This window comes from Plectropomus leopardus, chromosome 10 (assembly GCF_008729295.1).
Source record: "Plectropomus leopardus isolate mb chromosome 10, YSFRI_Pleo_2.0, whole genome shotgun sequence".
Classification (NCBI taxonomy): Eukaryota; Metazoa; Chordata; class Actinopteri; order Perciformes; family Serranidae; genus Plectropomus; species Plectropomus leopardus.
Genome location: NC_056472.1, coordinates 20,367,143 through 20,486,267, shown reverse-complemented (window position 1 = coordinate 20,486,267; position 119,125 = coordinate 20,367,143). Strand labels below are relative to the sequence as shown.

The following is a 119,125-nucleotide window of genomic DNA, read 5'->3' as shown; positions in this document are numbered from 1 at the left end:
AATAACTTTTTTTAGGTATTCAGTCCCTAATTTATTGACTATTAAAACATTATTATGTATAATTGAAGAGTGTCAGAAAACATTATTGGGTAAATTTATTAAGCTTTTATCAAATGTTACTGTGTATGTAGGTTGCAATTTTATGTTTTTTGTTTTGTTTTATTTTTCTATGGGTTTGACCCCCTTTTGTTTAGCTACATTTGAATTGGAGATTGTGCCTTGAATAATATGTTAAAACATCCATAATGATGAATGATGCTGCTAAGCCATGTTTATATTGATGGTGTGTGATGAGGGCATTGGTGTGGTGCTTGCCTGGGGTCGACTGTTATTGATCGGGGTCAGTCCTCTGGACTCTGGAACTCAGTGGGTCAACCAGACAAAGGGAGGCCATTGATTACACCTACAACGCAATGCATAGTGCACAGCCCTCATGCAGTACACTAGTGTGTATGATTCTGTAAGCAGAGAACCATATTGTGGTTCCAAAACAAAGAATATTCTTGAATTAGCAACCTTTTATTTTAATGCTTCTGAGAAGCTCAGTTGTTGCAGAACATCTGACCAAATGTGATATAATTGGAGCAACTAATAACAGTATTTTAGTAGGTTGCACCTTTTGCTCATGGCAGCTTATCACATTTCTATTAAGCCCTTAGGCATAATCCGAATAATATTTATACATAGACTGTGACTACAAATCAGAGGCATTGTAGTGGAGGGTGATTAGAAAATAAAAGTGGGACTGATAAGTCAGGGCCCTTGTTGGAGGGGGGCCCTTGAAAATCCTGAAATGAAAAGTTTGGTTTTGTTTGCTTTTTTTTTCTTCTATGTATTTGGTGCCTTAACTAACTTATAATTGGTGAAATAAATCAGTTGGAAAACAAAAATTTGCATAAAAAGTACTCTCTGAGGCCCCTCACCTCTTAAAAGTGCAAAATGGTTTAGTCCACCCATGGACTAGGATTTGTCTCTAAACACCACTAGAGCTAGATGAATGACTGCTTTTGCTGCTTGATCACCAACGTACACTGTCGTGTCAGTCCGTGAGACAGAGACATCACGTTTCCAGAAACAGACAAGAAAGAGAAAAGGGGAAAGAAAGCAAACTATGCGAATAAAGATTCGAAAGGTGTGTCCCTTTTCCACTGCATAAAAAACCCACCAACACCTGTTAACATCTGACTTTTTTATTTAGTGGGAAAGGTTAACACTTGGCTTGAACACCTTGTTCAAAAGACTCTGCAGTAGCTGCCTGTATTGATCAGCTCCAGCTCCAATTTGCAGTGACTGGAACACAGCACCCAGGTGAATTTGCCAATTTTAGCCCCCCATAGCAGCAAGATGCAATGATGCACCTACACAAAATGCTGTCTGTCTCCCCTCAAAGAGTGCTCAAACATCATTCCAAATTAATCTGCATCAAGTTTGAAAGACAGCTAAGATATAAAAAAATAAGTAACCACTGTGACATTTTCACTGGCCTCCAAGCTGACCTCTGCTGTTCACTAACCTGGTTTCAAGCCTGTCTGTGACATGTATCGTGACATACCAATGAAACAATAACACACACACACAGAAAAGTGTACTTGTCTGCTGCAGAGCCATGCACACAGCTCTGGTCTACTGGCAATGGGAAAAGAGTCTATAGCCTATTTTTAGCATGTTTTGCGCTGTTTAAAAAGCCTGTAGGCTTGCATTAACTTTGGTGGAAAAGCAGTAAAAAAGGGACGAAAGAGCGAAAGGGCCCCAGCCACAAACACAATTAATAAAGCTTCTTTAATATACCACTATACTAATTTATATCATGTTGGCATTAAAAATGCAAGAACAACACAAAGTCCATTTTTCAAACACATCCTACGGATTCTCTCAACAAATATGCTCACTTGTCAGCTGTTCTAGTTGCACTGAGGTTGTGGTTTTTTCAATGCTGCTACATTTTTAAACGGCCTCTGGAGACAATCGGTACTTCATGATTATAGGCAAGGCTACCTTGAGCTATACGAAAGAGGTGGAGATCAATAATTCCAACCTCCAGATGATTTCACCAACCAGCAATATTTCTATCCCTGAAGCTCCATGTTAAACACTACTTTTGGTACAGCATACCAGTTCAGATCCCATACATACATGTGCTTTCCCTCACACACACACACCAAGTGCCTGTTATGTTGTTCTAAGTGTCCATAATCCTCAAAATAAACCCTAAAGAAATTAGTTGCTGGTTTTAATTTTACTTTAATAAAGTAGAAATGAATGTTTAATTTAGTGTAGGGTTCATGTTCAGACATGAGAGACACACTTTGGGCCAAATCATGCTCCAGTGTTCTCAACTCCATTCATTTCCCGCTTTTTCTCTCACACTGGCCTTCTCAATTGCTGTGCTGTTGCTATGGCAACCCTCATTTCTCGCCTCTCTCAGACCTCACAAAGCAGCCTCCCTAAACCTTAATGAAAGACGGAAAGTTGTTTTCCCCTCTTAAAACACAATTATAAGCTGCAAATTATTTTCCTTTCATAAGCCGTCATACTGAACTTGATTGCATAAAGGCCTTTGCATCCTTGCATATTCGAACAGCAGTGATAATGGACGGTGATGTAAGGCTGTGTTGTGGAGAGGGATGGTACTTCCATGCTGGGATTAGTATTATTGATTAGTTCATAATCCCTGTGTGTGTGCATTAAAAATGTGGATAGATGATTCGTGCAGCTTTCCCAGTAAACCTACCACAGGCCGCGTATTATTCATCTTTAAGAATAATATAAGATTGATGGATCCTGCTGTTTTTCACATTATGACAGTGTGATAATCTAATTACAGGAAGTCACAAGCTGATGTGGCTTCTGTCCCTTTAAGGGTGATATATTTGGGTTATTCGTGGCATTTGTCTGAGCTCAGATGCAGAAACAACAGGTGGAAGCAGGACTGCGGCTTAATAGGTAGAGTGGGTTGTCGTTTAAAGGGACAGCTCACCCCAAAAATCAAAAATACATATTTTTCCTCTTAACTGTAGCTATTAATCAGTCTAGATTGCTCTGGTGTGAGATGCAGAGTGTTGGAGATATCGGCAGTAGAGATGTCTGCCTTCTCTCAAATATAATGGAACTAGATGGCATTAGCTTGTGGTGCTAAAAGCATCAACAAATGCATCTAATCAAGATAATCTGCAGATCTTGTGAGCACAAAAGAAAGAGACTGTCTACTGCTAGCTCACCTAGCATCACTGAGCTAGCTAATTTGACGACCAAGCCGAGGAGGATGACATTAATGTTTGCATCTCTCTCTGTCACCAGCACATATCTCTCATCTATGAGTAGTTGCATGCAGTCATGGCCAGATTATGAGACGTAGGCCCCTGCGTGCAGATAATCAAAAGGCCCCACCACTTTCCCTAGACAGGAGCAAGAAACACAGACTTGCGTCCTGTGTCTCTTTAAAGTGATTTTATGTCTCTTTGGTGTAATTTTGGTACTTTTGTGTCTCTTTGTGCATGTTTTGTGTCATATTCACAGATGGAAAACCCAAGAGCATGACTCAGAAGGCAGATGAACAAAGCACAGAGTCTTTACTGAGCAAAAAAGTTCAAGGATACAAAATGATCCAGGCAATCAACAAATTAACAAGGGGCTGAGGCAGACACCAAAATGCAGGCAGGGTAAAAAAATCTAGATCAAAAACACAAGACAGACAAGAAATGCTGGAAAGCTAAAGCATGAGGCACAAAGACAATCTGGCAGAGAGCTAGTGAAAGTGGACCAGTATATATACTGGGGAGCTAATGGAGTAATGAGGAGCAGGTGAGTGACGATCAGCAGGTGGAATGAATCCACTGATGTGGGCAGGCAGTCAGTGTGGCAGGATCTGAAACAAGTGAATACATGAATGATAAATGAACAAAGTGTAATTCAAATGGTTTGCCATTTTTTTTTTTAGTTTTTTTTGTATCTATTTACAGTTTATTTGCATCTTTTTGTGGTCATTTGAGTGTCTTCCTGGTTGATATGTACTAATTTGTGTGACATTTTGCAGGTGAAAGCCAGGGGGGCCCTTACATTTGGGGCCCCTGGGACTGTGACCCATAGGCCCGTTCAGTGATCCATTGAAGGGTGTAGTTCCCTTAAAAGAAAATAGCTTCTTCATTAAAATGCTCACAAGGAGATCTGTGGATTATATTGAGTAACCAAGTCACTATTCCTGAAAGAAACTTTGCTGTTGAGTTTTTATATTTAAATATGTATGTTTTTGGCACCTTAAGCACCACAAGCTGAGTGCCGTCTAGTTCCATTATATTGGAGAGGAGGTAGACATCAGACATATATCAAAACAATATATACTGAAAAATACTGAAAAGTATCACTACAGGAAAGAGAAAAAACATGTATTTTTGATTTTGGAGTGAACTGTTCCTATTGATCACGACATTGGCAGTTTGATTCCCGGCTCCACATGTCAAAGTATCCTTGAGCAAGAAACCAAACTTAAATTATTTCCTGATGCACCCTGATTGCAGCTCTGCCACAATAGGTGAATGGGTGAATGAGAGGGAGAGGCAAATTGTTCGTTGTACCGTATGATAGAGAGGCACTATTTAAGCCTTTTATACCTATGCATATTGGCTTGATTTCTCTTTAAAATATGTGGGAAGAGGGCAATGCGCAACTTGATGAGAAATGACCCAAAATATAATAAGAAATAAGTAAACAAGAAAATAAAGTTACAAGAAAATTAAGAAAAAATTAAGCCAAAAAAGAAAATTATTTCAAGAAAGTGTAAATTTAAAATAATGCTAATTACTGTTATTTTCCTCTTATAATTTTAAATACATAATTAAGAGAATTATAAATATAATTTTTGGACATGTTTCCTCCTGTTTTTTTCTGTGTTTTTTTAAATTCCCAATCCCAGCTCATTTTCAGAGCCTTTTCTTGCAATCTTCTTCCTATTTTTTTTTCAGTGTTTTTGTAAGACATCAAACCAGTTTTCTCAGGTTTTAGAGGTTTAAATGCTAGTGAAAAGCATCTCAATGTAGCAAAAGAAAATGGATGATCCAGATGTTAAAGGATTAAATGCAGTATATTTTAAAAAGCACCTTTATTGACCAAATATCTAGTAAAATATCTTTCTTGTCTGTGATAAACATGCCAATATTTTCCATTCAACTGGTAGCTCAGCCCCAGCTGATGGAATCTCAACACTACAGTGTGAAGTCCATTATCATGCATTAATGGGAGCCCGCTGTCAGATCATATCTGTGTTACCCCAGGCCACCCAGCGATCCATGGCGTGTGTCATCACCCTGACTTATGCGCTCGGTGAGGAGACCGTGTATGTCGTTTTCTTTGATCTGATCTGCAACCCAGGCGCGAAAAGAATTCTCGTGTGTTTGTGCCTTTATTTATCAGTTTTTTTTTCCGGAAAGGCATCCGTCTATTCATTTCTTTCATGTGAAGAAAGCAGCATGGGGTGTAAGTGCATCGACAAAGGCACAATGCACTTTATACATGACAGGAGAAGTGGAAATAAAGTAAATATGGTGCAGTCAATTTTATTGATGTACAGACCAGTAAATAACTTTTTTTTCAGGAATAGCATTCAAGAAAGGGGTTCTTCACTACAGTATATCAGGAGTGCAAGGACCAGTAGCTGCTCTGTACCATGGATGTTCTGCAGATCTGTCCTTCACTGTTGTATCCATCAAACATAATGTCACCATTCAGCAACAAACACGCCAAGTGGAGGGAAACAGGCCACAGCGGAGGTTGAAGTATACAGAAAGCTTTTTTTTAACAAACAGAACCTTTTTCCTCCATTACAATAAATATTTCATCAGACTAAATCTACAAAAACATAGTCTCAAACTCTAAAACCATACCTAAGATACCTGGAGTATTTACCTGGAATATAAATGAATTCATGTGGATATGGGCATATGACAAACATTGAATAATGAAGTGCGTGTTCACAGTTTGAAGGCTTACCTATACACTTGGCCGTTATACTTTTATGAACGTAGCTTGTGAAATATATGATAGTTTATTTAATAAATTACTTTAGAATGAAAGGAAAAAAAATGCGACTTTTATAACATCAGAATAAACTTTCAAACACTGACTTGAAGTGACATCAGTTGTCCATGAATGTGATTTATAATACACTCAGAGAGAAAGGAAACAACAACCTTTGGATGTCTGGCCACAGGTAGAAAAGATCAAACACTGCATTCGGCTCTGACAGACCACTGACAGAGAGGAGATGCTTGAAAAAATAGAGAAGCACGTCATCTCACCAAATCTTTGATATCTAAGGCCTCGGGTATTTCATAAAAACTTGGTATCCAATTCCAGATCTGCTTTGTTGGCGCCCATGCCTGAAATGTGGGCTGCTGCCTAATGTCTGAAGGATGTGCTTTCTGCCTGTATGTTTTAGAAGTTTGCTGCTTTATTTTGTAGAAACAGAGAGGAAGTGCCATGACAATATTACGATATAAAACAGTCTTAAGCATCCTTAAGAAATACCCTTTTTGCAATCACAAAAGTCTTTGAGGGTCTGACTACCTTACAGTTACAAATCCATGGAATGTTTCTTTGTTTCCTTGTACAGATGCCAAGGCAGGATTGACTCAAAGACAAAAATTTGGTCCATCTTTTCCAGCATGTTACTAAGCCTTGAGTTAAAATCATTTTCCAGATTTTTTCAGGAAATATGCAGCAGTACAACAACAAAAAGCATCTCAAGAGAGCTGTTCACATTATCAGAACATGAGCATTACTGTATGATGCATGAACATTATACATTATTATCCCTGAAAGATCGCCACTGTCATCACCACCACGGTACCGATGCACAGTCATCTCACTGTGCTTCCCAAGCATTTCTCAATCTGAGAAATGAAAAAAAAAATGTTTGTCAAGGGTCTTTACTTTTGGTGGATGTCCTCATGCCTGATGATCTTGTAGGTGACCCAGTAAAAGACGTTGAAGATGAGGAATGCCAGAGGAAAGGCGGCCCTGGAGATAGTGTCTATTCTCTTGGCTCTGTCCACAAACTTCTTCCTCATGGTGTCTATGTCTTTGGGGACAGATGGTTGAGGGTTCGGAGCTGGAGCAGCGTTCTTAACAGCTGTGCCGTCCTTGGTTTGTAGACACTGACTCATATTGTAGCCAGCAAAGTTAAAGCGGCCTTCACGCATTTCATCATCCTGAAACAACACAAGCAGGGGTGGATAGGTTTTTACCTCTTAATGACCGCTGGTCAGTGTTGCTGTTAGCAATGTGAACTTACATCCACATTAGTCATGAGATAACACATTCAAATTAAATAAAGATAACCTGATACACTGTAATGATAAACCACTTAGAGAGACTGCCTCGGGGATGAAGATAATGTTTCATCGGTCATCCTGATTTTCCATGTAGTCATTTTTCTGTTATTTAGCACAAACTCATATCTGAAACAAGAGTTGTGTTATGCTGTATAGATTGCACAGTTCTTTCAGTCCTATTTGTCATTTGGGATTTGGGGCTCTAGCCTATATATAAAAATAACTTGACTTGATAATTTCTCCTATGGTATACATTAATGTTTGCACTAAATTTCACGACAATAGAAATAGGCGTATGGTTTGTTTCAACAATAGGATGGATACATATATGTAAAGAGACCTGGATACAGTGTTAAAGTGAGGCCCCTGTTTATTATTATAAAAGTTGCTCAGTGTCACATGAAGCCAAAAAAAGCTCTTTTTCCACGGTATGAAATGAAGCGGATCTTCATTATTGGGCCCAAAGAGAAAGCGCACTGGAGACTTACAGCAGCGTTGAATGTTAACATATCATGGTAGTGAAAAGAGTCATTTAGCAAGAAAAAAAAAATCCCCAAAAAATTGTATCCAGTTATTTACAGACATCTCTTTTACAGTGTAAGTCTATTAGAATGAGTCTTTCTTGGCCTAATTGCATCACAAGATGAGCCCTGACAATGTAATACCACTTTTGGCCTCCATGTAAAATTGCTGCACTGTTCCTGGGGGCTTGGGTAGCCACATAAGAAACAAGGCTTTGAGGGTCCTCCGCCATAAAAGTTTGAGCATCAAACACTTGATTTCCTGCACTCAGATTAATTTAAATGCGTCTCTTTGTGCATTTTCATTTTTGTCAGTGTCTTTAATTTTTTCATGACAGAAGTCCTCTGCTACTAAATATCAATGGAAAAACACAACAAAGTCAGGCTCATGGTGGCCAGGGAATCATCGAGTTAGATGATAGACCATCTAGTACCAAATTTGGTTTCAATTGATGAGGGAGAGGTCGATATATTTCACTGAGCATGTGAAAGCCTCGACCTGTTGGTCAAGGGAAAAAGCCAGAGCATCACCAGACTCATTAGGATTCATCCTCTGGGTACCATTAATGCCAACATAAACTGAATCGAAATTTATCAAATATTTTCAAAATATCTCAGTCTGAAGCAAAGCAGTGCCAACCATTGGACATTGGCATCCCAAGAGAAAAAAGTTCAATAACCAAACAGTAACCTTGTAAAGACTTTGCAAGCTTACCTTCTGATTCCTCCTTTGTCTTCGCCTCAGGCGAAGGAACTCTTTCTGTTGCCTGGAGACAAAATTAACCCCAGCATATTCTAGCAATGCAGCAAATACAAAGAGCAGACACACAGCCATCCAGATATCAATGGCTTTCACATAAGAGACCTGCAAGAAAAAACAGATTCCCCTGTTAGATCCTTTGAAGGTGACAGCATCAGATAACAGTTCAAATGCAGTATTTATTGATGCTTTGACCTAAAATATAACTTATATGTTTTCATTTTGAGTTGTAGATATGTTCAGTCTACCTGGTGATCTGCAGTTGCCTTTTCTCTCTCTGTTTTCCTCTCTTTATCTCGCTCATTAGGTCAGCTAACTGGGACTTCTAAATGACTGTAATTATAGGTAATGTTTGCTAACAAGTGTATCAGAGCTGCCAGTGATGTCAGTGATTGCATGGCCATAAACAGTTGGAAATAATTGCTGCCTTCATTAGCAAAAAGGAATCGTAGCATTAGTTTGTACCTTTAGCACTTTTTTGATCTGTTTCTTTTAAAAAAATGAGGATGAAGTTGAAAGCCTTTACTGTTCATCACTGTGACCATCTAACTCCATGACAGCTGATTAGCATGTGGGGAAAACAACTCAGCTATATGAGGGATGTTAAGGCATATTAAGTTATTGTTTTCTTGAATCGGGGCTCTCAAAGGCTTCTCTTTAAATATTTATCAGTATGCGTGTCTTTTATGTGAGGATCTCTGACGTGGCTGACGCCTTCAGTGAATTTGTGCACACTGATGCGTGGAGGGTGATTGATCATCAAGATCCAACTCTCAGTGCCTGTAGTACCTTTCACAATATGTGCATGGCAATACACCCTGATTGAAAGTAAACTACCGCTGTCGGCAATGCACACACGCTTTAGATGGCAACATCTTCACTGCTGTAACAAAAATGTTGAATGCGGTGAATCGCAGCGAGCGGGTTAAAAGAGCTGCCCAGTTATGGTTTAATCATCTCTGAAATAAGGTGTTTCTGATCCACTGCAGCTTCACAGTGGCTTTCACAAGATGAAAGAGACACCACTGTGTCACAAGTACTTCAGACAGTCAGCAGCAGTGAATTATACTCTATTCATTTCATTCATCGCTGGTTCTAGCATTGTCATCTTATTTCGATAGTTAATTTGTCTTCATAATTTCCTGCATAATGAATCTCAGCTGCAAAATATTGCTGCCATGTTACAGTCAGAAACAACAGACTGGTTGTATGTAGAACAAATAGCGCAATCTAATTGTTTACCCTTGAATTTAATATAGAGGAAGGTCTTTAGGTCCCTGCAGATATCCCACACCTTGTATTTAAACATGATGTATAGTGTCATGTTTTTTATAGTGGTTTAAGGAAATTATTCAGATGCTTCATTCATTTGAAGACATGATCATTTGAAATGTACATGTCTTAAAATGCACATATGTGTGTATGCAACTCAATAGCCAGAAAAAATGTTGTTTGTGTGTTTGTACAAACCACAGAAACTGTTATGTATACATTCAGAATGTGGGCCAAAATGCAGAATGGCAGGCAGGTTGATGAATTTGAATAAAAATGAGCTTTTGATGTTAATTAAAATAAATCTCCCAAAAAAAATCAGGTAACAAAACTCAAAGTGCAAAAGAAATACGAATTAAAATTAAACTGAAACCAACAAGGAAAACATGAGGAACACAGGGAAGAACTCAGGGGTGTCTTAACATGGTGAAGAACACACAGAAAAAAAATCTGTGAGGAACCAAATGATGACTAAAGACAAACTAACAAAGGACAAGGGGACAGACATTGGTATATATAGACAGGGAGGTAATTAGACCAACGAGACACAGGTGAAGCAGGCGGGGCCACAGGTTAAAGGACAGAAACACAGGGAATGGTTGACAAAAGGGTGTGGCAGGGAACACTGTGGTGGAGAAAACAAGACTAATGCATGACAGGTGTGCAGGGAAGACTCAGTGATCAGGGACAAATGAGACAGTCAAAAGACAGGTGTGACAGAAAACAGGTGGAAACAGACAGAGGCAGGAAGAACTAATGGGCACAGGTGAGTGGAGTGTGGGAGTAGTGAGGGACAGGTGAAACGAATCACTAAAAACACTAAGGTGGGAAAACACACAAAGACAGGAAGTAAAACCTGATGCGACACATGAGGAGTGATTCTTCAAATGAAAACAGAAAACAGAACATGTGCAACATGAAACAGGGAAAACATAACACAAAACCCCCAAACCAGTCCACAAGATAACACAGAACCAAGGATCATGACACAAACTTTACATTTCAATGATGCTGTGGTTAATGAGTGGATAGGTTGAGGCACAAAAACACTTGATAATGGTCAGGAAAAGATCATGTTTTGGCTTAAATAACCCAGTTTTGCTGGCCCTATCCCCACTGTACTAATTCTCTTGGCACTATCCAAGCCAGAAATGCAGCAGTGATGCCCTGGCAAAAAAAACCCCCAAACAAACAAAAAAGGATTTTCGTGGCAATAATGACTCACTAAAACATAAGCTGCCTGTTTTTTAAAACAACCTAAAGATTTAACCCTTCAAAACATGAGCAAATTGGCTTGATTTCTTTTGACAACATGGTAAGAAGGCAATAAGCAACAAAACAACAACAAAATTAGCAAAAAACTAGTTAAAAGTACAAGAAAATTACCTGAAAATCATCATAGGTTAAAAAAAAGAAAGAAAAGAAAACAAAATCAAAAAGCTCTTTAAGATTATAAATATAGTTTTCCCCAGATTTTCTCTTTTTATCCCTAGGCATTTTCCCCTAGCTTTTAAGAAATAATAAGTATACAATTAATAATAAGTATACATTTTTTTTTGCAATGTGGAACATTGCTTACCAAGTTGCTCATTGCCTTTGCCCCCATTTTTTTTTAAATAAATCACACCAATTTTTGATACATTTTTAACGAAGCTGCCTGTATCTCAGCAGAACTTCATACATCATGTTTTTTCAAACAACTGATACTTGCAACTGTTTGACCTAAACCTGCAACAACATAACCTCATGATTTCAAGAAGCCATGTATAGATGAGAAGTTAAACTTGATTTAAACATTTACAAATAGACATTATTCATATTCTTTTGCTTGTTCTTAATTCCTTAAATGTGTGTATTTCCTATTAATTGCTTACCAATGCATAAAAGCATTGGTTCATAATCCATCACTTTGTGATATGTTTCACCATAACAGGGTTTTTATGTGATTTTACATGATTGAGACCTAGAAATTTCATCTTAGCACAATGTGTTATACCCACAAACTTAAAACACATGCTGCAGAGACAACTAAAGAGGTTCACCTTTGGAAGAGAAGCTCTGGAGCCGGAGCTTTGGGTGGTCATGGTAAGCACAGTGGTGATGCCCAGCGCCACTCTGGCAGGCGCAGCATCCATATTGATCCAAAAAGACACCCATGAGAGGATGACGATGAGGAGGGAAGGAATGTACATCTGGATCAGGTAGTATCCCATCTGTCGCTCCAGATGAAAGTTCACTTCAATACAGGTGAATTTACCTGAAACACAAATGCAATTCAGTGCAACCAAAGCAAAAGCAGTGTTAGCTGAACATGCGGTTGTGTGCGTCCTCTGACCAGTGTTGTAGTGTTTTGTACAGTAGCCAAGCTCCTTCTCTTCCCTCATGATGAATTGAGGCAGTGTAAGCCCTTCTGACACCTGCACCGCTCCGTTCTCCAGCCACTCGAAGATCAAGTCGTTCATAGTGTAACCAACTACAGACAGAAAAAAAATAGATCAATCAGAGTTTTGATATGCAAGTGTAGAAGTGCAGCGACAAAAACAGAAGACAGTGCTTACAACTCTCCAGCTGCATCGTACAAGTTTGGACATCCATCGGAAAGTTCTTCAGATCCATCGGGCAAGACAGGATGAGAGTCAACCTGTGATGCAAGACAAAGCCACACACTAAGATGCAGTGGACACCAATGAATATTTTTGATTTTGTAATAAATATATTTATTAAACCGTGAACTTGTGGTTCAAAAATAATTTGCTTGCCACAGTCTGTACTTTTCTTTGGTAATCTCTGTATTGTTTCTCCTGTGTGATAGCCTCTGACATATCATGTAGGATTCCCTTCAGCAGGTTCCTATCACACTTTCATTACTGCGACGTATTGTCTCTGCGATGCATTGTGGTCCGCACTCTGCCCACTCTGTCTTTTCTCTCATGAATGGTGAGAGTGGCTAACCACCTTTCATCTCTCCCGTTGACCCACTCCGCCTCCACACCTGAGCCTCTCTAATGGACTCAAAATTGATCTGCTTCGTATCGCATCGTTGCAGAGAAAATTGAATGCTGCGTGTGATTGAAGTTGTATTGAAATGAAATGAAACACATTTTCATATCTTGTCCTCAAATTTGGGGCTGATAGGGCCTTTAAAATGCCATCCATCCCACCTGCATGTTTCTGAGTCTTTCGCAATGCTTTTATGTACAAAAATTCAGCATGCGGAGAGGCCAACATGAAAGATTCCTGTTCTTATCTTCACTTTGGATTCTCAACAATGCCCCTGAGATAAGCTTGCCCTCTTGCAATCAGTGTTCTTTTATTAAAAATCTACATCGCGTATGTGGATGTACAGTACTGCAGTGAATTATGCCATTTCAAAGGAGTGATCATAATGAGATAAAATCCATTTAAAACTGTATCCTTTGGATTGACAGTCTTTGATGTTTGAGAGAAAATGTAAGAAAAGCAATAAGTGAACATGTCCTGGGGTGATCTATGCATCACAGCATTTGGTTCTCTGCAGAATCATTTTTCACTCAGCACAGGTTTCTACCTCAGTAAAAGACCAACACAACCAGACAGTGTAAACTAAGGGCTGCAAATAACAATCATTTTCATTATCAACTAATCTACCAATATTTTCTCTATTAATTACTTGGCCAGTATGCCGCAAGCAGTGAAAAATTCCAAGAGCACATCGTAATGTTTTATAAATGATCTAGTTTTGTCTGCATAAATCACAAAGACTATCAGTTCACTATTATAAAAGACAAAAGGTTCCATAAGCAGGATTTAGGGGCATCTATTGGCAGCAATTATATATAATTGTCATATTTTTTTTTTTAATTACCTTAAAATGAGGTAATGATGGTAATGGTAATGCCAAAAAAAGGTTTCTATCTTCTGCGTTAACTTCTGCGGTGTGCGGCTCACTGGGTATATGCAGTAGTGTTTCTCCCGCCAGCCCCACCTTGAGTTCCCGTTCAGCTCATATTGTGATGATGTCATGGATTTTTAAATGGCTTTTTTCGACTCAAGCAACGTTTCACAAATCAAAAACCTCAATAAATCAAAAATTTACAATAGAAAGATGCCTAATACACCTTGTTTGGAGACTGAGCTGTCCTGTGATCAGTTATACAGATGTCTCTTTCATAAAGGTGATCTTAGGGGAAAATGCTTTTTTAGGGCGGGGGATCTTTTTTTTCCCCTGCAACACTACAAGTGGCCACTGGGAACAATTTGAAGCAAGGCTGAGGTGCTTTCCTAGGAGCCTGCATCATAGAGCAGCTGAGGGGCTAACTTCTGATGGTCGTGTCAGCTACTTCTTGTTTAGCCTTTTACTAACTTGAATGGAAGTAAAAACAGTGTAATAGTGTGACTCTTCTAAACTTAAGAAATGTCATTGGACCAAATGGATAAAATCTCAATAGTGAAACAAGTCATTTCGCAAGGGGTCTCTTTCCTAATTTGAGTCTATGGGCAAACGTACAGAGCGGGTCCTAACTCGAGGAATCCACCATGTTGTTCAACTGTGGCACGAAACAGACAAATCATCAGACAAACACTGGCTCTAGATAGGACCATTTGCCTTTTTGCTTTCCCTTTTTTTGCCACAACTATTAATCTCCTTCATGCTTGGCACATGAGATAAGTTATAGTTCTGCAAACTCACAGCAACAAAATCCTAAACACTGGCCCCTAAACTGATAAACCAATGATAAAATTGGCTGCAGATTCATTTTCTGTCAACTAACCAGCTCTACCGTAAACCTCCATCTTTAGCACTTATTTAATCTGTTGTTGTTGATAACAGCGTGTCCAACACTTCACCTGATGCTGTAGAGGACGGTCCCATCCTTGAAGATCCGCAGCAGCTTGTTGTCTGTGGTTACATCATGAAAGTTGGCCCCTTTCTCGTTGGCAAAGAAGAGGTCAGGCTTCCATATGGAATCCAACATGGACGGGTCCAGGTCGAGGGAGGAATCTGGGTATTTACTATACGCTAGCCGAGGGTCATTCCACTTCTGCCGCAGGAAGATGTTCACTCTGTAATCCTGCAGAGATGACAAGCAGCTTTGCATATTTTGTAGTCCAGTGATTGGGGGTTATGAGAAAGCAGTCATCTGTATCGGGATTTAATATTAGATATCCGCCTTTTGATGAGGGAAATAGGAAGATTGCACTGGTATACTTACGTATTCGTGATTATTTTGATACACAAAAATGCATCTATCAATGATAAATCGCCAACTAGCAGGTGTATTTTATTGACTGGTAGAATCTAACTAAGTACATTTTCTTAAGTACAATTCTGACGTATCTATACTTCACTCAAGTATTTCCATTTTATTCCACTTAGGGGATATATTATACTTGTTACTCCACTATATTTATCTGACAGCTGTAGTACAATTTACATACAAAATGTGGGCACATATATTAATGTATCTGACTTTTAATAAATATTAATATTATAATTTTAATATTGTTTATTTTGTAGATTATCAACACATCAGTATATGAAGCAATTAAAATTAGGTCACTTTCATCAACTGCTCTTTGCACATTAAATCAGATTAACTAACAATAACATGATATATACTTTTAAGGTCTGGAAGCGGGCGTTCTTCATTATGAGTGCTTTCACTTTTCATAATTCAAGTACATTAAGTTGCTAATACTTCTTTGGCTTTAATTAAAGAGTTTGAATCCTTCTTTTACCACTTTTATCACATTCACTCTGTCACAAATGTTACAAAAACATTTTCAGTACTGTAATATGAATAACAACACGACAAATAATAGAATGGATGGTGAACAAAACATGAATTTCAATGCACATTTGGCAAAATCTACATCATCCCATAACACTATCATAAAAGTGCCCAACTCGTTCTTATACCAACTTAATCCATCGCTTTATAAGTGGACCTAGATGTCAAAATATGATGCACTAGGTACCCTAGTGCATCACTTATGGATGTTCAAGGATGGTGCATCACTTTGCACTCGTTACATTTTCTCACTTGTTTTGTTTTTTGCCATTTTGTACAGTTTCTGCTCATTACATGCACACAGTCTTTTTTCAAAATAAAGTGGGCAAAAAAAGTCCTTAAATGGATAAAAAAAAAAAAAAAACATCGTGGCTTGGCTTAAAATAAGTATAGTTGTTACTAACTTTATGTAATGTCATATGTCACTGCCACAGCACTCTACACATACCAGCACAGTACATTGTTATTAACAGTGGGCGCCTGGGAAAGGTCCAGCGTTTCTTTGACCCATCCAACACCCCTCCTGCCTGACTTATATGTACTTCCTCAGTCTTTATACTACAGTAGTTGGTGGCAGCCATTGTGTTTCATACTGCCTCAAAGGGTGCCTAGATGAGTTTGATTGTTGCCCGTTGCGTCAACAACTGCCACCATCTGGTGTGTATCATTGCCCCGCAAAAGGTGTCTCTGCTTGTCGGTATCTGACACCAAGATCACTGACAAAGCGGTGGACTGAGAATGGGCTGAAGTGCCAATATAATCCTAAATTTCGTACATATGACCATCTTGATGATGATCTGTTGTTGCAAGCTGCAAAAAATTGACCTTATAATAACGTTTCTTATTAATCATAATAATGCAAGAGCCATTACAGAAGCTAATGGTGGATTTATAAAATGAAAACTGACAGTGCAGTTAGTGGTGAACTGAGTGCCACAAAGCTCAGTTGCTCAGAGTAATTGATATGTCATGATGATGAGAGGCCCTTATGTTGTTTGACATTTCATCAGAATATTGGCGGTTCCAAATATTTTGCATGCATGTCTAAAACTGTGTAATTTCCTGGCAATCTCATGAGCTACAGCTCCTGCACAAATTAACATCCCTCATTCACAATCTAAGTAGTTATTATCACTCATTATGAATCCTTTGATCGCAATGCCGCCTCGCAGGTTTTATATTTTTACCCCCTAGGCAGCTGGATGCCTTCATATATTGTAGATCAGCTTGTTTGAAAGCCCCTCTCCCCAATTATTGGCTGCACTTTAAGTGACTTGCTGGATGAGAATTCTTGCATTAATTATTAAACATTGACTAACATGTGTATAATGTGCATTATAGGAGAAGAAAATAATACCTATTTAGATAATCAGAGAACACATTTCTCATCTGATGTCTGTGTGGCTCATGGATCCGCCAATAGACTCTTTGATGGCATAAACAAAGTCACTTTGTGACACAGCAATGATAAATGTTAAAACAGGAAAAAAAACAAATAGGATGATTCAATCTTAAGTCCTGAGCAGGGGTCAGGGTACAACGCTCAACTCACCATTGTAGTTTCTGCTATAGAACCAAAGCTGTTGATAAATATGTTGCAGGTAACATTAACTGGTGGACCTGCAGGTTGAGGGATAGATAACACATTGTGCAGAAAATCAGCCAAAATGCCAGAGGAACTCACCATGGTTGTCTCTGTGACAGAGCCGAAACTGTTGATAAAAATATTGCATGTAACGTTTACGGGGGGACCTGTGAAATGGAATGACAATGACATGACAGGAAAGAGCCTTAAACCATATCATCAAGGACGACTGGGTTTGGAGCAGTGAAGATGTTTCATCAGGAAATTTGGGTCTGTTGGTTTGCAAGCTGCTGTTTCACTGTGTATGTCAACATGCATTAATACCACCAAGCGCTGGCGTTCTTTTTTTTATTTTTATTTTAAAGGAGCTCCAGGAGTGGATGGTGACATGCTGCATGCTTTGTTAAACCAGACTCAAAAGATCACATATGGACCTATGCAGATTGTTGTAATCTTTATAATTGTGTAGTGATCTCTTGTGTGTTATTAACAAATTCAGTAGAGGATGCATGCACACACAGACACATGCATGCATACATGCAAACAGTTGAGCTGCAAAGATTAGCCAATCAGTTGATCAGCAGAAAATGAATGGGCAAATATTTTGATCATCGAATAATCTTTCTTTTCTTTTGCCGAGTGCCAAGGAAATCGCTGGTTCCCAGTTCTTTACGTATCTTTTCAGTATTGTTCAACCTTAATCCTATTTTCCCATGTTTTTGTGTCATACTGACTGATGGGAACAACGGTTTTGTAACTGGTCTAGTATTGAGAGAGAACAAAAAAACAGATTGTGATATAATGTCAATGGGCAATTGCACATTGTCAATTTTCGAGTAAAAGTAAAAGTTTGTATATTTGCCACTGACAGACTCAGATTGCATTAAAAAAAAAATCTCAATCGCCTCACCAGACCCAATTTAAATAAACAGTAATTTTATCATCATAAAACACCTCTTATTCAAAATAGACAGAAACAAAACAAAAACAAAAAAATCATATAAATGTCTTGGTTCATCTTTCCACTGTTCCAACAATCACCAGCTCTGGTTTGATTTAAATAAACTCATAATTCACAGATTTTACATGTTAATACACAGGCTCCATGCACACTGAAATAATGATTATTTAAATGGAGTCTGTGGTGGGTTTGGCCATAATAATTTTGGAGCTGTTCCTGGTTAAGCATAAAGCATTTTGCTTTTTATCAAAAAGGTCTCTCTCTGTTGTCAGACACTTAAAATAACAATCTGAGCCTGTCAGTGGTAAAAACAAGCACTTTTAATGAATGTGAACTGACGTGCATATGATCCAAATGTTTGAATGCAGCCTGTTCTGCAATTGCCAGCTGCAGCAGTCTCTCTCAATACTGGAAAATGATCAAAAATCATTGCTTTCACTTAGACAAAAAAACGTGAAAAAAATAGGCTCCAGGTTGAAATATACCTAAGGTTCCCTTGAAATGCAAATATTTTCTTAATCTTCCATGATATTACACAAAATATCATTGGGTTTTGGACTTTTGGTCAGAAAAAACAAGCATTTTTTTCACTTTAGATTAGACATAAAGAGATTCAAGATGAATCAATGAATCAAGAAAGCAGTTTACAGGTTATTAAATAATTAATATACTCATCAGCTGCAGCTCTACAGTAGTTTGCTACAGTATCAGATCAGAGCATTTTCTGTCCAACACTAAATAAAAAAGTACCCAGCATGCTCTAATGAGTATAGTGTCCTTTTTGTGGCCTCCTGAAATCTCTTCGCAACGCTTGGCATGTTATGCCATTTCAAGTCACAGCCAATCTTTTTTTTCTTCCTTATCTGATAAGTGAAGTTGTAAGCCCTTCATAGTGCCCTTCCCCTGTGCGTTCCTCATCAATATTGCATGGCACTTGGTATTAATATTTGCTTCAGTTTGTCGTCAGGTAGCTGCATTTAACAGCAGAAGCAGAAAAATAAAGCAGTACCTCCTCACAACAAACTCAGCAAGGGAATCTAGGTCAGCCTTCAGAAATACAGTTCAACACTCTCTTCAAAGTATGACTAGCAGGTTCGCAACCGAAATCATCTGTTTACATCGCAGTGGGCTCCTGCAAAAAGTGTTTGTTTTCTAGCTAGAAGAGATTGTGCATGAGACAGCTTTATCTGCCCTAAAATACAGAGAGAATACAAATATAACCAACATCATTAAAATCGTGCTCCGTGCCTTTTTAATCCACGTGTGTTCATCCTCTCTTTATGAGAGAGAAACAGTTGCTTTCTTTACCTCCTGAAAATGCCAGCCGGTGTTAAACAGGCTGTCCCCCTCCCATCTTAAGTCCATTTCAGCAATCTTGTCAACATTTTCCCTTTTCGCCCAGATGGAGAGGAAAGATCTGGGCCATGTGTTTCTGAATCCTGCTGATCAGTCTCCGTCTTGGCTGCTTCAACAACTGGAACCCCCCTCCCCTTCCTCCAACAAATCCCAGCCCACCTGACCCAGCCTGGAGTGGGCCTGAGCCCCAGCGGGCCGGCCTCCTCTCACTCAGCTCCGTTCCAGTGACAGATGCTCTGTCTGTCCCCAGCATCATAGCATCAACAACAGGGGAAGTCAGTAGCCTGCAGCCTTGCCACGGGGTTACCATCCATCATTTGGCCTGTCACGGTGGCATCCCTGTGTGCAACTGTGGCTGTGATATTTTTGTTTTTTTGTTTCCAAATTATTACTTAACACTTTGAAACCAGAATCTACATCATTTTTCTTGTGCCATGTTAAGATGCATCACAAGTATTTAAACCTTGAAACCTTTGAACCCTTGGGGGCAAATTGGTTTAAATTTATTTTTGTTTTTTGTTTATTTTTTTTCAAAAACATGCGAAAAAGGCAATAAGTAACTTGAAAGTAAAGTCACACAAATTTCATGAAATTAGTAGATTTAGAGGAAAAGTTAATTTTAAAAAGCTAGGGAAAATTTTCCAGAGCACTATACTTCTAAGTATCATAATTATGAATTTAAAGTTATTTTACAAAATTATTATAATTATATTATAATAATATATATAATATTATAATTATATTTTTTCAGGTCATTTCCCTATTTTGTTTTGGTTTTGTTTTCTTTGTTTGGTTTGGGGTCGTTTTTGTTTGTTGTTGTTGTTGCTGCAAATTATCAGGGGCAGGTAATTTTCTTGTATTTTGTTTTTACTAATTTCTTACTTTTTTTGCATCACTTTATCTTAGTCATTGCCTTCTTCCCATGTTTTTGAAGGAAATCAAGTCAATTTGCACAGGTTTCAAAGGGTTAATGGAGATATGAATTCTATCTGAAATGATTCTGGCAAATGAAAACAAGCAATGAGGGGTTAGCTGATGATTTAAATGCAAACCAGGATAACAATGTTATTGTCAACTGAAATGATTGATTGTTCTTATCCAAGGACATCAGATAACTGGATCTCCAGATAAGTAATAATGTAAGTCTGCTGTGTTTAACCCTTTGAAATCTGGATCAATATCCATTTTCTTGTGCCACCTTGTGCTGCTTTCACAACTATTTAAGCCTTTGAATCTTGAGCAAATTAATTTGCTTTATTTGAAAACAGGAGAAAAGGCAATGAGCAACTGAAGTGATTTTGCAAGAAGTGTTTTTGCATATTGCAAGAAATTTGTAATATTAATGTAGTATTATTTTAGGCACATTTTTCCATAGGACATTTTACTGTTTGTTTGTTTTTGTTGTTTGTTTTTACTTTTTTTAACTTCATTTTTATTTATTTGTTTGTTGTTGATTGTTTTGTTTTGTTATTCTTAGGTATATTTCTTATAATTTTTACTTTTTTTTGCGAATTTTTGGGTCATTTCTTGGTAAGCTGCTCCTTGCCTTTTCCATGTTTTTGTAAGCCAATCTGCTCAGGTTTCAATGGGTTAAGGGGGTGGATACTGTATTCTGCATGCAAAAACACTCCATCACTAATTGAACAAAAAAAAATGTGGTGTTACTTTGGTTTTTGGGGGTATAAAGGTGAGTCTGGGTGTGAAGAAAGGTGTGCTAAGATTAAAAAAACAATGGTGAACAAACCTTTAAAATTGGGTCTGATTCGTGCATCATAGCCAGACGTGCGACCCATGAGTGAGTCCAGAAAGTCTGATGGAGACATGCTGGAGGATGATCTGGAATCGTGCTCCTTGGCATCCACAGCTCTGGAAACACACACACACACACACACACACACACACACACACACACACGGAAAGAGAGAGTGAGAAAAATCACTTTAACAGTCTGAAGTCGCGGCTGAAAACCAGGAGTTAAACCTTATCTGTCGCCCAGCAGCTGCCTGGGAGTGATGGGCAAGCACAGGCAAACTAGAAAATGCGTTTAGGAGCACACACGTATCAAACCAATCTGGTGTGATTTCGACGTCGTTGGCATCTCCTTTTCACGAGACAGAGCTTGTCACATCATGTAAGATTGCTGCACAGATATCTCAGTAGCCTGTGCTGTGATTTCATATAACATCGTAGAAATGTCATGGTGCCATAAAAGAAAAAATGATAATAGCATTACGTGCGTAAATGTCATTGGAAAGTCATTGTACTACAGGCAAAATGTGTATTTAAGACCAAATGGTTCTCACAAAAACAGTTCACTCAGATGACAATACAGAGTAACTTCAGTCTAATCATCGCATCACTAGCAAGCAATTACCAACTTAGTCTGTGCAGAAAGAAGTCACAGCACATTTCATTTTGTTTCTTAAATTGCGCCTATAATTCACTGAATTATCTTAATTTCCAAACTTTAAAAGGGATAAATAATTATTTGTTCAATCTATAAAATCATACAAATGAAATGACCAACCTGAAGTTGTTTGTCTCCATGAAATATGTAAATAAAGCTGCCAAAATCTTAATAAAAGAACGATTCATTCCTGGTGGTTTTCCCATGTGCTCACTTTTTTATTTCTTCCATATGTTTACATTGGTCAAACACATAATCCAAATCGGGGCACCGCTGTCTTCCTGACCAATAAGTCGTGGGCGTTTGGGTGTTCTTGTGTCACACAAAAATATAGTAGACATTCCTCAACGCAGCTACAGATCATAGTTTAGTTTCATGAAACTCCCAAAAACAGATTTCTCGGAGCGGAGGTGTGAAGAAACATCAGTCCTGTGGCCAGACGCCGAGAGGGTGAAACTCCCAAAAAAAAAAAAAAAAAAACAAAGCAAAAAAAAAAAAAAAAAAAAAAACAACGCAAGAAGCTTTCGGCGTTGGCTCGGATCGGCAAGATCTCGCTCTGTGAAGAAGACAACCCCGCCGGCTCGTGTTGTTACTCATGAAGTGAAATGTTTGGCAGGTGGAGGACGGTGCTCTGTTGAGGAATAGAAGTGGAACGCCTTTTCTCGTTTCAGCACTTGGACAGCTCCCGGCTCCTTTACGCGCAAGCGCAAGGCTTAAAAGTGGTGGACGTGAGTTGGTTTTCAATAAGTCTAAATAAACGAGGGAGATAATCAGCAGAAACACATGCAAACATTGTCTTCGTTGTCGGTTACATAACGAAAGGTGTTAGTTTTAAATGTTAGAGCTAGGGTTTGACGGGAGCGCGCGCAGCTGCGCACCAGGATCAACTGGCTGTTTCATGTTTCCCAGCGGTGTAATTAAGTACAAGACTTCAAATGTGTAACATGGGGAATCTTACGTAAACATGGATCCTCTCGTGAAAATATGACCGGAAATTTACACTTGTAATAAAGCACAACCAGAATTATCCACTCATGACAATTAGAAAACAGCTACTAAACGTGTTATTGACTCGGACATCATCCTTGGATGTATTTTTACGCAATGTGCCTTTTTTGTTGTCCCCAGCCTTGTCTGTTTTAGAGCAACCTACATCCTCACACAAATATGAAAAGTGTAAACAAAGGACGCACAAGCGAGAAGCCGCTGGGAGAGTATTTGGTACCCCGGTTGCCCTGGAAACAGATTTCCGTGGCACATCATTGGAAATGCTGAAAGGTTGGCCTCCCAGAGCGAGACGGAAGAGCGCTGACTGACAGAGACACAGACGGAGACGGCAGGAAACATACTATCGGCTGGCTGAAGCCCAAGGGTGGAGGAGCCGAGGTTTAAGAGGCCACCACACAGATTTAGTAATTATTATTCAATATATATGTATATAAGCTCTCGGTACTGATGCAGAGGCTGCACGGGAAACCTGGCAGTGTGAGGATGTGAGTGGGCTGTGAAGCTTCGTGGACCACAGGCATGAATGACTCATTTCGCATGAACACAGAGGCATGTGCTGTGGAAGAAGCAGCTAAACTTAGCGAAAAAAATGGTATTTCATTCACATTGAGCATCATATTGTGAGGTGACTCTCGGCATCACATGGCTCAATGCTGTGACAAGCTGGGGGCCATCTTACACTTGGTTACTGACCAGTTTCCAGATCATGTTGGCCTGTTTCAACCCAAGGAAGAGCCATCGTGTTCTCCTCCTCTTTAATGATGAAGTTAAAAGTGTCACGGTTGGGGATGTATGGCTTGGTTTCGGGGCTTAATGTCATCGGAGGTCTTGCGCACAGCATGTTTGACCCCATAAAAACTGAATGTGATGTATGAATTATTTACCAACAAGCACATGTACTGTATTTCCACGTAAGAAAAAGAAACTAACAAGTGTAATGATGAGCAGCGGAGCCAGATGTTGTAAGCATCCAGGGCTCAGCCCAAACCTGAGGGGGGCAACCCAAGGAAGAGCCATCGTGGCAGTGGCATCATTAGGTTGCCTCGAAGGCAACCTAATGGCCCCCGATCTAAATAAATAGGCTATATATATACTTCAAAAATAATAATTGGACTGCTTATTACAAAAAACGCCCTGAATCTAATAATCTGTCATGTTATTCATACTTGTACTTGAATAAATGTACTCAGTTACATTCCACCACTTATACTTCCAATACTTATACTGTAGTCTGTAGTCAACACATTTTCAATATGACATGTATTCTGTACCTAATTACTAACAACTAATATTTTTCTCGTCACAATTCATGATTAATTGAAAAATTGTATGAAAAAAACGCATTTAGAGGGTAAATAAGGCGCCAGAGTGCATTACAAAAGCATCAAAATAGAACTTCTTCATAGAAAAAAAATATGATGAAAGGATCCCCAAGAAGATTTATTGTTATTTATTATCCTATATCCTATTTTGTAACTGATTGTTCTTCAACTGTCTTTATAAATCTAAGACCATAACACATCAAATGATGAGGATGACTAATCTTCATTTCTGCCACCTACACTGAGGCCAAAAAATGATATTACTAAATTTAAGTAACATAACATAGGTATGGTTGTAATTGGGCATAAACAGTATTACTAATTGCCAGACCTATTTTTGTTATACTATGCTGGAGTAGATTTTACAGAGTGAATGTTTAGCTAATGAGTCTGTTACATATCAATCCATGGTAGGATGAGCTGCACCTCAAAAAAAACCCCCAAAAATCTGTTCCATGTTTCTTGCCTTTTCTTGTGCAGAAGTCAGAAAAATGTCACGTTGCTGCAAAGAAAGATTTGCACAAAGAACAAATAAAGATTTGGACTGAAGTCTGGATTTCAGATCTCCTTATTATACATGTTTTCAGGGCTGCACAGACAGTGAAAAATTGTTTGAGACTATAGTTGTAATGCTTTCTATTGGACTTGTAACGATGTGGCCTGTTGGTATTCTGTGTGCTTAATCAAGATGCTGATGACTGAGCAGGTGCACCTGTAAGAGTGATGGTGAACCAGCATGCATGTCTCCTTTTGCACTGAGGAAAGTCCTACATGGACTGAAATGTTTGCACATTTGAATCCATGCTATTATAATCTGGGTTGTCCTAACTGCAAATCAAGGATCCCAAACAATGCACAGTAATTGTGGCCTTCAACACTCTGAATTTAATTATAGGCCAACAGAGGAACATTTACTCACTTATATTAGATTTCTTTATGGAATAGCACAGATTCGGGGGTTTTGAGAAAATATTCAAGGCTGGAGCCTCAAAGACCCCCCCCCCCCATCCCTCCTCTCTACCCCTGAGCAGCACATCAATGACTCCCATGTCATTGTGCCTGATCCAAGGCAGAAATAACATCTACAACACCAAATATTATGTGAAGTCGCTTTAATGAATACATTTCCTACTGGTTAAGGGCCAAAAATTTCTCTCTTTGCACTCAAGTCATTTATTTCCCATAGCTGAGACAGCAGCAGTCGGCTTGTCTGAGTAATGACAACCAACCAGAGCTTCAATTGGCCATTAGTTTCCATAAGGAAGGACTTTGGGGCCAGGTGGGTCGCATAATTAAAGGAGAACAAGTCAAATCTGCGTGTCATTAAGGGGAGAGAGAGATGTTGGGTGCCTCTCTCTGAAAGGAGGGGATAAAACAGAACTATTCCTCAGACTAGCTGTCTGTCTCATTTATTTCCTCGCAGCCATTAAAATTACAGGCTCAAGACGGGCAAAGGAGCTATTTTAAAGCTGCCCACACACATCGAAGATTGGTCGCTGCCGCCTGTTATTCTGTGGGGAATTAAGGGTTTAACATCATCTGGTTTATTGTCTTGTCTAAAGGGATTTGCAGCACAATTTATAGCTTTAAAATTAAATCTTCTGTAACCTTTCTGTTAAAATATGGCAACCCAAAATATCAGTTTAGCCTAAGATTTCCATTTATGCACTTTAAGATAAATAAGGTTGAAGCAGTAACCAGCTCTGTAGGCTGTTAATCATTGATCCCCCTCAATATCTCAAGAGTTGTGGACTGGCTGGAAAGCTCACCTGGAAACAACAAGCAGGCTTTACCACCCCAGCGCTCATGAGCACTGGACTGGAGACAATTGAGAGCTGCAGAGTATCTATTGCTCCATCGATTCCTTGTATCTTTATCCCACCTTAATGACTTTTTTGCTCTATAATTCAACTCATGGAGCTGATCCGAGGCCTAGCAGGGATACATAGAAGTAACTTGGTGGTGGGAGCTGTTTTGATGAGATGATGCAACACGCCAGAGGAAGAATGCAAAAGGATTTAATGAGTGGATTCTTGAGGAGAAGGAAGGATTTGGCGAATCCTCTAGTGCCACAACACCCAACGCAATCCCAACATAATCTCTGTCGTAGCAAAATAAAGCTATTCCGAGGCACATGAGAGAATGGCGAACATGTTTAGAGAAAACACACATCCTGGTTACAACATGGAGAAATGCCCCTCAAGGTAGAATATAGGAGCTATAGAGTGACCCACGGGTGAATGAACAGTCTAAATGCCCCATAAGGATGCTGCTCCTCTGGTCATGCTATCCCTCAGGCCAAGTAAAGAGAGCAGCGCTGGTCTCCACTAAGACTCATCTGTCAATCACAGCTTCCCTTCATCAGTGGGAGCAACCTGACAGCCACAGAGCCTTTCTCCATCACTGAGCACTGAAAACCCTGCTGATCCCCAGTCTAGACCCCCCCGTACACACCCTACAGTCTCTGTCTCTGCACATCCAAACAGCTGAATAAAACCACACATCACTTTAACAGGATGTATACATCATATAGAACACTTAAGACCACCATGAATCTGTCAAGGGATAGTTTGGATTTTTTGAAGTGGGGTACTTATCCAAAATGTATTACACACAGCAGATGTCTGTCAGCGTGCACCCAGTTTGGAGAAGCAGGCTGGAGTCCGACACGGATACCAAGCACTGTACTGCTGTGGATGGGGGTCTGTGCACCATCTCTAAATTCTGACGTTTTTGCGTCACTGAACGCAGTGCAGGCAAAACTCATCATAGGGTATTGTTATCCCACAGTAGCAGTTTGAGTTGTGGGGTGAATAATTGATTCGGTTAGAGCTGATCTTATCAATGAATGAGAGGAGAAGCAGAGTGCAGAGTGAGTGAATGCAAACTTTTAGACCCAGCACTATGAGCTCTTTAGTTTCACTTTCACTGCACCTGGTGTTCTACTGCTCCGTTTTTGACTGGAGAACGCTTGGCACTCCTAGTGTGTGGTGCAATAAATATGGGCATGGTATACATATTTCAGTAGCTGTATTAAATCTATTTGTGGCGGTAAATATTTTAATTGTGGCGGCCTGACAGAAATAAATGAAACATGGGAAACCTTGGATCAAGGCTGAGGTAGACCAGCAGCTCCTGTTTTCAGCAATGTTAAATCAGTTTTTCTCAGTGCAGTCTGGCTAAGAAATTACTTTCTGACAGAGAGGTAAAGCATTGAAAATACTGTCAATATAGTGTACAATTAAACTGATATTGATTTTTTTTTTTTTTTTTAGATGGGACTCAAGGTAGCTAATATACACTAAACTACACAGCTGTGGATTGCTCAGCTTCTGTGTCCGACTTCAGCCTGCTTTTCCAAATTTGGGATATGCCAACACTATCTACTGTATGTAAAGCATTGACTACTGATAAGTACCCCATACAACCCCACTTCAAAGAACTTGAACTATCCTTTTAAGCAATTTTTCCTCAAGCAACAGGATATCCATTATGTTTACACTCTGATCTGCATGTTACTGTGTCTTCCCCGAATTCCAGTTTGTGTGTAGTCACCCAAACCCTAAACAGCACACACAACACACACTCTTCCTTGGCCAATGTCTCCTCCATGTTGACACTGGCTCACAATTTATCTATTTCTAGCTCGCAGGCTTGTCTCGCTGAGCGTTGTTGCTGGAGTTGTGCAGCTGTCAAAGTGACGCAAGAATAGATTGAAGATTGTATGCAATTTCAATTGCTGAACTAACTGGTTTACATCAGTTTTTTCCTCCTTTCAGTAGAGCTTAGATGTACGTAATGAGAGCAGTTACCCATGAGGGGGACACTGGCAGAGCGACGCTTGTTCCTTGGCTTTTTTAGATATTTATGAGGAAACTAATCTCTTATAAGCAGAGTCTTGTGTTGAATATTAATGTGCTGGTATTCCACCCTAATGTGACATTTTTTAAACTGTGGCTGGAAAATTCCTGTAGCAGGGAACACTGTTACACGTGGCTGGCTACAACATCTCACCAGGTCTGTCAGGAGTACCACGGGGCATTATAATTGTTGTCATATAGAGAAGTATGTGCAAGGTTTAAGGTTCACTGTTAGAAGAGAAGGCATGCTTGCACAAACATGGCTTCATAAAAATGATTAGCATGCAGCCTGTCAAATGGAAGAATACATTAGAGATGACTGACTGTCAAACTCAAGGTGAGCTGAGTTCTATAGAAGTGAGCAGCATACAGTACAAAGGAGGGCTGCCTGTGTTGCTTTCTGTCCCAGCAGTGCATTTAAACATAAATACCACCTACAGGTAAAGTGTTACATTTTTTTATCTTGTGAGCTGAGCTGCTGTGTGTTCTCCTGAAGTAAAGAAGTGAAGATCGCTGGCAGCCCACAGACACACTGCTCTCTATTATCAAGCATCAGTGTCTTCTTGAATGGACACTCGCTGTGTCTCTTCTCCTTCTCATCATGTTTGTCTTGCTTTAAACTGTCAGAAAATATTGGAGGTTTAATACAGTCACGACTGTGTCACAACTGTATTTACTCTGAACATTTCTTTTAAAACTGAAATAGTTTTTCATCATGAATCTGAGTTGCTTCCAGTATGTCCACATTGTTTTTCTTCACTTAACCATTAAATACATTTCAAACTTTACCTCAAAACAGTGGCGCACCCATAAATTCTTTGTGGGGGTGGCCACATGGGGCCTTCATAATAATCTTGGGGTGGTACATCAAAACCAAACAAAAGCTTTAATTTGAAATACATTGATGTAAGAAGCAAAACATTTACAGAGAACAAGCCTTCTCAAGTTTGAAAGCACACAACACAGAGGGTTCTGATCATTTTTGATTATTTTCAGTCGTGTCAGGGTGGCTTTTAATAGTTCAGCTATAGCATTTTTCATGACTCATTTTCAGTGTTACTCACAGGAACAGGAATTATAATGTGAGCAGCTAGGGTTTTTGGCAAATGCATCAGAGGCTGAACGGCTTTCTTGAATGTTAAGTTAAAAATTACAGAGAAAACAAGATGCACAAAGTACCACAATAAAATTATTGAGGAGATTTTGTTATTTCTAGGAAATCATGCAATCAAATCAGATTTGTGCAGAGGGCTCTTTTGTTTTGACCTAAATACCTTCTTCTAGTGTACCACTGACATATAAGAAAGAATGGACATGAGCACACATATTTATGTTGAGTGTGTTGCATCATTTGCACTTAAGTATTTCTTCATCTCCTCTTTTCTTATTGTGTACTTCATGAAACAATGTGAGGTGCAGAGTACAGCAAATAACCAGTGCTAAGACTGCTTAAAGTTTATATGGCCTAATAAAATGCGAAGATATCAAAGGGTGATAAAGAGCTGGACCACAGTGCAGACATGGCAACAAGTTATCTAAATATAATAAGAACTGACTTACGCTCTGGGGGGGGGGGGGGGGGGGGGGGTTGGGGGGGGTCTGGGGGCGGGGGGGGGGGGTCCGAAGTCTTCAGAGCAGTTTTTCTGTGGTGCAGGGTTTCCTTGTGAGGCAACAGAGTTTAAGGACTGTAGGAATGGGGCTGAGAGTCAAGTAAGTGGTTCGAGGGTTTCTGTTTTTTTTTTTTTTTTGCAAGTTTCCAGGAAGACGGAGGATCACAGAGCCAGGGACAAGAGGAGCTGGATGGAGCTGAGGGCAAACAGGTAAAGTTGGAGGTGAGCTGGTAACAGGAGAACAAACGGAGAGCCTGACAGCGTACCATTGGTGGGTAACGGGGGGAAAAACACTAGGATGTTAAAAAAATAAATGAATAAATGCCAGATCTATCAATTTTGAAATATAATGCTATGCTATAATTATTGAAAACAGATGTGCAGAATTTTAGTCAATTCATTACCAATTAATGATGCTATTAGTTACAAATTATAGACTATTTATAAAGGGTAACATTAAAAGCACTATGTGATGAACATAAAAAGCTCAAAACAGTTTAAAAAAACTCAGATTATGTCATGTTGCTAAAATGTTACTAGAAACCAGTTTTGAATAGTCAAGAGAGGGTATGTTCTGATGCACTAATTTCACCATATTGTCACATATTTCAAAATAAAATCGTGTAGACCTCATTTTTGAATAACATTTCTTTGGTGGACAAGATTTGCAGCATCCAGAGAAGATAACTGACAGCTCCCGGGTCTTATACATGGATTCTGAACAGCGCTGCATTCATTAAGTCAAAGGTCGAATTGAATTCACTCTCTCTGACCAGTAAGTGGTCTGAAGCCTTAAATAATTTGATAAGAACCATCCCAGCCTTTTCTTTCATTTACAACCATGGAGGCATTTTCATCAAATGACCGGAGACAATTCTCTTTCATTTACAATTCTACAATTTCATTTAGCAGACGCTTTTATCCAAAGCGACGTACAACACAAGCAAGAATTTAGACTTAAGGTAAAAACCCTTAGTAAGTGCAAAAAGTGCTTCAGGTGTGATTGGTCACAGGTATTGCCGTCTAGTGGCAGAAGAAGTGCCGCACACAGCCCCACCCTTTTTTGTTTTTGGAAACCAAAGTAATAACCAGTAGCGATCTCAGCATCTGAGATTCAGCAATCTCAGTATCACTACTTACGATGACAATCAACATACAACATCACACAACTTTGTCAGTGCTAGATAATCATTAAGTGCTGGGTTTTGGACCATCTGACTTACTCTACCCCAAAGGGAAAAGAGGAGAAGAGTCAGGTTAAGTGCTTAAGGTTAAGGTGTTCTCAGAACAATTGAGCTTTCAATTGTCTCTTAAACTTTTACAAGCAGGTTTGGTGACAAATATACATGTTTTTCAGTCAATTTTATAAAAAAAGAAAAATAAATGTGGATCAGAGATTTACATATTCTGCAGATGAAGGTACAGGCTACACTAACGTGCCTCATTATTAAATGGCATGCAAAAAGAAACAAGGGACATCAAGATCAAGCGTATCAGATGTTTAAAAGTTCAATCCAAAGGAAGTTCCTTCACACTGATCACACTGAAATGATTAAAGCAAGACATGAGAGCTTTTCTGAAACTTTTCCCCGGTGATAGAAGAAATCCTACTTTAAACTTGATGAATGCAAAGTTATTTCCTCCCAGCTGATTGCCATGGGAACAGCGCGGTAACTGACTCCTCCATCTAAGACAGCTGATAATTGTCTTCTTCAAAAGACAGCATTCGCAGTGTGAGAAAAACCTATTATGATAATATGATACAGAGAATTAGATACAATACAACAGATTATGACTACATCATCGTGGATTCAAGTGATTTGTTTATGCATGTTTTCTTTCATCTTTTGAAAAAGCAAATTAGTTTGAAATTTCCATGCATGTCCTTCACTTTCAAATGAAAGCACTGATGGAAAATAATCAGGACATTGAAGTGAGGAGGGCGCTGTCGCAGCTGTGGACACAGACACATAATCAGACTCACTAAAAGATCTACTGGCGGCATAAAAGGAATTATCTCGAGGTGTTCAGGTTTGGGTAATGTGCCAACAAAAAGCCATTTTATGAGAAGAAGAAAGAGGAATAATGACATTAGTTAGCCTTTTTAATACCACAATTTGGACTTCACACTGAGTGTAGATTGCCACAAGGTCAACTTCTAATTTGCCTCTATCTTAATTGTGCTCAACATATTCAGCACCTCTCCAGAGCAGACAGCAAGACTTATGAAGAGCGATTTGAGTCGGGGGGGGGGGGGGGGGGCAAGGAAGCGGAGGAAAAGATTTTTAATTTTTCCCAAAAGGCTGAGAATGATCAGTTTTAGACAGAATTTGTTTTAACAGTGTATAAAGTGGTTTATATACATACATTAAAAATGCTCTTGCTGCAATGTCAATCATTGTCATTGTCCATCACATCTTTGCACTGCTTTCACTCGTCTGGCACCGTTATCACTTTGGAACCATTTTTAGAACACTGTGGGGCAGTAAACACAGTTTCCATGGAAACATCACCGAGACACACATTGATAAGCGGATTGGAGCAGCTGTATTTCTCTGATGACGAATGAAACCTCAAAAGCTGAGAGGGTTTCAGCTGGCGAACACAATTAAACGCTGCCAATATATTCGGGATAGAGGGATCCACATAGGCAGAGGAATCTGTTTGATTTCTCATTATGAGGCAGATAACAAACGACTCTTATCTGGCTCTGCCTGACAGACACACAGCCAGCCAGCGGGTCTGCTCGTGTGTCTGAGTACGGTCGCAAATGGGCAACAATTTCCAATTAGATTTTTACTTTACAAATGGATATATTGATCTGGTGCAGCTGTTCTCATCAAGCTAGAGAGAAACAATCAGGCAAAGTTTAATTTAGCATCAGTCAATACATCAGTCTTAAGCAGGTGAAGAGGAGGAAGAAGACATAGAAAGGCCATTATATTGTTGTTGTTCTTTCAATAATTAAAAAAAAAATGACATCATGATTGATTTTAAAACAAGCACTGAATTGAACTGAATTGATTTTGTAGCTACACACATGGCTGGAAATGTCCCAAACCTTTGTTAAAATATCTGCTTTTGTTGCTACAAACAGTGCTACAAATATCCAGAGCTCTTGTTAAAATCTATCTGCCTTTTCACTATAAACAGACAGAAAAATGTCCCTAACTCTTTTTAAAATATATCAACTCAACACAAACACAGTTGAAAATGCCCCAAACTCTCATTAAAGAAATACCATCTTTTGTCAGTATAAACAAGGCTTGAAATGTCACTATCTGTCCTTAAAAAATAACCGCTTTTGTTGCTGCAAACAGGACTGGAAATGTTACTGACTCTTGTTGAAAAACATCCACTTTGTCACTATAAACACAGTTGAAAATGTTCCAAACTCTTGTTAAAAAATAACCACTTTTGTTGCTACTACAAACATGGATGGAAACGTCATGAATTCTATTTTTGAAATGCCCACATTTGTTGGTCACAAACAGGGGTCTGCTGCTGTTTGGCAGCCCTCTCGCCTTGGCATCGCACCATCATCCATGCCCTCCTCCTGATGACAAACTCAGCACATATACATGTGATCTAAACTACGTCATACATATGAAACACACCAATGTAACAACAGTGCCAACATCTTATTCTGGGGCTGCTGACCTTCACTGTGCGTGGACCATTTTTACTTTTGTGTGGTAAAACCATATCAGGCACAAATTTATTGTAGCAAGTCGCACATGTGGATCGTTAATGTTACACACTGAGAATATCTTATACCAGGAGCCTATATTTACAGTGTCCCAAGTCTACCAGGGTTATGGGCAGAGACTCAGCTGTTGGGAGGACACACAGAACTTGATCACAGTGCAACCAATGGTGTCGTGAGAGACGCTTTGCCTGTGAGCAGCACATCTCCCCTCTGCGCCTTTCGTGGTCCTAAAAGGGCTGCACAGAAAGTACGAGAGCACTGACCTAAAAAACAGACTTTCCCCACAAAGCCCAGAGAATGTACAGCTTCATCAACAGCATGCAGATCGGTGGAGTGTAAAGGCATACCGGTGAACCACATAGTGAGCTAGAAAATGCATTTCCTGCGCAACATGCGTGTGGATGCTTAAAGCTGAAATCAAACCATGGCTGAAAATGCAGAAATATATAACAAATTGCCAGAAATATCTGGAAAAACTGGCAGAAATGAAAGCTGAACTGCTTTAAACTGAGTGTCAATGGAAAAAGTTGCTGTTAACTGAAAATGTTAAAAATAATAAATGTTTAATATGAGGCATTACATGTAGAAAGAAAATGAGAGGCATAAATGTCTGGAGTAGGTCATCCTGATAGGGACAAATGTCTATCAGAATGGTCTACCACCTACATGATGAAAAAAGTCATACAATAGTATGTTGCAAAACACTATATTATAACACATGGAAAAAATGGTTGAAAAAGTTATCATTCTAGATGTCAATGAAACTAAGAGGTCAGGGTCAGGCTCGGGGATGAGGTTAGGGTTAGGAATTCATTGTTCTAAATGTCAAAAAAGTCATAGTATAGCATTTTGAAAAAAATATTTGTATAGTATAATATTAGTGTAGAATTTCAAAAGAAGAGTCCAAAAAGTCACCATTTAAAAATGTTGAAAAAAGTCATTATATAGTATGTGGCAAAATGCCATAGTATAGCATGTGGAAAAAAATGGTCGAGAAATTAACCATTCCAAATGTAAAAAAAAAAAAAAAAAAAAAAAAAGTATAGCTTTTTGAAGAACATTATAGTATAGAATGTGATAAAAATGATCAAAAAAATCATCATCCCAGATGTTGATAAAACATATGGTATAGCATTTTGAAAAAGTTTACACTGTAGAATTTCAAGAGAACGGTCCAAAAGTCAACATTTGAAGGTAGCTTAGGGTCATTCTGTCAGGTTTAAACATCTGTCAGAATCACCTATCACCTGAGTAAATAGAGTTAAATGCAGGGTAGGTCATTCTGAAAGGTACAAATGTCTATCAGAATGTATGAAAAGAGTTAAAAAAAAAAGTATGCCACAAAACACCATACTTTAGCATGTGGAAAAAAATGGGTTAGGGATAGGAATTAGCCAAAGTCTATTTGTAATATATGTTGTTTTGGGGACAGTCATATTTGTATTATTATTGTATTATTTTTGGAAGTCAGTGGAAATCAACCTATTTTTTTATTTAGATATGAGAGAATCTTAGTTATGTAACTTAAAATAGTGACATCAATTCAGTCCTGACATCATTTTTGCCTCTTTTTAAGTGGCAGAAGTTAAAAGAAGTCATCCTTAACATGTTTTGCATTATGCTTTCAGAATGATGAACAGTTTGACACGAAATTCTTTTTCCCCTTCGTTATTATGTTTTTTCCTAATGATGTACAGATTTGGGGGCATTTTATTATCTCAGATGGCTTTAAAAGGTGCATGCAGCTGCTGTAAATGGAAAGAAAAATCACCACAGGACACCCGAGGTTTGAGCTGATCTCCAAACATCTGGCTCCGCCCCTGCACCTCAGAAGTTTACATTTCTCATTTTGTTGCCGGGCTGAGTGTGGATGAATGTGTGTGAGGCTCAGTGATGAACTCGTTCCCTGCTGGCAGTCTGATGAGTCTATTTCTAATGAAACAGGGCCTCCAGAGAAAATAATGATACTCTGCTGGCCTCAGTCAGCCCAGCCATGTCCCTCTCTCTTTGTACAGCAGATGCAATGAGTACAAAATAAACCAATATTTAATGATACCTAAAAAGCCATTTTATGCCGCAAAAAGAAAGTGGGGGAGCATGAGAAGTAAAATGATATAATTGGCTCTTTTTGAAATCCCTTATCCTAAATTGCCATTTCTAAAGCAAAGAAATTTGGGTCAAAATGGTCCAATGACACTAAAATCAGTGTAGCATTCAAAAGCTTCAGTGTGCCATTGGCAAAATAATTGAAAATTATAATGAATGTCTGCTATTACCAGGTCAGCAAAAGACATTATGTTCACAATAAGGAAACCCATCTTCCCTTGATACAGAGCAGGATCACTAATATCACCATGAACAACATATTCTAGCAATATTGCATAGTATGTAGATCATGTTAAAGCACATGCTCACAAATTGATTTCATGTAGTCACAAAGGAAGACGTGCTTTCTAATGTTTGTCACGCTGATATAAATGTGGCAAACCATACCATTTGCCTCTTTTCTCAATTCAAGCAAAGAACTGTACCAACATCAGGGACAGCATGTAGATAAAATCCATTTTGCAAATTAGTAATCACTCGAAACAATGAGAGCAGTTCACTGTCTTCAGTGTATTAATGAGCGACTCAGAGCACTAATGGCTTCTCTGAGAAATCATGTCCTGTTTGTTGAGGTAAGTACAAAACCACATTGAGACATCACACTGGAGGTCACCAAACCTGCAAATGAATAAAATATGAGAAGATGCATTTATCTCTAATTAGTATTGATATTCTGTTTGAGAAAGAGACTGCAGGGAAATTATGTTCAAGTCTGGTGAAGAGTAATCAGCCCTGCAAATGGATGCTATGATGCATTGCTTCAATATAAAACTTGAGTGATGCCACTGTTCAATTTGACATAATTGCCTTTTGGGAATAGTAATAGTTGCACGGACAAGAAATGTTTACAGAGCAACTATTATCCACAGATCCATACAATATTATTGATTTGGTGACAATATGTATCCCTATACAGTAAAAACACATTGTGTCATTCTTTTTAATGATGAAAAAGGTACATTCTCATAGTTTTACTTTAAGGGGTGAATCAGGAATCCGCTGATTATAGAAGATGTAAAATTAATCACACCTAAGGGAACAAATTTAAAAATTCAAATCAGTTCAGCAGCAGATGGGCTTCCATCAAATGCAGCAGTTAACGCTCTATTTCAGGCATCCAAATCCTGTCAGAACGATCACTTCCTTCATCACATTTTTGGCTATAATTGATGCTAATTTTGTCATACTTTGACAGGATTCAATTTGCTTTTATTCTTAATTTAGCTTACTGTTATGAACATGTCTGTATAAAACATTTTTTTCTATACTGTGACGTTCTTAAATTAACATGCTTTTTTGAAAGGTTGCAGAGCCACATGTTGATGCAATAAGGCACAGAGGTGCTTAGAGCTAAAAGCTAACATCAGCATGCTAACATGCTCACAGTGACAATGCTAACATGCTGATTTTAAGCAGGTATACAGTTTTTCAAGTCCAGCTTAGTTTGTGTCTTAGCAGGCTAATATTTTCTAAAATATTTTCAACAATTTCCAATATTGATTTTGGATATTTTGCCTTTTTTTTCCCCAGATAATCTACTTATGCTTTTGGGGTGTATTTTACTTCTTTTGTTGGATATTTTGCAAATTTTTTAGTGAATAATTTACTAATATTTTAGTACTCATAATGCCAGTAACATATACAAAATATTATAAAGTATTAGTAAAATTTTGAAAATATATTTATCTATCAGAATGGACTACTACCAGTATAAATAGGGTTAAGTCATTTTGACAGATAAATGTAGGGTTTAAGTCATTCTGTCTGGTACAAATAAAGCCTCAAAAAAAGGATTTTTAAAAGTCTTTTCAAAATGAATATCATGCAAATTTTTGACTCTTGAACAATGTTATTTATTAGTTGGAATGAAGATTGTACCTGGTCGCACCACCTTAAAATTATCTGTTGCACCACCTGACAATGATAGGAAATATGCTAAATAACTGCATTTTTATTTCAAATACAAAAAAAAAAGTTTTTTATTCAACAGTCTCTATTGAAGTAAAAGTTGTAAACTGAACAAAATGAGGATGCAACACAAGACCACATTTGGTTTAGCAATTCGAAGAGGCTACAGTGCAATTACAGTAGAAGAGAAAAGAGATAAGATATACAAGGTAAAATCAATTACTAAATCATTTTTAAAAAGAAAGAAATAAAAATCACTATCAGAAAAAGCAAAAGTGCAGACAAGAGGTGCAAAGTTAAATATATTCCAGAAAATAAAAATATATATATATGTCAGTAAATTATCCAAAATCAGTAAGTTAGTAAATATAGTGTAAATATCTGTAAATTTAAGATAAATGCAGCCAGCTTTTCACAATCAAGTGAGTGACTTTCTGTGCCTTGGATTTATATCTTTTAAAAATGAAAATCTTGAGAGTTAAAAAAGGATAGAGATGTAAAGCACACACACACACACACACACACACACACACACACACACACACACACACACACACACACACACAAGACCTCATGCTTTCACTCTAGACTCAGGAGAGTCAACAGGCGAGCAGCTGCTTGGAGGTGATACCATTCAAATAGCATAAGTCGCCTGTCAACCAACGAGTTGATAATTTCCCTCAGGTAAACTCAGGCACACTACTTTCTTAATCTGCCAAGTAACATAACAGGAGTCCTTTTGGGTTGACATTTGTGATAGGAAGAAAAATCAAATTAATGCCATTTGTTAATTAAACATTACCCACTAATCTGCTGACAAATGGACAGAATAGGCCGTATGTGCCATCAGCATATGCAGCTGTACTTCTGTCAAGGCCGACTAATGAATGAGACCGTTCTTTGAATATTTTAGATTGAACACAGATGACTGTATGGGGAAAAACACCTGCCAACAAAGCATTTCATTCAACCTTTGCTATTCTTGCTTCTTAGCTCCTATTACCATTTTTCCCCTCTGGTGTACAACATAGTGAGGAGAAAAAAAATTAATTCTGTGTCACTGAGTGATAATAAATGTCACAACACTTTCCAAATAATAAAGTGGCCTTGACATGCAAAGCACAGCATCAGTTGGTCAAAGCACATAATCAACAGAGAACACGGCCACATTTAGTGAGATAGAGTACTTTTCAATCTCAGTAGGAAATTTCAGTGTTACAGCTGCAACATGGAAACACAAATGAAGGTTAATAAGGTAATACAGTAATCTTGAACTATTATATATATATATATATATATATATATATATATATATATACACACACACATACATATATATACATATATATATATATAAATATATAATATAAGATCATTTTCAATAATATGCACTGTAAGATGGTTAATGCAAGAAACTGTACCGTGTATCCACTGTTATTATTTGTTATTCAAAAAAAAAAAAAAACTTGTCATATTTTCTGAAACTGTCAGTATATCAACAAATAAAACCATGAGACAGATGATCTGTGAAAAAAAACCCACTTCCTTTCTGTCCTCATTGTGCTTCAATCACGTCAGTCACTCATGAACTGCAGTCAGACTGCTAAACTAGGCAGGACGAATCAAATGTCGTATTTCCCACTTTAAATGTATTCAGAAACATATTTTAGTGCATTTTTAGCATTAAAATGAGAAAGTTTGTGACCTGGGCACCATGTTTGATACAGTTAAAGGCAATACCAAGCACTGTCCACTGACAGGACCTACTTTCTCATCTTACATCTAAACAGTACGCTAAAATATGTTTCTGAAAAAATTTGGGATGAGAAATATGCAACACAATATTTAGAGTGAGAAACATGAAATACAGTAACAGATTCTTGTTTCATATTTGAGCAGCACAGCTTGGTTGGAGCAAAGGTCATGAGCAGTGATCAACATGACTGACAGCTGTGTTAGAGACTCCTCGGCTCTGATTGCCCGATTTCATTCACCTGTGGTAAGACTATTGAAAGCCCCACCAAGCAAGTGGATGTGTTTTTTCCCTCACAAATTATCTGTCTCATTTAGTGCTGTATTAACAAAAAGACAGTTTCAGAAAATATGGAACAAAGGCACAGTTTTAAGGTACTTGCTATTGTACTATTTACTTTTGAAGGATCAAGTTATTGAAGTATGGAAGCTTTATTTTACATTTGTTGTGGTGTCACTTTGTTGTGATGTGATTGGCAGGCCTATTTATCTTTTAAACTCAGCTATAAACAGGAATGAAAGACACCGCAATGTTAGTAATTAAAGTAGGGATGGGTAGTGGAGACAAAAATGGTAAATTAAAGCTATGCCGCCACCTGTGCTCGCAGCAGCACACGTACTTCATGCCTACTTCATTTATATAATTATATATTATTATCACTTAAAATTTGTCAGAGGGCCAGGATTGGCACCCCAGCCGGACTACAGTGAATTCTGCACTGAGTCTGCACTTGAGTAACAGTAAATCTTATGCAAACCATGCTTTTCTTGGTGGAAAAAAATGTTCGAATGAAAATTTAACCAAATGCATTTAAAGTTTTTAGTATTATTTCCCTTTTTAAAACCCAATTGGCAAAGGTGCATCTGAACAATTAAGAATATGTGTTTTGTTCAGTATTCTTGTACTTTGCACCTGAAGGCCACCACAAATAATCCACTAGATGGCAGTATGGTATAGACTAATGCTGAAATGTTGTTTCCATTAGTTCAGTAAATGAAACAATAAATTCATAGGGTTATTTTCCAACAAAAATATACCATTTATCAGAGAAATAGTTTCAGCATTAAAAATATGGCCTTGAACACAACTTTGCTCAGCTAGAATGACTTATTTACTGTGAGGTTTTCTCTGCCCATGGTCACTGCTGCCACATGATGGGAGTGGTGGAGGAATAGTTTACATCAGTATTTGGGCACTGTTTACTTGAGACAGTATCCAGTCAGAATTAACAAACTCAGATCCAGTGTCCATATTTCTGATGGTCGGATATTCCGTGAATGAACAGGAATGTTTCATCTCTGGACACATATTTCACAGCTGATGGTTTTGTCGTGATGCATCCTGGAGAGAAACAGAGTCGCTGTGACCCAATTATCTCTGGAGGCAGAGTCACGAGGGTTTGCATAGCTGCTCTTGTTATTTTTCCATTCCCAGAGTTAAGTCTGTCTGTTGAAACCTCCAAAAATCTGGCCACTCCCATCTCGTAACACCACCAGAAAACCAAGGGCAGCAGATGCAGCAGAATCTGCAGTGCTGTTATACTGCAGCTGGACTCTTTTTCTCACCCATTTCACACTTTGAGCATGTCTGTCCACAGGGATCGAAGCTTTTTTCTTCGTTTTTTTTTTTAAGGCTTGAGGAGATAACTCGCCTGGATGTAACTTCCTGCCCAGCCCCCAGCTGTGCGTGGAGCTGTTTTGTGACTGCCCTCTGCCTGGGGCCTTGGGGGCGATAAATTACATGAGCTCAGCACTGCTTACATGTTCATCACTCCCCTCGACCTGCTGGAGTCGGTCAACACCACTTCACCACTGTCTGTTTTGACTCATAAGCACTGATGATGCTTTGTGTTTGCAGAACCTCCACTAAGGGCAAAACCTTTCCAAAACATGACATTTATTTTTTTAAACTCCATGAAGCACTTAGAGGCCTATTTTAAGATTAAATTAAAGTTAACATCATCAGAAATCCCCTGTCAGGTTGGGGATTAATACAGAAAAACATTGGATGAAAACATTCAAGACCGGGCATATGTTTTCAACTTGTAAGCAGATTTCAGTTTAATGGGCAAGTCAAAAAGATGAAATTCTTTTGATAGCCTTTTGTGGGTAGCGGTAAACAATATATTTCCTCCTCCCCAAGATCGCAATGAAACATTATTTTCCACTTCTTTTCTCAAATACTAAACCAGATGTTAGTTCTACACTAAACCTCATATGTTTCTTCGATATAAATCGGTGGTGTCCTGAGAAACTTTTCACAGAGGTGGCCAGATGGGGCCACTGAAAGTCTCAGCGTGGCTCAACAAAACTGTGACGCCCCAGTCTTGGGCAGTGGTTTAATATTACAAAGTAACAATATTTTATTACAGAACTTAAGTACTTTTTGTGAGTAGCTGTACTTAAAGTATTTTTATTTCTGTCAACCTTTATTTCTTCTAAACTACATTTCCTAAGCAAAATATAAACTTTTATTCTACTACATTTTCCCTGTGCATTTTAGTTACTTACTACAAAATAAAGAAAGAACTGAGGAAGGGACGGATACATTAAGGATTGGGAGGTCAAGAAATAATGGATTTTGTTCTTTAAACCCTTTAAGCTGCAACAAAAGGCTTCATTTTCTTCAAGTGTTATGTACGCTCCACATTTATGGAGATGCATGTTACAAAGAAATAAACTTCACAATTCTCAAAATTCTAACTGCTTGCTTTTTTATTATCAGCATTTACTTGTGCTTTTTCTTTATATACTTTATTATATTCAGCATAATGAAATTATTTTTGATACCTAAGTACAGTAAATATTATATATTTTAAAGATTTTACTCAAGTTATATTCTAATAGGTGACACTTTTTGGTAAGAAATCTGTGCTTTCACGCAGGTATTTCTTTCAGGTGCTTTATCCACCGCTGCTCTCTGGTAGACAATGAAAATCCCAGACAGAGTAGCAGCAAGACCAGCAGTCCCAACACCAGCAGTCTATCCCCTCTGCTGCTAGAACAGGAGCAGAGGCTCCTTCTTAGGCCGGGTGCACCTCGTCAAGCAATGCACCCCGTTAGGTGACGCAGCACATCTGGGCAGAGCTGCAGAGAGAAAAGGGACAAGTTATATGACAGTTAAGGAATCACATACTGATATACCTTGGTCTCTTATTTTACAGTTAATGTTACTGATAATCTGATGTGCACAGACTAACACTGGTACAGTTAACATTTTGAGCTCCACAACATTGGGGGGGTGCTGGGGACTTGACCACATTTTAGCTGGAAGGGGTTTGCACAAACCTCACCGAGCCTGTTCAGTAAATGTGTGCTGTGACTGGATTTTTGCTGATGCATTTCTTAACATCTGTTTACCCCAAGAGAGCTATCTGGAAAAACTGAAGTAATCAATTCAATTATCTTATGCAATCATTCAATACTGGACTCTGTATTTCCCAGAAAAAGGGATATTTTGTAATGCATGCATGTTATTTTTGAAACAGTTTTTGTTGTTTCATCACTAATATGAGCAGAAAGTCTTCAAGTTCTGTTACACAGCAGTTGACACATTAAGGAGCGCTTTGTAGGCCAGAATTGTCCAACCAAGTCATGCAACATCCAACCTGATGCCAACTTCAGTCTAAACTGCCTCTCATTTTGAGCCCATTCACAGTGTCTACCATTTTCTCTGTGGTTTGTAACCATGGTGGCTGTTGTGTTTGGAGCAGTGCTTCAACAGCTTTTCTTTATTTGCAATTAGACGCTGCAAGATTACCTCAATTTGCCTCCACTGCCTGCCATCATCCCTGTTTCACTGCGCTTATTCTTAATTAGAAACATAATGTAGATTACAGCAGACAAAATTGCTTCAAGATATGCTCGTGGTCTTTACTGTAACTCTTTATAATCCCTTTGTGGTAAGAAAAACACTCTAGGGGGACAGTGTTCTTGTATTGCCCATGTTTGATATTTCAGATACTAGTTTGCACAAAGCAGACACTCCATAAATTAGTGGGCTGACAGCTCCTAAAGATTTGTCCAAGGTCTGATTCAGTGCTGAACCTGCCAAATGCTTATTTTTATTTCCAGTTTATTAATTCCATGCTTTAATTACTAGTAGAAGGCTTGCATTTATAGCTTTTACACATGAGAAAAAAAAATAACTGCTCACCTATATGAACAGACTCTGTTGTTTACAAAATAATGAACATCCCGAGCAACACTGAAGGCTTTCTGCAGGATTCATCATCCGCTAGTGAATTAAAATGTCATGCCTGTTCCTACTGCTCTATAAGTGACACGACCATATGTGCTGTGTAATGTCAGATAAAAAGGCTTTGTCTGATGTGTTTTGTTTTGCCGTGGTCCACCCTAATAACAGTTGCATGCCTGCTGTCTGCCAGCTGCCGTGCCTGCTGTAACAGCCAGCGCAGTGCTGGAATGTTCCCATGCAGGTCGCCTATTCACACACACTGATGTGCACCTCATAGTCGCAGACTGTGTAGATGCAGATTTATAAAAAAGTCTCATACTAACTCAGCCAAAATGTATTCTGTATGGTAGAGATACTTACTGTTTTATTTTCAACATGTGTATTGTCCCACCCCCAATAATAAAACACGAAAGCCGCAGATGACTGAAAGACATTTCCACCACAAATTGATGCAGAAAAGGCACAAATTGGTGAATTAAAATTCCCTAGAATGCTTAAAAGTAAGTGTTTGATGCTTAAAATATTGTAGCGAAGGATGCTCAAGCCCCCCATTTCATGTGTGTCCCTACCCCAAATGTTGAACCACAACCTATGTTCTTGTTTATGTCACATGAGGAAAATAATTTTATGAAATATTTGATACTTGCTGTAGTAGCATGACAGAATTAACTTTTAAAAAATGTAAAGTTATATTAAATACAAGTGATAAAATATATATTTTGTTATGGTTGATTACTTACAGCTTGGACAGTATATGTACAGGAATTGCAGATCTGTATTGCTGGGCCTCTACACAAGTAGATGTACAGATTGAAAAAGCAAAAATGTAATGCAACACAGAAAATAAACAAAAATGAATAAATAAATGTGCACAGTGGATTAACACCAAAAACATATTTTGGGAAAAAAGAATGTTTGTAACGTTGAAGTTGACCAGTTAAATATTTGCCTTTCAGAGGCTTTTGTGTTTGCCCTGTTGGGCAGATGCCCTGTTTGGCCATGAAACAACCCATTGAGAGTTGCCACTTGGCCACCAGTGAAAAGACTGGATTGGATTAGGGGGTGCTCAGAACTCCTTGGATACCGGATACCAGCGCACTGGATTGATGGTGATTGGCATTGTTTGTGTAAAGGCCTCATCTTTGTGAAAGACTTCAATGTATCCCAGCCCACAGACCCAATGTCAGACATGAGAGATATCTTTAACATCAGATACCTGATGCACTCATGCATATGTGGGTGTGCATGCAAGGGCAAAAGAGGGTATACTTTTGTTTTTTCACTAACATTGTAAATCACTTTAAAGTGTTAATGCATGCACGTACAAGATTAGATTATGATGAGTGTACTCATTCATGATTGCTTGCATGTATATTTAAATGGACATTGGGATGGGTAGGGGAGGAGTTGGAATGGGATGTTTAGGAGATGGGGAAGGAGAAATGATCTGCATGTTTATTGATAGTATTATTAAAGTCAGATTTTTTTTTAACCTTTTTTGGCTCATATGAGGATTGTAACTTAATTCTAGCCCCAGTTTGTGCTTCTTATCTAGACTACATTCAGCTTACAACAAAATAACAGAAGGTTGTTTCACACTTATCACTGATCTGAGGGTATTTGCAGAATTCATAGATATTCTTTTAATTATCCATTTAAAAAAATGTTTTCACTGCTGCACAATAGAAAAGAAGAGTCTTTGAAAAATACCCTCAGATCAGCAGTAGGCCCAAGCGCTGTTCAACAACCTCTGTCATTTATTTTTCTGATAAACAAAAGCTTAGCTGTGTGACTTGCGACACAAACCAGTGTTAGAATTATTCCTAACTCTGCAGTTTATACGGTGGTCTGGTCTCTGACCTGCGATAACACTTCGTCTGTCTGTTGTCACACAGCTGAGCTGATACCAGTTTAACCCTCAATATTGACTTGCTGTGTGTTTGTGGCAGAGGTGGGACCAAGTCATGGTTTTGCAAGTCACAAGTTGGTCTGAAGTCTTTGCACTTAAGTCTCAACTCAAGACAGACAAGTCATGAGTCAAGCCACAAGTCAAGTCCCATGCCCTGAACTTTGAGTTTAATTCCTAGACAGGTCATAATGCGCTCTTCACCTGCCAATATTTAATTTACAAAAATGATTAATGCATTTTAACATTTACATTTGTTAAATCCAGTTTGTGCAAAAGTTCCTTAGCTGCTAAGCTATTGTTAGCCTAGCATTAGTTGGATAACTATGTTAATGTCAATCAGCCTCAACTCACTTTGTGAAACTTCAAATGTCAAAAAAAAGTTGGAAATTGTAGCTTCTTTGTATGCACATTTTGCATACCAGAACTCATAATTTTTGTATGTTAACAAAATTACCTTTGATAGGCCATCATTTTTCCCCAACTAGTGCTTAGTAACTTCAGAAGAGTTCTTTACAGTTAGCAAAAAAAAAAGAAAGAAGAAAAGTTCATTATAGATCTCTGGCACATTTTGAAATAACATGCTTTTCAATCTTTGAGCTTAGATGAAGATAGATATTATTTTCAAGTTAAAAGCCTCAAGTTGAGTCTAAAGCATACTGATGGACATGACAGTTCCACTGAAGTGTAACTTTTCAGTCTTGATCGCCCCCTGGTGTCTGTCTGCAATATAGGTCATAAAGCCCACCCCTCCATGTTCGTGAATAGGACATACGCCAAACTAAAAACTCAAAGTACAGACCAAATACATTTTTCCCAAAGATGGTTTCTGCCACTAAATGTAGTTCTCATCACCATGATGTTTGTTGAAGTATTTGTTTTTATAATGAGTTCAATTTTAATGGCTTATTAAATTATACAAACATTTCTGCTATGATTGACAGCTGCGTGTGCCAATCCATGCCCTCGCATTCAATGGAGCTGCTTGTGATTGGTTGGACGGGTGTTTTGGTGGGTATTCCCCCACCTCCGATATGGCTACTGGTCAGACTCCGGCTCCAAATGACATCACCAGCGCAAGATGGCAGTGGCTGTATCCTGGATATTTTATCTTCACTTAAACATAGTGTTGATAAGTGAGGGTGTGTCGTCTATCTTTGTATAAAGTCTGTGGTCTAAAGTCATCAGATTTGTGACTTGAGTCTGACCAAGTCCAAGTCATCTCTCTGGTGTTGAATGGAGGACTTTGTGCACAGGACTGCAGGAATGCCTCAAGATAAAAGTCCCTCATGATGACTTGAGTGAGCAGTGAAACTTCCTGATGAGGGTTGAGGAGGTGACAGGGTGGGTGGGGGCCGTCCTCCGATCAGTAATCCCCCTCTGACGTCACAGGGCTGTCTCCAAAGGGACGCAGCATTGAGTGTTTGAGCAGCCGAGGCGGTCAGTGTGTGCGCATCCCAGGACGCAACATCAGTGTAGCTGGGGCTCAACTTTCAGCTGATCGCTTCACTTCGGACGCTTTGGGAAACTTACGACAATGGGTAAGATTCAACCACCATGCTTCGCTATAGACTACAGCTAAAAGGCGGATTTAAAAGTCGCACTATTTCCGCGGTGACAGCATGCTTTATACTTTGTTATTGTCGCTCAAACTTTCGGGGCGCGCCGATTGTTTTTGCATAAACTGTTGCTGCAGAAGTGGGCTGTTTACCTGACCCGGTTCCATGAGAATCGGCATTAAGCAGCCTGCTGAAGCAACTTGAGGAAAGCGATTAGAGAGATTAAGTCTGTCGGGATTCCTGCAGTCAACTCTGTGCGGAGGTGTTAAATCCAGATCAACTTGCTGCTTCCACTATTCCTTCTTTCAGCCTCAGTGCTGAAACACTGATCAAAACTGGTCTTTGTTTATCATTATTGGCCATCTAATCATGTTGCAATGTTTGATCATGATTAGTGTTTGCCAATTCAAGCTGCACAGTCTGTTTTGCTGGTAAATGATGACTAAAAGTTAATGGAAAACACACTAACAAGTAACACATTGTATTAGTCAGATGCTCCATAGTTGACATGCTTTGTGTTATGCCAGAGTTTGTAATCTGAAGGGTTGAGCTGTCCCAAGTGTTGGCCATCTGTGCCTTAACCTGAGGGGGGATGCATGGGAGGAATGAGGCGCTCAGGTCATGGTTGTTTAGAAACTTCTTGCTGACTTTAAGACTTTGAAACAGTGATAAACTGCAGACCAGATGGGATAGTTGACATGTAAAACACTCCCAATTGTTCTCAGAGAAGATACTTTACAGTAAAATATGACTGAGAATGGATCCAGTCATTGTAATCTGGAGCTTTTTTTTGTTCATTTATTGGCTTGGTTTGTCTGCCGGGGCGCAGCTGAGGCCAGGGAAGAACTCTGTGTGCGAATGTGTATCAATGCTCATTAATTCGCCTCTGAAGCTCTGCACAGAGGCGTCTTTGTGCTTCTAATTTGGAGCTGCTCCTTTGTGCGACTTCAGTGGCTCTTAATGTAGAGAGAGGAGTTCACAGAATTGCAAGTTTCAGACCCTGTGAACTAATTCCCCACAGACCCTCTTTCACTGTCTCACAGAGGATATTGCTCTGTATGGCAGTCGACCTTTGTGCATTGTCCACTCAAAGATTCTCCATGGCACTTTCAGGAGAAGTAGTATGGCCTCTTGTTGTGGGCATGGGGAGATTAATTTGGAGACTAGTTGCTTTAAAGGTTGCCTTTTGCTGTGTCAGAAAAACTGATATCTTACTGCTATGATATCATGTGAAATCGCTCCAAAAACAGAACTGTGTGCATGAAACATTGAGCCCAAAATAAACAGGATCTCTTGAAGCTGATTGTGTTCAAAGCTGTGAAGTTAAGATGTCATTCAGAGGTTATATAACTCATGTCTGATTTGGTTTTGCAGTGACCTTCACCTCACACAGGGGCCACATGTTTTGTTTTGTTTTTCAGAGAGATTCTCCTCTGTCCTCGTGGTGAACGATTTAACAGTGTGTTGGCCTGTGTGAAGGATGTGGGAGGATAACTTGGCTTCAGTCTGCTGAGCTCGATTCAGAAGGAGACAGCGAGTCATTTTTCCACAAATATCTTGTTAGTTTCTTGGTGTTTGTACTGTGACGATTGCTCACCCAACAGTGTTTGGTTGCCAGGAGTTACTCGAACACACTGGAGAAAATTGTGGTTACAGTTTTGCGTAGATATGTTATCACTGAGTCAAGCATCTCAAGAGAAAGCCTGAAGATAAAAATGTCTTGCATGTGATGATCATACTTAGCTAGAAAAGCATAACATGGCCTTGTGTTGAAAGCTTAATAGTTTTGTCTTTGCTGTAGAGTGTAGCCCTTGAGCAATAGAGAAGAAATCTGTCAAACATAAGCTACGTTTATATATTTAATTTTTCTCTCTGGAAAACAGAGGCTCTCCTCAGTGCAGAAGATTATCATTTACAGATACAATTTGATTACGTGCTTAACATTTAAATCTGTCTTATGACAGGAGATTCAGCTAATCAAATACAGCAAATTATGGACACGACTATGAACACTGTTTCTTTTCTTCTTGGAGCCAGATCCTGATCGCTTAAAAAGCAAAAAAAGGGGAAAAAAAGGAAGGAAAGATTGTTTTTCCTTATGGAAACTCATGAACTTTCTAGTCAAAGTGTTTTGTATGCAGCGTGGTGGTCTTGTGGAAAAGGTCATCAAAATTGGATGCAAACCAGATCCAACTGTTACATCATTGTTTTTGAGTATTTCAAGAAAAAAAGGGTAAATCACAGCTGACAGATTTGAATGTGTCTTTAATTAGCTATCTTGCTGCAGTTCACCAGCTCAACTGTCACTGACATATGGTTTGCTGGTGTATAAGTGGGGGCCTACAGGCTGATTTATAGTTGTGCAGAACACTGTAGCCTATGCAAGTGGCCTACAATGTTGTGAACAATACTTGTGCAGTGGTGTGTCTGTGTCACCCAGCAAATTACCTATTGCTATGCCCTGCCCTCAAAGGGCAAGAGCCAATCACATTTCGTGCAGCCACACAACGCACTCGGACATCCTACTCACAGACCTCCATAGAAAGGCATCAGAAATTTTGATTTTCCTGCAGTTTTATTTAAATTTATGCACTTACTCACTTACTGTACTGAAAAAAATGGTCAAACGATGTGCATGTAGTAAATCCAACACTGATCCGAGGTATTCTGAGGGGCAGAGAAATAATCGATAGAGCGTAGTATCATGATCTGTTGTGTGGCAGTAGTGTGTCAATACACAAACGCCAAGTATCATTTTTTTATTTATATAATTTATTAGTATTGCAATAGAAATTAAACTTTTGGAAGCCCATTAGAGTAATACAATCAATTGCTTTTTCAGCCCACTAAATGCATTTTGCTGCAATAAAAAACAAGGTGAAAACATTTATCTTTAAAACTTAATCTTGTTAGATTAAAAAAACAAATGCTAATGTTTTTTTTTCCTTTGAGGACAAAATTTATTATTGCAAAAAGGTAATTAAATGCAATATATCTCAATATATGTTATTGTGATAATATCCTATCGTGGGATATTTGGTGATTCCCATCCCTTACACTAACTAGGGATGAGAGAGTACACCACTATCATATCTGTAAATGTTCAAACAAATAAATTATCTGTAAACGTATCTGAAATCGGTATGGGCAGAGTTTGAGCTGAAAGTGGGTGTGGCATAAAGTGGAAATGGGTGGGACTGAACTAGGAGCCTTTATTTTAATCCTGATATTGATATAGTTTGATCAGAAGTTGTTATATTATTATTTTTCAGAGAAGAATTTACAAAACTATCTCAGGTTTGAGCTGTAAATCATTTTTGATCACAAGAGATTAAACGCAGCTACCCAGTTGAAGACTTTTCTTTATCAGGAATACAGATATTGACACATTTTACTCAGATAGTACTCATAAAAAGTACATTACTATCTGCACAAGATACTCTTTTCAGTACTCAGTTGGACCCTAATGATAATGTTATTAATGTGACGTTTCCCGTTGCTTAAATTAGCTTAGCGGCAAGCAGACTGTCCTCAACTCATGAGTCACACACAGGACTTAAGAGGCTATTTTGGTTTTATTGTCTTCATAATTTGTTGTTTCTTATTTGTGAAATAAAATTAAAGGTTCATTTCCATTGTGGGAAATGGTTTACAGTGTATTAAAATAAACAGGAAGTCTGTTTCGCTGAGACGTGTACTTAAATTTCTTGGAAGGTGCACATCAGGCCAGTGTCGGCGTCAATAAATGCTATGTCAAATGTTAGAAGTTTCTTAAACTTATTCTCATTGATTCTGCTGTTCACAGGAGTTGGACAAAGTCCTTTATAATGACTTTTACACATGTGTCTGTGAAGTGTCAGTGAAGTGTCTCCGCGGTGTCGGTTGCCTTGCCCTCTTTAACATGTATTGCTCCTCCATCTGAACTCGGTGCCTGGAAAGTGTCAGATTATTTTGCTCGCACATCAGCAGTGATCACTGTCACAGGCACATGTGCTGCTGTGACCCCGTATCCTGAGTCTAAAGGGGAGGAAAGAATTGTGACTGCTAATGCAATGCCAGTGAGGTGTTTTTTGCACTTTTGGAATCAGCAACTTGTCAACCGATGGCAGAGCAATAACAGAAAGTCCGATAATTTCCCCTGCTTTTAGTTGACTCATGGCGATACGGTCCTCAGAGGCATATTGCGGGTCATGCACATGCTCCTGTTTCTCAGAGATGGAGACAAAAACATCACAGGGCTTCAAGAATGAGTCACTGCAGAGATGGTCAGAGGGTGCTGAGAGCCAAATTGAACTTTGCTGTTTTGTGTTTGTTTGTGTGAAACAAAGCCTTATCTTGTTAACTCCAAAAAGATGCCCTCTGTGAATTTCAATCCAAAAAAAGGATGCGCTAACCTTTTTTTATGACTGATCCCCGCATTTCTGTGTCACCATCAATAATTCCTAAATTGCTTTTCGTCTTCAAGTTGCCGTCATTAATTACACTCCCCCGTAATGAGGTAGTCGCTGTCATAGTTACATGATTTCTGGGCTTCTTTCCATTTGGCAAAGAATATGACCGAGCATCTTTGGTAATTATACAGCAGATGAGGCCCATACTTTTTGCAACACTGCAGCTCCAAAAAATGAGCCCCCTTTAGTTCAATCAAGATTTCATTCATCTCCTGCTCCACTTTATTTCCTCTGAAATCTCTCTCTCTCTGTGTCTCTGGGCCTCCTCTCCTCTCACATCTTCACTGCTTCTGCCTTTTTATATGTATTTTTTTGTTTTTCCTCAGCCCTGCAGGTCTGCCAGAGCAGTCATGTTAATTTGTTGAGCTTAATAACTCCTCCGACAACAAAGAGAGCCATTGAGTATTGTGACATGAAATGATAGGAATAGAAGTTCCTGAGTGGGGATGCTTGTTGAAGCATGTGCCTTGGCTGTCACTTTTACTAAAAGCCTATTCACAGTTGAACAGAAGGGATGCAAGTGGGTGCGTGGGTGACTCTGTGTGTATGTGTGTATGCGCGTGTGCAAGTTCGTCCTTGTTAGAGACATGTCACAGTCAAACTGCCACATGGTTGAAACAGAATGGCATTTTAATATCTGAAAATAGTCCCTATATGCAAACGACCACAGGCTTTCAGATACACACAGGCAGCTGAACCCTGGCGTTGTCTAAAATATGCCAAAGATACAATCTGGCCTTTATCTTATCTGTAAGACTTCAGAAAAACACCCACGATTTTCAAGGTTAAAGTGCCAAATACATGCATAATAAGGCCTAATTAGGTTTTTTTTTTACTTCAGTTTTACAATATGTTGGTATCCGTTCATGTGCATAGGGTGCAGAGGTGATATTTGCCAGTGGCGCTGCAATCTATCAGTGTTTTGTTCACAGTCAGATGATTGTTCCAGAAGGCTTGTGGGGAAATAATAGGTTGGGAAAAGCAAAGAGCCGCTGCAGCTGATGAACATTCACCCACTCATTCAACAGGCATTCAGCCCCACTGCAGGGTTTTCTGCTATCTACAGTGAACCACAGTATCACCACATTTGCTACAGCCCCCCAAAAACACTGAACATGCCTTGATTTGCTCTCTTCATATCACATGACTAGGGGTCATTGATTAAATAGTCAATAATGGTTTCAGAGATTGACCTATTTTCTCTTGCCTCTCTTTGGTAAGCAAGTAAATAGATCATAATGCAGTCTGTGTTAAGAATGACTGAACAGTGTGATTGCTGCACACAAATGATGCCTGTGGCAGAGAAGGCTATGCTACTGTGATGGCCAGGATCTGGGCCAACAGATTAGAACTAAAGGGGGGGACTTTAACCAGGGTTAAAGGCTGAAGCCAGTTGCTGAAGTTGCCCTCTAAAGCTAGATTTAGAAAAGATATCTTTATTGTCCACTCACGTGGAAATTTGTCTTTGGCTTCCTGACCACTTAAAAACTTCAGACATTCATGCACTTAAAAAATGTCCTCTGCCATGGGTTAGAATATACGAAAAAACTAATTACATAAATAAGCATGCCAAATTGTTGGGATGAAAGTACTAACAATTAATACATATTTCATATATTTCAAAATTAAGTTGTTTGATAGATATTAGTGGTTTTCTCATTATGACTATTTGAGATACGTATACGTCATAGTCATGCTCGCCGTACTGTCCCTTGCAGGTCTGCAAGCTAAAAAATGATGTCATCACGTCTTTCATGTATAGCATTAAGGCTCTAAAAGTTATTATGGTGCTTTGTTGTGTACCTCTGAATTTTTGGAACTTGGCACTGGCTGTCAAGCAGGTTAAGAAGTCACAGCGTCATATTGCGTCATATCATTGGGGTACAACCATGGATGTATTCAACACATGCGCAGTTAAATCTGGTCTGCAGTTGCTGAAAGGCCCAATAGGTGGTGTACTTTCATAGAACAAGAAGATGATTGATTCATTTTACTTACACGCCAGAAGTCGATTGGAATATTTTTGTTTGAAAAATAAAGATATGGGTGAGAATTACAATTCTGCATTGCTTTCTATAAGCAAATATTTTATTGTATATCATTCGTCATCCATTTGAGTGCACTCAAAAACCACCTGAGCAAACACCATCCCTTTGTATCTATCTTCTCCACTTTGTATCCCCCTGCCGTTTTGGAGCACATTGCGATGAACAGTGTGTTGACTATTAAAACCTCTGTGCATGCTCATAGCGTGCTGTTTTCAGAGGTCCATGCCACAGCATCTCGCGCTAGTGTAAACAGAGGTTAAAGTTAAACCTGTCTTGAGCCTTCACTCACTGATCTCTTCCTCAAGCTTGGATTGTATTTCATGTCTCACTGGTACCTGAAGTAACCGTGTAACGTGTCCCCATGAGTGCTGTTCATTGCTTGTCAGATGGTCAAACAGTGTCTGAAAGCCAGCCTTTCCAAAAACTGTTGGATGCAGTTTATTGGTTGATATCTGAAAGCGAAAATTCAACCGGCTGCTCACTTCACGCAACAAGTGGGCGTGTGTGTGTGTGTGTGCATGATCAGCGTTTTAACTGATCTTTCTAGTTCTCTTTATTGTTCGTTTCTCAGTTCATACAACTTCTTCTGTCATGTACAAACTAGTGTTATACAATGAATACCTTTTAAGGAAAGTCTTTCTGAAAGTGAGCCCCTGATATCCCACTTGAGTCATAATTACTAGCGATTGGAATTGGTAACAGTGCACATCTGAAACTTGAAAAATGCTTCTCTAACTGTAATTATTCCTCCCGTTCATACTGGCCATTAAAAGATCAATTCCTGATGTGCTTTCAGTGTAAGTGATGGAGGACTAAATGCAAAGTCAACAGGTGTCTCAGCTTATTGTGGTCAGTTCGCCAAGTGGTGCATGCTGCAGTTTCATGGTGGCTTCTTCTCTCTTCAAATTTAAAATCGTTGGCTTGATTAACCCAAATGAAGACTTCAGAAACCCGTTATATTCGTCAGCGATGCTATGTTGATATTTGTCTACACGTCATCAGAGTCGAGGGTAAATGAATGTATTCAGTCTTCATATTTTGGGAGAATGTGCATAAAGTGCAAGTATTGTTTCAAAGTTTCCAAAACGTCTATGTAGGTAATTATTTCAGAGCTTGACGTGAGCACAGTTCAGATGTGAAAGCAGTAAGATGAAATGGGGGTAAATAAGAGGACCTCCAGCTAATTTCCCTGTAAGATCATCTGTGAAGAGTGAGAGCAGAATGCATTAGTCTGCTTTTCAACTGTGGGAGCTTGTAGGATTGAGCTGTTGGCTGTGTGCCCACTGAGTGTATTCAACCCGCCACAGATAGGTCTTTGTCCTCTGCGCTTTTACGCAGCTGCTAAACAACCGTAAGACAAAAGCATCTGGGGTACCCCAGCACACCAATGAGAAATGTCCACCATATGAAGAGCCGTGCCAGACAGCCTGAGACCATTTGGATGCAGCTAAATGCTACGCTTGGGATGAATTAAGCAGGAATTTAAATGAATACCCATGTAACCCCTATGACTTTTTCCTTGCCTCTTTATTCTGGATTATGTGTAAAATCCTCAAGATGTTCAAAGACACTTTCGTGATAACACTATAAAAACAAACCTTGTGAGGGCTTATTTCTTCACAGCTTGTTGTGTTGCTTATCTAAGATGTTGCAGGAAAAGCACATGACATCTCTTTGCTCATGTTGTTGTAATGTGGTGCTGCATGTGACACAGAGAAACTAGAGTTAAAGGCCACAGGACACACTCTCTCTTTCTCTCTCTCTCTCTGTCTCTCTTTCTCTGCCTCTCTTCTGCCAGGAATCATTTTCCTGCCCAAGAAAAAGGTTTCCAAGTGAGAGTTTTCATTGTCTGCTTATTATCCTCCAGAGAAAAGCTTGATAGGCAGGAGGAGGCACTTCTGCCAAGCAGATGAAAATCTGCAATAGCTGAGCTTTTATAAAGCGACAGCTGCAGGAAACCCAATAGCTGAGGGAGAGTGTTTGGAGGAGCTGTTTGCTTCAGAGGCAGACTGTTGAGGAGTTTGAGAAGATGGATTTCAGTTTGACTAAAATGTTGAACGCTGGATTTGCAGAAGAAAATATTCAATTAGAGTCAATCAGTAATGTGTGATGTTTTTACCATTTGCACACTTTGGTCTTTTTAAAGTTTTTTTGTCACTTAGTGTACTATATGTTAGTTTGAGAGGAAAGGGGGGACATACTGGCTATCAGCAGCTTTAGGGGAGAGGAAATCCCAGATGTTTCTGTCTGAAAAACAGCTTGACCCCCTCAACCACACACACACACACACACACACACACACACCGGAGGAGAGATCAGTTAGCAGTATGAATGTTACAGCTACACTACTGAGAGGTCTCATAAGTCATCTTAGCTTCTGACCTCCACTTGATGGGAAAACAATACTGTAACAATAGTGTCCACAGCTGAAAATGGAAATGTAATGTGGTGATGAAACAGAGCAGAGTTCTGCAGCTCATGATCCTGTGTGTGTTGTTGTTGTTGTTGTTGTTGTTGTAGTTGTTGTGTATGTGTATCTGTGAAAGTTTGCAGATGTGTGCATAGTCTGCCATATATTTGCATGTCATCCCATGACATAACCCAAGATGTACATAACCCTCCCGCAGGAGTTGCTTTGGATGGCCTTGTGCTTGTTGTGGTTGGACAGGTTTAGTGTATACATTATTCTAGACAGTAATAGAACATAATTTTCTGGATTTTTTTGTTCGTTTGTTTTTAAAGGAGCTGTATGCAACATACAGAGCATATCTATGATTCAAAGTCTGGGTCAGGATTGCCTTCACATGGCTCTCAACATGGAGGTGGCTGAGTTGGTGGCTAACCGCTAACGGTGCTCACAGTGTGAAAAGTGCCCAGTGTCCACCTCAGAATTAGAGCCTATGTGTGGTTGTAGCTAATGAAGGAGGATTTTGTGGGTCCATGAAGACAGCACAAGTGGAACTCCCCATGAGCTCTTTTTTTCCTCAGCAGCAGTTTGTGACTCATGGGTGAATAATTGATATGTCAATCTGTTTACAGCTAATTAGATCACATCAATGTATGAGAGGAGCAGCTGCTGTGAGTGAATGCAAACTTTTAGACCCAGCAGACTGAATGGTTAAGTTTCATTTTCAGTTGCTCTGTCTCAGCAGTGTGGTGCTATAAATATCTAAACATATATATTCCAATAGCACTCCTAATGAACAGTCCAGCTCCAAAAATATAAAATCTATTTGTGGCAGCAGTCGTTTTAAATGTGGCAGCCCGCCACAAATAAATTAATGTGTGGGAAAACCTGGTGCCAAAAACAGCAACAGCGCTGACAAAGCTAACATTAACATGTGGGGCGGACTGGAGGATGGGCGCTTGGGTTCCGCAACGACGTTGGTTAAGAAGGCATAATCAGTTCCAGTGGGATACATACACAGGGACTCACATGCATGCATGGTCTGCATGGCTAGCACAACAAAGTACAGAGAAGTTTGAATAACAACACAAGGGAAAGCATTACTTCATTTCCCTACTTTGGACACTACTACTTCACTGTATCTTTACATAGCAAATAGGGGTTTGCTGCTATATTAATGCTCTGGTTGTCATATACAGCACCTTTGAAGTGAAAAACAAACAATTGTGTGAGTTTTGTGTGCAGTATGCATCATGTATTTTCATCTATTAAGACATAATTTAATACAAATTTGAATAATGGAGTGTGTACAGAATGCATTTGTAAGAGTGCAAGACGCTGATAATGATGAAGTGATCATGGGGCCATGAATGGATTCTACTTTGCACAGTTAAAATGCCCAGCGTGATGGACAAAAGGTCATTACAGTCTGTGTTGTTGGAAAACTGCCTATCAGTGCTTAAAGCAATAAAGTAATGGATTGACCCACTCCCAGAGAGGTCAGCCAGGGGAGAGTATATGCCAAGCCCTGGAGAGATTAGCTTCCATCTTCCTCTTGTGATGAGCTCTATTTGCCACTTATTGTTAAGCACTTAGTCTAAACCGCCTCTATCATGCATCTGAGGGCAAACACACCTCTGCAGGGATGGAGGTATCAGGTTCAGGTTACAGCCGACTCCCTGTGCCTCCAGGATCCAGCTGCAGGACACAGAGCGTTGAGACATGAGAGGCAAGCCTTGTGGAACTATGGAATTAGAGTGATCTCTGTGCGCTCTGTTGTCTCAGTGCTGACGATGAATCCTGACTCGATGGGGTCTGACTGGCTGGTCTGTCTAACCAACTGGAGCTACAAGGAGGAGATCTCAACTCCTTCTAATGGGGGTTGGGAGAGCAGCGAGGAGGGTTTGAGAAGGGTAAAGTCTCGGGTCAGGGGTGAGAGGTTGGCAGCATGAGGCGGAGGACAATAGAAACGACGGGAGCGACGCAGAGAATGAAATCCCAGCAGCTGGGATAAACACAGAGGAGGTGGGGGGCCGTTCATGGGAAGCAACCCCAAGATTAGCTGCAGAGTCTCGTCTGATGTGCCCATGTCTCCGTGCTTCATTATGTCTCTATTGTGTGTGTGTGCGTGTGTGTGTGTGTGTGTTCACATGCTTCTGCCCTGTGCAACAAGTAGGAAAATGAAAGACTGTCTCCAGCACTGTTATTTGCCATCCCAGCAACTGGAGTGTGAGAACATTTGAGTTGTCTTCATGAGTGTGAGAATGACATAACACATCTAACACTAGGGCTTGTCAAAATGATTTCCTAGATGGAGATTTTATAAAATGTCCGATAATTCCTCTGTACAATTAAACCCCCGATAGGCCTGTAGAGGGGATGCTAGTGCACCTGAAACGCCAGTTACCACCCACCATTAACCAGTAGAAGTAGACGGAGAGACCAGGGGACCGTCTGACCGCCCCCCTTTCGCCAGCCACTAATGCGTAAAGTAACATTTTAATGTTACAACAACATTAAATGTGCATAAAGTTATTTTTTGTATGTTTGCTTTGACCATGGATAACATCAACCTGTGATTTAATTTGCTAAATTACGTTAGATAGTGCTCACCAGAATCAACATTTCTTCATCAATCTATTATTCTATGTTTGTCATGTTATGACAATAAAAAACAGTTTAAACTACAGTTAACAATATGATTTCTTCAACCTTCACTAAGGAACAGAAATCAGCCTTTAAACTTTAAAGGCTGATTAATGATTTAATGAGTAATGATTTGACTTTTTTGGGTAGATATCAGTATCGACCAATATGAAAATTTTAACACAGTTTCTAGGCCTCCTTACTTATAAAATATCCATATAGATTCAGCGCCAAATTTAATGTGCTTGTGTGTTCTTTGTGTTGAGCTAAATATAACAATGCTTACAGTGATAGATTTTGTATTTAAAGGATTAACAACACTAAGGGAAGCCCCTGTGGGATTTATTTGTACTCTCTCAGTGCAGTTTAATGGACCGTTATTCATTTCAAATGGCTTCGGGAGGTGCTCAGTGTCAAAATGACTGCAGGGTGGTCGCAGTTTGCTGTTAATGTGTGCACACAAAGACGGACAGTAGAAAGATTAAATGAGATTAGAAGGACATGCACCTCAGGGGGGCATGATTACATGTGCATGAAGGAGCTCTTAAGCGGCTTTAATCAATATTTTTATATTAACAATGGATCGCATGAGTGCTTGAATGTGGAAGGTGTCGCTCATAGTGACAAACCAACAGAAAATGATCACTACTTTATCGCATTTTTCAGTGTATGACTTTGGCATGCTGCCTGTCCAGCACCAAATGACAAACAAAAAGTTTGTTGAGACCAAATTAAGACAATTTCTGTAAGTTTTTGGGGTAACTTTTTTGAGACAAATAAAGCTTTGTGAAAGAATACACATTTCCGTAACTGTAACCCTAAGCTGCGTTTTGACAAGATGATATAGTCCAACAGACTGTAATAACCTTTTGAATTTTCTGGAGATGGCAGCATGCATGTACAATAGTATAGATTCACCAAGAAACTGTCACCATATTTTGCAAAAAGTATCAAAACTGAAAAAGTTTGACACATTTTCATGAGCTTGAAGGAATAAATAAAAAAAGATGTAGTCAGCCCATCATCTGGATGGTATCCGGATGTTTTTATTACCCCCCACTTCTTGGCAAAGTGTTATCACAATAGAGATTGAAAAGACACAAGGTTATTATGGAGCATTATTCTAACTGGATAATGGAGAGGTGTTTGCTTGCAGTACCTCTTGGCTGGTTCACTGGCTCCATAATGTAAGCGTGGCGGACCACAAAGACGGCAAAGCCTCTTCCAGACCAGAAGGATCATTAAAATATTTAGTGTATGCTGAAAGAAAAACAAACAGACCGTTATTTTCTCTATAATGGCAGAAGTTCATGGTCTGCATGGGAGGTGGTGGGCTACAACTACTATAAACGCCTCCTCTCTCTCTTTCACTCTTTTCCAGGTTTATGTTTCTGTTTCCTGGCATTGATTTGCTACTTTGACTCCAGACTGAAATTATGAAATTCTCAGTCTTTAGGTTTTGACATTGCGTTGGTTTTCTGTCCAGCCAAGCCATAGTGGCAGTTTCCAAGGTACTGTAAGAAGGATAATACGAAGCATCTGCGTCTCTTACTCTCCCTGCTGCACACTTAGGCCAAAACCACAGTGGCTGCAGAGGTGCCAGAGAGTCAGGGTTGTGAAGTCATTTTTAGAAGAAAAACATGGCTGCCAGGCATCCCTGAATGAGTGTTGCTCCATTTCCAGACCTAACACGATATAGTATCACAAACATGCAATTAAAGAAGTGCTGAGTCATACTTTGGGCATTGTTTGGTCAAACACTTGTAATTACAATGGAAAGAAAAATCTGATCTGGAAATTGTTCAGTGGAAGAAACGCCAAGACATAAAGTATGTCTCTATTAGAAATGGTTGAAACTGAATAGCAGAGCTAGGTGTCTGCTGCTGTGCTGCACTAAGTTAGGTTTTCTTCATGTTAAATTCTTCAGCATGAATTTTTCATTGTGAAGAACTAGTTAGTATGTTCACCAGGCATTGGGGGAGTATACTTTATACAACTTTTCCACATATAAAGTCTTTTGTGGCTTCAGAGGAAGCTGTCTGAAGTCTCAAAAATAGCCTTGAGTGATGTGGATTGAGTCAGCGTTGGTTGGTGCTAAAGATTACGAGTTTGAAAATTAATTAAAATGTCAGTGTGGAGTTAGAAAGAAGTGAGCATACCAGACGTCTGTCGCTCGCTCAGCGTCTCTGCTTTAAGATAGTGGCTCCAGGCTAGATTAGTGGCCAATAACTTAACACATTCAAATCTCTGACTGAACTGTTGGCGGTGCATTGTTTGAAGGCATCAGTATTTGACAAGGAAGAACTCGCAAGAATTTTTGTGCGTTTTGTCTTAAAGAGAACCTATTATGCTTTTCCTCATTTTTTTTTTCATATAATATTACCATGTCAAACTATACGTGGCAGAAGTCTCTTATAATTAGTGAAACATAAACACAAAGTAATCCCTGTATGCATAAAACTCAGGCTTCAGACTGCTCTGAATGCTCTGTTTCCAGTGTTTTTTTTTCTCCTTGAAACAAGCTGATGTCAGCTCATAACGGATTTATCTGTTGCAAATGTTGCTGATTTCTCTTGATTTTGGATCATACCACTGGAACATGTCCTGTTGTCAAGACTTTGGTCTAGAAGTCATTTTTATGGTAGAAAGCACTGCTAATATACTCCGTTACAGTCATTCCCCCAACTGCAATGATGGGGAAGAGACACCGAGAAGTTGAAGGCCCGGAAATGCTGACCAATCAGAGAGTAAACATAGGCGTTCAGCATAGACAATATGAGGCAAATTAAGTGTTTTTTGAACATTAATGCATGTACATGTAAAAACCCAAACTACATATATGAACTGGAAAAGGTCCAGTGTGTTGGGTTTAGGATCGTCTATTGGCAGAAATGGTATATAATAATCATAACTATGCTTTCATGAGATTAAAATCACCTTGAAATAAGAATCAGTGTGTTTTTGTTACCTTAGAATTACCCATTGAAACACTGACCCAAGATAAAGCCATTCATCTATTTGCGTTGCCCACCAGAGTTTTCCTAATGCCTGGTACATGATAGAAGTTTCAGTTCTGCCACCTCACCATGAGATGACATTAAATCCTACACACCGGACCTTTAAACCTTTCAATGAAAGACGAACCTAATTTAAGTTCAAGTATAAAGGTTAAAAGGCCTTTATTTATAATACCATAAGTAACTGAGATACCTTTTAACCTTCACTCTAGGAATTTCCTCTTTCTTTCTTTCCTTTTTCCTGCTCACAATGATACTGAAGAAAATTGTATTTTTCTTAGTTTATAGCTTTTTGACAAAGCCAAAAGGAAGCACGAGGCTCATTATAAGTCAGCCCACTGTGGTTTTCCTTCTCACAGTCAACATATTTTGCTATAATGGATGAGGACAGTTAGCAGATTCATTTTTTCCATTGCAGAGAGATTTCTTTTCTTAGGAAATAGGAATACAACTCAGTGGCTCGTGTAGGTTGAAGGCTTACATGGAAGTATTAGCTGTTTTTATAGGCTGACATTGAGGCATGCATTTTAATGTACAGCAGATCATATATGCTGAACTGTTCAGCTAAAGTACAGAGTTTCTAATGGCTTTGTTAGACTTGCAGAGGAAAATGGGTCAGCACAAGTGAATGGATCTGTATAATGGGTTTGTAGTGCGCCGCTTTTTGTGAACCAATCAATGACTTGGATTCAGCATGCCAAACATGAAGGCAGACATACAGAGCAGCAGACTGACCTATGAGGATGGCTTGCATTTAAATCCAGGACAGTAATGCCATCACGGTGCACAGGAATGCTATTCAACAAATCACCAAAACAGTGTTTACAAGAGTCTCTGTCTCCAGCGTCGTAATGTACCACTAATCACTGTCATGGACAAGAAAGGGAATGTTGGAGCTTTTTCCATGAGAGCAGCAAAATATTCAGGGGTATTTTGACAACCAGTTTGCTTCCTTGTTTTGGCTTCCTTCTGCGTTTCCACAGACTTTGGCTTTTCACAATCAGTCATACCTCATATGGTTTGAAATGTCCTCCTCTGCCCTGGTGTGGCGAGCCTGCTTTCTCAGGCTGTTGTCAGTGTTCGTAAGTGGTATTTGGGCCGTGGCACAGACCTGCATCCCTGAGAACTCCTTCCTCGTTGTGAGCCAAGCAGGGTGCAGGTCTTCACGGGTGACTGAACACTGAGGAGCATTCAGGGCCCCCAGTCTCACAGCGTGAAAGGTTGACCCACAATGAAGCCTCCTCCATTTGTATGAGCTTCATCATCATTCAAATTGTGTCCTCAAGTAGGGGAGTGGCGCTGTCTCGACACTGAAGCTGAGCATGCGGCTCTCAGGCTTCTCCTACGTTCACACGAAAATTCCCACAGCCACTCAGCCCGTCACAGTACTTTTGGTAAAGCTCCAATCAGTCTGTTGCTCTTTATGAGTCTAACAATAGCTCTCTTGCTCCATTCATTTGGTGCCACTTTACCAGATTTTATAATTAAATGAATTTGTCAATAAATCACACGACTAAATCTGAAAGGGGCTCAAAAAGCATAGGTGTAAGGATGAAGTAGCAGAGGACTTTTACTTTGATGAGGTTAAAGACATTTCCACTATAAATCAGTGCAGAAAAGGTACACATATTAGCTGTTTTTGGCAAAACAAAACATGCAATAAGTTACAAAAAGAGGACATTTTCCTCAGAAGTTGATGGAGTCCGAAACAGACCTCAAAGCAGAGACAATATTTAATCCATCAGGTGGCCATCAGCATTGTTAAACATTGCTACTTGGTTGAATTTAGGTTGTCGGGTCACAATGTCAGGACAGCGACTAATAGCAACTTCACTTTGACAGAAAGCACTGGCAACAGATGACGTTGATGTTTCTTAGGTTGTGTTGTTAAGTAGTCAGTGGTGGGTATTACCAGAGGTAGCACAATATGATATTATTGCAATTATAACATGTTGCGATGTGCTGAGTATTGCAATAACATATATTGCAATATACTGCGATTTATTTCCTTTTTTCAGCTGCAAATGAGGTCTCCAAAGGAAAACTTTGTCAACATCTGTATCTATCTAATAACCAGACTGAATACTTATCTTACTTTAACCAGTATATTGAGGCAGAATGTATCTAACTATGAATCTATCTATCTCATGTCTAATATCGTTATACAATTAAAATATAGCCAACGTGCTTGACATCCCAACCAAAATTTAATGTCCGTCCTACATAAGAGTCCGATGTTTCTCTGATGTCGTATTGATGTCTCGTGCCAGCTTGGCAGGAACACAACTTTGAATGAATTTGTATGCTTGATTTGGGTTTGCTCTATAAACATATTTTTGATAAAATACACCAAATGTACAGTTCCTCTTTGATTAAAAAAACAAGCCACTTTGTTGTTCTACAAAATCATTGTCTATGACATCACAAGTTTGAGACTAACTTCTCTGGTTTCTGGCTTTGAGAGTTTGTGATCACAAATATTTATTGAACCCCCCTAGGCCATGGAAAAAGCATATTATGATTCTTAATTTATGTGGCGTTCTCATTTAATCTCTAAGCCAAAAAGCATAATTTTAATTGCAGGGTACATTTGCCATTATTTCCAATTAAAACCAAATGTTTATTTTACTTGAATCGAATGCATTGAAGTTGGTCTGAAAACACAATATGCCCACATCTTATCACATGTTTTGAATTTCCTTTTGCATTTGTGCAATAAACTCAGATATTTTGTTCTTTTTAAAAGTCTGCAGATGGATCGCTGGCTGGTATTGATTCAGCTGTACTCAGTTACTTGGATCTGTGTCTTTGTTGTTATGTGACACATTTAGTCTTGTGTATAAACTAGTTTTTTTTAAGTTTCACTTGAGCCTCTCTGGAAATTGATTGGGAAATCACAAAATCAGCTACCTCAAAATCAGCTGTAAAGAGTTCAAACCCTCATCACGTCTACATATGCTCTGGAGTCATCCCTTTCCCCACTTCACAGGGATGTCGGTTCTCCCGGCGTTTTACACAGCTGACGGTGAAAAAGCAAGAAGATTAGTGCTGCATTTGTTGTTGTGGGATCCCCGCTAAGTTCACTTCCCTGACCCCTGAGGCTGCCCTCCCCTGCTGGTCCCCCTCCTCTCTGAGGTCTGGTATCCGTGAGAAGACCCCACTCCAGTTCTGCTCCAGCGGGGCTCTCTCCCCCCACCGCTGAAAGGCCTTTCTCTCATTAGCATGCCCCTGGGGCTCCTCGGCCTGCTGTTGCCAAACAAACACAGCAAAGATCTTCTTCCCTGTCTCCCTCTCTGTCTGTTTCTCCACACTCATCTCACTTACTTTTTTAACAAGTTGTTTCTCACTGTATCGTGTCTCCCTAACTTTATTAGCTTAAATTCTTAATGTTTCCGTCTTGTTTTATCATCTGGATCTCCCATTTTCACGTGCTGTTTCCTCTGTTGTTTGCATCGGCCCAGAGGACGCTCTGTGTCTTTGCGTAGGAAATGTAGATTTGCCTTTCTTTCCTGTGTCCTTTTTTATTCGAGTTTCAAGCCACCAGATGGAGGGAAGACAGCGGTCAGAGGTTGCTAATGTATGCTGCAGGAGCAGAGGGCATATGGTGCCAATCAGAAGATGAAGGGCTAACCTCCCACACACACACACACACACACACACACACACACACACACACCCCCTTTCTTGAACCATGGTCGGAAGCGAAATAAACAGTGGTTATTGTGTGTATATATGTTTTCTGCCCCAGTCTTTAGAGCACAGAGCAGGTTTTTAGACACTTAATTGAATAAAGTAGGGGCCCATACTCACCCATCTGCACCCACGTAACAACCCTGTTCTTATTTGATTGCTTTTCATGCTTGTACAACAGCGTAGAGGGTTTGTGCGTTATTGGTAGCTTAATTAGACTGAAACTGAACTGCAAAACAGCCAGAACAAATAGAGCAGATGCACATTTTGCCTGTGAATCTGGATCTTAAGTAATATATGGCTAGAGCACAGCAAAGACTCCTTAGACAAGACCACTACATCCTAGAAAAGGTGTGATGTACAGTGGAGCAGTGCCTTGGTTAGGAAAAACGGACAAGAGCGAACGTGGAGGGGAGAGCAAGAGAGAGAGAGCAGAAACGTGCAGGAAGGAAGGAGAGTGAGCGAAAGAAGGAGCAGGAGAGTACAGGGGAGAAAGGAAGAGAGAATTTTGCTGAAAGGAAGCATTTTTGTTGGATGGGAGAAAAACAACCATGGAAACTCCGTCAGAAGAAAACCAAGACCAGAGGCTGGACAAAAGAGGTACCAATGAGCGCTCACAAAGAGCCAGTTCAGTTCTTTTCACTGCTCTGTTTACTGGGGCTTTTACCTACTCCAGCCTGCTTGGTTTCACTCTGCACAATAGTTGGGTAGATTTTGCTCAGCGGGGACTTAAAATGTTTAAATGTAGCGCAGCATCCTCGTTTCAGCATTTGATTGCACATCACTGTCGTCTCTGTCATGCTTCTAGTGTGTTTTTTTTCTCTGCAGTGTTTTGCTTGTGCTTGTATTGTGATCTAATTAGTTGAAGTATGTTTGCAGCAGACCTTGCTCCTGCAGCAGGAGAGACGCTGTATGTTGTTGCTGGTCATCATCACGCTAGTGTCACTTTTGAGGACAATGAGTCTGTTGCAGAATCAACAGCAGATCAATCAAATCTGCTGGGAGCGTTTGAGTTGTTCTTTCAGGGGGGGAACTGATGATTAATGAGGTGGATGAGGCGCTGGCAAGGACAAAGATAAATGAAGCAGACATTACCATTCTCACAAATAGACAGCCGTGAGGAGTGTGTACACTGAAGAGAGAGAGAAAGTCATTAACTTGCTTGCCCCCTTCTTGTAGGAATTGGCAGAAACCATTGATTTTTCCATCGTTTTTTGTTTAGAACATCTACTGCAGGTAAAATATTAATTGCATATTCAGACAAACACAGTTCTTAAGAAGTCTAACTTTTAAATGTCTCTTTTCTTTTAGTGATGTTTTATCATCTTTCAGTATGTATTACCGGAGAGATTTATTCCAATTTTTTTATCTAATGGCACCTTTACATGTGGTCAAAGCATTAACGATGGATCAGTTCCATTAGGTGTGTCAGTATGCTATTCCAGTGAACCAGCATACACAATATCAGCACCTTGCCTACATGGAACGCAGCTATCATTGATGTTATTTAATACAGATGTGCTTTTCCCACAATGACATGTCAAAATGTCTGCAGTGAAAAGGTTCTATTGAAAACATAATTGCATTCAATCTTATAACTGCGTTCAATCTGATCACAATGCGTTACTGACTACTTACGGTGATGGTTTGGCTGATCGGATCAAAATCTGTCCCCAATGTATTTTGAGCGCATTTACACCTGTACTATCTGGTTGAGCATGATCTGGCTGCAATCTGAATGCATTTTAATGCAAGGTGTAAAGGAGGCCTAAGTCTAATTTCCCGACAAACTAAGCATTTTTTCTCAGTTTACTGGACCTTATATTTTTTACCTCTTTTAATGGACATAAATCATAAGTATGAGACCTAAAATAGTTCCACTGTTCTGTGTCTGCTAACTTTACAAGATTGTGTTAATTTCCAGTAGCCTAGCTGTCCCATCTACAGCTCTGTATACACTCAGCCAGCCAGGGGTCACTCACTTTTTGTATTTTTTGGATATCTTATGAGGACAGTGGAGGAAATCAGGAAACCGGGGACATTGCAATCACATGGTGGGGATGTTTCTTTTTAAAACAATCTGTTCCTTGTGTGAGAAAGCTTAAGCTCGGTGGGTAACCTGTGGGCCTGTAAAAACCCATTGAGACACTGTGTGTGACACTGATCCATAAAATGAGTTGCCCTGACTTGACTCTCCTATCATTTATTTGCACATCATACAGCTCGTGTTCACAAATTTACTCCCCAGCTGAACCCGCACACGCTATTTATGAGCCATTACGGCCATTGTTGCTTTTTATTGTCATTGAGTACATCCACACATCTCCCTCTGCTCCTTTCACACACAACCATGGATGAGCGGCAGTCAACAGCTATTAGCTGACAGAGTATAACTTTCCCTTGTTGGATAAGTAAACAGACCACTTTTGACGAATTGGCAGGCTCATATCTTTCCCATGTCCCTCGAGAATGGCCATTATAGCCATTATGGTATTTTTAAGTCTCCTCTCAAAGTGAAGCGTGTGGAAAATGAGACTGTTTCTCATAAATGGTGTTCTGGCAGCTCGCCCCAATGAAGCAACAAACAACAATACCTAACATTAGCTGTAAACGGACACATCTGTTAGCAATGAGGCTCGATGCTCGATTAAATCTGGATGGCTTTTTTGACTGAGCTGGAAGCCAATTTGTTGTTCAGGGCCAAGATGGAAGAGTTGCAATGTCTTCATCACAAATTGTGTGTGTCTGAGTGTGTTTATTTGTGTGAGTGGGATTTGTTTGCATACAGTGTGATGTATGCACTTTTACTATATAGTTATGATTATGTGGTGCTTTGTGTGAGTCGTTGTGGGTGTGTCTTTGTTTGTGTGTGGCATGGAGAGCAAATTAAATGATGTTTTTCAAAACGTCTGCTGCTCACTTGACCACATCCAGTTGCTATTTCTCTTTTTAATCAGAGGTGAATTAGGCATTTTCCCAGCAAGGGTCCCAGCTGTTGAAAGATTTCAGCTGTGTGGTGTTGGCAGGCCGTGTGATGTCTGTTGCTGAAGGATGGAGGGAGGCAATGAAGCAGAGCCAGCTGCAGGGGTTGGTGTGATGAGTCTGGGCTCAAGCAAACTGTAGAGATGCATGAATGGATTCACCTGTATGGAGACACCTTTTTGTTAATGGGGCCCCTGTTGCCCCTTATACCCATCAAGTACAGTGAAAACAGCACACTATAGGTGGCAGCTTCTTTATATTGTGCAGAAAAAAACAACCAAATACTGGTGTAAGTAGTCTTCATATTTTTTTGTTAATGGTAAATCAGTTAATTATTATTTGGGGGATTTATTGATTTCTTGTTTGCAGTTCATGAAATGAGCTGTGCAAACTGCTGAGACTGTGAAAGTGTTGTTATTATGACTTTGCTGATGGCAGGTTGAGACAGACCCAAGTCATCAGTGCTGCAGCGTTACATTTTTTCAGTTGCCAAATATTTTAGTATTGTGGGAGATGTGAGCGCATCTCTAATGAGATAGACCACAAACATACCTCCGTGATCAAATCTGCATTTTTATTTTCCCACTGTCATCCAGTGCTCGAGAATATTTCTCCTACCTCTTTGTCTTTCTGCCGTTTTCTCCTCCATTTTCTACACAGTTTTTCACCTTAGGAGCTCTCTTAAGGGCTAAGATGCCCTGTGAATCACTTTAATCTTTTCCAGGATTTAGTCTTACCTATAAAGGTAAATTCTTTAAAAAAAAAAAAAAAAAAAAAGACATAATTTTAAGAGCTTTCTTATGATTTGGTCAGAAGAAACTCTTTTACTACTAAGCTTTGGGAATACAGCCCCAGATATTCTACACATTTACGAGGCTGGAGACAGTTTTTTCCATTTTTGATTGAAAAATTGTTGTTGATTAATCCGTTTCCAAATTGTTTAATTTTCCATCAACTAAGCAATTAATTAATCAACAAATCAATACAGCTCTGAATCCTGGAATACCACCTGGTCAAAAAAAAAAAAACTAAACAGTTACACAAAACTGCTCACAACAAGGTCTGTGAATTATCTTGAATAACCAGGTCATGATTTCTGTAAAGACACATTGCTGCTGATTTTTTCAAACTGATGTTTTGGCACTTTGAGCACCACAAGTAGAGTGCCATCTTGTTCTGTTATATTGGAGAGAATGCAGATATCTCCAACACTTAGCAACTCACACCAAAACTATCTAGATTTATAAACAGCACTACAGGTAAGAAAGAAAATTATATATATATATTTTTATTTTGGGGTAAACTGCAGGGACCTCTGCAGCACATTCTTCTTCCTCTCTCCCCACATTTTTTTTGTCTTTCTCTGCTGTTGGCTTTAAAACAAAGGTATAAATGCTAAAAATAAAAAAATAGCTGACACACAGTAATCCCAGGGGTCTTGTGGTCCTTGGAAATCTTGGGCCCTGGCGTAGTTGCTCATTTTGCCCACCTTGTAATCCTGCATTATGGTTATTAACTCACAGCTAAGATGGAACCCTTGTTGTCTTGGTCCCTCTGCTTCGCTGTGTCTGTTTGTCTGTCCGCGGGTCGGTCTTAATGAGCCATCTCATTCACACATTGGATGATTTGAGCTGCTTTGACAAACAGGATCCTCCTGGAGTGTGAAGTGGCTGCTGCGGCCCATTGTGGCTGAGCTCTGCGCAGCGCTGGAGGGGCACACAGGATGGAGCTCAGCGGTTGGGCTTGTCCTGGGCCTCAAGCCTGTGGGGCCGGAAGAGCGGGGCCGTGGTTCACTGCCATTCTGAATGGCCCCTGAGAGTCCAGTGTGATGGACAGTGTAGCGCTGCACACACTGGCTCTTTGTATAAGAGCTTCTTGGACGCTCTCTCTCTGTCTGTATTTTTCCCTCTCACACAATGTCATACATGCACACACACACTTTTTCTCACACAAATGTCTTTATTCCCCTCGCTCCTCGTGGTCCCGATGTGGCAAATGTAGCCTCTGCTGTGAGGCCTTGTCATTGTCATTACAAACAGTTGCTAACTTGTCTGTGCTTCTCTCTCTCTCACACTCTAATTTTCACTCTCTCCTCCTCTCATTCATGTACTGTAGCGATGAGGTGGAGAGTCTTGAAGTGGTTGGAGGTCTCACCAGGAGTATTAGTCAGGGACCAGGAGCATGTGAAAGTCATCAGAGGGAAAAGGGCCAACGTGATTTTCATTTATGTGTGCTTCACTCCGAAACAAACCAGCAGGATCCATTTAGTACAAGCTTGTTGTTGAGAGAGTCACCAGCTCCTACTGTTATCCCCCGTGGAGGAGGGTGATTTGAGCTAAAGTCTTTCCCGCAATATCCTGTTTGCCATGTAATCCTGCAAAGTACACTAAGAAAAAACAGTCTATACTTTGCCGTGTGGTAGGTTTACTGATTTATTGACTGCCTATCTTCAAGTTTTCATAGGCACATTACAACATCCTCTATAAAAATTTGTGGTACTCATCAATCTATCTAATTACAGAATCCACCATCCTCTTTTATCTAGACTTTGTAATTTGAATGGATGCAACATAAACAAATATATTTAACTTGAAAAAAGCACTGATACAAGATGCTTGACTTTGAGATAAATGTCGCCTTTTTTTTTTTTTTTTTTTACAGTAAATTAAAACATTTTTTATTTTGGGAAGTATCCTTATTTGCTGTCTTGCTAAAGTTAGATGAGATGATTGGTACAACTGTATCTTGTATCTGCACGGTGTGGCTGGAGTGGTTTAGTACTGCTGGAGTGCACCAGAATGACGCTCCGCCACAAGTTTTTTGGTAGCTTTTTAGCTTCACAGTGATTACGGGTAATTGCAGCCTCTTACATCCATGGTATCGCCTAATGCTACTTATGTTTGGCTGACTGCAACTCTCAACATGATGAAACTATTAATACAGTCAATTTAATTCAACTTTTTATTCGTCACATGAAATCATATGAATACAATTTCAGTGAAATGTAATCTGTCAGTTCCTTCAATTTGTGCATTTAAAACACTATAATAATAATAATAGATATGGCTTTTGTCTGCCAATGATAAAGCAGATGAGGGCAAAGGCTAATATTTTGGGCTGATCCAGTATAGCATGTACATGCAGATAAATGATTTAAAATAAAACTTAGCCTATACAAAGCTTTATCATTGACAGACAATAGCCAGTGGGTTCTGAGATTGTGTTTCGACCGATATGTTCAGCCTCTTCACACGGACTGGTAAACTGTCATTCAAACATGATCGGTCAATACTACACGGACTACAAAAGGACTTCAAAAGGAAACCAGAACACCTATACATCTTGTCCCATGGGCTACAGATTCTGCATACAATCTGTTTATCGAGATAAGGTGTCACAAAACTGATTCAGAAACAACTGGCCTTTTATAAAATGGGCAGATTTAATCATAAGTGTGCACGTCATATCCTGCAGAACTTGTGATTACTTTAAAATCCCACTTCAACTTTGAATGAGACAGAGTTCATTCTGGTGCAGACTGCAGTCCCCATGGTGGTGCTTAAAAGTGGCATTGGGCTTTGATGTCATCTCTGTCTCCCCTGATGTCTAATACCAAGACTAAAGCTTTCACAGAGGCCCTTTGTGAACAGAGTGGTATTCCTGAGGCTGCTAATAGTTGAACCTCGTCAGTGGGTCTGTCCTCATGCCAGTGTTTTTTCAGTCGGCCAGAACAGGGTTATACTAACCTGCCAACATGTCCAGTCCAGCTGTGAAAATACCACCTTGGATTTATTGTGTTATTAAGTATAACAACCACTAAGTGACACGAGGTTTATCCACTGAGAGAGAGATGTCTAACCAATATTCTCAGTCTGGATGCATGGATGCTTCCAAAGCAAACCGCTCCAATTTAATGGACACTAATCAAACAGATGGCTTATCGATCGCATTGGTGGCTTTCAAACATGATGTACGTTTTCTCTCTCTAAGTGCTCCAAGTTAGACAAGCATGGCAGATGCAGTCAGTCAGAGTCAGTCTGACCTTCTCCGTGACAGGCTCCAGGGGAGGGAGGTGCATGGTCAACGTGACATTTTAAAGCATTTCAGTATAGACTCCCCGGATAACAGTGATAGCTTTAGACATCCACTTTATTCTCATTTTCAGATACAGTTATATTCAGGCAATGGAGGCAGACTGACTGTCATGATGATATCACAGTGTTATCAACTTGTAGACAGTTGATCTAATGGGAATAGTGATGCATTTCAAGGCAGGGTTGAAGACAAACAGACACATAATGAGCTTGGCAGTCATGCTGATCTCCATCCATGACATGACACAATTGATTACTTTAAAATGATAAATAGTAAATGAGTGTGACTGCTGTTGCTGCCTTTGTCAGTCTGTGCACATTTAATATGAGCTATTTGATAATAGAGGCGCACTTTTCATATGGAAACATTCCTTCTCTTCGGGCGGGTGAGCCAGTGGATTTATTGCAAAGATACATTCTGCAACTGGATCAGCTGACAGCAACATCCACGACAAGAGCAGTTCTTCCTCTAAACGGACTGTATTTACTTTGCAGCTGGGCTCAATATCCTGTGGAGCTCTGCGCTCTGACTCCCAGCAGCCCACTCGCCCTCCCCCGACATGTTCATCAGAGAAATGTGGGCTGTGGTAAAAGTTAGCAACTCTGCTGTGGGCACACTCATTGAGTTGTGGTTAACATGCTGCCATGGCAACTCCTATTCACTCACCATGGGACAAAAATGTTTTTATCTCCCTGTACTACACAAACAGTAAGGGTGAAGCGTCTGACTAAAAGTGTTGGCCCAGCAGCCGTATATCTGTTTTAATTTCCTTTTGTTACGCCAGCGAGCACAAACACAGATGAACTTTCAGAGTTCACACCTCATGGAAGAGGCAAGCAAGTAGAAAATACTTTCTGGGTTGTTTTTCCTTGAGAAAAACATACATTTGCGTTGAGATCAGCTCTGCAGTTCCAAAATTATTTTCCCTAACCCACAAATAATGATGAGACATACCACTGAATGTGAAGTATTAAAGAAAAGAAATGTGTACATTATATCACTTGGTAGCCCCTATCTACAATGGAATATAAAAACTATATTATTTACCAGCAAGAGCATTTTGATTTTGAGACGCAGGGGACACGTCCCCCTCAATATTTAGAACATGTATCTAATAGGTGCATAAAAAATTAAGTGAATAAAATGTGTTGAATAAAAGTATTTGATGTTCAAAATTCTTTTGGCAGAGGCACCCCAAAATACCCATTTCATCTGTGTTCCCTCCAGTGTTGAAACAAAACCTACAAACTTTGAATAGATTTTGTTTGATGATTTCTACTACACTGCTAATGCATTGTCTTGTTTCTATTGCATAGGCAGTACTTGGGTAATGGTGATGCCATTTAAATGATCTGTTCTGTGAAGGTTCTTTCAAAGCCGAACAAGCCTGATTTTCTACACGACTTTGTAAACCTGCATTTGGGAATGTGTTTGTCAAATGATGTAAGTCCATTATTAACTCTGTTTAGCTCTGTTTTGGTCTCCACAACTCCTGAGAGAAATATCTGGCTCTGTGGCTGCAGGTGCTCTACTATGTTCACCAGCTAGTTGCTAATTTTGTCAGTTAATGCTGCTTAATGCTGGGTAGTGTACTAAGGGGTTATCAGAGTTGTTTGTTTTTGCATAAAACAGCTGCTTGATGCTTTTAAAAACATTACAAAACTCACAGTCATGACATACTGTCACTGCACTGGCCACTGCAAGCTATTTTTGATGTCTTTTGATGGCTTTTAACGGCTTATGTATGCACAAAAGGCTGTTTGCAGAAGTCTTCCAAGAGCACATAGCTGTAATACTAGTTGTCCGAAACTTGCTAATTCCATTGTACAGTGTTCTTTCCATTATTATACATCCCTTGTTTACATTTGTTTGAGGCTTAACTGGCCTCTTATGTCATCTTGTTGTGCCCTCTTTTGCAGCGGCACTATTGCTTATTTCAGTGAACCAACGCCCAATATTGGCATACCAGTAGTGAATGGAGAAGGCATAAATTTATGTTTTCTTTTGGTGATTTTCTGAAATTTTGGTTAAGATTTGTGCTTCATTTGTGTAACCGCATAGACTTTTAGAATTATGGACAAAACCACTGTTACGTCAGCCATTGTGTTGTGGACTCCCATTTTAATGCCTAGAGTTAATCATTTTGGCCGTCATTATTTAGTTTTTTTGGGGGGCCAAAAGTGACCATACTGGGGGGAGAGGCTGGAGTTGTGGAGGAATGATGGGTGGATCTGACTGAGAGACTGAGGACACTATCGGCAGACAGCCTGTCATTTAAAGTGGTCCACCCTTAAATATGTAGAACTGTGAGCCTTAATAAAAAGTGCAGTGGTCATGGATGTAAAAATTACCTATAGAGACCAAAACTAGTTATTGTACCAGGCTGTAATCATTTTTATTTCTGCTGTAAAGTTGGGCATCTTAACGTGGGTGTCTTTGTGGATTGGACTTGATTCTGGAGCCAGCCTCAAGTGGTCATTTGATAAACTGCAGTTTTTGGCACCAGTGTCGGCTTCATTATTCAGCCCCTGGAGGCTGCAGCTTGGGGTGAACCCAACTTTTATAGGTTCATTACTACAAGTGACCTCTATCACGTCTGCACTGTCATTTGTTAATGTAAAGATATTGATTACAGCAGCTTTGAATACTTAATGTGACACCAGGCATATGTGAGAGCTTTAAAGCATAAACACTGACCTGGATGTCCTGTGACTCAACAACATCCTGTCAGACACATGTGGATGTGATTGGAAGCACTGTGGTTTGTTTGCATGCATCCACAGACAGCGCATTGTGGCGACTGGCTCCATTTCACAAAGGCATAGGAACACATTGGATGAGGCAGATCCATCTGGGTCACTTCATTCCCTCGTTGTGAGTTACCATTGATTTCCATTACAGTTTGGCTGACACTCATGACTCTGACCCGCTGGAAGGCCATTAGTGCCCTTTAAGTGTAGTGAGGAATTGTGAGATGAAACTTTAAAGACAGTGTAGACTGTAAAAACCTCAACCTTGCAAACTGGACTGTTTCCACTGCATTGCAGAAGTCTCGAAAGGAAGCGCGCCGAATCAAGCGTGACCTCAGATGAAAACCTATTTAGAGTAGATTATCCTGTCTGTGTTAGTTCCTTTGTCCTTCAGATATCTAAGTGAAAAGTCTAAATGTTCTTCAATGTCTCCAGATGTGAGAAAAATGCCATTTGGTGTAGTTGGTTACAAAATGATTCATGTGGCCCTGTGATATACTGGTGATCTGTCCAGGGCGTGCTGGGATAGGCTCGATGAATGAATGGATGACTCATATGAATATTCATCTCATACTTCATCCCCCTGAGATCACTTCCTGTCCTGCAAACAAAACATAATCCTTCATATGGGATTTGAGGTTTATGGTTACAGTTTGGGATTCTAAAGTAAAACAGTTTGGTACGAATCACAGTTTCCATGATATCATATGACCCCTTGCTGATTCAGTTTGTCTGTTTTTTTCCTTCAGGTTGCTTTGAGTGCTGCATCAAATGTTTAGGCGGAGTGCCGTATGCGTCGCTGGTGGCTACAATCCTCTGCTTCTCTGGCGTTGCCCTGTTCTGTGGATGTGGCCATGTGGCTCTCACTGGCACAGTGACCATCCTGGAAAACCACTTCTCGAAGGTCACCGAAGATCACGCCATGCTGACTGAGGTGTAAGTCACTTCATACTGTATGTGTGCACTATATGTGTGCTTGTAGTGCTCTCCTGTGTCTGATACAAAATATTGTGTCTTAAAAGGGTTACTTGGATAGTTTTTCACCCCATTTTTTTCCATGTTTTTTCCAAGTGACTAATTGGAACAAAGCATGGTCCAGTATTAAGCAAGAGGGCTGAAGCCGGGAGTGGCGAAATAGGCGGCAATGTAAATACTCAGGGCATGTTTAGACTGTTAATGTACATATATCTATTTTAAGTGCGTGTTTTTGCCACTGACAGCCTCAGACTGTTGTTATAAGTGTGTGACAGCTACGTTATGGAGAGGATCCCTACAGAGATAGACCTTTTTGTTAAAGAGGTAGATCCTTTTTGTTCAACAAGAAACAGCCCCAAAGTCGCTATTGCCAAACCCACCAGACTCCATTTAATAAAAAGTGAAAATTTAAGCATCTATAGAGCCAGCATCTTTTCACATCTAATTGGGTAATTGAGGATTTATTTCACAGAAAGCACAGTTGGTGATTGTTGAAACAGTAGAAAGATGAACCTGGATGGACATTTATGTGAGTTTTAGTCTGTTGCGGTTGACTTCGAATTAACTGTGTTTTTTACGATGATAAAATTTGTGTTTATTTAAATGGAGTTTGGTGATGCCGATTTCAGGACTTTTTTTCTGGTGATAATAAAAGGATTTTACCCTTAAAATCAACATTATGCAACTTTTAGTTGATTGTTAGTCTCATTACCAGATTTTCATATACAGAAGCTTTAGGTTGGGGCTTTTGTCTGACCATCAACAAACACATTGGTAATTGACGACCTGGGAATGAGACTCAACAATCAATTAAAAGTTGCACATTGTTGCTTTAACAAAACGGTCCGTCTGTAGTTGTCCTTTTCATAATGTTGGTAGACCCCTGCAATAACAATCTGAGCCTGTCAGTGGCAAAAACAAGCACTTTTAGTGGACATAAATTAATGGTTCAAAATTTCCCTGAGTGGTTACAGTGCAGCCTGTTTTGCAGCTGCACACTGTTCAATGCTGGAGCTTTCTTTTGTTAATTGTTGTTCCCATAAGTCATTTAAACACAAAAACATGTAAATCTATCTTGAAAAATAATAAACTTGCCTTTTAATGTCACAGCAGAACCATAACACACTATGCTTACTGTTAAAATGTGCTCTCAAATAACCATCACAATAAGAAGAGGCCTAACAGTAAGATATATAACACTTTTAATGAGATTGACTTTATAAGGCTATTTTTAGCCGAAAACATCTGCCGCATTCACCTTATCCTGGAGAGCAGTCCTAATATGGATCTTTTTTTGTTAAAGTGCATCCATTAGTTGAGCCTATAAAAGCGGAATGACAAAAGACAGGACTGCACATATGTTTTATGTTGCCGTAGATTTGGAGTGCACTGTTTAATTTAAGATGTCTAACAGAGGTAGTCTGTCTCTTGGGGGATGATTTCCAGAGACATGCATCACCTGTTATCTCCACATTTGGGCTTAGCATCTCTCTCCACGTCTCAGTAAAGCTGGATCTCGATCATAACCATCTGTTTTTGATTAATCAGTCGGCACAGGCTACTCATGTTTTAAAGAGTGCATGCAAAAAATTATAAATGATTGTGAGCAGCTATTTTCCACACCAGACAGTGGTACGTCACGCTATTACTTTACCACACATTTTAAGTGGTTCTCTCCAGGTGTTTCATTTGGAGTCTAAAAGCTGTTAGTGCTGGATTTGTGCTCACTCTGTTTTGACCTGTTACAGCTTTACTTTACAGACAAAACTAAGCTTGTGTGTGACATTGCTCTTTAACAGAATACAGCTGATGCAGTATGTCATCTATGGCATTGCTTCGTTTTTCTTCCTGTATGGGATCATTCTGCTGGCTGAGGGTTTCTATACGACCAGTGCAGTCAAGGAGCTGCACAGCGAGTTCAAGACCACCATCTGTGGACGCTGCATCAGTGGAATGGTATGTTAATACAATCACACCGCTGTGTTCAACCTGAATTTTAAACACAAAGTGCTTAAGAGAGGTTTCATGGCATGCGATTAAAAAATAAATTACACACACAGCTGATAATGAATTATCTTTTCAGAACTGGTTTAGTTTCATAGTTATTTGCTAACATTGTGCCATCTCTGTGTCCTCAGTTTGTGTTCCTCACATACATTCTCGGTGTGGCCTGGCTCGGTGTGTTTGGCTTCTCCGCTGTGCCCGTCTTCCTCTTCTACAACATGTGGTCTACCTGTGCTGCCATGAAGTCTCCATTGGCCAACCTTACCAATGACTCCATCTGTGTGGATGTTCGTCAGTACGGTGAGAGATTAGCATTCTGTCCGTGCATGCACTGTGGTGGCCTAGAACAAACACAGTACTCTAAATTAGGGGATTCCTGCCTTTTTTGGCATGCAACATCTTTAAACCAAGTAATATCAATTTGCGAGCCCTTACCAACTGTTGCCTGTCTTCTTATTGCAACCAGTTAAACTAGTAACACCCCCCCCCCAAAACACCTTTAAAGCCCAAAGACGTAAACTCTTATGCACTTAAATAAAGGTTTGCAGACTTTCAAGGGAGAGATTGAAATAAAATACTGCTCTAAATCAAAGCAGCAGATGCAGAGATATCTTTACTTGTACCTATAGGGTGGACTCTAAAAATCCTTTAGAACTAGAAAAAAACATTATTGTTTTCTCAGCCTTAGTATTAGTAGGTTTACTCGTAACGTTCCTAATGTGAAAAATCTGAGGAGTGGCCCTTTAAATTTTGTCTTATCCAGCATTTTAACAGCAACAAAAAAAGTTGTTTGCTTTTTATCAAGTGGACATCAACTCAACAGACTAAATTCACAGTACTTGATAGATTTGGTTATGATTCACATACAGTTCATTGTCATGTAACTTCCAAATGTCATGACTACAGGAATTATTCCATGGAACGCCACACCAGGAAAGGCCTGTGGAAGTACGCTAGGTGACATCTGCAACACCAGTGAGGTAAGAGGTTGTTTTCTATCCGTTCTCATAAATGCCATACACACATCAGCGGAGGACAGCAGAGGAGCTTGGTGTCACTTTTTTTGAAGAATAATTACTGTTGTCTTTTTCCAGTTCTACCTGTCTTATCACCTGTACATCGTAGCGTGCGCCGGGGCGGGAGCCACTGTGATCGCTCTGGTAAGCCTCCCTCCAGCCTCTTGATCCATCCTCTCCCTTTAGTCCATCTTTGCACGGTTTGTATCAGCAGATCATGTGTCAAATGCTCCTCTTCTCATTCCCATATGGTTTATGTAACCACACTGAGGAAGATTACACATGGGTTTTTCCTCAGCTCCAGTTCCATTTGCTGTTTACCATCTGCTTAGATTCTCACGGCGCTGTATTATTTATTTTAAGATGGAAGAAAATGCACATTGGGCTTGCTTTTTGTGCCATAAAAGAGTGTCATTTCTGAAAATAACAATTATGAGTTTTAACAACAAAATCAAAGGTAGGATATTGTATAAATTAAAGGGATAGTTTAGATTTTTTTAAGTGTGTGAGGTAATTATTCATTGTCAATGTATTAGATGGCGTCCTTCATAACCCCAGAGAGGTGAAACAGGCTGCCACAGAAGCAAAGCAATGAACTGCTGTGGATGAGGCAATTTTATTTAGCCACATAAGCCACATAGCATCTATTTCTATTGTTATTTCTGAATATATTTTGAATATAGTAAGTTTTGTAAATATGTTGTGCTTGGTGTTTGACTGTCTCTATAGTTGTGTTCATTTTGTAGTCACTTTTCCAAGGACTACAATCCCCTTGATGTCTTGTTACGTAAGACTCGTAACAAGAGGTGTTCTGCATGAAGGCTAATCAAGTGATGTTCTCCCAGCTCCTTATAATGCTGATTTCACTTGTTACCTGTCATGCCTTGAAGAATTTGTCTGACCAAAAGCTTGCATAGTAAAGATGATTTCTACACAGGTTTGAATGTGCAAATGTGCTTTTTTCACGACTCAGCTCTAGCACCTCATTCTAAGCCCAAATACAAAGTGAGCGTTTTTTTCCCAAGATTTTAGCCACCTAAAAAAAATCAACATCAGTTTCATTGTACGCTATATTGAGAATATTTTAACACTTTACTTTGCATCTGGATGCAACTGAAGCTGTGTATCATCCATCGATGCTCTCTTCAAAGCCTCCAGACTCCTTTGACCAAAACAGTAATTTTACCGCACAGAACGAGAGCGGCTGATATACACCTCCCTTGATTGGTGGGTTAGTTTGTGCTTTTGTGTGGCTTTGGTGAAATTGAACTTACCTTTAAAATGCCAGCATCACACCATGATAGAAACTAACTGATCGAGGCAGCGGTAGAAAATTACTGTTTTTGTTGAAGAGGTGTGGTTGCTTAGAAACAGTTAAAGTGTACGCTATATTTAAAACATTTTCACTGCTTTACTTCCGTAAAATAGCCCTTTCTGACAGGGAACTCAAGCCATTATCTATGCTCCTTTCAAAGCCACCAGAGTCCTTTTACAAAAATAGTAATTTTATCACACAGAATACAGGAGCCTCTTGTCTACCACTGTCTCAAATGACTTAGCTTGTGCTATTACGTGATTTTGGTGTTTTTAAAGGGTCAGTTCAGATTCACCAAAGTCACAGAATAACACAAAATGGAATGGATGTAACGGCTTCGGTCTCTGTTGGAAATCATTATCTGACGGCAATGTAAAGTGGTGCAAATATTCTGAAAATAGCAAACACTTAAAAAACTGATATTGATTTTTTTAAGTGGCTAAAATATGTTTTGCTGGTGCACCCATCCACAGAAGTACGATATGTAGCCTTTGTGGCAGTACTCCAGCCTGCTTTTCTAAACTAGGGGTGTGGCCACTGACATCTGCTGTAGTAATACACTAACTATGAATAACTACAACCACAATTAAAAAGAAAATCTGAACTATCCCTTTAAATTTTTTCTCAACTTTTTATCTTTGAAAAAATGATTGGTCACTTTACTAACTTGTCAGAGTACTAGTGACGAGGAGGTCACCGGCATGTTCTCTTACAACCTTTTCTGTTCTCTTCCACCAGCTGATCTACATGATGGCTACCACTTATAACTTTGCCGTTTTGAAGTTTAAGAGTCGAGAAGACTGCTGCACTAAGTTTTAAACTGTTTTTAAGAGCACGGTACAGCATCTGAGGCTGTACTGAGTAGAGACAGTTGCCACTGACAACAAATGAACTAAAAAAAAAAGAATAGAAAAATCAACATCTCTCCATTAGTAATCACATGAAGTGTAAATAGCTGACTGTATGCTTCTTTTAGCATTTCTTATCCAGGGACATTGGCTTGTCTGAGGACACCTGATGAGAGTTGTCTTCAGATTGGGGTGGTGTTTAGTTGGCTGGTTTGTTCTGCTTTCTTTGGCACTCACTTATAGAATTATGTCACCATCAGATTTTCTAGAAATGTGCACAGCTAGAATCCACAACAGTGTTATTTATATTCGTAATGCATGAAGCTGATCTTGACCTGCACAGAAGCAGTATTTCAGATTAAAAAAAAACAAAATACCTTACAGTGTTGAGCTTACAGGACCTCACCCTTTATAACAAGACGAGCATCAGTTGACTGCAGCTGAAATGCGAATTTGTGCACAAACTCCTGAGGCACTTGTGGAACAGAAATGTAAGATTGTTACGCAGGTTGTAACACAAAATTTTTTAAAAAGTTTGTAAGTAAATTAGACAAATCAAGACATACAAAGCACCAATATAGATGTACAGCTCTGAAATTAGTCCACAAGGACATCTGATGACAAATATTAAAGGTGTTCTCAGGCTTTATAGTTTTGATTGCCAGATTAGCAGCTTTGGTGAGGATGAATTATATCTGTAAAAGGACTAGCTACACAGGCACAGTGCCTTGTATTTCTTTGGTTACCTTTATTAGCCTTAAAATTTTGGTGCCGACCCATGAAACCATGACCACAGAAAATACTCAGTATTATTTCTTTTTGTCACGAGTTAGATTCTAAACTAAACTAAAAACCTTTATCAAATGTATTTTGCTGATGAGTATTATGGCGACCAGTTGTGTTTATTGTAGATTTCAGTAACTGCACATACCTAGCACAGCACGCTATGAAGGGTTAGGCCAGTACCAGGGGTAAACTTCTGCATGAGGCCCTAAGCCTCACTTTCATTTCATGTATTTTATAAATAAAAAAGATTCCAATTCCAATTCTAGAGTAGCGTAAATGTATTTTTTTTTCTATGAGGACTGATGCTGGTATAGCCTCAGCCATGAAGTTGATGTTTTGTTTCCTACATTTGCCTTTTATTCTTTCTCAAAGTGCCATTAAAGAGCCATTTGTTTTTATCTTAACACTGAGCCTGCATGCTTACATTTTCCAGATTCTTTGATCTGTTTATAGTTACTTATACTCCATATTTCATATATTTAATTTTCTCTTAAGTTTTTGAAGACTGTAGCTTTTACTTTCTATATAAAATAAACAATCTTTGTTTACAAAAGTATCCCTACTTGGTCTATTTCTTATACGGCAGCGTAATACTGAACTGCATATGGATCAGGGTCACGCTTTGCACTAACCTCAAGCTTTTACAGCTGCATAAAACTGGCATGCATGACCTTTCTATTCTCTACTCATTCTCACGCCTTTTTAAGTGTCATTTCTGTAGTACTGTGCATACAGAAAGATAGTAACTCCAGTATTAGTGATGATTGTAACAGTGATGTTACAATAAGTCTTTTTCAGTAATGTCTTTTGTCACTCTTGTTTGTTAAGTCTTTTTTTCAAAAAGCTTAACTTTATGTTTGTGTATGTCTGTGATGTACATACTGTAGCTCTGACTCCTGTAGCTTGCTTTGCATCTTTGACATGCTCACCGGCCATCCACCTCACCCTTCTCTTCCAGATCCACTTCCTCATGATTCTCTCAGCAAACTGGGCCTACCTTAAGGATGCCAGTCAAATGCATGCCTACCAAGACATCAAAATGAAGGAAGAGCGGGAGCTGCAGGACATCACCTCACGCTCAAAGGAATGCCTCAATTCCTACACATAAGGATATCACACACTCACAATCCACACACACACATACACACACATAAAGACACACAAACACTGCGGCCAGCCACTGTGGCCCTCTTGGACCAAGACAACGCTCAGCTAAAATAACCTGCCAACTGCCGTGACACTGTGCAGTACTAACCAGGCTCCTAACAAACTAATGCATCAGTGTTGCTTTCTGCACTAACTCACCAAGAAGTGTTTTGGAACTGCTACTTAAAATTTCATTTATGCTGTTTTTTTTTTTTTTTTGTTTTTTTTTTAATATTCTATATTTCTGAATGAGAAAAAAAGTGAATTCTGATATTCGTGTAGTGTTTGATTTTCTCTCGCCCTTTTTTATAGCCGGTTTTTCGCTGGCGAAGCTTGAGACATTGCACTATTCTTACACAACGCATAACGATGACATGTTTGTTTTACAGTCTTGCTTTGTCTTTCTTTCTGAGCTGTGGTGGCCAGTTTTCAACAATTTAACATTTTATTTCTTGGCTTTTTTTCAGTTTGAAAGAAATGCAAAGTAATTATACACAACATGAAAGGCCTTACATTCAGAGTGTCACTTGAAGATGGCATGTCAGAGGAACCGTCAAATTATAAGACTGTGGCATGTCATGTTTTGCTTTAACTTCACAGTATGAAAAGAGGTTAAATGTAAAATGTGGACCCAGTTCTGTTGTAAAAAAAAAAACAAAAAACAGTTGTATTTAACTGTATCTTAAATGGGTAGTTCACGCCCAGCTCAAAAATACATATTTTTCCAGTTACCTGTAGTGCTATTTATCAATCTATATAGTTTTGGTGTGAGTTACCAAGATGTCTGTCCCCTCTGGAATATAATTAAACTCAATGGCACTCTCAAAAAAAAAAAAAAAAAATTTGAAAAACTCAACAGCAATGTCTCATTCCAGAAACTATGGACCTGTTACTCAAGACAATCCACTGACCTTGCTGTGAGCAGTTTCATTTGGAACTATTTTCTATCTACCAAACTATACCCGTCAACTGTCTCACTGTTTTGAAGTTTAAGAAATCTCTACAACCGATATCTCTCCGGCCGATATCTCCAACCCTCTGCAACTCGCACTGAAACAATTTGATTAATAAATAGCACCACAAGTAAGAAAAAAAAAACATACTTTTGGTTTTAGGTTGAACTGTCCCTTTAGTCCTTGGAATTATCTTAGTGTTAATAATTGGTTTTAGATTCAGATTTTCATCGTACAGCTACTAAAAGGTCACTCAGAACATTCATGGCCTACATTAACACTACCTCAGGTGTGCACTAGAGCCTATGGAACAATGTAACTGATAAGAAACCAACACTTTTCCTTTGTTAACTGGTTCAAAAATCCCATTATAATCCTAAGAAGACACCTCAGACACAATGAAAGGATGTATTCGGGTAAACAAAGCACATACACTCTGAAAGCTCCTCGACATCACAGTATCATAGGATTTAATCTTTAAGGATATGCCAGAAGAATAACTTGCTTGCTTAATGTGAATTGCTGCCAATAATTAGACAGAAAGATATTCAGTGTATTCAGTATCTTAAAAGTTTGTTCCACGTGTATTCATTTATGCAAATGAAAAAGAAAAAATAAGGCTTGCCAACACAGAGAGCGCTCTGATCCTTCGGAAATGCTTTTTAGCTCATTATCTATTGTAATATCTCATCATATATTGTAATATATGATCAAAATTTACTTGATTTTGAAAAATCTTATACTGTGTCCCATGTGCATTGGTACAGTGGAAAAACCTACAGAACTTAAGGTGTGAAAAGTGTAAAGTTGTTACAAGTCAGGATGTTTTGTGTTTTTTTTAAAGATAAAACCACTTAATTTTTTTTCTTAATTTTCTATTATTGCACCAGTTTTTGATGTGCAATTGTCATTATGCTGACATAATTACTCATGTAATCTTTTATTGCTATTAGCTGAGTTACAGGGATAAGTTTCTTTGTTGCATGAAGACAACTGTTTCTGCAGTGACACACGTGATGTACAGTCATGTATACTGACATCAGTAGTAGGCAGTGTTTGCCTGTTTCCTTTTTTCTAAATGCATACAAATTAATCCATTTTATGTAGCTGGTTAGTTGTAGTGTTTTTCTAGGTTCTTTTATTCAAGTCAAAAGTATATGAGTATTATATTATGTTGTTGTCTGATAGTTTACCTGTATTTTCTATGAATGTCAAGGGCTTCCTCGAGAATTAATGATGCTTAAATTTTAACTCATCTATGGAGAAAGATTTGTGTCAATATTATTTCTGTGAACAGATCGAAAGTCCAGGTTTTAATTTGTAATCTGTATATATAAAACACTTCCCACAAATACAAAAAAAAAAGTTTCTGAAACTCACAAAAATATTTTGCAAATATACAACGGCTCTGCAAGCACACAAAAAATTCCACAAATTAAAAAAAATACAATGTCACTAATAAATTGGTAGCATTGTTGAATATCTTACTAACATTTACAATTGATATTTGTAAATCCAGTTTTAATGTGTGAATCTCTTTTGGGTTGTGGATTTGCATTTTAAGCACACCTTTTTTTATTTGTGAAATGTGTTTGTTTTCAGATCTTTGAGATCGTTCCGATTTGCTAAATATTTGTGTGAGTTTACAAATCTTTTTTTGGAATTGTTATTTTACATTTACAGATTACACATTTACACACAGGTTGTCGACCCCGCACACAAACAATCTTGACACAAATCTATCTCAATACTCAACTTTCAGCTAACAATTAGTTGCAATACCAGTCATTTATAAAATTGTATGGCAATCTAAATGTAGCCAAAGTATGAATGCCATTGTGATTCTCTGCCCAGTGTTTAACACAGTATCTGTGAGATATTGTAGTACAAAACCTGCATAGCTCTCTGCAGGACTAATAGACAAAGGTGTGCATTTGCCAAGGAGAAAGATGATAGATGAACAGCTAAAGTACATCTTATCTTTGTATGCTGTGTTTCCTGTTGAACCAACCAAAAACTAAAGAACAAAGGCTACCCATCAATCACCAGGAGGACAACAATCCAGCATCCTGTCTGACTGGAAACCCCTTTATGACATTACTCAACTGGCCTGTTGACTGTTTTTATGAAAATTTAAAAAATAAAAATAAATTAAAAACTTCATTCTGTTCCGGTGGGATTTTTTTTGTCTTTGGCATGGCAGAAAAAGCTTGTCTGGTGGCAAAAAAAAAAATTTATTCAAACAACGTGGTGTCAAATATACATACTGTAATGTAAAATCTTAAAATCTTAAACAATAAATGCTTCACACTAATAAATGGTGCAAAGCTATGGAGGCTTGTGTAATTCATCAGTTTATGGAGGCACTCTGGAAGATCACCAGAAATCATCATCGTCATCCTTGTGTGAATATGCTGCAACGCTGGGGAAACAATATCGAGTTAATTAGCAAAAGCCTCGGGGACAGAAAATAAGAAGAGGCAAAAAATAGTATTTTTCTATTAAGTTATCCTTAAGACAACATAATTCCAGAACAAATAACGACATTAAAACAACCAGGAGATGAGAAACCACCAAATAAATTAAATGTTTTTGGAAGAGGATTATGTGGGCTTATATATTTATTAAACTTTCCTACAGTAACAGCGTAGCTTTTGAATTAGAAAACTTGAGTTGTATTCTTAAGTAAAGCCATATGTCTGGCCAAGTGTTTTTGGTTACCTGTTATCTTTTTCCTCAGACAAACTCTTGGCCTCTGGGCTCATATGTCCTGCATCTTCTCTTCCAGGGCTCTGGGAAAAAAAATGCACTCAGTTTAACAAAGAGAGCAACAAGTCAAGACACAAAAGCAAAGTTTTGCAGGAGTGCATGCAACTCACCTGCACATGCTGCTTTTCTCTTGCTTCCAGGACCATCTTCATGTATTTCTCCAATGGATTTTCACCCTCAGACTCCTCCCTGTCGTTGTCTGCCCCTTGCTTCTGCTCTTCATCTGCTCCTTTCTTACTTTCAGTTTCTTCTTTTTCTTCCTCTTGTTCTGGTTTCTCCATCTCTTGCAAAAGCTGGTTAGACATAGATTCTGTCAATATTCATTTCCTCAGGGTGCCTTTTCTTGGCAGACATAAATATGTAGTGATCAGAAAGAGGAGTTCTAATCATTACCATCTCCCTCTCCAGTCTCTCAAGTTCTCGCTGCTCCCTCTCTCGAGCTTCCTCTTGCTCCCTTTGCCGTTTTTCTAGTCTCTCCTTTCGCTCTTTTTCCCACCTCTGCTCCTCATCCTCAGCATCTTCCTTCTGAGCAGATTCACTTGAGGCTATTGGGATTTCTATAAAACATATGGATTGAGTCAAATCAGTTGTAAGTCATCACTTTATTTTGGTTTAAGAAGCAATGTACCCCAGAGTGGCCACAATATGAGCAAAATACAAGAGATTAATACGGTCATACTGATGGTGTAGGTGGCCATTTTCATCATTTTGGGTCAACCAACAACTCACCCGCTTGGCCTTGCAAGTCTATTGGGTCTTCTGGGAGGTCCTGTGGGCGGGGGACAGCGGGGCCGTCAGGGGCCTCCTCAGAGAGAGGGACGGCAGTGTCCAGGAGAAGCTCTGGAATGTGGCCCGGCTCTGGAGGGAGACATGCACAAAGAGATCTTTTATGCTCCACCATAATGCAAAAGGGCCAGAGGACCGGCACAGAATACATAATCAGCTGCCCTTCATCTTCACCATTGTGCGGGGCCACTGAAAGGACACTTTGGAGGCCAGTCACACACTCATTAAAAAGCAGCCATTCTCAAATCCAAAGCCTCCACACCGGATATACTCCATTTTGTTGCTGGGATTTTGTTTAAATTAAAGATAATGACATAGAAAGAAAAAAAAACACTTTTACACACATTAAAGGAATACTTTACCCACAAAATGACCGTTTGTGTATCAGTTAGTCATGACGTATAAGAGAGACCCTGTTCATTTCTGTCAAAGTTACTCAGTGTTCAAAAAGAGTTCAACTGACGTGTTTAAAATTCTGTGGATGACTGGCACAGCTTGTGCATTTGACCTGTAGAGCCAGCGCACTGGAGATGTCTACTTTTTGTCTCTGTTCTATAATGCTTCAAGTCTTGTATTTCCTGTTTTATTTTGATTCTCACATGTTGTCTCGTTCCAGAGCTCTTCACTTCCTGCCCTCTTGTGTTTCCCGTCTGTGTGATTACCTGTCCCGCCTAAATGCGCTGCACCTGTGTCTCGTTGTCGCCCCTTCCCTAGAGTATTTAGTCTGTGTGTAGTCCTCTCTTCCTTGCCAGTTGGTCTTGTCCTTCATGACAGTGTTCCAGCTTTCCCTTGTGTGCTTCCTAGTAAGTCTTTATAGTTTTTGACCAGTTTTGAATTTTTGACCTTGCCTTTGCCTTGTGGACTTTGTACTTTTGCCTAAATGGACAGATCTTCCATGTATTGACCTTTTGCCTGATTTTTCCTCAGTCAAGCCTGCATTCTTGGGTCTTTCGTGTGTTTGTTACCCTTAGAGGTTTTAATTTTACTGTTTGGCCACTATGAAAATTGGCTTCAAAGGCCCACGAACTTCCTGGGGGCATGGTTGAATGAGAAGTTTGTAACCTGGCTGCCACGTTGAAAACAGTCATGCAAAAACAAAGTACCACCCACCAGCCAGAGCAAACTTTCCCATTTTACAGCTCAATGATACACTAAAATAATGTTTCTGGAAACATCTGAGGCAAGAAATATGCAACGCAATAACAGAGTCCTGATTTATATTTGATCAGCACTTCAGACTTAAACAGTGTGACCACAGTGCACAAGCAATAATTGACATGATTGAAATTACACAGACATATTTGCTAAAAATGGTATCTTTAACACAACGAACAGAGGAAAACGGAGTTATTCCATAGTGTACTTTAAATAATAATTAAAGAAAATACTATAGTTGTTTTACCTGACAAATTGCCTGTGAGATCTTCCAGGCTTATTTTCTCAGGCTGTGGAGAGGACTCTGAGCTGGAGAACACAGGGTGCAGCTTTGGTGGACTGACAGAAACAAGAGCACAAAAGAGAGCATTAGTCTTTACTTTTTCTATGTAAAAGTGTAGAAAAATGTCCTTGCCAAAGATATGCCAGATGGTACCTGGACTGGTCTCGTGCTGTGCTCTTGAGCTGAGGACTGCGAGGTGGGCTTAGCTCAGGGGAAAAGTCACCCGAGGTCGCTACCTCATCGTGGGGGGCATGGGGGAGCTGTGTGTCAAACGTCAGCTCCGGGAACGCCACCGGAGACACAGCTGCTTCTATCAGATGCAAAGACTTTGTTAGGCAACACTGTCATGGGAGAAAGATTATAATCCAAAATCTGACATGGAAAAAGTGTGGCAATTTAAGTTCTGGCACATTAATAAAATATATACAGTAAGTGTTAGATGTGCAGAATTTGAGCGCTGACAACTATTTTACTGTATTTTTTTTGACAGTTAAAAGGGACTGGCGCATCTAATCCCTTTTGAAGTGTTGTCACGGGGTAAAGCATTTTTGAAGGTACCTTCTGCAATCTCCCTTTGAAGCTTTTTCCCAGAGGATGAGTGTGGTGTTGAGGAGAGACGTCTGGACGGACGGCTGCTTTCATCCTGAGGGTGTCCATTTCTTAGAAACTGAGATTCAGTCAGTGAATGGAGGCTGTGGTCAGTGAAAACTGTAGACTGTGGTTGGTTATGTTCTTCGGAGAAGGTCACTTTCAGCTGTGCGGGTGGAACAGTGTCATAGGGTGCTGATGAGGGAGTTCTGTTAGTTGGTGGAGACGGCGGTCTGTGTGAGACCTTTGATCTGTAGGGCTTATGGGTGTGTGAAAGGTGAGACACTTGTTTACGTAGAGGAGAGTTAGGGCGATGTGATGGGGAGAGAGGTCTTGGGGGAAGCATGTGTGAAATGGTGGAGCGCACTGCCCTCTGCTGGTAGTTCCTGTAGGCTTCCTCTAAGGTCTCGGCCTCCTGCTGCAGCTCCTGGATCCGAGCCTTGGCCACAGCCACAACGTCCATGTCTGAGTCTGGAGAGTCGCTCCAAGGCGACTTTTGTCCTCGCAAGGGCCCGCCTGCTTCACAAACATTATCATAACCCACCCTGGCCCTCAGCAGAGCTCTGTCCAGATAGATGTCAGGGGGAACCAGCTTGTCAGCTCCGAGCTCTAGTACTGAGCGATCGACAAGAGACGGCTTGGGGTTAAGCAGTACTTCGTTTTCAAGAGCTGCCGTCATCACATGGATGACACAAAAGAAAGGAAAAGAAAAGAAAAAGCAAACAAGAGGAGAGTTGAACACTAATACAGAAGACCAAACACCCACAAAGAGCACCAATCAGAAAAAAGGGTTGCTACAACTAATTTCTCATTATAGCAGTGGTTTCCAACTGGTGGGTCACGGACCAAATGTGGGTTGTGGGTTCATTCTGAATGGACCACAAGTGTCAAAAAAAAAAAACAACAACTTTATTTTGAAGTACAGTGAATTTTCTGCACAGAGCTTTAATTTTGAAGTGCTGTTTTCTGTCACTTTTATTTTCTGTGTTCTAAACCAACATGTTGTTTACATTTTGTGAAAAAAAAATTTTAAATTTTGAAAATGTGGTATTTTATCTAATGTGTGGACCTTGAACTATTGACTAAGAAGAAATCTGAACCCTTGACCAGTTTGGAACCACTACTTTACATGCCTTTATGCGCACTGATAGATCTGATTGTTACTACTGTAACATGACTTCCTTTCTTTTTGTTGCTAAAAATGTCATTATAGTAATTAATAATAATATTTGAGGTCTTTATCTTCAAGAATTTCCAAGAAAGGAAACCAGTTTATGAAAAGCAGATATAAAGTGAGCTGCAGTTATGTACTGTAACATTCAGAACTGCATGCAGAATCCTACATGGTTCAAAGTAAATAATCAGGATAAGACGTGGCAGACATGCATGCCCAGTCATGGGGTACCTTGTTGAGTTTGGCGAAGCTGCAGCTTAATGTCCTCAATGTGGTTAGTCATCCACTGTGCCCTCTCCTCACTCTCCATCAACTGCGCCTTAAACTGAGCGCATCGCTCCACCTGCAAAAAACAGGACATCACAAGAAGAGTTATTGTTTGCACATAGTCTGTTCAGAGTGTACGTACGGGTCCCTGGAAGATTACAGATTCCACAAGAAATTCCCCAATATTGCAAAAAATGTATAAACCAAGCAGAATGCATAGTTTCCCACACTCAGCGAGAGGCTGCGATGTGACTGACCTCACTCTGGAGCTGTGCCTGCAGCACCTGTTTCTGGTTGTCAAACTCTTCCTCATCCAGTCTGCGAGCGCTCTGCAGCCTCCGCAGCTCCATCTGCAAGCCCAGCTGCTCCTTGGACGGCTTGCCCAAATCTGAGAGAGGGGTTATCGGAGTCAAAATATTATTCAAAAGTGCATCCTTTTTGCCAGTCCAGTATCGATTTCAGTGTGAAAGCTATCTGAGGAGAAAGGGGTGTCATGTTTAGGTGCTCCAGTTCACAGTTTAGTCTGTATGGATTAGAGTGCAGCAGAAAAGGGTCCTAGTACTATGTTTCTGTCTTTTGTTAGTGAGAAGGAGAAAGGGCCCATCCTCAAACAGGAAGAGTACTGTACTCCTCAGAGAGAGGTAAAAATTTTGGTTGTCAGCCATGGGTAAAGGGAGCCCTCTGTCTCTGCTCACTGTGCTCTCTGCTCCCCTTCACATCACCATTCCCTCACTGGTTCCCTTTTTAGAGAGCTGTCTTCAGAGCTCCAGCACAGAGGCCCCACACTGGCAGCAAAACACATTCAAAAAGACTCAGCTGAGCCCAGAAGCAGTGGGACAGACTAACATGAATGCTTCACAGTACACTGCATCTCCCACAGCTCACAATGAGCCCACACTCAGGCACTATGAGAGCAACGTAGGAAATGGATTCAACTCAGTTATGAGAAGAGACTACAAATATCCTGAGATGCTGTTTTCTAGGTTTAAGGGATAGGTTTTTAGGTGGGGTTATATGAGGTACTATCATAAGTGTGTTACCTACAGTATATGTCAGTCATCACGCCCCCTGTTTGGAGAAGCAGGCTCGAGTCCGACACAGAAGCTAAGCAATGTACTGCTGTGGACATGGGTCTGCAACAAAATGTATTATAGCCACCTAAAAAAGTCAATATCAGTTTAAGTATTCGCCATATTGACAGTATTTTCACTGCTATTCCCTGCTGTCAGACAGCCCATTTTGAGAAACCGTTAACAGTTTCAGTTCCCCATCCATGCTCTCATCAAAGCCACCAGACTCCACTGAACAACAGTTCAAACTGATGGAGTTATTTTTGGTAGCTAAATCACGTTTTGCTGCAGCCCCCCTCCACAGCAGTAGATCGCTTAGCTTCCATGTCGGACTTCAGCCTGCTTCTCCAAACTGGGCGCATGGAAATTGTATCTCTTTAATGTTTCATAAGCAATAAAATAGCATTAAATTCTCCAGCCACAAAAGAAGCAATTTAATGTTTTTTTAAACAATTAATTAAATGTACATTATTACAGACAGAAAACCCTGATCCAGTCCACGCTAATCCTCACCTGCATGGAGAATCTGGTTCTCCTCTTGGGCCTCCTCCAGCTGTTTCTTTAGCAGCCGCAGCTGGCCCTGCAGCTCTGCTTTCTCTCTTTTCAAACTGGGGTAGTCACTCATCGTCTCCAGTCTTTCCCTCAACAGCTCCTTCTGTTGAGTCAGCAGAGAGATCTGCTGCTGTGCTGTGTCTTGCTCCATCTGGAAAGCGACAGAAGAGACATGAAAAGAGCAGGCAAAATACAGCTGGAGACTTAATCATTTAGAGTGTGTGCCACACAAATATTAAGCAATCTCTTCAGAAAGAATTACTGAAGGTTTTGTTATTTTGTAGGACTGAAATATTGCCCATTGGAGAGGTTGAAGTTGCTGGGGTTGTGTTGTTTACCTGCAGTCGTCTCAGCTCTGAACATGCTCTTCTGTGCTCCTCTAATTTGCTATCGATTACAGCTGACTCCTTTTGGATACGAGCAGTTTCCACTGAGAAATAAAAAAGAATGTGAAACACAAATTCAAAACAAAAAATGGGCAAAAGAAACTGGCCCATAGCCTTGCACTGAGTTAGATACTCACATTTGTTTCTGTTCTCATTCTCGGTTAGTTTCTCTGTTCTTTTGATGAATTCATCTTTCAACTCCAGCTGATATCTAATGTTATAAAAGACATAAGAGCAATCAAAAAGGGCTCTGACACTAAATCAATTCAACAACCTTTAAAATCCAGGTATCCTATCATAGAAATGCACAGAGTATTAAACCAAACATAAGTACAGGATACTGGTTTTACTTTAAAACTACAAAACAGTGACATCCTCTGGCCACACAATGACAGCAGTGTGGAGGTCAGGGAAACAGAATTAAGATAAAATATCAAATGAGTCTGCCTATCTGACTGGCAGTGACAATGTGAGGCAAACAAAGTGTAAATGAGACACCCCCTAGTCAACAGGAAAATACCTGGAAAGTTCATTCTTTAGCCTTTGGTCGTACGTGTCCTCCATAGTCTTCACTGCCAGCTCTCTCCTCCTCAGCAGCTCTTCAGTGGTCTTGACCTTTTCCTCGTGAATTTGACAAGTCCTATCATCATACAAACAACACAATGACATTCTCCATGAATGACAGGCCACATTGTGAGAGCTTTTCAGCCCTTCACTAGCATAAAAGTGTCACAGGGTGATAGGGTATGTGTGTGTGCGTGAGGGAAACGTTATGTGTGGTCCGGTGCTGGTGGCGCTGTCTGGTTGGGTGAATTCCTGTGTTTTCACAAGGTTTATTATTTGAACTGAAAGGACACCTTTAAAAATATATATATTTAAAAAGCAGTATACAATCCAGTTAGGAACTGCAGCTTGCATATGAAACATTACAAGCCGGAAACATATAAATTTATATCTCCGGTCAAATGAAACAGTAATGAAATGAGACAAAAACACATTTGAGGGGGGTGACAGAATGATAGAAAATAAACCACGGACAGCAAGAACAATTACTTAAAGTGCAAGAGACTTATGACATTATCCAACTCATTCAGGGACAGATTATCTTCAGAGAGTATATTTATGGAAGATAAATAGTTGACTACAATATTTAAAAAAAAAAAAAAAAAAAGCTTATGGAGGGCAGGCTGTTGGTTGGTTTCTATTTGCACTTGTGAATATTATATTACCCAGGATAATTATTATATTTATCGATTCTGAGACTTTATTCAAAACCTGAGCTAGTTCACATGAGAGCTGGAAGGACACCTGGGTGCAGCCGCTGCTGATTGGTGCACGGGGCCTCCTCACAGCTAATCAGGGAGATGCAGCACAGGTGTGCGAGGTGTGCGCGCGCTGAGAGGAGAGCAGGGACGCCGTGATGGAGCAGAGCAGCACGGACTTGGTCTGTACCGACGACACTAAACATGGGAAAGACACGACGCCAGCCTACGGCGGGTCGAGAGTACGGGACTGCGGGACCCGGGAGGACGGTGGACAGCTCGCAGGAGACATGACTGAGGCAGAGCGAAGCGCAGGCCCGACGCACACGCACGCCGCCACAGCAGGCCGCTGCAAAGAGAGGGACACGCTTCACCCCTCTTCCAGTTAAGACATCTTTCATATTTTGATGGTTGCAAATGTTCAAACGTGAGAAGTGGCCCAGAGTCCTGATAGTGATACCGAAATAAATAACTCCCTAAATAAGGAGAGAGCTATTTTTTGTGTGTTTGGTTTCTTCAGTTTACATTGGTTTGACACTGATTAATTTGCATGATTATTTGATTTGTTTGGTTCTAGTGTGTTTAGTTGCTTGACTACTTTTTTTCTGCTTACCCAGTTTATTTTACTGAATAATTTCCCTTCATTATATTTGTTTTCTTAGTGAGAATATTAGTTTGGTTTTTGATTTAGTTTACCAATTTGTTTTGGCAAACCCTTTAAAGTTTGTCATGCTATATTAACCCTTTGAAATCACAACAGTTTTCTTGTGCTGCTTTCAAACGCCTTTCACATGCATTTAAACCTTTAAAACCTGAAAAACTGGTTTATTTCTTTTAAAAATGTGGCTAAAAGGGCAATGAGCAAATTGGACAGATATTCCATAAATTGTAAGGTATTAGGATTTTTTTAAATAGAGAAAGAAATTATGTTAATTATAATTTATTAAAAAAAAAGTCCAGAAAACTATATTAATAATTATATTTATTCAGTTGCTGTCAACTGTTTTATCTTCTTTTTTCTTGTAACTGTTTTTTTTCTAAAACATTTTTAACCTCTTTTCCTTTTTTTGCTAAATTTCAGGTGATTTTCTTGTAACTTGTAACTTCTCGCCCATGTTTTTGAAAGAAATCAAGCCATTGTGCTCAGGTTTCACAGGGTTAACACCTTATGTAAAGAGTGGGCAGAGATGAGTCTGCTGATTTGGGTTTTACTCTGTATTTACCAGCTGAAGACACCATGTGCTTGAGGGACTGAGGACCATCTGTGCATTACAGCCACCAGGCCGACAGGACTGCTCTCTGCTGGAGGAACACTGGACATTTAAATAGAGGTTGGTAGATTATCGGCCTGGCCGATTACTGGGGCTGATATTTGGCATTTTGCCAATCATTTGTATCAGCATTTTATTTTAATGATCGCTGATCACATTAAAAAAGCAAAGAAAGCGTCAGCGTTGGAGGAACTTTTATTTTGTAAAACCTCAGACAGCTATTTCTATTTATTCATTTTTAATTTAAATTTTCACTTGACTTTATAAAAAAATAAATAAATAAATAAAAAAAAAAACGTTGCTGGGACTAAATGATGAACAGGGAGTTGAAAGTTTCCATTTTGATAAAACATTTGATAAAGGCATTCAAATGGTCTTGTGTTGGAGTTTGTTATATTCCAAATTTTAAATATTGACAAAGATTTTCATTTTTATTGTAAATGCATACTGGTTATTGGTCTCATTAACTACTAATAACCAGTATCGGCCCCATGAATCCAATCAGTCAGTACAACCCCCCTGTAGATTCTATTAGTTTTTATCAAATTGTATATGTTAAAGTCACACTACACCCGTGTCAAATGGTACGGAAAAAACTAACTACTTACTTTTCAAAAGCCTCCACTCTCATCCTCAGCTCATTCTCTCTGTTCCGCACTGTTTCGATTTCTTTCAGGACTGATTGTCTCTGCATGTACACATTTTTTTCTTCAATCTAAAGAAAAGAGAAATACAAATAAAAGCTTTAATTACAATGTCAAATTTGAGCAGTGAGAAATTATGCAAATGAATACTGTGATGTTGACAGCCTGCTGTAATTTAACAAAAAATAGTTTCATTTCAAGAGAAAGAAACAGAGCACAAAATCATATCAGCAGTAATCTACCTCTTGTTGTTTCTGTAAGCGATCAATGGCATTTTTTTCCCGGTCCATCAACGCCTTGGCCTTGATTTCGTAAGTCCTCTCAAGCTCTTGCTTCAGCTTATCATATTCTTTATGAAATTTAGCTTTTTCTTCCATCTTCACCTTAGCAATTTCAACTTCTTTAAAATGTTGCATCTTTAGAAACAAAGAAACAATATTAAGGCAAGCAGGAAAACGACATGATCACATATTAGCTCATAAAGCATTCATGCCATAAATTTACACCATAAAGCATTAATACCTTCAAAAAAAGTTAAGTGTAGATATAAGTATGCAGTTTATATCTGCTGATCCTAGTTTTTGATTTTTTAACTTTGTAGGAAAATATATGTACCTTTGTGTTCATTTCCGCTTGCATCTGTGCTTCAACTTCTTTTCTATATGCGGCCAGTTTTGATTCGAATGAAAACCATTTGTCTCCGCTGTAACTAATGCGCTCATATTCCTTATCAATGATTTTCATCTTTTCAACTATGTATGGGAGAAAGAAAAAATTAAACACTGTATGTTGAAAGGCATGTGTGCAGAGTACAATTAAGACTTTATTTCATCATACCAAGAGACTCTCCATAACTTGCTATGCTGGTTGTCTGAGTGTCCACATCATGGCACAGGCCGTGAGAATGATGGTGTGCTAGCTGTGTTAGAAGGCTGATCAGGAACCCTGCTAGACGAAGACAGAATATAATATATCAAGGACAGGCCTATGGTGCAGAAGACATTTTATTGAAAGGAACATAAGATTGCACATACCTTTTTCATTATCTTTGTTTGAAGCCTATAAAATAAAATAATGATAAACACTTATTACTAGATGTAGTTCTTATTTCAAGAACAATATTGTACATGCTAAATCTTATTTATTACCATAGATCTATAAAGTGGTGATTGGGGACTTATTTTAAGAAGCTGAAGAAGGTCTCCTGTTGTGAAAACCTGTTAAAAAGGATCAGAGACCACAATTTGTTATTTGGAATAATGTCTTTCACTATGTCTGCTACAGTGAATTAAGCAAAGACAATAGTCCTACTCACCTTGTCTTTACACAGGCCACTTTCAGGGTAGAATACAGACAGGGTGTACTCATATCCTGAGGTGCGCAGATGATCAGCCACTAAACTGTTACAGGCAGAGGCCAAAAGAGGTTCAGCTTTCACAGGCACTGGTCTGGGAACTGGTTCTCCTCCTGTCAAAGGTGGATGTTTTAACTCCTGGATGAGCTGATTCCGCAGCTGTGTCTGAGACAGATCAGAAGAGAGAAAGAAACACAAATAATCGGAATAATATGTTCGAGATAGAATAAAAGAAAAACTAAAATAGATGAATCAAAATAAATGACATCACATACAAGCACGTCTATAAAAATGGGTTTTGAGAAGTGATTTAATGCTTTGAAACCTGTGCAAATTGGCTTCTTTCAAAAACATAGGGAGAAGGCAACAAGTGACAAAAGTTAGTGGAAAATTATTTTTATATTAAAAAAAAAAAAAAAAACTAAAGAAAATTGCCTGAAAATAAGCAGAACAATATAAAATTCATTAAAAGTCAACCAACCAAATATAAAACACTTATTTGTCCTGTTGATTTTTATATATATTTATATGCATTTTTTTTTAATAATCCTCCCCCTTTCAAAATTACTTAAGGTATATTTTATTATTTATTAGTGTATATATAAGTCTGTTATTGCCTTTCCCCCCAATCTTTTCGAAATTAAACAAATTTGCTTTTTCATAGCGTTTCATAGGGTCTAACAGCTCGTGAAAGGCATCTAAATGCAGCACAAGGTGACTGATGATGATCCAGGTTTCAAAAGGTTAAAAAAACATTACATTAGCATGACTTACTTTGAGTGTATCGAGCACTCCTTTATTTTTGAAAGTTTGATAGAGTCTTTTTCTCAGCTCATCTGGAGATAGCGTGTCTTCCTTGGCCGAGGACATCACTACTGACGAGTGTTGTTTAGTAGATCCTGACAAACAAAAACAAACAGCGCTCTGACGTTAGAGCTGATATGGCAAAAATCTCCGCTTTAAACCACTTTTAAAGCACACTTACCTGGTGTTAGACTGTTACCACTCTGCCTCGTAAACACCTGAAACAAAATGCATCTCAAAATACAGAATAAATTCAATAGTTTCCAGCCTGATGACCGTTTCAGCGTCCCTTTGGAGGAGGTGTGCCTCCACTATTTAAATCCGTCAACGGAAACTTTCGTTCCGGGCCCACAGTAATGACGTAACGATAAAAAAACATCATTTTTTTTATTGTTCACCTATTTATCTTTTATTTAATACAATAATTATGTGTATGAAACTGGGCTAAAACCACTGTTGCTAAACCGTTTTACAGAAGATAACTGTTAAATGTATTTGGCTGCTGACCATGTCGTCATCTTTTTGCGACTGCTCTCGCTTCTCTCCAGGAAGCAAATTTGACAGGTAAACAAAACTCGGTTGTATCAAAGAAAAAAGCTTTCCTGCTCTTTCGTACGCTGTAGTCTTACAAACTTTAAATTTCAATATGTTTGCTTTACTTTTACAAGAATCGTTAAAGATTTAAACGACGCTAAGTGTCTGTGGAGCACTGCGGCTAACCGTTAGCTTACCAGCTAAAGGGTTCCCAGTCAATTTGGGTGAAAACGACAGTGATATTTGGAAAGATTACGTTGTTTAACCCATTTCATCTGATATAAATTGTTTTCAGGAAAGTTTGACTTTGCTAAGAAGAAAGTGGTACGATGTCTGGAAGTTTTTATTTTGTCATGGTCGGTCATCAGGACAACCCTGTGTTTGAGATGGAGTTCTTGCCGGCAGGGAAAGCTGAATCAAAGGTAAAATCAATGACTGTGCTATTTGGAGCTTTTTACGCGCTTTAATTCCTCATTTTGGCTGTGTTCATGCATATGGCAATTTTGGAAAGATTGTGTATTTGTGTTTGAGCTCGAAGTTTACAGCTCAGTTCCCACAATAAGTCTAAAATACACTGTGTAAACAACATTGTTACTTTCATACTGTTAAGTGCAACAAATGCACAACCTAAACCCATTCAAACAGCAATTTTTGATCCCACAGACATCAAAGCATAAAACATGCATTGTATTATTTCTGGATGTCATTCTGGACTGTTGTCATGAAATTTGTAATTTATACTATTTTCTGATGACGTCTCTTTTTTTTCAATTTGGCATTTGAAGAAAATACATGTTATTTCCACTGGGTGCACTGTCACAATCAACTTTTTTGATCACAGGATGACCATCGTCACCTGAATCAGTTCATTGCGCACGCAGCCCTGGATCTGGTGGATGAGAACATGTGGCTGTCCAACAACATGTACTTGAAAACTGTGGACAAGTTCAACGAGTGGTTTGTTTCTGCCTTTGTCACTGCAGGACATATCCTTTCTATTCTGTTTGATTTTTTTATATTCCCTAAAAGAATACTATACATAACTATTATTGATGGTGGTAATCTCATTCAAAAACTGCCCAAAACATTGCCATGTTGTCGTCTACTGACAGAAGAGCGAGAGAGAGAGAACCTTCATGGCTAATTTATCATGTCAAACAAATTTCAGAAATGCAACATAACTGCAGCAATTAGTCCAATTGAATTTAATTTTTATCTTTTTGGAGGTCGTCATACTGTTGTGTCTTGTACTGTCACATTTAAGGAATTCATCGGCATGGCTTTATTTTCTTTAATTATTTGCCATACATATAAGATTCATCATGCTGCATGATGTGCGACAAGAAGATGGAATCAAAAACTTTTTTAATGATGTGTATGATTTATACATAAAGGTAAGCTGTCTTCCATATAGTCAGAATAACTTTGCATGGGGTAACATTTTGTCCATTTTTTCTCCTTTCACTGTTTGGTTAATTTCTTTTTTCTGTCTTTCAGTTTGCAATGAATCCCTTCTATGAAATCAATGCACCAATCCGCTCAACAGCTTTTGAGAGGAAAGTACAGTTTCTTGGAAAGAAACATCTCCTGAGTTAATCACTTCACCTGCACAAGGATTTTATTGCATCTTGTCTATTTGCTGTGTATATATACCTATCACACACGTGTGACGTCTGTCTTTTCCTGTTAAATGTATTCAATGCAGATTTTCTATAAAACATTTTCTTCCTGATGTTTAAGTTAATGTTTGTTTCTTCATTTCTTGCATGAGATGAGCTGTGAGTATGGCCACAGTATGATGGTTATCAATAACATTAGACTTTAGGGCATAACTCAATAAACTTCAACTTGACCAATAATGGAAAAAAACATTTTTAATAAGAGACACAATTTTGTGTCTTGACATAGTTAGGGACTTACGGTTCTTAATTTTAGTCATTATGTCATTGCAGAGTTTCAGAGCAAAGCAGAATGTCAACATTCAGTTCAGTTCTTGGGATAATAAACCAACTCTTTCAGGTTACAAAACATGCTTTAAGAGACAATTCTCAAGGGGTTTATTCATCGTTTGGCATACCAGTTGTACAGCTCTGAAAATAAATGAAATGTGAATGAAAAAACAGTTAAGGAAAATAAATGCATTTTGAATATTAAGCTATGGGGGAAAGACTATGAACTGCAAGTATAAAAATGTTAATAGAGTGCTTGAAAGATCAAAGTAATTATTTTAAACAATGAACCAAACAATGAGGAAAAAGGTTTACTCAACCATGACTTTCATTACCCTTTCCTCAAGGCAATATTGATTGAGTGAAGGCTGTTTTTTAAAGGTAAAAACGGTTTACAAAATACAAAAGTTTCCAGAAACTTAAATACACCATATGCCATGCATGTTAACGTTGCTTTAATAGTAATTCTCTGTTGGGGATATTGTCCCTCAGTGCTTCCAGCACACACAGTCTACTCACTAAGCAGAATGTGCACAAATAAGACCTAAAGGTGCAATAATCACGACAAGCTTCAATTTGTTAGTCATGCACAGTAGTGCCTGAGCTACTTCATGATTCTCAGAAATAAGGGTATTAGGTTGTATAAATAATGCAGTTATCTGAATATAAATATATAGGCCATCACTGTATCTGCATTATTACATTTAGGAGCAAAGTTCAGGAACTCTGTGATGACCACACTCCCAAGGTAGTACACATTTTAGGAGTCACATTATAATTTGCATGAATGAAAAATGGAACATTTAACCATATTGGGAGCACAAGTTTTCAAATGTGCTGTTTTGGTTCAATCAAGACAGACTTATTTGTTCCCCACATTAAGTTTTGGGCCAACACAACATATAGTTTCTTTTTAAGCCCTCCTGAACTTTGAACAAAGGCAGAGCTGAGTGAATGATTCATTGAGTTCATGATTATTGTACTGGGATGAATTTAGTGTTTCCTCTTTCTCTTTAAATAGAGGTATGTTTTTTAGCATTATCAAACCTTCAACAGTATAATAAATCATAGTGCCAGTAGCATAATTTGTTTAAATAAGATGTTACTACAGCATTGTAAACCTACAGCCTCAACACATAACAGGCATGACAGCAAATTAATGTTAATAACTCCTGGATGTTATGAGCAGCAAGTGGCAGCAGAGCGAGGCTTTCTGTGGAGCTTGACTGTGTCTGTGGGGATGAGGTGGTCCGTTCTTTCATCCAAAGCCAACACTCTACGCACCGCCTCCTCAAAGGCCACAGCTACATTGGTGGCATCCTTTGCACTGGTCTCGTAATAGGGGTAGTCACCGTTTTCCTGGCACCATTGCTGAGCCTCCTCAGCAGACACCTGCCTTTCCGTCACGTCCAGTTTGTTGCCCAAGACTACGAATGGAAACTTCTCCGGCTCCTTGACGTCTGCGTAGTAGATGAACTCCTTCTTCCAGTTGCCTAAGTTGAGAAAACTCTGGTTGTCATCTACGCTGAAGGTGAGCAGGCAGCAGTCAGAGCCACGATAGAAAGGAGTCCTCAGGCTGCGGAAGCGCTCCTGGCCAGCAGTGTCCCAGATCTGTAGGGTAACCTGATGGCCATCTACCTCCAGTTCCTTGTTGAGGAACTCCACGCCAATGGTGTGGAAAAGGTGTGCATCAAACTTGTTGGTGACATAACGATTCATGATGGAGCTTTTTCCTACGCCACCATCACCCAGCAGGATGACTTTAAGCAGGGATGTCTTTGTTGTCATGGCTATTTACTCCTGATCAACCACTTTGAAATAATTTACCTAATGGAAAGATGCAAAAATATGTATTTTTATTACCCGTGCAACACTATCAAATCATTTTGACACGAAATACTGTAACTAATTTACGTTTTACTGCAGAAACATAGTTTCTGGTTTCTTATCTGTATCTGCAATTTATTTTAATAATCACAAATAAAACCTGTTAATGAAAAAGTGTGCATATTACACTCAACTAATGCCAGGGAAGGTAGTCTGCAATACATGCAACAAAAAGTATCAGCATGGGAGGAACTCTTACTTTGTATACCCTGGGAGAGCTTATTTTATTTATTCAATGTTTATTAAAATTTGCATTGAACTTTATAAAAAAGGTGGCTGGGAGCTTGCTGAATATTTTGATTTTGATTTTGATGTAACATTTGCTAAACAAAGTTTAGTGTTAGACTTGTTTTTTTTTTTTTTTCAAATTCTCGATTTCGACGGAAATATTTTAATTGTTATTGCAAATGCATATCGGTTCCAAATATCAGTTATCGATCTCATCGAGTACTAATAATCGGTCTCAGCCCTGAAAAAACAATATCGGTCGACCTCTAGTTTCTGGTGATGTTTTGATCATTTTTCCTCACCCCTGATTGATTTTAGCCTCCTCCACTTGTCCGGATCATGTGCTGTATACCGTGGTCCTCGGTCACATGCTCATGTGTTTAATGTTGATGTTGGCAGCCATACAGGTGACGTTCAACCAGCTGTAACACAGCAGTTTCTTCATTAACAGATGGCCCAGGACAGCAGTTATAGCTAAGAAGCCTCCTTGCAATAAAGCATAATGTGCTACCAAACGTCCAATGTTCTGTGGGCAGTCTGCAAGCTATAGCTAAAGATTTAGCTTCTAAAATACAGCGTATACATTATTAAACTAGCAGCTGTGACATGCTAGTACAACAGTCTATATCAGTTAGCTGCGTGTTAGCTAAGCTAGGCTAACACAAAAAAAGGAAAACAAGGGAACACAGCTGGAGTTAATGACATGTATTGCATTCGCTAGCTCAGGTTTACTTCCAGGCAAGATTGCTATTAACGTACCTTGCAGTTTGGGCCAGACAGCTGCGGGCTAAACGTAAAGCAGAACCCGAAATAACTGAAATAATATTAATGCATATGTTTGACAGCTCGTCGCCTTGGCGTGGCTCGAGAAAACGTCAGGTCGCACTGTTTCCTGGAGAACCCCAACGGCTCGGTGCTAACTCAGTTAGCGGCTAACAAGCTAACGACAGACGGGCAGCCTCGGATCATGTGATCTTGTCTGACAGACACAACCAACGAGCACTGAGGTAATGTTTTAGACCCCTACAACTTTAACTCAAAATATTTTCTCGTAAAGTAGACGTTGTATGGTTCTTCGGTAAAATGTCAGCGAACATTTAGTTACTTTTAAACCATGGACATTTTCGACTGTTGGCAAACAGCGTCTCTGCATCAGTAACACACCTTTTACTTCTTTGTATTATTCATTATCAGACACCAGAGAGCGACATTTAGCTTTCTTAGCTGTTACATCCATAGACTGCCCAGTTGCATACTGTTAAAATCCACTCCACCTCACCTTAAAACGTTGGAAGCAGTTATATTAACGATACCAACATGCTAACGTTAGCTAACACAGCTGCTTTTCGCACTATTCATCCATGCAATTATGTCGTATTTGTATATCTACTGCAGGTGTGAAAGGACTTTTACACCACATAGCCACACCACAAGGTTAAAATACTCAAAAGGTCTTACATGTTAGAAACAAAATGTACATAACCAACGTTAACCAGTGGTAGACTTAAGTAAACTAGCATTACCAAAGTGCAGAAATACTTTACTACAAGGAAAAGTCCTGCATTAAGTTTAAGGACAGAGGTGTTAGCATCAAAATATGCCTGAAGTATCAAAGTAAAAGTACTCATTATGTAGAAGGGCTAATTCCAGAATGATGTATACGCAGTGGTGGATGAAGTGCTCGAAAGCCATACTTGAGAAAAACTAGATTTCTTATCAAAAATTACGTTGGTAGAAGTTAAAGTCTCCTATTACAATATTTTAGTAAAAGTCTTGAACTATTTGTTGTGTTTAAGTACCAAAAGTAATTGTATATTCATCCATGCACTATTCACTGTAGGTGTGAAAGGAATTTTACACCAAATAGTTACACCACAAGGTAAAATTACTTAATTAAAAGTCATGTATGTTGAAACAAAATGTACATAATCAACGTTAACCAGTGGGAGATGAAGTACTCAGTAAAGCAGCATTACCGAAGTGTAGAAATTCTTAAGTACGAGGAAAAGCCCTGCATTAAGCACATTACTTAAGTAAAAGGACAGCAGCGTTAGCATCAAAATATGCCTGAAGTATCAGAGTAACAGTACTCATTATGCAGAATAGCCAGTTTCAGAATTATGTTTACACAGTGGTAGATGAAGTACCTGAAAGATACACCTGAGAAAAACTACAGATATCTTACCAGAAAATGACTTTGGCAGAAGCTAAAGTCACCTTTCAGAATAGTACTTGAGTGAAAGTCTTAAAGTATCTGATATTTACTGTGCTTGAGTATCAAAAGTAAAGTACAAGTAAATGCTGGTAAAAAAAAAAAAAAGCAAGCGCTCAGGATTTGAGAATTATAAAGTTAATGTCTTTGAAACACGCCACCTTAAAAGTGGAGCATACATTACACTTGAAGAAAAACAAGGTTTTCCACAGCTTACAGGATTTAAAGAACAAAATCCTGTTTTTCCTTTCCTCCCGCTCCTTCATTCATCCATTTCTCCCCTCCTCCCTTCCTCTCTTCCTTCCCTGTTTTGTAGTAAGTAACTAAAATGCTCAAGAGAAATGTATTGGAGTAGATGTCTAAATTTTATTCAGGAAATGGAGTGAAACCTCTGTGCATACAGGATCTGAAATGAACTTTTTTGTTGACCTGCCACTGTGGCTGGTCAATTCTTAAATCTGCCAGCCACTCAGCAGATTGTAGACTATTGTTTATTGGCTAGTGAGTGAAGCTATCAAGCAGTTACGTGCATATTTTACCAGCATTTGACTGGTGAGTGATCCTAATTTCCATCCATGGATGTAAATCATTTTATTAGATCATTATTAGAATATAATTATAGATGAAATAATGTGTCCATCTCTTTAACTTTTCAGCTAGTAAAGGTTGAGCTAATTTTCTTTACTTACTGCTGGGTAGTTTAATCTACAATAATACATAATCATTATTGGATAAACATTTTATATTGATAATTAAATGCAAAATAATTAGTAACTAAAGCTGTCAGATAAATGTAGTGGAGTAAAAAGTGCAATATTCACATATAAAATGTAGTGGAATGAAGTATGAAGTAGCAGAAAATGGAAATACTCAAGTAAAGTACAAGAAAATAAGAATATACTGAAGTACAGTGCTTGCGTAAATGTATTAAGTTACAGTCAAAAGTAAGTTACAGTAATGTTATAGTAAATGTGTCTTTAATGCAGAGATGCCCTGTTGGATTTCCTTCATTTTTGCTTGTTGAATAACCGTTATTTTCGCTGATGCTATAAAGAATAAACAGCATTCTAAAGCTAATGTTGCAAATAGTACAATATTTCCCTCTAACATCTAGCAATATAATCAAGTAAAGCACAAATAGCTCAGAATTGTACTTACACTACCACAAAGAGCCTAGAGTTATTAGACAGCATCATTATTGACACAAAAATAGACAATGCAAGCCAAACATGCATTGTAATCCTTGCTGTCTTTGGTTGTCAGAGTCAAATCAATTTTCTGTGCCCTGGCATCCATGAAGTTAACGTTCATTTGAGGTGGTATTTCTCCTATCAGCAGACTGATTTTCCTAAAATTACCCCCTTTCTTTGTCATATTACCTTTGATTTTGTCCACACTGTAACACTGGTCTATGACACATTCACTTCCATTACCAGATAAGTCTAGGTGATAATAGATTTCTGTTAGCAGAAACTTACAGTGATCAAGGTAATTAGGCATGCAGGTGAGGTGTACAATCATACAATGTACATGGGGATAAAAAGGAATGCTAGACAGGGTTAGAAAAAAACAGATTTAATGTCATAGTACAATATAATATGAAAGCAAAATTTACAGCAGTTCTGTTATGCACTGATACTTTTTATCATAAAAACTATCCAACCTTCAAAAAAGTTATTCATCTAAGATCAAATTTCAGATATAATTCACCTAAATTCACATTACATGTCATAGATTATTAACTTCAGCAATCACATACACAACAAAGGACTAGCAAAATACTGTTACATCTAACTAACAGACAAAGTTAGCATTTTCACCTATTCCTGAGATCTGAGTCATATGTATTGTAAGGGACGGTTTTCAAAATCATGACAAAAGCAAGTTGAGTTGATATAGCAGCATGGTGATAAAGCAAACATGCATGCACTGGTAGTACATAATCTTCCTTTGAGTTAATGTTTCTTTATGTGGATATCTTGTGGCTTAACCATGAGGAAATGTTCAGGAACTCCAGACCATATGGACAGGAAACAGGAAGCTTTGACATGTGTCAGTTAGAGCAGATTTTCAAATTGTAAATCTGGGGGGGGGGGTTCTTCTTAAACGAATGGACTGACATCATCTTGACATGGCCCTGAGGTCAGCACGACATTGTCCAGCCCAATCTCTCCTCCAGTCTCTTTGCCATGCTGAGCTTCAAAGATTATCTGAAAGACATTCAAGGGTATCACTGCATCTTTAGGTTGTAGACTCCAATTATGAGGGTTGCTTTTCTAACAATTCAAAAAAGGGTTAAAAATTCAACATAATCAATGCATAGACTTATGCTGCAACATTTGTGTCCTTCCACTTCAGTTGGCTGGTATTATGGCTGTAAGGGACTGTTCATTATTCATGAGTGGGTTGGTGCCCTGGTGAAGCACTTGTGGTTTTTATTTTAGCTGAGGGGAGTGACATATAACTTTATCGCTGTATTTAAAATAATTAATTAATTAATTAAATACCCCCTGAACATCATAAGCCATATTTTTTGTTGTTGTTGTTGTTTTTAATTTGCTAAAATTACACCATTCATTGGAGCAAGATACTGTAAATGCAGGAATTATTGTTGGATTTTAAAATTTCTGACAGTTCTTGAACACATTATGTGCAATAAATGCTTCCATCAGGAAACATTACCAAATCAAAGCTTCAAATAAAGTTTATTTCATATAAATCGCTTCATTCCACATATCCTTTTTAAACTTTCCCCCAAAAATACGTCTTGCACCTCTGTCACTCAGGGAAGCTCAAGAAAAAACAAAAAAAAGCTCCATATGAAGCTCTGGGGAGGGTCAAGATTAAAAACTAAAACACTGGAGTCGCGCCCCAGCCACTGGCTTCCTCTTAAAAACAACAGACAGTCCCTTAACAGCTGCAACTGTAGTTTGACAATCATCTGTAGATAATTTGTCTTAAAAAATGATAAAATGACTCACAGATTCTGGTGCCTCCTCTTTCCAGGCCACAGTGAGGAGCTCTGTCTGCCAACCCTGGTCTCTGCTTTGGCTCTGCTCCCATACTGGGTAAGAAATGTTATCCAGCAGCACCCTGAGAGTTCCCACATTAGGGCCCACCACACGGTAGTCAAAGGTGAGGCAGAAGCTGCCCTGCTGGGCGCGGTCACTGAGAAGCAACTTCAGCTTGGCTATATTCCCTGGGTCCCCCAGGAGCCCACTCATGGCCATGTAGTACTCCGCATCTGGAAGAGTTTGTACGATTTAAAAGTGAATGAGTCTAAATGCACGAAACTAAAATAATCTCAAGTTACCTGTTAAAAAAATCATAATTCTGTTACCATTATGGTAGGCCACGCTCCAGTCCATGTCATCAGTCTTGTCTTGGACCCACTCACATGCTCCCTGATCAAAGTTGCAATCCATGATAAACTCTAGAGGGTAAAATTACAGGAGCACATCAGCATATTAGTCACATAAACAGTCATTATGTAACAATATGGCACACAAATAGATATTTGATTACCTTCCTGAACTGGTGTAATTTCAATTTCTTTGACTTCTGTGGCCGGGCCGAACACTGATTCAAAGTCCTCCGATACTGTGTTTAGAGATGAAAGAAAGAACAACAGTGAATTTATGAATCTTCAGCTTAACCCTTTAAAACCTGCACAAATTAATTTATTTAAAAAAAAATGGAAGGAAAGCAATGACCAAGGAAGGAGAAATGACCCAAAAATTAACAAATTAGTAAAAAGTACAAGAAAATTAACTGAAAAGTTTAGTTTAAAATAAAAGAAAGAAACAAAAAATTAGAAAAAATGCTTGAAAATTGTAATAATTCGCATGATTTTACATATGTAATAATGATAACTACATGCTTTTTTCCCTTGGTATTTTACCCTAGCTTTTAAAAAAATAGTAATTTTATAAATCTACTAATTTCTTTTAATAATTTCTCACCGAGCCATTGCCTTCCCCCATGCTTTTTTTAAAAAAGAAATAGCACCAATTTGCTCAGGGTTCAAAGGTCTAAATACTTGTGAAAGGCATCTGAAAGCAGCAGAAGAGAAGTGATGTTGCTCCAGGTTTCAAGGGTTAATACACTCAGTTGCCAGTTTTTAAGGTAACACCTAGCTTATTGCATACAATATCCTTCAATGAATCCTACTTTTATAAAGGTTCTAATGTTCACATTCAACATCAGCTAAAGCTTATTGCTGGCATACGTTCTTTTTAGCGAAGCGTACCCCATAAATTGGCAACTGAGTGTATAATATATCAGCTGAATGTGATCAACAGTAAATGACTAAAAGCAGACACAACTATATCACAATGACCCTCTTTCAAAATATCTTTAAATCTGCCCTTTAAATGTTTGCCTCATAAAAACGTTTTTGTCGATGAATTCCTCCAAAATTATGTGATTAAAAAAAACATTCCAAAATTAGATTCCTAAAGAGATTTTCCACAATGTAACAAAAGCCAGAAAGAGCCTTTTTACCAACAGGTGTAGACCTGCCCTGCTGTCACTCATGTCTTGAGATGTAACTACGACTTTAGGAAACAGCCCTCCCAAGTATTTTAAAGCCCTTGCAGCAAACCACCCCCATGGCAAGCGGCCTTCGAAAGTCAGAAGAGTGACAGCTGGGGTTATTGAACCTGCTCAGCCACAGCGGGTTAGTGTTAGAGAGGTCTAGAGTGCTGATGACAGACTTTCCTACTAGGAGTCAAGTCTGTTTGCACAACAGCTGTTTTGGGGAAAACATAATAAAAGGCTTGGAGGCTTAGTAATCTCCCTCCCTTCCTCACCCTCCTCCCAGGAGATGGGAAGCAGGATGAGTTGTATCCCTGGGCTCTCACATGCCGACAGAGTAAAATTCCTCCCTGGAGGTGATGGATGTCTCGGGGCCTGTCTCCTCTTGCTATCTGAGTTCCTACACAGGCTCGGGTGTTTCCATAAAGATCGAGATCAGTGGTGAAAGGCAACCTCATGTATGGGGTTTCTCATTGAGGTGCATACCACTGCACAACCACACTGCCCTCTTTTCTCTTTTTATCAGATGAAAGTGTCTGGATTTGTTGCCAGATTGTGCATACACACTCAACTCAGGCGTGAATGACGTGTGCTAGAAGCCGTCATGTCTCATAATCGATGAGACTGTTTCAGATAATGTTTTTATTTTACATTGCTGGGTTCTCATGGTGTTCTTTATGTGTTCTATTTGTTGTAGCCTTGTGGTTTGATATCATGAAAGATTTTAAGAAGCTAAGGACCAGGACAAATGCTGCGTCTTATACCGCCTGGAATAGGCGACACAGAGCATTGGGTGCTACTCTTGTGCCCTTCAAGGAGAGGAGGCAGGTTGAAGCTGACATTGTTAAGCAACCATAGCCCACTTATCAACTGACAAATTCGTAGTGGATCTTCTTCCAGGCATTGTTTTTTGAGTATTTATCAAAATACTGTCTGTGGGAGAGAACGTACAGCTCTGGGTAGCCCTGCACTAAAAGGATCAACTTCTCTTCCATGGTGACTATGGACTAATATTTACGGAAGAAAGGAAAGATGTCTGCTGACTGTGATGACACTTGGTGCACATTGCTACATTTCAAAAGCTGAACATTGTCTATATTACACCACTTACTCACATACAGTGAGTGAGCAAGAGAACTCTGGTGCGTGAAAAACTGTCAAGATATACAACAAATGACTAATATTTAGGGGAGCCTTTTGAGCCCTGAGCAGGCAGATGTGTGTGTTGACACTACGAGCAGCACAGCAACAGGCTGTGAGTCATTTTCAATTGAAGCGGGTGATATGAAGCAACAAACTGACACCCTGCACTCATTGCTGCTACAAATCAGCACTACATATCAAAGTTGAGCTGGCCTCAACTTTTGTTAGTGCTCCAATGATGTGGTGAAGCATCAACCAATCGTATTGTTTTGTCTCTAACATGTTTTGTCTCTGTCATTCTGTGTTATTTACCTTAATTAGCTAAGGCTATGCTAGCTTAATTTACATTGCAGTGCACACAAGGATGCCCTAGGGGTTGTTAAAATGGGGCTCAGACATTAAAAAAAAGCATAGGCATTTTTTTTTCACCAAATGAAAATTGCTTTTTGGCCAGTAACAAACATACACAAGCCCTGACAATGTAACTGTGTGCTTGAGCAACACCTGAGCAGCAACCTTGCAGTAATGCTTGTTGTTGTCTTGCTTGTTGCTTGTTGTGTGGTCGCTTGTAGTGTGAACACAACATAAGAAAATGCATCCTACCGTCATGCTTTGAAAATAGGTTGGAGGTGCACAAAGCTTCACTAAAATATAACCAATGTGAGCATCTCATCCCTTCGTCTGATGACATATGGCGCAGGTTAGGATGTCTTCTTGGGAAACACTGCAACAATCTGATTTCCAGTCACTGATTCGCATCACATCCAGTTAGAAAGAAGTGTTAGCGCACAGCCAGTGTGCCCTTAAAAACAGGCACTTGGAAATTGATATGCTTATGTGATGCAACATAGTCGCTCTGGCTTTTAAGTGTGTCTTCTGTGCATGTACATATACAAACAAAACAAAGGATTTGAGGGTGTGAAAAACGTGGCATGGAGCAGCGCCGTAGAGTTAACATATAGTTAAAGTTTGTGACCATTTTTACAATGCTGAAGGACGTGACAGTGACAATGCTTGTGGTTCTTTGTGGAAAAAATTGGGACATCTTGGACTAATCAGTTTCAGTGAATGCATGTTGTTCACTAAAAAGAGTCAACAAATATATGTTTCTTCATTGTTAGTAATCAACCCTTCAAAGAAAGGTTACAGAGCCTGAGGTGGAGACCTGCAGGTCTTAGACTTGACGTGCTTATTTATACTTACGTCAGCTGCCTATTGAAAAATTGATAATTGTATTCAGATGCTGCGTCGGCAGGAGAGCAGAGTCTTTGTAGCAAGTGAGTTTGTTTAGTCTGTGTACGGTTAATACATTGTGGACCACCCAGCATTATTGCAAGGGACCCAAACGAAAGAACACTTACTGAAAACATCTCCTCTTGGATTGAGCTGGTTGTCTTCCTCTTCCTCCTCTTCCTCCTCCTCTTCTTCCTCAGGAAATACATCCTCCGGTCTCTGCTCAGGCTCGGGGCCAACATAGACCTCTCCATCATAGTCAAAAGGCTGCTGGCGGCTCTTAGGAGGCGGCGTTGCGACTGGTTCAGGGATAGCATTTTTGATGTCCTCGTTGCCCAGCCTACCTCCCAGAGTACCGGTCCTCACTAGGGAGTCTGGGATGGCTGCAGACGGGAAGAGGAATCAGATTAGACATGTGGAACCACAATCATGAATGGGAAAGACATTGTTTAACCAGGATGCAGATGCGTTTGCTGTCATGTATTTTGCAGCTGCTGATCCTACTCCATGCAGGTGAAGCATGACATTCATTAGACATGACTTAAATTAGTGTTTGAAGTGCAGGGGCATTTTATCACACAAGTACTGCATATAAAGAGTCATGCTGAGGATTCCAGGTCTAATATCAAGCTGTGTGCATATACAACATTTCCAGCCATGAGCAAGGGACAGAGTTTGGAGAGGTGATCTCAAAAGTAGGAGGCAGGAGAAGGGAATGAGTTGCAGAGAAGGGAGTGAACAACGGAAGCAGAGTCTTGGATTCCACACAATCTCACCATTGAGGAAATCATCTGCACTGCCTTTGTCTCCATCCCACGACCTCTGATAAAATGGCTTGACTACAAAAACATAAAGGCATCCTTCATTTGCACTGAAACTCCTGGCCTATTCTTTTTTGATGTCATTTGGCTACACAAGGCTTCACCTGTTGTAATGTGGGCCTGCAGGTTTGAAGAGAATGGCAAAACCTGTCTTTCTCCCTCTTTAGAGGGCTGGCTACTGTACAGTCATATTTACACAGATGTGTTTTCAATCTGTGGATCTTTCTTGCTAACATCTGTGAAGAAGAGTGGAGTCGGAAAGCAGGAAAGTAGCCTTGGCAGGACCGTTGTTTGCTGATGTTTATGGAGTTCAAATGAAATATGTGGCTGTAAAAGTGCTTCTGACCTATCTGACTGACTATTCTCATCTGGAAGAAGCCTTAGACATGAGTTCATGAAATCCTGAATTACTTTGAGCTTTATTGCAGATCAAAAGGCTTTTCTAAAAAACTAATTAGTTCACAATTCTTTGTTGTTGTTCGTTGATCTCACCAGAGCATTCAAAGCCATTGCCCCTGAATCCAGACTTGCACCTGCACTTGTAGGATCCTTGAGTGTTCACGCAGACAGCGTGGTGGCTGCACTTGTGGGTGCCGGCTGCGCACTCATCACTGTCTGGAATTGGAAGAAGCCTTTTTGAACCTTTAGGAGCAGAATTAATCGCGAATGTTTTTGTGTAACAAACTCGTATACCTTACCTACACAGTCATATTTGCCGTCAACATATTTCAGGTCAAAGCCGTCCTGGCACTTGCAGAAGTAACTGCCGAAGGTGTTCACACATTGTCGGTTGTATGGGCAGAGGTTCTTCCCAGTTACACATTCATCAATATCTGAGGGGAAACAAAAGAGGGGAAATTCAGTGGCCTTTGATTTTATATTCATCATGTTAGAACTATTCACTATAAATGAATAGCTGTACTGAGACAAGTCCAAAGCTTCTCTTGAGAGTAAAACTGTAAAAGAGCAAAACATGCAACCCAAGTGAACAAGAGAATATTTTAAGCAACACATCACATTAGGCAATATAGAGAAAATCAGTCCATGATTTTTTTAGATTTTTTTGCCCTTTTTTGTAACAGTTTCTCGATATGTCCTGCTGACTATTTTCATTAGTCAGATGTAGACAAGTGTGTGTTTCCTCTGAACCATCAGCTGCTCTTTTTCTTCTGCCAGCAGGGAGCTTCCACATCTTTGGTGCATGGAGTGTGTTACTTCACTCCAGTGATCATAAACATGAACCCTCACTGGTTTCCCACTAGCATCACTGCTAATTTATGTTTGAAGAGGTGCCCAGCTAGGCTGGAAGCAGAAGTATTGATTTTGTTGTGAATGCAATGAACTACTTTAGGAGGAAAAGTCTACAAGAAGGATTTTAAGCTAATGATGACATCACCAGTAGTGATGCCTTTGAGCATGTTATAGAAACAAATGATTGTAGTAATCAGCTTATATCTGTAGAGACATTCATTTCATGAAGAGAGAACCCCAGAAATTAGATGAAAATTCAGAAATCTGTGAACATTTCTGCCCCTTACACTTCCCTTGTCTCAGAGTCAAAGGGTTTTTGAATGGGATTTTGGTTAGAAACCTAAGATAAAGTCACAATACTTGAGAGTCACAATACTTGAGAACAAAATGAAGGCGAGTTTGAAAATGAGGCGGTTCGAGCAAGAAGCAGGGAAGGGGCCACTGACTCTAGATTACCTTGATATTTTCATTCAGTCACAAGTCATGTCATTATGTCATTTTACTTATATGTTTCTACAAGTATGCAGGTTTTCACATGCAACTTAATGTCATGGCCTGCAGCAGGTTGAGGTCTGTATGGTCTATTACAGACAAAGATCGCTAAAGGTTAGCTCATGTTTAAATTTGTACTTTACGTGGTTAGAAACTTCTTCATATTTTCATGGTGGATACAGTAAGTGTGTGTATGTCTCTTGAGGTTCAATTATTTGTCAGATGTGTTATAGCACATCTGGGGAAAATGTTCTTTTTGGTATATTTTCAGATTGAAAAGTGTGCTTCTGCCGTTCTCTGTTATGAAGTGTGTTGAATCAATGGTAATTCTGAAGTTTAATGCTCCAGAACTATTGTATTACTTCCCCTGTGTGATCAGTATGCCAGATGGCCTCTGTCACAGTTAAAGCAGTTTTGTGGAAAGAAATATAACTTAATTGCATCCATCTGATTTACAAGCCAAGTATGCAAAAGCCATGTAATAGAATCTACGCAGAACATTTCCACTATCAAAAAACCTTCTAATCCATAATACACAAACAAGCCAAAGTCAATTATTTTTAATATTCTCTATTCCTTATTTAGATAAGGGCTGTCGCGCCATCTGATTTTTCACTGTCCTTGCATCTTGCTTAGGCCTGTGTCAGGTTTCATGACAACCTATGTCATATTTGACATAGGTTTTCCACGACACTACACAAGTCAGTGTCACTATGTTTATAATTGTGTGTGTGTGTGTGTGCAGGGGGGGGTTGCTTACCTACACATGTCCTCTCATCTTGGCCCAGTTGCAGCCCTGCAGATGGGCAGAGGCAGCGAATCTCCCCCTGAACTTCTTCACAACCATACTGACAATGAGCAATAGAGCATGTCCTGGAATCTGCATGCATGAACACAAGCACAAAAAACACACATTCGTAAAAGGTCAACCTCTGCAACTTTGTTTTTTTTTTTCACCAAGGTATGTATGAATAGTAGCACGATGGGACTTACTTGCACAAGATCCATCAGGCATTAAGGTGTAGCCATTGAGGCAGTAGCACTTGTAACTTCCATAGGTGTTCATGCAGCGATGCTCACAGGGACGAGGTTTCAGGCCACACTCATTCAGATCTGGAAATAAGAGTCATTTTTTTCAAGCACAAATTTAAAACCAAAAAAAACACTAGAGATAAAGTTTTGCTTACTGTAAAACACACCTAAAATTAGCTTGCAAAAACCAGTTATCAGCTGAAAATTAGATCATCCTGTACCCAGTTTGACCCATATATTCCAGAACCCAGCTGCCCACCTTGATTGCAAGTCTTTCCGGTGTATCCTGGAAAACACTTGCATTTGTTGGGGCCAACACACTCCCCGTGCTTGCAGCCGTGGTCACACTGAGCTGGTAAAACATTTAACATGAAGAGAATACCACCAGAAATATCAGCGGTTTGAGAATAATGGATTACAGTCAAACCACACATCTCTATTATGCAGGCAAGGTTTTTCAATCTAGACTATCATTTTCTCCACATTTTCTGGTTTTGGCAAATATCTTTCATGAAAAGAATAACAATTGTTAGGACACTGTATAGTGGCAGTAAATTAGATCCTATACAGTATTTTACTCCTTTAAAAGGATTTTGTGTAACCTGGTTGATATTAAATTGATAATAAAGTAGTATTAGTAACTAAATCTGGACTGCTCTTACCCTCACACTGTCCTTTACTGTTTTTCTTCCAGCCATAGCAGCACTCCAGCCTCCTGCCATAGCGACACACACCTGGTTGGTTTCCAGTAAGGACTTGTCGGTAGTGCCTTTGGAGAACAACAGAGGAGCAGAAGGTACAGTAAGATGTGTAATTTCACTGTCTCTGAAAATTTATAGCCTGCCTTGGTTAATGCATGGAACATCAGATAGCAAACTTAGCCTTTCAAGATCCAGTGTGGAGGATTTAGGGGCATCTATTGGCAGAAATGATATATAATGTTCAAAACTATATTTTCATCAGTTTATAATCACCTGAAAACAAGAATCGTTGTGTTTACGTCCCCTAAGAATGAGCTCTTTGTATCTAATCTACATATGGAGAGGTCCTCTCAGATGGATTCTGCCATGTTGTCTTACAGTGGCCCAGGATGGACAAACAAAACACTGGCTCTAAATATTTTTTTTGTGTGTGTTTTTGCATTTTTGCATTGGCCACCATAGTTTTCTCACACACTTGGCACATGCACAAAGTTTTAGTTTTGAAATCTCATTGCTAGATGCTCCTGAATCCCACACACCAGACCTTCAAGCAAAGTCTCAGTAACGACAATGAAATGACATACAACTAATTAAACATTACAAATTCATGTATATTACCATAAAAAATGTATTCCAACACATCCACAGTCTTACAAAGCTCTCCCAATTGTAATTCTAATTTTGGTCCCAATTGTAGTTGCACGAAAAAAACCGAAAACCTAAATAAAATGTCCTCTCACTGTCTTGCTTAGTGATAAAAGTAGACTCCCTGTAGAGCAACAGCCAGCTGACAGGATGTAGGCTACAGATGGAAAAAATACACGAATAAGTCACTTCCTGCATTGCACATTGATACCTTATGCACAACCATATGTCCTCTTTTTTTTAGTGTACTTTCATCTTTATACCTGTCTCCAATTCCTGGAGACAGATGAGAGTATACTGTAAAGTTATTCTGAGTTGAGGTCAGCAAGACAGCCTTGCATTTAAAATAAACTACAGTACATATAGATTACATTCCATCTGTGTATTTTTAACATGTAAATTAAATTAAGATGTTAAGATGCCATCTGAGCTAGTCAATACGTAAATTCATGGCAGAATCACACATCCAAATCGGATGTTTCAGCTTTCAGCAACTCTCCTTATAAGCATGGTGCCAAATTTTAATATCCCAGATGTTTTGGTGTCACAGAAGGTAGTAGCATCCTGTAAGTACCCTCGGCTCCAGTGGGACTGGGGCAATCTGAGACTTGATAGAAATCCACCAGAATAGCCCCCAGGAGAGGGGCTCCTAAGTGTGACAGGTGCTCTTCAGTTATTAACAGTTGCTGTGCCGCATTTAGCTGACACACTGTCATAGCTGTCTGTGCTGCCAGGGGCTCCATAGTGCACATACCGTCAAAACAACAGTTTTCCCTGTAAAGCTTTAAAGCACATAATTCAGTGTCAAATGGGGGTTTCGTGTTACACATTAAGCTCCACTTAAAGTCAAGGCATGTGGAGGAAGTGGCAGTTAAAATGGTTGTAATTCCTTTTTTTTTGGCTACAGGAAGTAGGCCAAAATGTATACTGGCCAATGATGTTGGTAGCACTTTTGCTTTATTATTAGTGTATAGAAATGTAAAAATAATACACAGGAATCTGGCAACATACTGGAAGATATTTTTAATTCTTGACCGAGTAAAGTTTACACCTGCTCAAGTCTCAGAGTAGAAACACACCACAGATCAAATGCTCTGTTGCTCTGTAATTCATTGACTTACCTTTGGGCTTCTGCACTACCAGAGGAGATGTGGAGCACGAGGAAAAGAGCACCGACCAAGGTGAACGGCTGCATGTCTGTGACCGTGAGCAGCCGGAGAGCTTTGCTTCCCACGGGGGCTGACTTTGGTTTCTATTAGTTCCGACTATTTCTCCTGAGGGCTTACGCTCATTAAAATACTTAGACAGGAACAGGTCTTAGTTGAGCCTTCACACAAGGCACGCCGGATTTCCAGAGCACAAAGTCAAAGTCTCCTCCAGGGGAAAAAAAAATCTCTCTCCCTCTCTCTCTTCAGTGCTGCAGCTCTACTCTCTGTCCCATTAATTTGCTTCTTCTTCTTCCTCTGAAATTCCAGAGGTGGGTTGACACTGTGCGAAATGACACTGCACTGTGAGGGATAGGTTGTGACTTTTGGAGGTAGGAGTGGGTTTGCAATGGGGGTGGGGATTAGGTTTAGGGGTGCTCCTCTCTTTACTGAAACTCTATACGAGACCACATGAAACCCTTTCTGTGGATCACCAGTAGGAAATTCATACCGTTGTATACATGCCGAATGCAGGGCAATGTGTTTGTCTTATCTTTTCTGGGACAACATGAGTTTGGCATGCAGTTTTTCGATGAACTGCTGTGTTTTGGGGGGCATGATTAGCTGAGTTGGCTAATTGTGGTACGGACATGCATAGGCCTGTCATTAGCAGCTGCAGCGCTCTTTGATGTCTTACTCCCAGGTAGCACATAAAGTATCGCTCTGTCACACATGCTAATTCCAAGTCCAGTCATAAACATCTTTAATGAGTTTTCGCCCTTTCAAAGTCAGAGCCAACATCTGGTCCTGATCAGCTGTTGCCTTAGAAATGGACAGGTGATGCTCCTGTTGTTAATTTACATTTGTTGTTTTTGTTGAAATGTGTCTCCAGTGACAGAAGTAATTTCCGAATGCATGTCTGCCCA

The 119,125-nt window shown here is 39.3% G+C and overlaps 6 protein-coding genes and 1 long non-coding RNA gene across 11 annotated transcripts; 3 read left to right on the top strand and 4 right to left on the bottom strand.

The window, feature by feature from the left end:
* Positions 1–6,920: 6,920 nt before the first annotated feature.
* On the bottom strand, positions 6,921–22,164 carry glra2 (glycine receptor, alpha 2). The gene is made up of 9 exons (XM_042494783.1): positions 22,079–22,164; positions 21,296–21,417; positions 17,202–17,269; positions 14,706–14,929; positions 12,437–12,519; positions 12,214–12,351; positions 11,921–12,135; positions 8,562–8,711; positions 6,921–7,202 (listed from the first exon to the last, which is right to left on the bottom strand). Exons 1-9 carry the CDS (start codon positions 22,162–22,164, stop codon positions 6,921–6,923), a joined length of 1,368 nt encoding a protein of 455 aa, XP_042350717.1.
* A 24,609-nt stretch (positions 22,165–46,773) lies between these two features.
* Positions 46,774–86,188, top strand: gpm6bb (glycoprotein M6Bb). 2 transcript variants are annotated; one of them, XM_042494269.1, is made up of 7 exons: positions 46,774–46,878; positions 75,732–75,918; positions 77,757–77,913; positions 78,096–78,261; positions 78,868–78,941; positions 79,056–79,121; positions 82,885–86,188. In XM_042494269.1, the coding sequence occupies exons 1-7, from the start codon at positions 46,875–46,877 to the stop codon at positions 83,032–83,034; spliced, it is 804 nt and encodes a 267-aa protein (XP_042350203.1). In that variant the 5' UTR covers positions 46,774–46,874; the 3' UTR covers positions 83,035–86,188. The 2 variants fall into 2 exon arrangements, with proteins under 2 accessions (XP_042350203.1, XP_042350204.1); XM_042494270.1 differs by lacking the exon at positions 82,885–86,188 and adding an exon at positions 81,031–82,482.
* On the bottom strand, positions 84,003–98,733 carry ofd1 (OFD1 centriole and centriolar satellite protein). 3 transcript variants are annotated; one of them, XM_042494265.1, is made up of 23 exons: positions 98,572–98,733; positions 98,361–98,485; positions 97,548–97,751; positions 97,381–97,449; positions 97,267–97,291; positions 97,070–97,180; positions 96,848–96,984; positions 96,475–96,648; positions 96,197–96,303; positions 93,576–93,695; positions 93,193–93,266; positions 93,008–93,099; positions 92,631–92,820; positions 91,305–91,435; positions 91,012–91,123; positions 89,577–90,275; positions 89,172–89,328; positions 88,983–89,074; positions 87,524–87,652; positions 87,188–87,351; positions 86,905–87,087; positions 86,747–86,817; positions 84,003–86,447 (listed from the first exon to the last, which is right to left on the bottom strand). In XM_042494265.1, exons 2-23 carry the CDS (start codon positions 98,454–98,456, stop codon positions 86,402–86,404), a joined length of 3,183 nt encoding a protein of 1,060 aa, XP_042350199.1. In that variant the 5' UTR covers positions 98,457–98,485; positions 98,572–98,733; the 3' UTR covers positions 84,003–86,401. The 3 variants fall into 3 exon arrangements, with proteins under 3 accessions (XP_042350199.1, XP_042350200.1, XP_042350201.1); XM_042494266.1 differs by having other exon boundaries at positions 97,070–97,177; XM_042494267.1 differs by lacking the exon at positions 84,003–86,447 and having other exon boundaries at positions 86,905–87,104.
* Positions 94,460–100,663, top strand: trappc2 (trafficking protein particle complex subunit 2). Of its 2 annotated transcripts, XM_042494272.1 has the most exons (6): positions 94,460–94,701; positions 95,544–95,648; positions 99,220–99,346; positions 99,766–99,910; positions 100,233–100,318; positions 100,422–100,663. In XM_042494272.1, the coding sequence occupies exons 3-6, from the start codon at positions 99,254–99,256 to the stop codon at positions 100,518–100,520; spliced, it is 423 nt and encodes a 140-aa protein (XP_042350206.1). In that variant the 5' UTR covers positions 94,460–94,701; positions 95,544–95,648; positions 99,220–99,253; the 3' UTR covers positions 100,521–100,663. The 2 variants fall into 2 exon arrangements, with proteins under 2 accessions (XP_042350206.1, XP_042350207.1); XM_042494273.1 differs by lacking the exons at positions 94,460–94,701; positions 95,544–95,648 and adding an exon at positions 98,916–98,954.
* Positions 100,664–100,776: 113 nt separating this feature from the next.
* On the bottom strand, positions 100,777–103,839 carry rab9a (RAB9A, member RAS oncogene family). The gene is made up of 3 exons (XM_042494271.1): positions 103,748–103,839; positions 103,291–103,410; positions 100,777–102,700 (listed from the first exon to the last, which is right to left on the bottom strand). The coding sequence occupies exon 3, from the start codon at positions 102,659–102,661 to the stop codon at positions 102,053–102,055; it is 609 nt and encodes a 202-aa protein (XP_042350205.1). The 5' UTR covers positions 102,662–102,700; positions 103,291–103,410; positions 103,748–103,839; the 3' UTR covers positions 100,777–102,052.
* An 83-nt stretch (positions 103,840–103,922) lies between these two features.
* Positions 103,923–116,452, top strand: LOC121948801. Its single transcript, XR_006106187.1, has 3 exons — positions 103,923–103,995; positions 108,207–108,268; positions 116,403–116,452. It is a non-coding gene; the product is annotated as an uncharacterized LOC121948801 (long non-coding RNA).
* Positions 107,224–118,249, bottom strand: egfl6 (EGF-like-domain, multiple 6). The gene is made up of 13 exons (XM_042494268.1): positions 118,176–118,249; positions 116,371–116,477; positions 115,968–116,060; positions 115,670–115,789; positions 115,437–115,556; positions 113,632–113,766; positions 113,426–113,548; positions 112,889–112,951; positions 112,241–112,495; positions 108,726–108,800; positions 108,541–108,633; positions 108,182–108,444; positions 107,224–107,410 (listed from the first exon to the last, which is right to left on the bottom strand). Exons 1-13 carry the CDS (start codon positions 118,247–118,249, stop codon positions 107,303–107,305), a joined length of 1,629 nt encoding a protein of 542 aa, XP_042350202.1. The 3' UTR covers positions 107,224–107,302.
* Positions 118,250–119,125: the final 876 nt, after the last annotated feature.

Excerpts from the sequence above, each read along its gene's own strand:
- ofd1 (XM_042494265.1), bottom strand. The coding sequence starts at position 98,456 with ATGTCCTCGGCCAAGGAAGACACGCTATCTCCAGATGAGCTGAGAAAA. Across the intron at positions 96,985-97,069 it reads AAGTTATGGAGAGTCTCTTG|TTGAAAAGATGAAAATCATT; the intron begins GTATGATGAAAT and ends TCCCATACATAG. Across the intron at positions 91,436-92,630 it reads GAACCAGATTCTCCATGCAG|ATTTGGGCAAGCCGTCCAAG; the intron begins GTGAGGATTAGC and ends CCCCTCTCTCAG.
- egfl6 (XM_042494268.1), bottom strand. The coding sequence starts at position 118,249 with ATGCAGCCGTTCACCTTGGTCGGTGCTCTTTTCCTCGTGCTCCACATC. Across the intron at positions 112,496-112,888 it reads TGCAGATGATTTCCTCAATG|CCATCCCAGACTCCCTAGTG; the intron begins GTGAGATTGTGT and ends TCCCGTCTGCAG. Across the intron at positions 108,634-108,725 it reads AATTACACCAGTTCAGGAAG|AGTTTATCATGGATTGCAAC; the intron begins GTAATCAAATAT and ends TTTACCCTCTAG.
- rab9a (XM_042494271.1), bottom strand. The coding sequence starts at position 102,661 with ATGACAACAAAGACATCCCTGCTTAAAGTCATCCTGCTGGGTGATGGT.
- gpm6bb (XM_042494269.1), top strand. Across the intron at positions 77,914-78,095 it reads GACGCTGCATCAGTGGAATG|TTTGTGTTCCTCACATACAT; the intron begins GTATGTTAATAC and ends CTGTGTCCTCAG. Across the intron at positions 78,262-78,867 it reads TGTGGATGTTCGTCAGTACG|GAATTATTCCATGGAACGCC; the intron begins GTGAGAGATTAG and ends TCATGACTACAG.
- glra2 (XM_042494783.1), bottom strand. The coding sequence starts at position 22,164 with ATGGGAAAACCACCAGGAATGAATCGTTCTTTTATTAAGATTTTGGCA. Across the intron at positions 12,352-12,436 it reads TACGATGCAGCTGGAGAGTT|TTGGTTACACTATGAACGAC; the intron begins GTAAGCACTGTC and ends TTCTGTCTGTAG. Across the intron at positions 12,136-12,213 it reads TACAAAACACTACAACACTG|GTAAATTCACCTGTATTGAA; the intron begins GTCAGAGGACGC and ends TTTGTGTTTCAG.
- trappc2 (XM_042494272.1), top strand. The coding sequence starts at position 99,254 with ATGTCTGGAAGTTTTTATTTTGTCATGGTCGGTCATCAGGACAACCCT. Across the intron at positions 99,347-99,765 it reads CAGGGAAAGCTGAATCAAAG|GATGACCATCGTCACCTGAA; the intron begins GTAAAATCAATG and ends TTTTGATCACAG. Across the intron at positions 99,911-100,232 it reads TGCCTTTGTCACTGCAGGAC|ATATAAGATTCATCATGCTG; the intron begins ATATCCTTTCTA and ends TATTTGCCATAC.